The following is a 119857-nucleotide window of genomic DNA, read 5'->3' as shown; positions in this document are numbered from 1 at the left end:
GCGGCCAGGATTGATGGGTGTATAAAGACTTTTTTATGCGGTAATTGTCTGCGGATGAACCTTTTCCAACCGCTTTATTAGGCTCGGCGTCTTAGGGGTGCGGTTTTATGGTCTCAATTCGGAACGATATGTTCTATAAATCATGCAAGTCAAACAATGCGACCAATCTTCACTTCTCAGACATTACCCTTTCAATAAAAACAAGAAAACATGTTATTATTTAATGCGATTCCTTCATATATTGATTTATCATTTTCCGTAACGATCCTTTCTGGTTTTCTCATATATATATATATTATTAATGTAGTCAAACGTTAAGTAAATGTTATAAAATTGATTTTGTGTTGAGAATTGCAATAATTAGCTCTATAAATATGTTACTTACATAGTATATCGATTTATACTTATTGACCTTAGTGTATACACAATCAAAATATCCATATATCCATATATATATTGTATAATCCACAAAGTTTCAAAGTAGTAAGTACTCGCTAAATTAAAACTCGCATATACATATATGTATCTATGTCTATGTACAGATGTATGAATGAACTACATTAGAAGGTGGACTTTAGTAGGGGTAGTACATGGGTATCTGGTTTCTTTCTAAGTTGTTCGTTTAGATTATATTATCTTGTATAGTTCTATGTTGGATGCTTCACCGTCTTTTCCATTGATTGCATAGCTAAGTTTAGTTTGGTTTAGTAGTTTTCGTTCTGGAAATGGTAACTACTTAAAGATAAGATTCCCTCTCGGAGGCACACTTAAGTAAGAGTTAAAGTAATTTTTTTCATTAACAATAACAGGGTTTTGTTTCCGTTTCTTATGTGATCTTAAGAGCTTATTGGTATAGCTTTTGAATTGCTTTTGCTGCTGTTACTGCCATTGTTGTTGTTGTTCAGAGTGATGGTAGAATCCTTTTCGAGGCTCACAGACTGGTCGTCACTGTTGGGGTATTCCTCTGTGTCCCCTTCCGCCCCAATCAGACTGTTGGGGGTGTAGACGTGGTTCATGAAGGTCCGGATCTCCTCGAAGTACTCCTCGCGGTCTGCCATTCCTCCCGAGCTGGGCGAGTCGCGGAAGTTGTTGCCCTCTGCCTCGTGCTTCTTCACGTGTCGATCGAGATTCGTCTGCTGGCCGAAGGACCTGTCGCAGAGCTCACACCGGAAGGGGCGCTCCTTGTTGTGGATGTTCCGCACGTGGCGCTGCAAGTTCGAGGAGATGCTAAACGCCCGGTCGCAGTACTTGCACGGATAGGGCTGCTCCCCAGTGTGGGTCCTCAGGTGTCGTGTCAGATTGGCCGACCGAGGAAACACCTTACCGCAGAACTTGCACGTATACCGGTCCTTTGTCTTGAGTGCTTGGTTGCCCGGGGGGAATTTAACGGGCGGAAGCGGCCGCTTTGAAGCCGCGCTTTGCAGCAGCGCCTCAATGCCGGGCCGTCCGCCCGTTGGGCATAAAAAAGAATACGGGTTGCGGTAGATCTCCTCCAACATCAGGGGGTGTATCTGTGGAGCGGTGCTTCCCTGGTAACGGGCCACCAATGCGGCCTCTGCAGCTCCAGCGGCCGCTACTGCTGCAGCCGCCGCTGCTGCCGTTACTGCACCCTCAGACATGCTGCTGAGCTCGCCGCCGGCACTCGTGGGCGGCGAGGGTGAGGGCGTAAGCCCAGGCGAGGCGGTGGGCGTGGGGCTGCTACCCTTATAGGACTTCTGCGAAGTAGAGGATTCGCCCGAGCTGTGCGTCTTTCGCATCTTGAGCGGCGGCTCCTCCCCTTCGGTGTCGTCTTCCTCGTTCCTGGGCAGGAACCGCATCAGGTTGGAGGACAAGAGGCGGTTCTCGGGTTGCAGGATCTCCGGGTAGTACTCTGGGTAGGGTTTGCGACAGACAGAAAGGTCCAAAGGGGTATCCACGGAGGGCTTGTCTAGGTCTTCTCCGGAGGTGGGATCCGTAGGAGGCGGTGTGCTCACAATGTCGATGGATTTCTAAAGAAAATACACACAAAATTAGTCAAAAACCTCAAATAAATATTTAAAAATGTTTACTTACCCGGTCGTCCTCGACCTGCTGCTGATCCGGGCTGTCCGATCGCTCCGGTTCAGTTTTAACCTCTCGCTTCTTCTCGGTCTTTGGCTCGACCTTGCTCTGCCCCACTTCCCGCTTCAGCTCCAGGGATCTTTCTTCCTCCTCCTCGCCTTCGGATACGTGCAACAATGGCTCCTCCTTGAGCTTTCTCTCGGGCTTCAAGCCCATCGCTTCGTCCTTCAGTTTCAAATCTGCTTGGGGATCACCGCTTCCATGGTGCATTTCCATGCCGGGTATCCCGAAGGGCAGTTGTTGGCGGAACGCAGACCTCGGCGAAGTCATCGCCGGCATACCAATATCCAGGGGCGGCTTAGGAAAGAATAGCGGAAAGTTGGCCGCCCGCAGGGGACTTTGCGGGAAGATTCCGGATAAGCCGTATGCGGAAAAGCCAGGAAAGAAGGGAGCTCCGTTGCGGAACATGAGGAATGGATTCGGAGGCGTCGACATGGCGGCTACGGCGGCAGCTGCTGCTGATGATCCTTCCACTGAACCTGATCCCGGTCCTGAGGGTTCTCCCGCTGCGCCTGAGGATGTGGCGGTGGCTGCTAGTGGGTGGGTGTGCGGGTGCTGGTGATGCGGCAGTGGCTGCGGATGCGGGTGGTGGCGGTTCAGCGGCTGGCGGTAAGAACCGGTGGAGTCGCAGAACTTCTTGTGCTTCGTCAGGGACGTGAGGGTGCTGAAGCTCTGGCTGCACTTGTCGCACTTTATCTGCATACGGCAGGTGGCGTGCATCCGCTTGTGCCGGCACAGGTTCGAGAACTGGGTGTACGCCTTGGAGCAGACTTCGCAGGCAAAGGGCTTTACCGAGCTGTGGATGTGCTGGTGTTGCTTTAGGCCTGAGGAAGTGGCGAACGTTTTCCCGCACTCCGGACACGGGTGACAGCGAGCTCCGACGTGGTAGGCGCGAATATGCCGCTGTAAATTCGAGGGGTCACAAAATACCTGCACAACAGATCAAACAGGGCGGTGAGTCGCGATTGGTTTTTGAATAAGTGGTGTACACGCAAACAAAGTTTTAATGTTTGTGTGCGATATATATTTAATATAAAAAATTGTTATAAATAAAACAAGATAATAAAATAAGACGACTTGTTAGTTATGGCTATGAATATTAAAGTATTTCCGCCTTTAGAGTTTAGAGATTTTGGCTCAGTGTATCCAATATGGAACTGGTTGGGTGATCTGGTGCCAAATCGAAATGAAATGAAACTGAAATTAATCAATCATCTGGTGGTGTGGCTGCCGTGCTGCCTTGCCGCTTAAACGGATCTCCATTTTCTGGGCTAGACAATGAGCTGAAGCTCTCCGCTATTACGCAAAGGTAACCAGAGCACAAACAATGCCACGTCCACCCACCTCCGGCAGCGGCGGCCGAAACACCTTTGTCAATTATTACCATCGATTGCCGCAATTGTCATTGCTCGGCTCAAATCATCTACATACTCTCCTGAAAGTGAGTCAGGGCTGGACAACAAGTGGAGAGAATCGGGGCTCAAGAAAAAAGTTCTTGAGATGAAACATATTGGACCTCAACGGGTTTTAAAACATTAATTTTGAAAGATTAACGCTCAAGACTACTTCCTAACTTATTTAAAAGTAATAGCCCTGGTTTATTATGGTGAAAACTTATTTATTAATCAAAGAACAAGTGATCCCACTCACTTGCGACCAGCCCTAAACCCAAGACATTCCGAGTGGAGCTCGCACATTTTACATTTGGGAGTTGGCGAGGCAGGGGGCGAAGGCAATGACAGATTGAGCCTGGGAGGACGATGGCGGGGCCGTGGGGGAACGGCAATGGCATCCAGTTTTGTGTACCCACTTCAAACTGGATTTCGGTCAGCAGTCTTGACTCCCCCGTCGCTGGTTTTACGAAACTGTTATGCCTAATCATGCTGTCATAATGCGCTACGAATTCATATCAAACGATGATCATGGCAGCCTTTTTTGTCTATCTCTATGAGCCATACAAAAGCCAGAGGGGGAGGGCGGAGGGGAGAGATTCATAGACAGGGGCAGAGAGAGGCGACACACAAGAATAGCTCGTGCTATAACTACATCAAATGGATTAGATTCAACTACTCTCCAAAAAGAGGAAAAAACACAACGACCATCATGGTGTTATAGCCACGGCAACAGCAACCTCCGAAAGCAGGAGGAACTACAGCACTGAAAAAAAACTATCTCATTGTATAAATTGAAAGAGATCGAATAACATTATGGAACAAACACTACCTTTGACCTAATTTTGCGTAATTCTTGCAGATAATTCCACACTTTGTTCAAAACTGATTATTTGTTGCAGTGCATCTGGAAGATAAAAAGCAGTCGCGGCTTCGCAGAGTTCAGTGTAGGTGTTGTGGCATTCGGTTTGGTGGAGAAGTGGACCAGACTCTCAGTTACGATAAGGAATGTCGGAGGGGCCTGCACAAAGGATGAGGAAACGCCGGGGATGGACTGAGGTGAGGGGCTGAGGCAAGTAAGCGGAGCAGCACCACAGAGGCATACGTGGGGTCAGGCAAAAGGCCGGTGGGTTTTGGCCCGAAGATGAGATCAGTTTTGGTAGCCTAATGGAGTTGAGGCTCCTTGAAACGAGAGGCTATCGAAATAATGCCTAAGGACAAAGAATCCATTTAGTTTTAGAAAGCTCTACAAGATGAGGCCTAGCTTGAAAGTTCGTCATAGCAAACATTACGGGGCGGCAGTCCGACTGCCGATCACGGACCTGAAAGGGCTGAGCTAAGCCCCCGAACAAAGCCTTGTAGATCCGTGGCAAATCCCTTTGGTAACGCTTTAAGCCGGCTGCTTAAAAACAAACAAAGCTGACAGCTGAGGCCCGACTCTTTAGGGCCTGGAAAGAAACCTCGCTGGGATGGTAAAAAGCTCGGACCCCAGCGAAAGTCTCTAGCCAGAAGATCGATCATCATTTGTTTGGGCCGAGTGGCTCCCGTTTAGGGATGGGTTTCCCTCGGTCAGGAGCGGGGGAATCACAATGCGTGCTACTTACATGCCACCGAAACAATTACAGAGCGCTAAGTAAACTAACTGTAATGCTCGGGACAGACATTGAAATACCGTTCGATTTGGAAATGGAAATGGGAAAAGGGAAAAGACGTACTGGGCTGAAAGAAAAGGTATTGCTTCGACCACAAGATCGTTATCAGCATTCCATTAAAGCATCTTTGGAATATGTCGATGCCGCAGTCAAATCCCGGGCTCGATGACAATGACGCATGAAACGAATCGTTCGATTTCTACGCGATCAATGGATGTTTCTTTGCTCGGACGACTGGACGACTGGATGATTCGATGGAGAGATGGATAGATGGATGGTTGCATGGTTAGATGGATGGTCGCCTCTACTCCAAGCCCTTCGATTTCGCCTCGGGCTTTGGCATTCAAAGGCACCCCCCATCCATCCGAGATGAAGATGAACAATAAAAGCCCGGCACTGAAAATCGTCATTACGGGTCGCTTAAGTGTTTCGGTTTCGGATGAGTACACGCCCTGATTTCGAGCCATACAGCGCGTGCTGGAGTAAATTGTACTGCGCCGCTCTTAAGAGCCAAGTTAGCAGCCCGCGGCTATTGATCCGCTTGAAATCAAAAGTCTTTTCGAGTTGCCAAGCCTGGCTGATACAATAATTAATGACTGAGTAAGTTTTCTGGCCGTTCGGCCGAAGGTTGTCGGCAACAGAAGCTTTTGCGGGTGAGGTCCCTCCATAACTCAAAATCGGAATTTGTTAAAAAACATTCTTAAAAGTTACTTGTGCTTATAACTGAGTCTAGTTTTGCTTGTCTAATATTGTCTTTAGTCTTTAGTCTGTTAAATTTGAGCATAAACTCACCTTGGTGCAATTCTCGCAGGAATACTTCCGAATATTGTTGTGGGAGATGGCTTCGTGTTTGATCAACAGAGGACGATAGCAGAATCGCTGCGAACAGATCTTGCAGGGAAAGTCGTTCTGCTTGAAGTGATGCACGCCCACCAAATGATCGTCCAAGCTGGAAAGGAAAGAAATATCAAAAGTGAAAAAAATTTCGTGGCATTAGCTTCCTGGCTTCCATTCCTGTCCGACTTATCTGGCCGCCTGTCATCGCAAATGAAATTAGCATTGTGACATTTGGTGGCGGGCCGCCGAATCCCTCGCCCAAATCGCCGTGGCTCAATCAAAGTCATGTGCCACGGTTCACACGCCTTTGTGCTTGGCGTCCGCCGGGATTCGGCGACGTCCCACCCCGCTCCCGCCTCCTTGCTGGACGGGAGGCGTCAATTAGTCAAATGATGTTCAATATTTAATATGCACTGCCAGCTGATAGGCGATCTCCGAGGGAAAACGGCTGCAGCCAATGGGCCAGGCGTCCTTGATGGGGAAACGGCCAGAAAGGAAACAGTGGCCGAGAGCGGTGCGTGGTGGTGCGATGCCTATCTCGGTGTGGGCGGGTGGAGTGAGGCAAGAAAGGCAAAAAGCCACTCAAAATAAAGCAAAGCAAAACGATGTCGACAAGAGGCGGCAACGTTTTCATTTTCCTTTGTTTTGCTTTCGTTCTTTTTGTCATCGTCATGGAAGAGTTGATAGTTCCCCGATCTCCAGTCCCCTCCCGCACCTTTTGCCTCACGAGTGGGCGTTTGTTTGCCTTTCAGACCATGCATGTTCAACATCAGATAAATGGCAAAAAGTAAAATAGAGAGACAGCCTGGACACGCAGACATTGCTCACATAGCTTCCCTTCCATCCTCGGCTCCTCATGTAAAATTCAATAAATCACGAGTACTGATAAGTGCCCCCAGGGGGTGGCAGAAGCAGCGGCCCGGGGCGGCCCGGGGAGAGGTCCACCCACTCTTGTAACAGTAAACACACACTCTCGAAATCCGCTCCACATCTCCGGCGAACGGCCAACCATCAAATCAAAAAACTCGCTTTTAGCACTTCAACTTAAATATATGGGTATCTGTGATTATATCCTCGGCGCAGAAATGTCAATTGCGTGCTGCCTCAATTGTGACTCGTGTTGTTGGTGCTTCTGGGTCACTTACTTATTACAGCTAAGAACGTTTGTAAATATTGGACAAAACTTTTGCATTAACCACTTGTGTGGCAGGATGTTTAATGTCGGAAGAGATAGGGGCAAATTGGTGTAGAGATAGGAGTGAATAAAGTGTTCTGCTTAACAAGTCTATGAGAAAACAAACTAATCTGCATACCAATATCTATTTTCCAAAGTCTGCAAAAGTCCCCTTGAAGTAAATTCGTCACCTTAACTATTCGCTTTTCCATCTGATTTAACTCTTAAAGTTTAAGATCTGCTACTGAAACCCCTAACCGTAAACCGAAATAATTTACACAACCCCGAAATCGAAATGCCAGACCAATGCAGAAGCATTAAGTCTCAGTTAACACCTACAGATTGCACATTTAGGTCCATAAAAAACCAATCACGGAACGGACCAGGCCGAAGAAACCAAACCAAATCAAGACCAAAACCATTTCAATTCATTTCCAGAGCCCACTCTCACTTTCAGCCGAGTGCCGAAGACTCTTTAATGGCGCTTTTATTGGCCTCACTATTATCGCCATCAACTTTTAATTAAGATCTCCGCCGAAGCTCAGGCATACTAATATAAGTACACTGCGACACTTAGATCCTAAGCATTTGGCCACGTTTGCAGGCACTTTGTATCAGTGCTTATATTTCGGACGGATTTCTCTTTCAACTTCTATAACTTGCGAATAAATGCGCGGCACACCCATAATTCTTTCGGGTAAGTTGGGAGCTAATTGGGGGCTTGTTTTTGGCGGTTTTATATTCGGCAGCTGAGCAACAACACAGTTTGATTAAGATTACTGCCGATGCTGCTGCCTTTTAAATGCCAAAGCAATTTCGCCCGCAGACATTCTCCTACGCGAAAAGCAATTCTCCCAGGGGGTCTCTAGTTAGGCCAATTAATAGTGGCCCAGAGGCAGCACTCGTACTCACCGTTCTAAATCCGGATAGACTTTATCACAGACCTCGCAGCGTATGTCGAAACCGTTTTCGTCGTCTGTGAAGTCGATATCTCCCTGGCTGAGTAGCGAGGAGTTTTTCTTATCTTTGGAGAATTCGTCACCGCTATACAAAGAGCCTGAAACAAATAGAGATTTATAGATTTTTAATTAAACATAGAAACTATCAAATAAACTAACGATAGGTACAACATTTAAATAAGATATTTTTTGACTAGCTTCGGTTATCAAAACATTCGCACTCACAATCTCTGGGGGGATCTTCACTACTATCTAGTCTATATTTTTCACTGATCTATGGTATGTCTGACCGATCTTTAAGCTTCCACTTTTGAGTGAGCACTTCGTACACAACCGTTCGGGTCCGCGTTTGATGAACAAGTGTGTCGCCTGCAGAGCATAATGCCGACGAGCTAATGTTTTGTTTGCCCGCTAACAACCTGCGGCAGGTCCTTTTTTTGGCCAGGACGCACTGACATATGACCACACACACACACACACTCACCTACACACACAGAGGCAAACACGCAAACATTTAACAAAAATTGGTAGCAGAGACGAAATCGTGTGCATTCATATATGGCACTCGAATAGCTTGACGTTGAATAGATAATTGTCCTGAGCGCGAGCAAGGCAAAGGCAAGGGCAAGACACCCTTGACCACCCCACCCCTCCCTCAAAGTTGTGCCTCTGTTAACATGGCCAACTCCTGGCGGGTGCCAAGTGCAGGGGTGCACGGAGAAAAACCACGTAGTGGAAACATATTTATAGCATAGAGTGTCGTATACATAAATAGCTTGGAATATTTTTTTCTAAGTAAATATTTTAAATATTATTTTATATCCGATTTTCTTTCGGTTCACCTCCAAAAAGTTCGTAGGGGAAATGAGTGTTGAATGCTAGTTCAGAGGTTGAGGAGGTGCTCAAGGGGGTGGGGTAGGGTGCACGCTAGCAGGCGGGGTGGGCAACCACCAGGTGACACCAACACAAACAGAGTCTTGAGCACACACACCAACCGAGGAGGGAGCAGCGCTAAGGGATGTTGGCGATGACCAAGATTATGCGTGCAAGCACATCTGAGGGGTCAGCAGTCAGTCACTCACCCCCCAACCTCGGCCACCCTCAATCACTCTGCATATTCCGTATTTTCACGAGCGGTTCCGTTGGACGGATTTCGTTCGAAAAGTCATAGCACCTTACCGAGTTGGAAGTCCGGCTTCCAAACAGGTGTTGCCTCTCAAGGCAGCCCACCCCCTACGGCCGGGGGTGACTTGGCCTCGCAACCACCCCCTGGGCCGATCGCGAGGTACAGTGGTAATTGCTGTTTTGGGTCAAAAGTTAATTTTCAGCGTGTGCAGTATGGCCGCAGAGGGCAGCGAAGATTCCCACGTCTCGGACTTTTCCTTGTGGCCTCGAGTGGCACTTAGTCTTTGTTTTTGTTTTGGGGTGGGGAGGCGTGGGATAACAGGAGCAGAGGGAGGGAGTCACCCTTGGGGGGTGGGATAGGGAGTTGGAAGGACTAGATGACACCACATATGGTGTTCTGGGCGGTTGGGTGGGTAGGTTCCTCGAGCCTCCGTATGCCTGGGAAAATTTTAAGATATAGACACAATAGACTGTATTTCGCGGAAAAAATATGAAGTTATTTATTTCACAATACAATATATATATCCATAAGACAAAATATATCTAACAGGGAATTTATTAGTTGAATAAAGCCCAGTATTTTACGAAAACAATTCATCAAAATCTCTGGTTCAATTAAACACTCCCATCGCTGCCTTCGACTCTTTGAATCTGACCCTCCATTAGTCCTTCGATTCCTTATCGTTCGCCGATGGCCCTGCCCCCTGTCAGCTTCTCCCAAATCCTTTCAATCCTTTCACGCCTTTTACCGGCTGACGCCTGATTCCCTCATCAGTTCTCTCTATTCTCAGGCAGCTGAATCCGTCCTTCATCCGACAGATTGCTTCTACCCGACCAAAACAGACTGACAATTCAATAGATGCATTGTGAGAAGGCTTCTGCAGGATGTGGATCGAAAGGAGGCGGGCACAACTCTTTGACGTGCCAATTACATTCCCCGGAATCCGCCACTGGCTAGCAGCCAAAAGCCACTGTCTGACCCTGAGTCTGAGTCGGAATCGGAATTCGAATCGGAGGCTATATCAATCGCTAAACGGAAGCCGAATCTGTTGACAAATGATTGATTGAATTATTTACACCTTACAGTGTGCCGCCGCTGCTCCGCTGCAAAATCAAAGTTAGATCCGCCTGCTAATCGATTTGGCAGCAGTTTGTTATTAACAAGCTGGGTAAAAAACAGAATAAAGGGTTAGGTGGCACTCCTAATGATGCCCGAAACTGACACACGATGATCATTTAGTCGAAGACGCGACACGAGCTCTTTTCAGCTTAGTTCGCTTTTCGATTGTCAGCCTCCCTTCTCATTAATCATCCATCAGTCCCTCTCTGGCGACAAACTGTCAGGCTGTATCTGCGAGTTAGTTAAGATTTCGTTTATGGGCTTGGTCTTGGCGTGTGTTCTGCCAGTTGGCAGGCGCAGATACGAATGTATCTAAATGTGTTTTGTGTACGGCTTGTCCCATTGTTTGATTGGTCGATTGAAGAACGGCCGCTGCTTAAGCCGAAAGCCATCTTAAAAGTGTTTGTATTTGATTTGGAGAATGGTTTCTTGTTTTATTTTATTCCTTGGCCTCTGAAGCCCAGACCAGGTGAATGGAGTTCGATTTGGTTGACAACTTCTCGTAAGGTATTTTATGTGGATTATTAAACTTGATTAGAATAGTTAGTTTAAGCTTTATGATATAAGTGTTTTACATTTTCCCATTTAGACAGCACTTTTTCAGGACCTGCTGTTGTTTCGATACAACCCTGCATTTGCATTATCATAGTTGAAAATTCTCATGCTCAGGACTCATTAAATATTCCTTAAAAAAAGTAACGGTCAGAATTGCACTCCCTCTTTCAGGAATAAGCTGAACCTACCGATCCTAGCTTGCTACCGTTTCAACCACACTTCCAGCGCAGCTTGGCACCTTTTCTTTTCCGTGACTTTGATCGCGTTGCCACCCCCGTGCTGCACTAGTGGCCTACGTAGCCTTTGGCCGACGAGGACATCTGGTGCGCTCAAGGACCTCGTCTTCGCCCTGGGACCGGCGGAATGAGTTTCCCCGACCGGCCGACCGTAAACTACGAGAAAACTTGCCCGAAAATACGTTAAAAAGCCAGAGGGAACGGGAAGTGGAAAGGGTGGTGGTCCTTCACAGGTGCCATGTTTTAATGGGAAAGCGGGTTTAAAAACAAGCTTGACAGTTTGGATTGGATTGAAAAACTGAGAAGTATTAATGCAACACTGTTGTAAGGCAGCCATGATCCGTCAGATAAGCATATGGCTGCTGCCATTAACTTCATTATATATTCAAATTTTAAGCCGACTCGCTGGCGAAAACAATATTTGTGACGTCGCAGAGTAAGATTTAAACTCGTGATAATCAGAAACAGAAACAGAGAAAGAGTGTGAAACGCCCAATGAGCTATCCATAAATCCCACATGTTTATAATCAAACACGCCTCGGCTTCCCCGTCAGGGTCGCAGGATTAGGCTTAAATTGAGCGTGTGTCATTTTGACTGTCGGCAGCACACACATCCGAAGGATATTCGTTCTCTATCGGCGGCACAATCTCGGACCCTTTGTTTGCTGATGGATCGCTAATGAAATTATCAAACATTTTAATAACAAATGAAAACATGTGCGGTTGCCGGAATATTGCATGGGCGCTTGCGCACAAATTGATCGCATTTAGGGGTGGCTGAGCCGCCAGAAAAGGGTGCTCCCTGAGGGATGCTGAGCCCTCATGAGCCCTGAGCCGGCTGCCCGAGATCGTATCAGATTGCATCCGCTCGTGCCGGGAACGACGTCACGAGCATTTCTGCCACCGGATCTCGAATCTGGCGTTGACATGATATTCTGACCTGACCCACAGTGGTGGCGTTACGCGTTAATTGCCCGGCGCCACAGCTGCGTTTATTAGCCACACCAGCATACGACGCACGTATGTATTATTGTGGGCATTGTTTTCAGTGACAATCAAAGGCGAATTCAATTTTGGGTCAGTTTTCGGTGCGAGGACACCCTAGTTTTTTACACACATTTTTTATTTTGAGGAGAAGTACTCACCATTATCACGGTCACTGCGATCGTCGCCCGCCAGGGAGCTGCCCCCGCCCCCACAGTTCGCTCCCGAGGAGGAGGAGGCTGCCACTGCCGCTGCGGCTGCTGCCGCGGCCGCCGCCGCCAGGACTCCCCCTCCAGTCACGAAGCTCTTGTTGATCTGCACCGGACTGTGGGGCCTGCCGTCCACGACCATCTCGACACCAGCACTTACGTGGCAATTCGTCTCGTACCACAGCTACAAAAAAAGGGAAAACATAATTGTTAATAATGCTGACACGTGCGGGAGCGGAAAGGGGTACTCACACAGCCAGCACTGATGTAGCTCTGCAAATTGGCCTTTGAAATGCCCTCGTCCTGCACCACGCGGATCTTTTTCAGCCACGCAGAGACTTCGGATGTGGGCTCGAGCCAACCGTTATAGTGACCGGCCTGGGCCTGAAATAAAATAAAACAATGAGGGTTTCAATTCTTAACTTTTAATTATCAACTAATGAATGTATTTATTTGAGTACTTTTGTTTCATATCTATGACAAGACTGCTGGCGCCACCTAGCGCTGAAGGAAATGTCTTTGGAAAGCCAAGACACGAACCTCTTAGGTACACTACAATATGGTGTACCTGAAACAGCCAGGTTGGGTCCCATGCTATGGTTGAATGGGGTTTTTCTGATTATCACAGAATGTCTTTATAATTATTCACTAATTATTAAATTATTAGAAGAAAATGTGTAACGTGAGTCTCCGTCTAAAAATCCTTCGTTGGAAGGCACAAGGCCGCGGACTAGTCTGCCGACTCAGCAAGGTCACTGGCAAGGAACAGAAGAAATGTTTGAAAAACAATGACACAGGGGAGCGGACAAAAAACCGCCAACAGTTTTGTTTACAAAATAAAAGCGACGGCGCCAGCCTAAAACACGCATAATTTGCACAAATCGTTGGCGGCGGCTGCCGTCGGTTTTTTAATTTTTTTTTTTTTTTGTGGCTGCCACTGAGAAAACCACCGCCTTAGACGCTGTGACGCCAAAACTCGGAGGCAAATTAAAAAAAGAAAAAAATCAAACTCGACAAACAGAAAACCCACAAAAACCGAACTGAATGACTTTGCGTATGCGCAACGTTTAAGCCGCCGCCGCCGTCAGGCTCTTGTCTATGAAGTCGTTTGGAAAAACGGCATTTTACAGTTTTGATTAAGTGGTGTGTGTGTGTGTTCTGAGGGGGGTTGGACTGGAGAAGCCATGGGCAGGAAGAGAGAGCGGTGAGCCTGCGGCATATGTGTGCACGCTCCAAAAATTAAGTTAACAACGCCTCAAGAGGCCTCTTCTGCCCCGCGGAATATGCCGTGAAAAAATAAAATAAATAAATGAAATAAACTTAGCATTTCCAGGATGAGGGGATTGGATGGTGGGTGGGGTTCGTTGTCCTCAAGTGGTTGGCCAAACAAGTAGGTTGCAGTCTGTGTTGCGAACCGGGGGAAATTCGCACAAGTTATAGTTACAAAAATATAATTGGAAGGGCTACTAAAATCGTCACCTAGCAAGGGAAGCTTTTTATTAAAACTAAGAACTATAAATGGGAACTATAAGTATAACTTCGCCATACATAAGTACCTCAAGATATTCTACACTTTTCGTCCTGTTCAAGATTTTTAAATAACGGGAGATATTTCCTAGCGAATATTCTTTAATTTTCCCACATTCCACATATGGTAGTTCTCTGAAAACAATTCGAATCACACTATCTAGGCTATTTAAAACCTGAACGGAAATTGCAATCCGATGCAGCCACTAAAAAATGATAAGATCATCATAAGGCTAGGCACAGATCCATGACAAACGTTCCTCACCAATTGTCGAATTGTAGGAACTAGTGACAGTTTGGCAAACAGAGCCCGTTGCCGGTTTTGTCCGTCGATAATCCCCCGACGGCATCACACATGTCCTTGCCTATTCATAACTTTATTAAAAAGGAGCAGGAGCAGGAGCAAAACATGAAACAGTCAATGGGCAAGAAAAATATTTACGCGCCAGAGATAATCTCAAAGTGTTGGGTCGACGGAACTGGCTTCGAATTGCCAGATCAGAACCTCATCCTCCCGAAGGATCAGAGTGTGGAACGGTGGCTGATCGGTGGCAGAAAGATACCCGGCCAATGTATCTGTCAAAACGGAAATGTGAACTAGAAAAGTGCGCTTGATTTGAGGATCATCCAGGAATAAAAGGCAGGACCTAAACGCAGAAACGCAAAAAGGGATCTGCAGTTCTGTTATTTTTGCAATTTTCGCTCGAGTGGCAGAAACAATATTTTCTTTTTTTCGCAAGCGTAGGTAAACGAAGGGATCTGCCGGCTACAAATTGTCAACAGGACGAGGCGCGATAATTTGATTGGATTGTCTGCATCCTATAGTCTATAGTCTCCAGGAGGGAGGAAAGTGTCAGTTGACTGACTGACTGACAACCGATCAAGGGGTTTCGTCGTCGGTTCCTCGGGCGATCCTCCCTGCCATCCCTATCCCAATCCCTAATTGGAATCATCAGCCGGCCTCGACTTAAGCCTCATTTGGGGTGCACTTTGTGGATTTTCGTCCTGGTTTTCCACTCCGTCCATGCCAGCGAAGGTAAATTAGCTCTGGCTACGGATTAGGCACATTTGACTGACAATTGATACTCTACCCCCGGCCGCGGTAACGATCGCTCTAATCAAATCTCTTTCCAATCGTTTGGTTTTCTATGCGAAAACCCCCAAAAAAAATCGAAAAATACCCAGAAAGATTCATTTCGGTGGCAATTTTTGCGCAATTTTCGCACATAAAAAATGGTCTGGCTCTGATAGGATTAAGTTTCCCGATGGCCCGAGAAAAAAAGGAAATTCGAGATTGTCGAAATCCTAACACATGTGAATAAAAATGTCAGGAAAAGATTTCATACCTGGCCCTAACGAATTTTCGGTTAAAAACTAAAAATATAGTAAGAAATTTTTAGTACAGTTCTGGTATGTACTGTGATTTAAACCAGAAGGTCTGACTTTAAATAATCAGCCCTAATACCTAAGTGTCTTGATTTTTTAACGGAAATTTATTTGTGATACTTTTCAAAGTGGGAACTGCACTACTCGGAATCGAATCAATCCCCTCAAAAGCTATGGAACCCTTCTTTAAGGGGAATCATTGTTTAAATTAATAATTGAAGGCGATTCTCCTACACTCACCTTCCACGCCAGCTGCATATCGTTCGGCTGGTGGCAGAGGTTCATCGGAAAAGGTCCGTACCGGGTGCCCCTTGGTAGTGGGGTCTTTGCGTAGACGCCGCTCTCGCGGATGTCCAGATCACAGACGGGTTCGCGCCTCCGAGCCCACTCCTGTAGGAGCTGCTCCGCCTGGGCGGGGTCTTTGAAGAAGTTTTCCATGTGGGCGGCGGGTCCGACAGCGGCGGCCGATTCAGCCGGCAACGTGGGAGGCGGGGGCTGCAGCTGGAGATGATTGGAATGGTTTTGTAAAAGAGGATGGTCCTGGTTGTTTGGCGGAGATCCTTCTGCCTGCGGATGGCGACTGGCGAAGGGGTCCTCGATCTGATCCAGCGGGAATCCCTGACTCCTCCCACTGAGATCCAGGTGGGGGTGGTGGAGATGGTGGTGACGCACAACACTCGCACTTGGGTCGAAGTCGTCACTGCCGTTGGAGCCTGCTGTAGAAGAAAGACACCGATTAGATGTGACTTTTCCGACCGCTGTCGCCACTCGACAACCACTAATCCTAATCAGTTTCAGTTGTTCGCCTGTCAAGTGAGTCCCAAAAATAATAAACAGATAAAGGCAACATAGTCGTAGAGGTTTCATTTCAGGGAGTATCTCCGTGCGATTTTGCAATGCACTGACAGTTCCCGGGCCTCCTATCACTCACCCACTCTATACAATCGTATCGGAACAGCCGTATCTTCCCGCAAGACAGGTGTCTATGGTCTTTACCCTTCCCGCGAACGGGGAGTATCTGTTACTTCGCACCGTTTCCGATTTCCACCGAGCAGGCTGAGCAAATAGAGAACTGGATAAGTGTCCGGCTAGACAAATATTTAAACTATTTTGTTGACACAATAATACGAATTAACGATGAAATAGCTTTGATTTCGTTCGGTTCACTGCGAGTCGGCTGAAGCCAGGAGCACAAATAGATGGAGCCTGTCCTGCTGCTCGCCCCATATAGACAACTGAGTGACAAAAAAGTCAAGGATAGAGATGTCTGTTAAGGATGTCTGAGAAGTGCATCGCCAAGTTGCCAGACTTTTTACTAACAACCAATATAAAGATAATCGGGGGGCTCGAAACACGCACAAATTACCCGGCGATTATTGATATTGGTTTCGGGTTCGTGTTTGGTTTCTTGTCTTGTCCATCCGCCTTGTTCGAGCACTCGACACTAAATCGTAATTTGAGCTGTTAGACAAAATATGACAGCGTTCCGAGCAGATAAGGACAGGGCAGCAACACTACGGTAACGGTAATAGTAATGGTAACAGTTAGTGTTACTGCTACCCAAGAACCAGATAAGTATCGGCCATATAAATAAACCACAAAGCAGGCGCAAACAATGTGCCACAAAAACAAACACTTTCGGCTCTCAACCTGCCGCATTTCGCATGTCCAGCGACGGCACCCTTCATTTGTTTACCCAGCATCCTTCACGCTCGATTTCAACAACTATTCCAATTCCGGTTCTATTTCTATTTCGAGAACCTGCGGACCGACAGCATCCGCGGCTTCACACCATTCAGCGAAATATTTCTGAAGTAGGCCACTTCAAACGGAGCCCTTAGTTTCTTTATCCAACCGCACCCACTCAAGTGCACTCATCCCCGGGTTATCCTTGCGATTACTTGACAACCCAATTGTTATTCACTTTACTTTTTGTTTCTTACCCAACCACACACATGTGTTTTGGTTAGTTTCTTGCCTTGTTAATCGGAGGAACCTTCGACTAATTTGTTTTTTAGGTAATCACATTTGGCGCTGGCTGGCTGATAAAGTGGACCATAAATGGTTAATTGCCAGCGTGTGGGGGCAGGGTGATAAGTGGGGATCGATTTTAATTGGTTTACTTAGGGCTTACCAGTGTTTACTTGCCCACTTAAAAGTTGGGCGACAAATGAATTAACTTAGGGGAGGATTAAAAGATGTTTTAGGGCTGGCAAACTGACAGAGCGACTTCTTAAAATGTAACAAGAAAGAACATTTTGCTTTTGATTGCAACTACATGTTAGGTAACTAAAAACTGAATGGATTCGATTGAGCTATTTTAGTTGTTTTAATCAGAATAATAAAGGGATATGGCCTGAAATCTTAATCATACGATTGAATACAAATACTTCGTGACTAGTGTTCAATGTATTAATAGAGTTTTTCACAAATTTTCAAACGGATTTTTAGTTTGGTTCTCGCGAATTCCCAAATAGTATTAAACCATCAGTAAGCTCTTCAGAAGAAGAGCTATTTCGAGTCCATGCCAATCACTGTAAGTCACTTCGTAACCGACTGTCCAGTTCGCAGTTCTGCGGATTTGTTGAATATTGAGTCGCGGCACACCGAACTTGTTTACATTATCACGACTTGCAGAAACCAACCTGATATGACGTATCGATCGAAGAGCATGATGCTGTCGTTTTCAAACTTTACGTGTAACTATCACAATTAACAAATGCCACAAAATGCTTGTAAGTATTTTCATAACACGCGGCGCAACATCACTGCGTATACTTGATGTGTTGTGGATCCGATTTTCCGATTCTCCGAAGTGGGGAGTTTTCCGGATTGCGTCTACTTTTGGAGTGTCGTCTCTATCTGTCGGGTGTCTTCGCAAGACTGAGTGCCACCAGCGATATCGCAAAAAAACACAACAGAACGCAACGGAATTGTGTCTGTGAAGTAAACTGTGGCAGAGGCGTTGACTGAGACTGCGACTGCGGCTGCGACGACGGCAGCAACTGCGACAGCGACCACGACTGTGATTCCGATTTCGATTCCAATTCCGATTGCGATTGCCAGCGCGCTCGGCACGGCAACAAAGTGAAAACTGAACTATCTGGAGGATGCGATGCTACGCCGATGATGGGTTCTCCGCTTGCCAGTTGAATGGGGATTTTCGGGTGGGATTGGGAAATCGGAATCTCCGGCTGGTTGGCTGCCGCAAGCGAGTTCCGGGGGTGGGTCCCCTCCTGCCCCTTGCCACTCATCTGCCCCAGAGATCGGCCTGATGTCCTGTATGTCTTCCTAGGCCGAGGACCTAGGGGATGAAACTGCAGAGAGACCATGGCACAGTGCGAGAGAACAGCATCCTTCCAGCTTAGCCTCTCTTGCGGCGAATCTCTCTCCCTCCCACTGCCTGTCTCGCACGGTCTTTCTCTTTTCCGCCCCTTTGGAATCTGTGTCAGTTCCCAGTCATTATTATTATCTAAACTTGTGACTCTGACTCGAATCCTCAGAGCCAGCAGCCACAGAAAGGATAATCCACACGGAGGAGAGAGGGAGAGCGATATAGAGTGCCAGAGGGAGATGGGGCGTCCACGAGAGAGCATCGCCTTATTTACCCCTCGGTTTTCCCTATCAGAGTGTGGCTATGTATCTCTGAGATACACAGACAAGAGCAGCCTGCATTGAGGGAGGAGTCAGGATAATAGGGCGGTCACATCTTCGCATTCATTATGCACTCTGCTATATATAGACATCTATATGCTCTCCACTGCAGACACGCAGAAATGGTGGCGCAGATACAGATACATAGATACAGATACATAGATACGGATTCTGTTCTCTTTGGAATGCTGGTCGTGTGTCTGTCTCTGTTGCGCTCTAGTGTTTGATTGTTTGCGGTTGGTCCAGACACCACCCACCGCCCCTCCACCCACTCACCAGTCACCACACACCCCTCCCCAAAACCCCCGCTTCTGCCTCCCCTCCCATCTTAGTCAAACAAAGTGGAAAGTTGCCCGGGATTGTGGTTTCCATATCCTTAGCATCTATTTCGGTTTGTGGGGCGGTGGGAGCTTTGGGTTAGCTCGGCCTCAGCATGGATTCGCCTCGCCCCCTTGGCCACTCGCTGCGTCGCTTCTCCAAAGCGTGCGCAATAAGCACACATTAAGCTAATGGTCCTGTGTGGGTGCTGACTGCTACCTTCTGCTCTAGGTATACGTGTTTTCGTACCTTTTTGCCCCTCGACCTGTGTATATGAGTGTGTGGGTGAGTGTTTGCAGGACAGAGAGAACTCCCAGCCATAATTGAAAGCGACGACGACTTTTAGCCTGCGGCGGACTTTGGGGCAAAGTGTGCCGGGCTGATTTCCTGGCTTCTCCCCCACAGTTCTCCCTCTCGGTTTCTGCCTTGTGTTTGCTCTTTTTTTCAAGGAGGCCGGAGTGACAGGTACATGGGCTTTTTGCCTTTTGGCCGGCAACTTAATTTCGTATCTGTCGTTAAAGTTTTTGGGGCCTGCACTTTTTTGTGTTTCTGGGGTGGAATTAAATGTTGTTTGGTGTTTGGCCTAGTAATAGTGAGTGGGGGACTTCCTAAAATGGGGGATTCCCAAAAAACACCACACTTTTATACGCTTTTTAAGTAAAGGATTATGTAAGTATTTAAGGATATTTTTGTTATACTCTTCCTAGTGATAAAGACATGCCGTCATAGACATCGTTCCCATCGCCTTTTACCAACGAAGGTAAGCCAAGAATTAGAAGAGATCAGTTCAGCCCACTTTAGGCCCTATACATGTCATTTCATTGTGATTGGGTCATAAATTTTTTCACTTGTTATTTATTTGCATGAACACTTGAAGGCCATTAACTCCCGGGCCTTTCCCCTTTCCCAGCTGGAAGGGGCGCCCATAAAATACAAATTTCCTATAGAACGTGTCAGCCCGACGTATCAGTGTCTGGTTCTGTAACTCTGGTGCTTGTGTATCCGTATCTGTTTGCGTTTGTCAAACAGCACCACTCAATTAAGACCTCAGTGCATACGGGACAGAGAAATAGGCGGAGGGGTGCGGGTTAAATATATTGGTGGCGTGTCATCGCCAACAAAGGGGGCGCTAGGGGTTGAAATCCTGACTCTGCTGCTAATAGTGTTAAATTAAAACAACATAAGCGACAACGAGCCACCTCTTGTCGCATAACTCATCACACATGAAAACGCCAGAAAGATACAAGCGATGAGTATCTTTATTTGCATTTCGATCTGGTCTCGTTTGCTTTTCACTGGCCTTGTCACTGGCCCCTTTCGCGCAAGATAGGCCATAATTCATTAGCCGACAATTGGGGAGGGTCTAAGCAAATGCATAACCATGAATTATCAGATAGTCATTGTTGGCGAAAGGTAATAAAATTTAAATCAAACAAAGGATTTCAGTTCATTGTGGTAAAAAAGGAAAAAATAAATTTGCAGTATAATCGCAAGCTAAAAATTGAACCCTTTCTAATATTAATATGCACGAATATTTACTATAAAATATAAATAAGTAATCCTTCTATAATTATGTATAAGCTCCCTAGCAATGGCAGCTGAAATTTGAATTTTACCGCGCCAAAACAAGGAAACGAACATCGCTTAAAGATCAGCTGAATGTCCCGAGGCCAGACCTCTTCCTTTAAAAAGTATAAAAGTAGTATGAAGAAAAAACGGACTCCAAGTGAGTTCCATTCTGAGTCAGTGACTCCGGCTTGTCTCTGTGGAAGTCCTGTTGGCAGTAATTAACTCAGCAGGATGCTGATCTTTGACTCTAACTGTCTGCACCAGAACAAAGGATTTACCCTGCTTCTTGCTTTTTACAAGCTGGAGGAGTTGAGGAAAATAAAGTTCTTTTAAAAATCAAGTCTTCTCGGTCCCCATATTGCCATTGTTCGGTCGGAGTTTAAGTGGCGGGTTGAGTGTGATGGAATGCCCTTCTTCTGGCACAACAAAAACTAAGGTTCATGTGAGTAGTTTCAGCATGTGAATATGTCGTTTTTCGTATAATCGAGGTCATTAACATGAACCTTTCAGGAAGAAATGAAGTTTGTTCTTAAAGGCTCTCACTAAAAAAGAGGGTTCTATATTATTCATTCACTAAATGAAATATTTAAAATTGAAAAAATCCACAAAATGTGAAAGCTGAGAAAGCTAAGCCCCCAGAAAGTACGGCTACCGTTTCCTAGTTCTGTGTTCCCAATGGCTGAAAGCTCTCCATTACCTATTACTGTGGCCTCGGCTGTAGTCGATTGGGTATCAGGCTCCGTTGATCTTGTAAACCTAGAAACTCTAACTGTGTGCGTACTATTGACGGGCCAGAACTCGCTGTGAATGCTATATAGTGATTCCCAACCCACTGCCAATTCAGTCGCTTTTGATTCCTATTCCGACTGCTGTTCCATTGTTTTGCATTCGCGTCTCGAGGCGGAGCGGAAGTCGTCCTTCTCTCTCTTTGAACCTAAGCACGGACAAATAAGTGAAGCAGGGGAATACCTCTCCTGCGAGTTCTCAAGTCAAAATCAGTGAGACAGCCATCCGGGTCAGGACTACTATTACGGCAAGGTCAAACCGTCGAGGATAATTTTGCCTCTCTGCCGAGGGATGGAGATGGAGGAGGCGTGAACTAGAGATCGTAACTTAATACCAGCCAAAGCTGCAACTCCACTCCGCCCTGGGTTCAGATTGAACTCATCCTCGCAGCACGCGAGCGCAATTTGCAATGTGCAGCGGAAGTGGCGGAAGACTGTAGACAGGAGGAAGATACCAGAATGCAGAAGGCAGAATACGCCAGATACCCTCTGCTTCCTGTCCTGGCGCACGTTCCAAAATAGCATCTGCCGCGTCACGGTATAGGAAAGAGGGAAGGTTGCTTTCAGAGATCAGATCAAGGCGCTGACCTCAAACATGCACAATTAATTCGAAAATGTCACTCACATGTAACCCTTTTTACAGATCTTTCTCGGGTCTTTCCTCGGGAATTTCCAATTAAATTTTGCACCCAAAAACTGCACACCTTTTATTTTGATTAGCGTGAGAATTTTGCGGATTGGCACACATACACTCTATTTTTGTGGTGAATTATTTGTGCACTTGGATTTTACAATTGTTTCAATCGCTTCTGGCATTTTTTATTTGCCGGCGCAAATCTCGGGCACCGCGACCACAACACCAGCAACTAATTATCACAAACTTTGCCCGGAGCTGGCTGCTCGACAATTGATTGCCCCTTTCTGTCAGAAGCGGCTGGATCACCAACAAGAGTTTAGAGAGCTACGAGCGACGGAGAGGAGCGAGTAAACACACGATGACAAGCTTCTATTAAAAATAAAACATCGGCAAGCAATGAGTCTGAGCAGAGACCTCCAAAAAGCCTTCTGATAAATGTTCGTGTAGGAGGATCACTTCGATGGCGAAGCAACTCGACTTCGGCACTAGCTCGTTCCAAACTGACCGTCAAAGCCCAACGCCTAATAAGCACTACACAGTTGTAGACACACTCTTCCACTCCACTGGAGCCCCAGTTCTGGTGTACTCTGCACCTCGACCGACCGATATCTTGAGCGAATTTACTATCTATTCTATAGCATGGAACCATTTTTGGGACGGGAAAAGGCTGCAAACCGCTGCAAAGAACAATTTGGATGAAAAAAGATTAGTTCTACTGGTTACTCATTTTTAGACAGCTCGGATATGGGAATGAATGAAAGGAACTCGATTGGCATTATCTTTACAACTGTCTATCAAGACACAATAAAAATGTTATTAGTTAATAACAGTCTCATAAATATGATCTAATGTCTGTTTGGACTTTGAATGCTCAATTTTTTTTTTAATCTAGAAAAACTTTGAAAGTTATTTTGAGCTAAACCCAAAGAGACACTGTAGAATGATCAGGATTAGCATTCCCCCAATCAATTATCTTCACGCCCTACATGAGCATGCTCTTTGTTTTTGAGATCTCCCTGTTTATACAGCCATAATCAGTACCCATACGTATCAAAGATAAATATAATGACCACTGACACGTATTCAGTATCAAAACATAAACATTTTTGTTGGGGAAGTGCCACTGCCACGCTTATAAACAATAGGCTAGTGACAAGACACTGACGGTTACGCCGATAGTGGCAAGCCGCTCATATACCATATCCATACAAGTGTGGATCCAGTCCGATGAAGTACTCTCAGGCGCATAAACAGAAACCAATCGGTTTCCTTGCAAATTTCTATCTAAATAAACGATCTGCGATCCAGAGTCGTTGATCTGCAACAGAAGTGTTGACGTAATGCTGCAGCAAAAGACCAGCGCGACTGGGTCGTACAGATAAACTTCTAGCTTGGAAAAACTTACACTTGGAAGCGATAGCGGCGAACTAGGGGTGATTCTAGTCCGTAATTCTAGCAACAAAAGTACTCAAGTTAATGTTAACTCAAGTCAAGTACGTGTCTAGTTCATAGAACTGTATGAAACATTCTTAATTTAGATATAGACAGTAATATTATTAAAATAATTTGAATCATCCAACTATTCTCCGAAACAGAACCCCTCCCTGCCAGCAACTTCTTGTTTTCCTCATATAACGTATACGCATAGTGCGCCCGTGGCTATCATGGAACTCTTCCAAGCGACGAGTTTGCCAGGCCTGTTCCCCTCATGTGCAATCGTCGTAGCGACAAGAAAACACTTTTGCTTTCGGACAGTAAAACGTCGCAGGTGAGTCCGAGAAGTCGAATCGAATCAGATCGTATAGAATTGAAACGACCAAATAAATGTCAAAAGCTTGTGTATCTGGCAATAAATTTTCGAAATTGGAAGAATAATTCGGGTGCTGTAAATTCATAAAAATATCAGGTGCATGCGCCATCTACCCGTCCCCCTGTCCGCCTAGGCGATATTTTTTCATTTTTGATGAAGCAACGCAATTCAAAAGAGAGCAGAAAAGAACAACAACCCAAGAGTGCACCATAAAGCGAAGTTTAACGTGGGTTTTGATAGATGATATCATCAGGAAATACAGAGGTTCTCTCTTTTTACACTACCGATTCCTATGTGTATTTAACCCATTTAATGGTCCCCATTTATTGGGTTTTTCGTAATAGTAGGACGAAATCCATGTATGTTTTGGGAGTTTTCTGCTACTATTGTCACGTATCGCAGAATTTGATTGAACAAAAAAGAATAAGTTTAACGGATACTTCTTAAATTATAAAATTTAGTTTAAATCAAATATGGGTTAACCCCCCGTACACTCTCTCTACTTAGAAAAGATGGAAATAAAAGTCAAGTAGCGCCGGGGAACTTCATAAATTACTGCTTTATAGAGTATCCAATAAAGCGTTACCCCGATAACCCAGTACATCGCAAGGTGCCTCTAATCGTGATCCCAACGGGGCTACTTATCTGGCGTTTATCTCATGAGGTGCGTAAAGGTGGGTCCACTTTACGACTTTGTCTGCTCCACTACCGCAAATTCTATCTGACCCGCCGATCTGACCAAGTTTACAGCCAAAATTTAAGACGCCCAATTCATGTCTTCTTCCATTATCTGCACAAGAGCTATAAATTTCCAAAGTGCGACACTTTTATATTGATGAATTTATGGTGCTTAATGTGTTGAGAAATAAACCACAACAACAGCGGCAACAATTGAATGATTGGTGTTTGAGTCTTCTATTATCAGGCGACACCGAATGTTATGTTTTATGATCCTATATATAGCTTGTTTCTTGCCTAATTGAATGATATGATAGGAGGTTTTAGAAAATATTTTAATGGCTCTTAATACAATCGATTCACAGGCCATAAAGGCGCGATAAGGAGTTTTTACCATCGGCCAGAGTCGAGACCCGATCGTATGGGAAACGATGTGAAGATAGTGCGCAATGATGGTCCTGATAGCCAGAACTTTTGGCTATCGCCGTAAGATTAGCGATTTTTATTTGGACATTATTTTAAAATTCATTTTTGGGAAGCTCGTGTCAGATTGTAGACTTTGGAGGCCGGTAAGGGTTATTGAGTGTCTTTGGGTTATTCTTGGCTTTGTGAAAAAATGTATGCTACGAAGAAGTTATCCGAAGCTCAAGGAAAACTAAAAAGTCGGAAAAATGCGACTTATATATTAATCTCAAAACAGATCGTATGGAATCCCAACTACCATCTAATAGTTTGCGTCATCCTAATAAACTAATACGACTCCATAATAAGGATATCCGGCGTACTTTTGACGACAATTCAATATATAAAACATCATAAAGAAAAACCTTATCAAGGAATAACATGTTGCATTTTACAAAATAGGGAACAAACTAATAGGCTTTTCAAAGAATGTATGATAATTCTTGCGCAAGAGGTCCATTCTTGGCATGTGCTATACTCAATGCCAATTGATTGCGCAGACATAGCACGCGAAGGACTTATCAGTTGAAAAGACCCAGTTTCCAGACTGCCTTCTCAAACAAAAATAAAATCAAGAGTTTATCTGAAAAAAAAATTCTTTCCAAAAATTGTCGCGAAGCAAGCAACTAAAGCCCACACATGGTACCAAAGTTTTTCCATTTAAAACATGTGGTTTAAGGGCACGAGCTTCGGCACAAGTCTCCGAATATGAGTGACTGTGCCCCTCCAGGGATCATTCAATATCACAGTTCTCAGCACTCTTCTCTGGCGCAGAGATTATTTTTTCTTAGTGCTCCCCAGGGAAAAATAAGCTGATTCATGAGCAGTTTCAAAATATTTCTTAACTCTGTATAATTTTAAACATAATATCATATAATAGAAAATATTCCAAATAAGGGTGCTGCTTCCGGCAACATGGGGACATTCCTCTTGCAAATCATGAGTGAAAACCCAACAATAATCAACAGCAACTTTACTATATTCAGAACACCACATAATAGCTAATTCTAATTAAAAATAAACTTTTTTAACCCACTACAAATATACTGTATTAGCACCCAAAAAAATAAAAACATCTGAATACAGGGTATCATCCGATGGGATACTTAGGATTATAAATAAGAATACTTGGGAGATTTTTTATGGGTCTCCTTAGGGTTATTTTTACAGTTTTTTCGCCGATAATCGACAGAATTTTATTAATAAAACGCTTTTTGGTAGTCACACTCACCCAGATTGAATTTTCTTGCAATCGCTTTGGATCGCATGATAATCTCTAATAGAGACGTCATTAAACTAGTCTTGTTTTATATCCATGCCAAGAAACAAAAGGATTAAGGGGAATCCTTTTCAACAATTCAGCCGCATATGGGCCTTTGACATTGACTTCCACCGTTCCTTCTGTCACTTCCGCTCTCACTTTGCTTGCCGAAGTGTGTTTTTCCAGGCTAGGCCCAGAAGTCGAACAATTAGAAATCACTTTTGCAAATCAAGACCAAGAGTCCATTGCATGGGGTGGACAACGGACACAGTTTTATTTGCATAAAATCCTGAGAGAAGGGGTGAGCATTTTAAATTTGTGTTTTTTTTTCACAATAGAGGTTTGGAGAATGTTTGTTTTCTAGTTTTTACCGCACGCGGGGTGAGAAAAATGAACGAAACCCCAAACAAACCGTCGGCAAAAAGGTATAGTTTTTTAGTTTCTTATTTGGAAAAGTCAGCTTAAGGCACACACAGTCGAAATGCGAAAATGGAACTGTAGCTGGAACGAACATAGCCCCCCAACCCGAACAATACGATACAATACTATACGATACGAATCAAGTCCAAAATAAAAACCACCTGAACACACCTGCCCCACAAAACTCCTCAAAAGCGACTGACGACGAGACTCGGGACAGAAAACAGAGGCAGAAGCCGAGAAACAGAAAATGAACTACGGAGCAGCGCAGAGAACGCCGACTATTTCGTCTATGCGCGTATAGTTTCTTTTCATATTTTTCCCTCCAGGTTGCCACCTTTCCCCGTGTGATTTTCCATACCTCCGTACCGAAAACAGCGAAGGTAAGTTTGTTTGGCAGGAAAAGCGCGGAATGTAGACGGAGACTGACTACCTCGGTGGTAATTATGAGGGAGCGAGTGGAGCTCCCGAAACTCCGATCAGCCAACCACACCAGCACGTGCTGTGGTGCCCAGTTTGGTGGTGCCGGTGGTTTGAGTGGCGTTTTTTTGAAGCGTGTGAGTGGGCAGCGAAAGGACACTAACGACAGGGCTAAAAAACGCAACGTAATAAATGCAAATGAAGTCACGCAAGTTGGGCAGGAGACACGGGTTTCAGGGGTCCCCAAATCAGGCCTCGAGAACTGCCTGTCCAATGGGCTTTCACCTTTGGGTCCAAGTTGGAAATCACATACATTCAAATGTACATACGTAAAGATGATCTAAGAAATATTAGATCAGTTCATGACTTTTAGTTGAAGTCACCCATATTAAATTTTTTAAATTATTATTAAATTTTTTTTAAAGTAAATTACAGGAATTTGCAATTGTTATTCCTTGTTCTAATTAGTGATTAGATAAAGGACTTTTTAAAACAGCGCTTAGTTAGGTGTATTTCTAAACCCTCTCTTTCTGCCCAAAAGTCAGCAAAAAGTTGACTCTGCTTAACCTCTTTATCTAAGCCGTCTATCTATACACCCGTTATTAAAGCCCAGCAAGCTATGCACATGCCAAGTAATTTTGGGCCCAAGTCCTGCCTGGAAGTCCAACCCACTCCTTGAGTTCCATATTCTCCTGATCTGTTAAACCCCCCCTTAGACTACCTGCTGGGAAAATTTATGCAACACCCACTCTATTAGCCCCTGGAAGTCCACAGCCGGGGACCACCCCTGGCCAATGGGCAGGCAAAAGGCCTCTGCTCGCTCTGCTAGGGGAGGGATGACACGGGACTAGGGGCTGTGGCGGGCGAATGTGGATTTGGGGGAGCGTAGATTTGTCGCCTGCTCAGGCCGCGTGTCAACTGTTTGTCATTTAGGCCCGACAATGTCGGACGTCTGACGTCGACGTCTGGAGCTCTTTTCAAGTACATGCAATCAATATTTCGCTTGCATTAATTATTCATGCTAGAAAGGAGACAACCCCTGGCCTCCGCCCCCGCCTCCGCGTCCACCTCCGCATCAGTCACCACCTGCGCCTGTGGCCAGTCTGCTTAATATTTTTGCCTTTAGCTGCGTTCCAATTCCAGCGCATTGCTGGCATTTTTTCTTTATTACCATATTACGAGCGAGAGGCAAACAGACCAGGGAAAAGAGAGCGAGCTATTAAGCAGAAAGAGAAGGAGGGAGCAGCCGAAGGGAGAGGACCAATACAGATCGGGTGGATGGAAAAGCCCCAATAAAAGTAAGTCGGCCGAGTGAGAACATTTGTTTTTGTTCCATCTCGTAAACTATGTGCATATATGAATGCGGCTCTTTTATTATTGCTTTTGTAGTTTTAAATTTTTTGGTACTTTTGGGGTCAGCTTAATGGAACGTATAATTGGCCCGAACGGATCTTGGCAGCCAAACGCGCTACGCCTCAATAATAATTTCAGTTTTCATTACTGTTTATCTAAGTCTTTGGACGTCATTAGAGGCGCCACACACGAAGGCCAGAGATGTGGTGAGAATAACAAGCAAATCCTGAAACATTTGGCTATTTTTAGCCTGCACTTGATCTTGCCAAACAAAAATATAAGTTTCCATAGTACATGCACATTTGAGGGCAGAACTTTTGACCAATTATTTCAAGGTTACTGAGTTGTGTACTTGCTAGGGGGGAGCTGTGAATGCGCTAAAAATACAATATCATGGGATGGCTGGGGGTTGCGATGATTTTATAATTCTATAATAGGGCATGACGAAAGGAAATAAATCATGCACTGTCGGTTGGATAAGTCTATCAATGGGTTCGCGTTCCAAACGAAGAGGAAACCCCAGTGCGAGATAAATTCACGTTCCATTGGCGTGTAAGCGAAATTTCAATAATAGTCACAATGTGGGGAATATCTATTAAATTTATTATCTAAAATATTCACTGAAAGATAATTTGAAATTTATTCACTGGTTCTCAAAATTCGTTGCTGAAATGAAAAAGAAACTCCATATTTAAAGTAAATTTTATCGTTACTGAGCTATTTAAAAATAATATTTTGTTGAAATACCCATAAAAATATACATATTTTTAGTGTAAAAGTTTATTATTTTCTTAGAAATACTTTTAAGAGCGACGTGACTGTAAAGAAAGGAGAAAGCAAAATGAAATATTTTAGCGATCATTTTAAAAATTTAATTATCAGAAAGTCACAAACTCTTCAATGCGTGTCCTATGTATTTGGAGTACATACGTACGTATGTATGTATGTGTATACCAATATGTGTCCCAAGAGGAGCATTTATGTATTTTCAATAGAGATTGCAATTTTCAGTGTGAGGTAATCGTGTAGCAGACCTTCCAGCCACAACCCCCCCCCCAAATACATACAAACACACACTCACTCCGGCACACACAGCACATGCAACAGAGTTCTCCCACACACGCGCACAAACACACGCAAAACGAAAGCATCTGACTGGCGGGCATTCAATGGAGTGGTCGTTGTTGTTGTCGCCATCGCTGTCGTCTCCCTTATCTCCGCGACATTATCTCTCTCGCCAAGGTGGGGCAGAATAGCCAAACAAGGGGAGCGACCCTGTGGCTGGCCAGAGAGTGTCTGTCATTCGTTTGTCATCGCCCAACTGACTGAGCAACAACAAGCCATGGCGAAGCAGGCCCACCAGCAGGAGCAGGAACTACAACAGCAACACCTGCCCCCCAGTCCCCACTGCTCGCCCACTCTCTTTCCCTGGCGTCTGCGCCCTGGTTCGCTTGGGGTGGAGCTTTGTCCGGAGAGCGGCGAATTCCACTACGTCGCGGCGAATTGCTCTTTGCTCGTGCTCTGCCGATTTTTTGTAGCATTGCTGTTGGCAGTTGATTAATGAAGTGTGTTAAGAGGTTAGCAGCCAAGGACAAAGGACAAAAGGAGGTCCTTGACTGCCGGAGAAATTTGGAGCCAAGCAGCAACTTCGACTGAACATCAGTATCGACCTTAACTCGACCAAAGACAAGAAATAGGCGTGGTCTTGGTCCAAGTTGGTGTCTCTGCTGCTGCTGCTGCTGCTGTTATCATATCTCTCAGTCGCTGCTCATTTGGCGCTCTCTATCTCATAGTCTATGGCCATCCCGCTCGCTCATCTGTTGCTGCTGCCGGTCCCACTCAGTTGTTGCTTTTTCACTTCGAACAACGCTGCTCCAACCTGTCGCCACACTGTCGTTGGTCGTTGGTCCATTGATGTGCGCTGATAGCGACAGTAGGCAGAAGCAACAGTGGCAGAAGCAGCAGCAGCAGAAGTCGCAGCCGCAGAAGCAGCAACTACACTGCGCAAAATGGCGGCTGGTTGATCCAAACATACATACATATGTACATATGTACATATACATGCCATGAGCTGGCTGAGAATGGCTTAGGGGGGAGGTGGCCCCTACAAATAAACACCTTTTCCAGTACCTTTCCCATCCTAAACAAAACAAAAATGAAACCCCTCCTTATCATTCAATGGAGATATCTGCAACTTTTTGAAGGCTTTTTGGCGGGCTTAGCAACTTTCTTGGGCCTGTGGAAACAAACAAAAGGCAAACGCCAAAAAGAGCAAACACAACCATCGCCGCAAAATGAGGCAACTCCTTGTTTTTGCCAATGTTGTTGCTGCCACTGGCGATGTGTTTATTGCCCCAGCTGCCGTGGCAGCCACTGCACTGAGTTTTATGTCTTCATTAACTGAAAAAGTTATGAGCCATTGCCTCGACTCAGGGCTGGAGTCAAGGGGGAGAGAAAAGCCAGAGGAAGATGGGGTAGCAGGGGCATTGTTTACTCCACAGACCTGACCACAGCATCGAATTGTAAAACGCCGCAATTGGACCTTGCCCGGATGGTTAACAATTCTGCTTAACAGCAGCGTGAAGCTCTGCAAGGCTCCTTTCTGATCTTCGTCATGGTAATCAGTTGTAGTCATACTCCGACTTTGAGTCGCAGGCGACGCCAAATGGCCACTTCAGGTAGTGGTTGACAATAATTAAAGATTGTATAAAGTATTATTATTTTTTTTTTTTTTTTAATATTTGAAGGAAATGATTCAAAAATCTTCAAGAAGGGAGATTTCGACAATATGAAATTGAGGTAGAAATATAGCCAACTCGTTTCCACCTATTTGTCCCACAGTACCCGTTGACAACTTATTTCACGTGTCTAGATAGTATTACAGAGCTCTCGGCTCCATTTACTGCCGTGGACATCGCTGCTCGGGCGACGTTCTGAGACATTGGTTTATTTTTTTTATTGGTACTCGTAAAAGTCAGTCACAGTAGCTGTTCTTGTTGTTGTTATAATTTTTTTTGCTAACAGGGTGTTGGGTTGTTGCCTTTGGTGCTGGCCAAGTCATCAGAAAAGCGTTGTCGTTGCCGCTGTCCAATATGGTATGGTTGATTCCACACAGGTCTCCCCAGTTAACTTCGCTCCACTGATGCGCTTTTTTTCAATTTGTCACGTACGGTGAATTTTTTCGATTTTCATCTCATTACGCTTTTGGAGACAGAGACTGCGAAAATGATAGCTCATGTGGGAGCTGAGCCCATGCACCAGAGTGGGTGAACTGTATGGCGACCCATTTAAATAGAATTAATTTATGGGGAATTCATAAAAAAGTTAATTTGAGTCACCTTGCTGTTGACCCCTTAGACGAGGTTCAATTTACTTTCCCTTGCATGTGATTAGCCAATATAATTATGCATTAGATGGCCATAACTTGAGGCTTAAAACATTTTTTCTGCGCCAACTTTTTAGAATAAAAATGTGGGTAGGATTAGTATTATAACAGTGGCTTCAAATAGGTGGCATATATAATTCGGTTAGGTTTATTCTGGTCTTTGAAAAGAGGACCCTTATCGATTTTCTGTAGTTCAAAATTCAATAGAAATGAGATTTAGCCCCGAAAAATCCTCTTATGCTAAATTATGACGTTAGGTCCTGTACACAAGTCCCCAAAGCGGTTAGAGAAAAAACGTGCGCCTGGAACATTTATCATTACTTTTGCACCAGCTACCGTCCCTTCTCCGAAATAGTAAAAGCTATAATAACTTTATGTATTTGACCTAAGTTGGAACAACAACCATGGCTCCAACGTACAGTCGGCTTCTCGAGTGGCTTCTATGATAGAAAATTGTGTCACGACAGGAAGTAAGATAAGAGCGTAATTTTCTTTCAACGTGCACGGGGCACCGAAAGCTTTTCTTCGTATATTTTTTCGGTATATACGGCATACACCTTCCCTCTATAGATTTACAAAGGTACCCCAGAAAATATATGTATTCTGGCGTGTATTCAGGCCAGGACTTTTGGTCCGGATGTGGGCTATCGTGGTTACCGTTAGTCATTTTCAGTGATTGTTCAACGTCGGACGTTTCAACGTTGTCGTCGTTGTCGGTTGACTTTTAATGATTGTCACGCTCCCGCTCTCTAAGTAACCCCGCAATCCATCCCTTTTCACCCCTACTGGTGACTTTTAGTCGCCATCCATGCCTTCAGACAGGTGAGTGAGAGCCACCTTGGAAATTGGGTGGGGGCCCAGAAGGGGGTTGGGAATGGACTGGACTCGGCTCAGGACTAATTTGCATTTATATTCATAATCTTGGGCAGTGCGTCATGAAATATTGCATGTCCCGAACTTGTGACACTTTAATTGCCCATTTGGTGCTAAGCCTGCAGAGAAAGATTTGACTTTAGTTATAAAAACTATTGGCTATTATTCCAAGAAACTATCCTCAAATCTTCCTTGGCGAATAATAGGAGCTCAGTGTATATTGTTAGGAAGAAAATTGTAATGGGACAGAGCCAAGATACAAGTTGATTCGGCCCATACTTTTGGACAGTGTATTTAGGATGTCAACATTTTTTGCCGGGCTCCGCACCCACCTAATCACCCACAGCAACCACCGATTCATGGCACGACCGCCCCCAACCCCCTTTAGGATCCATTGGCCCTTGCCCCCTTTATCCTTGATATGCATATTCTCGTAAGTCGTTGTCTATATGGCTTGTCTCCGCTGACTACGTGACTTTTTTGCATTTTTGAGCTCTTAGCCCGCAACTTGCAGATCGATTTTCACCCGCAATCCGACTGATCCATGCGGGTGCATAAAAACAGATACAGACTCGTTGCGAAAGGAGGGATAGGAGTGATCTGGCAGACAAAACAAAGTTTGAGATGCTATGCTGTTTGTTTGTTGTTCGAACTTCGGCATCGTTCTTGTTTGGATTGCTGATAAATTTCTAAAAATACAGCAGCAAGCCGGAGCAACCGCAATGAGAAACTGAGCTACAATGTGTGAGGGTCGGAAGGGTTCCACTTAGTCTGTTTCTCGTCTTGTAGTTTATCTGGGTTGGACAATTTTATCAGCAGCATAAATAAGTTCAATTGCACATAAATCTGTGGCTTACCATGTGTTGCTCACTCTGTGATGATAGGCAAAGTAATAACTCAATTATGCCTCGGGCGGCCATTTTCCCCAGAGCTCCCCCTTTCCATTTATTTTTTTTTTTCTTTTTCCGTTCGGAAACCCCACTTTTCCCAGCCATATCCAAGCGTAAAGAGATGTAAAGACATTCTGAGTAAGCCACTCAATGTAGCAAGCCAGGGGGAAAATGGGGAAAGGGGCTTGAACAGGACAAAATGTGAACGGAGCGTAAACTGCCATTTTGCCATTTCAAGCATTAAGAATAAAAATGGCAAAGGTACGGTGTAAGGTATAAAAGTAAATAGGAAATTCAGGAAAGGTATGGGCAAAAATCACAATTTTATTGTACCCATTTTAATCGAGGGGTGGCATTACTGCCCCAAGTTGCCTTGTCCTCCAATCCTGCCCTTACTGATAGGCGGTAAGTTCTCCTTCTCTCCAGTCCACAGCCTGCAAATTGGCTTAATTAAATGTATTAGTTATGCTTGCGTTAGTTCTTAAAAACAAAAATTTTAAGTCTAAAGGGATTTGTGTAACATTGTCGCAAACTTAAAGAGCGGAATGTAGTATGTTTTGTTTTTCTGGGGAGTAATTAGTAAAAATTACGAGTGTCGAAATCGGAAACAAGCTTTTAAGTAAACAATTGTCAAAGAAATTCGGTGAGTTTGGCTACTGAGAATCCCTAATACATACATAAAATTACTGTTTGGCTCAAGACAAAACGCAAAATTGTTTCCCTTCGGGCTAAAAGTTATTAGGGCCGATTATAGAGAGCCCTAGCGCTAGCTGTTTCTCATACCTTCAAAACCCGTAGCGAATGATTGAAATGGTTTTGGAGGAGGAAAACCCAAAATAGGGCGGGATTACACCAATTACCACATGTCCGGGTTTGGCAGAGGCCAAGACACTTATCACAAAACCGGGAGAATTCATTTAAATACCGGAGAAGCCAACTTCCGGAGTGGCACAAAGGAAGAAAGTAAAGTCAGAAGTGCCGATACAAATTATAACTCAATTTATACGGTTGTTTGCCCAGCAGAAGCCAAGCTGAAGTCTGGCAGAAGTAACTCTGGCGATGAATGTGTCCTGCCATCCTACCAAATGTCCGACTGGCAGGATGTAAAGGAAACGAAAACTCATTTTTGTGCAGAGCTAGCAGTTCTCCACCCATTTGATTTCCCCCCATTCGAACGACTGACTCCCCACACATTAGAGCTTCCTTTCCTTCCGATTTCGTGTCCTGGCTGCGATTGTGCGCATTATACACAGTCTGCTTGTTATGGTTAGGTGGGCTGGTCTGAATTCGGTGCCCTGCAATGATGAAAAAATTTATGAGTTATGTTTCTTCCAAGTCAAGATACATTCGGGCAGCAATCACCCTGGATAGGTTGGATTTTCCATGGCAGTCAGAATAAATACTAACTTTAAAATGTAATTACACTTTAAATTTCCACTGATACCTACCAAATAAAGAAAGTAGGAACAATTTTTCAATCTACCCGCATTCCAACTTGAAGAATATATCTAAGGATCTATAAAAGAATAGAGTCGCTTGTCCTGCGGTTTGGGCATGTACATATGTGGTTTTTACATGGTGCGTGAGAGCGGGATCCGCCCACCACATTCAACAGCCCATAACGAGAATCCGAGTTTACCAGAAAAGAAAAGAACCATTTAATTTGGTTCAGAGGCAATATGGCATATGCCAGTGGTTCGTAGGAGTCGCCTCAGATTGAGTGCTAAACACGCCAAACACCACCCAACTTCTTAGCCACCCAGCCACACACTCAAGCCAAATGTACGCGCAAAATAAAAATCTGGGAATAAGTTTTTAAACTAAACTAGTAAATTTATTTCACGACAATCAATGTTCACTTTTTTTCTTTGTATACTTAATTTTTATTTGAATAAATTTTATTTTATTTCAATTTCAATCTTATAACTAACACAGATTCTAAGATATTTGAATTAATAACACATTTTTTCTCGGTGCAGCTGTTGAAGACCAAAAGCGTGAGCTCAAAATTGACCCGCAGCCGGTGGCCATGCATCAGGAATTTATTACGCCGAGGCATTTGCATATTATGAATAATGGAGGATAACCAGTGTGGCCTAGAGCATGTCCAGAAATTAAGCCTGAACCAGGGTGGAGAAGTCAGAAAAAGCCCAAAAGAGCCAAGAGAAACTGCCCACTTCTTTGCCCCTTTATAGACTTTTCCATTTCTATAACCTTTGCATGCCAACTGAGATTCAGAGAGTTTGCGAAACTGATACACCCCAAACCCACACACAGCACACACTCGGGGCCCTGAGCCCATACCCACACACATTTGGGTGTGTGCGTGTGCACACTCCAAGACATTGGTCACGAAAAGCGGAAATGCTGATAAGGAACTTCAATGTTTTTTTATTTCGTTGTCGTGTTTAATGTCTTTTTGTCGTGCTTAGTGTCTTTAGTGGGCTACACTATTAGGCACCCCTGTAGCTGTGTGTGTGCATGCCTAGTTCGCCATATAATCTATATAGTATAATACTTAGTAGCGATTTAGTTGTCCCCAACAGGCAGAGGTGGGGTGGCGTCATAAGTCAAGTGGTTGCCCTGGGAAAATAGGTATTTCATGGAAGTCATTTTTTTGGGACAAAGATGAAACGTCAACTTGAATACGACAAAGAGCGCGATGAAACTAAATGGAGAATGGCTTCTTTAATAAACAAACCCGAACAGAAATTTTTATTGTTTTTAAATTAAATTGATAGTTTTTAGGTGCCAATAAATTTATTATTATAACCAACTGATTTAAAATTTTAAGCCAAGTTCCAAAGAAAACTAATTTTAGTAGTCGTAAATTTCAGAAAAAATCCCTTATTCTAAAGATCACGACGGAGAACACGAAACTAATTTGAATCACTATCGTAAAAGTCACATAAAGTGGAGCGTAATTCATAATTCACCCGTAATAGCTCGTATTTGTCGCATTTGGGTTGTTCTGGTAAACAAATCTTGGGCCCAAGTGGCAATTGGTCTTAGTCTCGCACTCAGACAATTTCAGCCACTTATCGAATTTCACAGTCGATTTGCTCCATCCGATAGATGATTGCGTTCTTGAGGACTTGGGGCGCAGCTCTTTTGAAGACGAAGCCGAGAGAATCGATGAGCTCTTTGACAACCGCATAGTTGGACAGTATTATAATTTATGCGCACATAATAATTAAGAAGTCAAGTGGCGCAAAGAAGACTCTCATTTGTCTCTCTCGTCACGATATCTCTGAAATACTTTTTTTTTAACTTCCTGGGCGGGGCGAAATAGAATCTCCAGCACACACACCTGCATAGCCAACTCCTTCTGGATAACTGGGTAATTGGATTTAAAGCCTAGGCATGTTGCCAATGCCTTTTGTGTTTGTTTGAAGGGCGACCTGCAACGACATTTAACCCCGGGCATATTTAATTTAATTTCTACGTATTAACCCAAAACCAGCAAAACAAGTAGGCCTAATAGATGTGGTCGTCTTTATAAATACCCTAATAAAATGTGTTAGCTAATTAAGGGTCATTTTTGGTGAAAAAAATGTACGAAATAAATTAAAAACTTAAACCGTTCCCTAAACTGCTTAATACCAGAAACACTTCATAATTTAATTCTAACAATTATTAACTGATTTTTTTCACGTTTCCAGTATACTCAGTGAGAGGGTATATTTTACCAAACCAATTTAAACAGAATCTGGGAAAGTGATCAGGGATCAGGGGTCAAACAATGCGGTATTGCATGTTCACAGGCCTGAAACGCGGTTCGTTTTAAAAATTTATGCAATTATGAGCCGCAAATATTATTATGTAAACATACAAATACAAACGGGTGACCGGATGGTGGGCCAAGAAGTGAGCAATTGCCTCCCTTCACCCTCTGGCTACCCACAATTCATGTTGTGGCAACATATTGATAGACAATAATTTGTCTAAATGAAATTTTGCTTGTTATTTATGAGATGGGCGGAACGTGTAGGAAATCTTTCACATCCCGAGGCAACAGCGTTGCTAAGAAAACAGGATACAGGATGGAAACAGTCTGCTGCCGCTGCTCAGGGAACTTTTCAGGACCAACCTTCGGGCAATTAGCCAGGATGGGGGGTGACTGGCACTTTCCTGGGATTGTGTTATTGTTGCCGCTTTCAGGTTGCTGCTGTCTTTCATGACCTGTGCATAATTTATGGCTACTGCTGCCACTTGGCCTGTTTTCGATTCTGTCTGGGTTTCTCTTTTCTACAAAGGAAGTCCCGTGTTTCAATTATCAACGAAACTTTCCGGAATAGAACCGAAAACTGTTATGTAATTGCTTTTGGTTTCCCACCTTTTGTCCCCAAATGGCAGCCAACAAGTCAGGAGTCCGGAGACTTATTCAACGAAGAGAGCTCTGGGAAACCGAAAAACTCCTAATGGAGCTTCCCCGCTGCGTACGGATTGGGTTTCTGCAATGAAAATGGGAGACTTGAGAGTGTAAAAAGATTTTTCATTGACAATTGAAATTAAATTGAATTCTAAATTGGCCGCTGTAGCCAGAGGGCACGACCGGAGGTGTAAGGAGGGCGTACCTTGTTTTTTGGGCGGTGTGGCTAACCACTCTTGTTCGTGACAGTTCAGAAGAGTCATAAAAAGTAAATATGAGTATAATAAAAATGGATGTAATTGTGCAGTAGATTTGGTTCGATTGTTAACTTCTTCTAAAACTAAAAAAATTATTTACATTTTGGAAAATTTTTCTGTTTAAAATAAGTTTTACAGCTTCATCACATTGGCTTGGTCATACCTTTGATTTACCTATCGTGTTAAGATATTTCCCAATTTTTTAAAAAAGAATAAAGATCTTTGAAATATTTTGTAGATATTAAGCTTGTTTGTTCATCCTTAGACCGTCTAGGAGACTTCATACTCGTAGACTCTTCTGTTCAAGGCCTCCCGTTAGTTATAAACAGAACAATGTAAGTATGGGCATCACTTGGGGGTCTGTAATGCCCTGCTGCATCCCAGGCACATAATACACAGCGTATCCTATGTCGCATATCCTTATATCCCATATAACGAGAATTTCCTATCCCATTCCGTTGCCATCGCGGACTCGCCATTGTCGACATAAATGCACAATTTGCGCATGAAAAACGTGGTTTCATAATATAGAAAGTACTACACAAGAAAAAATTATTCCTGAAAGATTTCTTAATTGGCTGAATGGCTAAATTCAGAATATAACAGGCCAAACACAGGTTTAGGTTTTAGGAAAATGTTGAATTGGTGCCCTAAACGAAAGGCTTATGTTAAATTTATATTACGTTTCTTTCAGTGCAGCCTATAACGATACATAACAATCACACACACATCTCGTATACTCGCATATTCAATGTACTTCCGGTGGCGGAACAGAAGCGAATCCGACCCTGCGACTCGCTTTGGTTTTTGAAGTTGCTTTTAGGGCTCTTTGACAGACGCAGCGGAGGATAATACACACTTAATTGCTCAAAATGATGCGATTGTGGACGCTGCATATGCTACACACTCACAAATGCACACAAACACTCCTGCTCGCCCATCTGCACCACGCGATTGGCGAATAGGAAGCTTCATCGCAGCTTTTTGGCGCGCTGCTCGAAGAAACCTTGGAGGGTGTCAGGGGAAGTTACCCTGGTTATGTATTTAACCCACAACAAAAGACACTCGAGAGCATATCATTGGCGTTTTGTGACGAGCTTTCCTCTTAGGAGCTCACATGAACCAGAGGCTATAATTGCATTTAAAGGTTTTGCACTCTGCACTCTGAACCCTTCCCCTTCTGCCACGTTTCTTCCCCCATTCCCCCCAGGAAATGTCCTTGTTTTATTCCCACATGTGGTGGTGCGTCGGAAAACATGCAAAAAGTGGTATGAGAAGGATAAAAGTACTTGGAGGAGTTTGTGTAAATGAGGCCAGAGCAATTCGCTCCCAAACCCAAAAATATATGAAGCTATTATTAAATATTTAAATAACTGGTTAAATTTAGTGTGCAAACATCAGAATAATTTACAATTTTTTTTTAAGCGACGAAACTTATTTTTTAAAGATAATCTTTTTGCGGATAATTTGCCAACTTATTTATCCTTTACGTCCTATGTATTTCAGTAAATCTACCGAGTGTTCACCCCCCATTGTAATTTCATACTGGGATAGCCCACAAAAAAGCAATCGCATTTCAGCGTCTCACTCGATAACCACTTCACTCCATTCCACTTCTCAGTTCAGTTCATACACTCCAATCGGTGCTCCGTCGCCGAAATTCCTCCGACCTCGACGTCCTCCTGGGGATCAATTGCGACTCGGCTGGCCATTGTTTCAATTTTCATGTCGATTTGGTTGTTTTCGTTTTGATGACCTCGCCACAGCAGCCACCGACGTCCTATAAATACTGGCAATCATTACGAGGGTTTCATATTTTTATTGCATATTCTGTAGGAATCTCAGAGTTTGAGGCAGTCGCAGCACTGAAGTTTCTATGCCTGCAATCCGATTGTCATTCATGACAGCTGTCGATCAGAAATGGCGGCTGAAAAATATTCCCGCAACAATGGGAAACCACAAAAGGAGGGAGTGATGGCTGATGGTGGGGGAAAGGCTGCTTTTGATACACAATTTTAAATATTCGCTTCCACTGAACTTAAACCGACTTCATAAGTCCGTGTTTTCGTTTTGTATAATTGCCATCTTTTGTCTGGACAAATGTTTGGCATATTTGTTAAATTATACATGCTTTCCGATCTGATGTACATACATTCGAGGTGTGCTATTTGCATATATTATGATCGACTGTTTTACATGTGCGACGCTATCATTATGCGTGCATATGCTGGCATATGCAAATGGGAGAGATTTTAATTAGAATTTAATTAAGTGAAATCACAAATCCATAAAAATATATTAAAGATAAGTTCTTATCAATTCCCTGTCCTATTTAATATACATTATATATGCATTATTATAATAATTACAATTCTGCTAATTTAAACTTATAATATGTAAAAATCTAATATAAATTTTTGAGTGTTTCGAACGCGACGCGTTTTTGTTTAGTATAAAGTGATATACCTAAGGCTTATTATACACATAAAAATTAAAACACATACCTAATTATACACATAAAAACAAGAGAACACATAACCCGGTACTCATAACTTCACGTTACCTAACCTTTAAATTTGAAAGTTCAAAATTAAGGACTCTCAGCATAAATAAAAAAAACAAAAATTTTGTTGCATACTTTTGATTTTCGGAAACATTACCTGAAGAATTTCAGTAGGGAACATTATCAACTCAACATTCACACAAATACAATATAGCCTTGTACTCTACGAGTACCGGCTATAAAAATAAAAACTAAATACAACTTAATATCTTTAATAATTTGTTCCTTACCTCTAGTGACGCCCACATGTATTCAAGCTGAGCATGATTAAATATCGTGAAAAATCTCTCCCAATTGCGAGTTTGTATCTTTCCCCAGTTCAATCAAATTCAGATGTGTCACACCTTGCCGCCTGCCATGTGGCAATGACATTGTCATGTGCCAGAAAGCAGGAACACAAAACACCTTTTGCCAAAGTGTCAACGCCCGCCAGTATCTCACCATTCAGGCTTCACAGTACCAAACATTTAAACGTAATTTTCGCATATGATTCTCGACTTTGAATTTCTCGGCAGCAGCGGAGACATCCGCGACGTGAAATTGTCGACAATTGTTTTGCAAGCGGGCGCAACTCCTGTATGATGTACACTAAGTACCGAAAACTCTCACCCCTTCGACCTCCGGTTATCCTGCTGGCAGAAAAACATCTGTCGGATGTCATCGGAAGTTGTATCTGACGGCACGCCCCCCACAAAAACTGAGTTTGAGTTTCGAGCTCTGAGTTTTGGTTTGAAATTCGGAGGCGTTGGCTGAGATTGAAGTGTGGGCAAAGCCGCCTCGCTTATTCATTGCAAGCTGACTATTCCACGGATTGTAAAGATATTGAGAGTGTGTGCCTCGGCAGAAGTTACGGATATTATTCATAATTTCCAACGTTCCATTGTGACATATGTTATTCAGAAAAGAAGAAGGTGGGTGGGGCTTTATATAAAGGCTGTTACCTGGACTCAGTTTTCGGATTTTGATAGTATCAGCATTTTAATTTGCTATTATATACATAGAATCGATCATCGGAATTTAAAGCGCATTTCAAACTGAGAGACTAGTTCGCGTAGAAACAGACAGACAGACGGACAGACGGACATGCTCATATCAACTCAGGAGGTGATCCTGATCAAGAATATATATACTTTATAGGGTCGGAGATGTCTCCTTCACTGAGTTGCACACTTTTGACCAATATTATAATACCCTCTGCAATGGTATAAATATAATATTTTAAAATATTTTAGTGGCAGTATTATAATGTAGAACTAACATATGAAGCACTGATCCCCAAATCGTTTAAGGATCAGTTGAACACTAGCTAAGATATAGATATCCCTGTGGGCCGCCTAGGTCCTTCCCCTACATCCCCAACATTTCACTGAAGAGTCCCGAGAAAAATTGACAAAAAATTTTAAAATATTTTTGCTTCTGGGTTATGATGGCAAATCAATATAGAAATCGTTTAAGGTATGCCGCTTAAGAATCCGAAGAATTCCCCTCAAGGATCCGATGAAAATTGGCAAAGATATGGATATTGCAGTGGGCCTATAAGTACTCCCCATACATTCCTCAGAATTCTGGGTAGACCCCCCCAGAAAAATGGATGAAAAATCTAAAAATATTTTCGCTTCTGGGTTTTGATGCAGGATGATGGAGAATCGATCTACGAATCGTTTAAGGTATTCCCCTCAAGGATCCGATGAAAATTGGCAAAGATATGGATATTGCAGTGGGCCTATAAGTACTCCCCATACATTCCTCAAAATTCATGGTAGACCCCCAGCAAAATTGATGAAAAATCTAAAAATATTTTCGCTTCTGGGTTTTGATGCAGGATGATGGAGAATCGATCTACGAATCGTTTAAGGTATTCCCCTCAAGGATCCGATGAAAATTGGCAAAGATATGGATATTGCAGTGGGCCTACGGGTACTCCCCATACATTCCTCAAAATTCTGGGTAGACCCCCAGCAAAATTGATAAAAAATCTAAAAATATTTTCGCTTCTGGGTTTTGATGCAGGATGATGGAGAATCGATCTACGAATCGTTTAAGGTATAGCCCTCAAGGATCCGATGAAAATTGGCAAAGATATGGATATTGCAGTGGGCCTACGGGTACTCCCCATACATTCCTCAAAATTCAGGGTAGACCCCCAGCAAAATTGATAAAAAATCTAAAAATATTTTCGCTTCTGGGTTTTGATGCAGGATGATGGAGAATCGATCTACGAATCGTTTAAGGTATTCCCCTCAAGGATCCGATGAAAATTGGCAAAGATATGGATATCGCAGTGGGCCTATGAGTAGTCCCCATACATTCCTCAAAATTCAGGGTAGACCCCCAGAAAATTGGATGAAAAATCTAAAAATATTTGCTCTTCTGGGTTTTGATGCAGGTGGATGGAGAATCGATCTACGAATCGTTTAAGGTATTCCCCTCAAGGATCCGATGAAAATTGGCAAAGATATGGATATTGCAGTGGGCCTATAAGTACTCCCCATACATTCCTCAAAATTCATGGTAGACCCCCAGCAAAATTGATGAAAAATCTAAAAATATTTTCGCTTCTGGGTTTTGATGCAGGATGATGGAGAATCGATCTACGAATCGTTTAAGGTATTCCCCTCAAGGATCCGATGAAAATTGGCAAAGATATGGATATTGCAGTGGGCCTACGGGTACTCCCCATACATTCCTCAAAATTCTGGGTAGACCCCCAGCAAAATTGATAAAAAATCTAAAAATATTTTCGCTTCTGGGTTTTGATGCAGGATGATGGAGAATCGATCTACGAATCGTTTAAGGTATTCCCCTCAAGGATCCGATGAAAATTGGCAAAGATATGGATATCGCAGTGGGCCTATGAGTAGTCCCCATACATTCCTCAAAATTCAGGGTAGACCCCCAGAAAATTGGATGAAAAATCTAAAAATATTTGCTCTTCTGGGTTTTGATGCAGGATGATGGAGAATCGATCTACGAATCGTTTAAGGTATTCCCCTCAAGGATCCGATGAAAATTGGCAAAGATATGGATATCGCAGTGGGCCTATGAGTAGTCCCCATACATTCCTCAAAATTCAGGGTAGACCCCCAGAAAATTGGATGAAAAATCTAAAAATATTTGCTCTTCTGGGTTTTGATGCAGGTGGATGGAGAATCGATCTACGAATCGTTTAAGGTATTCCCCTCAAGGATCCGATAAAAATTGGCAAAGATATGGATATTGCAGTGGGCCTATAAGTACTCCCCATACATTCCTCAAAATTCAGGGTAGACCCCCAGAAAAATGGATGAAAAATCTAAAAATATTTTCGCTTCCGGGTTTTGATGCAGGATGATGGAGAATCGATCAACGAATCGTTTAAGGTATTCCCCTTAAGGATCCGATGAAAATTGGCAAAGATATGGATATTGCAGTGGGCCTATGAGTAGTCCCCATACATTCCTCAAAATTCATGGTAGACCCCCAGAAAATTGGATGAAAAATCTAAAAATATTTTCGTTTCTGGGTTTTGATGCAGGATGATGGAGCATCGATCTACGAATCGTTTAAGGTATTCCCCTCAAGCATCCGATGAAAATTGGCAAAGATATGGATATTGCAGTGGGCCTATAAGTACTCCCCATACATTCCTCAAAATTCATGGTAGACCCCCAGAAAATTGGATAAAAAATCTAAAAATATTTTCGTTTCTGGGTTTTGATGCAGATTGATGGAGAATCGATCAACGAATCGTTTAAGGTATTCCCCTCAAGGATCCGATGAAAATTGGCAAAGATATGGATATTGCAGTGGGCCTATAAGTACTCCCCATACATTCCTCAAAATTCAGGGTAGACCCCCAGAAAAATGGATGAAAAATCTAAAAATATTTGCTCTTCTGGGTTTTGATGCAGGATGATGGAAAATCGATCTACGAATCGTTTAAGGTATTCCCCTCAAGGATCCGATGAAAATTGGCAAAGATATGGATATTGCAGTGGGCCTATGAGTAGTCCCCATACATTCCTCAAAATTCAGGGTAGACCCCCAGAAAAATGGATGAAAAATCTAAAAATATTTGCTCTTCTGGGTTTTGATGCAGGATGATGGAATCGTTTAAGGTATTCCCCTCAAGGATCCGATGAAAATTGGCAAAGATATGGATATTGCAGTGGGCCTACGGGTACTCCCCATACATTCCTCAAAATTCTGGGTAGACCCCCAGAAAAATGGATGAAAAATCTAAAAATATTTTCGCTTCTGGGTTTTGATGCAGGATGATAGAGAATCGATCTACGAATTGTTTAAGGTATTCCCCTCAAGGATCCGATGAAAATTGGCAAAGAAATGGATATTTCAGTGGGCCTATGAGTAGTCCCCATACATTCCTCAAAATTCAGGGTAGACCCCCAGTAAAATGGATGAAAAATCTAAAAATATTTGCTCTTCTGGGTTTTGATGCAGGATGATGGAGAATCGATCTACGAATCGTTTAAGGTATTCCCCTCAAGGATCCGATGAAAATTGGCAAAGATATGGATATTGCAGTGGGCCTACGGGTACTCCCCATACATTCCTCAAAATTCTGGGTAGACCCCCAGAAAAATGGATGAAAAATCTAAAAATATTTTCGCTTCTGGGTTTTGATGTAGGATGATGGAGAATCGATCTACGAATCGTTTAAGGTATTCCCCTTGTGGATCGGATGAAAATTGGCAAAGATGTGGATATTGCAGTGGGCCTACGGGTACTCCCCATACATTCCTCAAAATTCTGGGCAGACCCCCAGAAAAATGGATGAAAAATCTAAAAATATTTTCGCTTCTGGGTTTTGATGCAGGATGATGGAGAATCGATCTACGAATCGTTTAAGGTATTCCCCTCAAGGATCCGATGAAAATTGGCAAAGATATGGATATTGCAGTGGGCCTATAAGTACTCCCCATACATTCCTCAAAATTCAGGGTAGACCCCCAGAAAAATGGATGAAAAATATAAAAATATTTTCGCTTCTGGGTTTTGATGCAGATTGATGGAGAATCGATCAACGAATCGTTTAAGGTATTCCCCTCAAGGATCCGATGAAAATTGGCAAAGATATGGATATTGCAGTGGGCCTATGAGTAGTCCCCATACATTCCTCAAAATTCTGGGTAGACCCCCAGAAAAATTGATGAAAAATCTAAAAATATTTTCGCTTCTGGGTTTTTATGCATGATGATGGAGAATCGATCTACGAATCGTTTAAGGTATTCCCCTCAAGGATCCGATAAAAATTGGCAAAGATATGGATATTGCAGTGGGCCTATGAGTAGTCCCCATACATTCCTCAAAATTCTGGGTAGACCCCTCCAGAAAAATGGATGAAAAATCTAAAAATATTTTTGCTATTGGCTTTTAATGCAGATTGAAGGAGAATCGATCAACAAATCGTTTAAGGTATTCCGCTTGAGAATCCGATGAAAACCACCTAAGATATAGATATCCCTGTGGGCCGTCTAGGTCCTTCCCATACATCTCGACATTTCACTGGAGAGTCCCTAGAAAATATGACAAAAGATTTAAAAATATTTTTGCTTCAGGGTTATGATGCAGATTGATGGGAAATCAATAAAGAAATCGTTTAAGGTATTCCGCTAAAGAATCGGATGAAAACTAGCAAGTATATAGACATGACTGTGAAAGCTTCTGATTGGATGTTGATTTTTTATTGGATGTTTCCAGAAAAATTGATGGAAAATTCAAATTATTATTGTCCGTTATTATAAAGAACTAGAACACCCCAATAGTCTGGAACCTTTTGAGGTTTTTCCATAAAAGAGACATGATAATTGATTCTACCCTGCATCAACAAAGTTAATACATAGATCAGAAGAGAGAACGTGGTGTCCCGTTTCGGAAGCCTTGCAACTGACACATTCCACACCAACAAGCAAATACTTAGACACTCAGTTTATTTTCGGGGCAAAGTTCAAAGGACACCTGCGGTGCGGTTTTAATTGCATCGCACGACACCAAAAGTGACAAGAAATCTGTTGGTTGCTTAGGACCGCCCGGCGCTAGGAAACAAAGTAATTACAAGGCTCAGGACAGACAGAAACAGAAGAGAACGTTGGAGGTGGGTAAGATCAAACCTTCAATTATGTGGAATACACTGACAGTTTTTAAAAATAACTCCATGACTGTAAGTACAGAAACGAGAACATAACTGGATGTGAACTTTAATGTTAATTAAGTCAACTATACGTTAAAAAAATATGAAATAAATATTTTTACCGTGTAGTGGGCAGCTGGCCCCGGAAAAGGAAAACCCAAAACGCCACAACATTTATTTTTTTAGGTGAGACGGGGGCGCTGGGATTTTATTCTATTAGCACCGTCAAGGAAATCGCATTTCCTAATAGCCGTGTGCCACGTGTCCCGGGAAGCTCAGACTCAGGGTCCTTGCCCAGTCGTGTGTCAGAACCGAAGGGCAACCGCAGCAGCATCCGTCCCAATCCCGTCGCCGGCTGTCCCGGCAAACAATACAATTGAAAAATTATAAAAATTTCGCACTTTCCAAAGTGTACGGCTAAGGCAATCCCGTATCGAAAAACGGACGTCGTCCTTTTGCGGCTGCTTTGGGAGATACACTTGTTTTCTAACGAAAAGGACACGCTTAAGGGAAAAGATGGGGCGATTGCTGAGTGAAGGGATGAAAAGGAGGAGTGGTGCTAGACGGCCAGACATCATCAATATTGCAGAAGTCGCTCGGCAGATTGAGGCTGTCAAATAAGCGTATCTAATGCGTATTAAGTGCTCTCCATCCGGACTCTGTTAGAGGGTTGTCCTAAGCAAGCTAATAGCCGCAATTCATGCAAATGTGGTAGAAAAATAAAATATGCAATGGGAATCGGAAAAGTCAAGTGGCAAGGTCAAATGACAGTGTTATTAGAGGGTGGGTAATAGGGATACTTATCTGATTATTTTTTCTTAACGTGAACTTACTAAAAATTTATATTTTTAAAATGATGGATTAATTCTTTACCCCATGGCCTTCACATGAATGTTAAAAATCTTCATATTAATTGCGCATCTTTTTCTTTTTTAATTTTCAACCAATGGACTATTTTAATTTTATCTGTATCACATTGCTAACCCTAAGTGCATAAAATAAACCTAAAGCGAAACACTAAATCCAGCTTGAAGTAACAAAAAATGCATCTCTGACACCAATTATGGATGAGATTGTGTTTAGGAGAAATGCATTCCGTTGAAATTATCGCGGTCGTTTTTCACCATAGAGTTGTACTTCCACTTCTCGGCACTTGAAGCTTGACGGCTCCAGTTGGATCCTGATACAGTTGCGGGTCCTGATCCAGTATTCTGCTTTGAGTGACTTTGGACTTTTGAGAAGTTATCCTTGCCGGTGCTGCTCATGCACTTGTCATTTCGTTCAGTATAGACCATTTTTTCAGTGGACTTCCTACGGGGATCTTTTTGATGAGAAATTTTTGCCGATTACACAAGCTGCGCTTCTAATGAATTTCTGTGAAAGTTCAAAGTTCACGGTACAGTTTGAAGGAGGGTGAGCACTTTGAGTTCCTTATTGTTGGCCGAGTTACCCGTACGCGATCCTTTTTTGGATGACAGACTTTTGCTCAATCTGGAAGTTATGTCATTTAAATTCCTTTACATTATTCATTGCTCCAATACATACCTTGATTGCTTCAACAACTTCTGTTTTGCATCGGTGTTGCTAATTTTTGGCATTGACACACAACTTTTGCTAATTGCTCATCGAATAAAAAGAAAGGTAATTTCACAGCTCGCACTACGGATAGCTCAGACCAGCACTTCTCCGCTCTGTACTTTCTACTGAGCCTGCACCGAATCCCACCTGGTTTAAATACGCCGCTTTAATCTGAGTGCACTGCCTGACAGAGACACTACTTACTGCGTCATAGTTCTTTGGAGTAAGTAACGTTAGAGTCTCGCAGCAACAACTGCAGATCGGGCTGCTGAACCCGCCTTGCAGTGCGTCTTCCACCCCCAGTACCACCCTCCAACCCCACTCTGGACCACCTTACCAACTCCTCAGGTGGCCTCAGACTATGTCGCCGCGTCTCTGTCTGAGACGAACCCGTTTAAGCGAACAGCAATGCAAATTAAAGCTGTAGAGCAACTGGTTTTTATCGAAACATTTGCAAACAAGTCAACAAGTTGAGAAAGTCGAATTTGGGAAACCCCTTTCAGAATTTCAAGCATTTTTTAATCCCCAAAAAACTGTTAGACGTTTTTATAAGGATCGTCGAGTCGAAAAAAACTACATACACTTCTGATAGATAGTGGTATAATTATATCGGAAAGGGTATATATTCTTCGTCTCATAGTATACCATAGTAATTAGTTTCTGTTGTTTTTCGGTCATCTTTCGACAAACATGATATTTCGAATTTCGAATCAATAAAATTTGGACCAGCCGGCCGGTGATTTGAATGACACGTCATCCCAAAATTTAAAACAACATGTGAGCTGTACATATTTATGTACGAACAGACTTTTCCCTGAAATACCTTGACTAAAACTAGGTATTTTCCTACGCTTATATGTATATATATTTTATATATTAATATATACATATATGAATATGCATGAATATGTGATCGGACGTTATCTGTATACAAATTTTATTATGCATAAGACGTCTGCTGATGAAAAATCTTAGTTGCATTGCATCAGCCAATTCGATCAAGAAAACAACTCTGTTGCCCGTAGCCGTATCATTTTAATCTTTTTTTTAATAAATATTCTCATTTTCCAGCATTTATGTTATATTTTCGAAAAGGGTAGGTTCAAAACCATATACATATATAAAAGTAATACATGAACATAGATTGAATAATTTAAACAACGAAATCAGCTTAAAAAAAACCAAGATAAAATTATGATTACTCCTTTTTTCAAATTGGGATATTTTTTCAAAAATTTTATTTTTTTTCGATGTCGTGTTTTAATGTCAAAACTTTGCACTCGCCTTACTTATCGTATAGCCAATTAATATGTCTGCGGAATGTTCGGTTGATTCTGCATTATGCAAATGCGCCAGACACATGGCTCTATAATTAATAAAATGGCCAGACACAAAAAAAAGAAAGTAAAAAATAATAACACTTTGAGAGACAGGTTTTACTGAATTTGTTTTTCAAAAATATCAACCACGTCCAATTTAAAGGGCAGGTGTATATCGAACAGACACTTGGATGATACTATAAGATCCTGAAGAGAAACTTGTTAAATGGATTGCCACCGACACTACCCCAGTTTGGGTGTTTGAATTTGTTTTCTCCTGACTTCGGAAATGTTTACCGTTTTGCACATCAATAGAGGACCGCGTGGCCAACTTAGTGTTACCATGATAGTCCCATTGACGCACCTAAAGAGGTAAACAAGAAATTTTGCTAATGTCTGGGCTGGTGATTTTTTATCACAATCGACGAAAAAACTAGTTTACGTCCAGCACGCTCTAGCCGCGTGATGAGGTCAGCAAGATGGGATCTAAGCCTTTCGATATAAAAGCGCCGCCCTCAGCTAAATGTCGAACAGACTAAATCGTGAAGACTTCGCAGTCGTTACCAACAACGGTTATTCCCAAAAGACTACAAATATTTTTCCCCTTTGTGTAGCAACAAATGTGTCAATGAAGACACCGGACACGAAGTCCAAGCTACTCAATAATTTAAGGTGAGGTGGAGAAAATTAAAATGAAGAGCTACGATCAAAAATAATATCGATTTGTTATGTTTCTTTAACATTTTCAGTCTTTCTAAGCACCTTTCCTCAAAAAAGGGCGGCTCACGCACCAGTAACTGCGGCAACTGTCTGGAATTCTCTGTGCTCACGCGGCTCTCCAGTGTGCCCTGAACCACTCCGATCCAAGCTTATTTTAGCTCCTGTTGAAACTTAAAAACATATTTGTTAAAAATGGTCCACCAAACTCGTACTCCCAACAAGGCCATTCCAGCCAAGCATCTGAGTCCAATGCGAGCTGTGGAGGGTCTGGGCGGAAAGTACGCCGTATCCAGTAGTCCGGCAGACAGCTTTTTACGGAATTCTAGGCTCACGGTTCAGAGCAGCTCCCACAAGCAATCGGCAGCCTTCAAATATAACCAAATGGTCACCAACAATCGGGATGAATTCAACGCCCTTCATTTCTGCTAGGAAGACAAAGCGGCTAGATTCCGAACACTGGAGAGGTTAGAAGGGATGACGGACAGCAGTATCAAATACCTATTACCTGTCAAAAAATAATGAAATAAATTAATTCACAAAAAATTTTCCAATAATTAATTGTCTCATAAATCCAAGCAGTCACGTGCTGCCCGGGCTCCAGGAAATTTATTTATTGCAGAATTTTTTATTTTGCCATATTGAATTACCCCAGCTAAGCCTACGAGCATTCGTTGGCCTCATTTTTCATTGTTTGCGGCTGTCTGCCTCACTTTGTCATATGCAAATAGCCGACACTGTGCGTGTATGTTTGCGATTTTTGCGCATTTCATATTCCGGTTATTTCCATTTTGGTGCCATATTTTCACATTAGCGCCAATCAAAAGCTTTAGCATTTAGCTTACCAGGATTTGTATAAATCTTCGTTGACTTTCTGAGATTTGTAAGTTCTGTAGTTTAGGAAAGTCGAAAAAGGGCAAGAAGGACAATGCAATGCAAGGATTCAATGAAAGATTAATATTGGGAAAATTTTTTTTGTATGTTTTATGGTTTTATGTAATAATGCGTAATATATAAGCCTATTTAAAACTTTGACCCTAGGTCACATAAGAAAGAATTGTTCCTTTGTTTTAAAGATAAGTTTAAAATTTTTTTTGTTTATGCTTACCACTCACCACCCTGTCGCACCAGAAAACCAGAAATCATTGGAAATGAGTTGGACAGGTATGCTTATGATAATTTTAAGAAAAAACGTGTTCAACATCAGATGTACTCATATAGAATCCGAACAGCTGAAAAGCCAGCAAACTAGTTATGCCAGTAGGCACTACTCTCAATAATCGGCAAATCAATGACTAAACTGTTGCCGGGCCGCAAAAATCATGCCGCCAGACACCAGGGTTCCCATTCGGCACCCTCGCAATCAAAGGTTTTCGCCACCGAAAATGAGTGGGCTACACAGTTGGCTGACTCGAAAAATTAAAAGACAATCTGTTACATCGAGAGTGCACAAATCATCGCCAGCCACAGATTTTTATGCCCCAAAAACATTTTTATTATTCCACTAAATTAAACGCTCAACGCGTTTGAAGTGAGGATTGAGTTATAGCATAATCGCCGGGTGTGTGCTCTTCTATCCTGGGTATGTCCTGTTGCCGAAATTTGGGAGAGTGATGCGGCGACGGTCATTAAATTATCACACATTTAGCTTCCAAAAACAATTCAAAAATACCGCTGAGAACAAAGGCAACCCTCGAACCCCATTGAAACTGCTTCTCACCCTCGTCCGCGAGGGAACTTCTTGGGAACTTGGCTTTCACCCCCACATAGTGTTTTTGTTGCCCTGCCGCATTACAAGCTGAAAACATGGTTATTACATCAGTAAGTGCCAGACCATGGAAGGGGCAGTCAAGGGGGGTTAACGGGGGTAGCCCTGTTCTGTGTGGGCGTTGCAAAAAGGGCGATGGATGGATGCTGTCTTGGGATGATTATGACAGCATGACGACTTATCTGAAACGACCCATTTGCCACCCCCTTTCTCAGCTCTATTATGTCTAATTTAGTTTTTGTTTCTGTTTTTGCAATATGTCGACCATTAGCGAGTGAAGGGATCGTCCATGACGATAAATCATAAACGAAACATCAATTCCAGCACTTGACCCTAAATGGACGTCACGTTGTGTCAGAATGGACAACGATATTGGCGGCTCTTTTACTAAATGTTGTTTTAAAAAAATAATTATTAAGCAGGCAAAATGCTTCCTTCGTCTTCCTTTTAAAAGCCACGAATTGCTCACGTGTCCCCAAATCCGTTGCAAATTAATTAAAAACCAAAAAGATATGGGGAGTGAGTAATTGATTAACAGACAGGATAACCCTTCAATGCTAGCTACCACATATGCTCCAAAGCGTCTTTCAACTTTATCTGTCACGCCAGCAGAAAGCTCCTACACTGAGAGATAATTCGAAATTAAAAACTTTGAAGCTTTCTTATAAACAGATTGATATTTTAATTTATCTATTTTTAACATTCAAAAATGCATAAACAAAACAAAAGGTTTTTAAGTTTTACCAAAAACTCCATTAATAATGTTAGTATTTCTTTCTCTTACCTTCCCCGACTATTTCGTTTTGATGATTTATCGACATTTGTGCGGAAATCGTTGTGCCAAAAGCTAAATCGAAATAAAACTTCTTTTCCAAAGCAGACAAGAGAGAGGGTTTTCTGGGGAGGGAGAAAACTGCAGGGGGATCTGACTTCAGGTATGTCCATGTTCTTCGGGCGGAAACGCACTGCCAAAAATAAATTGATTACTGTCACGGAAATAGCTACAGCACATATACCCGGAGCACTCAGCTCTGAACTTTGTTTGTTAATCGATTTATTCGAGAAAACACGAAGACGCGGGGTGAGTTACTCGAAAATGTCTTAGTCAAAAGCGTCAGTCTCTTAGACGGCTTAAAGCAGAGAAAGCCAGAGGGACTCAGGTCGAGGAAAATCAGTTGCTGTCTTTGTTTGGCGTCAAGTATATAGATCACGTGACTTGGTATTAAATAGTTTGGCCTGTCAATTAAATACACCTGTAAGTGATAGAAGCAAAATGTACTGAGGGCAGGCACGCAATGTTCACGCCTGGTTTGTGCGTGAAATGGTGAGACCCTTGATTTAGTTATGGCACCGCCATTACAAAATATGTTTAATTCGATTATCCAAATTCGACAATTAGATATTTAGAATGCTTTAGAATGCGACAATTAGAATGCTTTGACTTTAGTAATTTATCATACCTTAGTAAATATGGGAGTCCCTAGCTGGAAAACAATTCGATTTGTTCTATAGAGTTACTAACAAACCTGCATTTGCAATAAACTTAATTTCTTCGTTCTTCTTTTCAAAGCCCAATATTCCCTAGGAAAGGACCAAGCGATGGATGACACAACTGTATTATAAACTTTCTCTGTATAATTTCCGCATTTGTCGAAATTCACTCTAAGGAAGAAACGGACTCAGGGTTATGGATACTTCACTTCAAATTGCACTTCCGTGCGAAAAATTGGTTATCGAAAAGTTTCGTTGGGATTTTCAGACAGTCTTTCAACACCCTCCGACCATCCACAATTTTTTATTCAGTCTCAATTCAGTCTGAATGGAACGACGTTCCGCCCCACTTCTTTTTGGACGTGGCGTGTCGATAAAGTTTGCACCTATTGTCATTTTATTGATTTGTTATAAATTTCACACGTTTGCGAGCGCTCACCCTAAAGTCCACACATGTGTACACTGCCTTATCATTTCATGAACTTCTATTAAATGTAAATGGCTGGAAAATGGCGCAAGCCCCACCCACATTTTCAAACGGACACGCGCCGTCTTAGGACAACCCTTTTGCCCGCTTATCTGCGAATTTTCTATACGATTTCGTATCACTTTAAATTCCATTTTATTGCCATTGAAAAATAAATTACCTACAACAAAAGTGCGAAAAGTTATAAAGTCAGGGAGCTTGAATGTCCAAACGTTAAAATAAATTGATACCGGGAAATTCTTTCCCACCAACAATTTTACCAAGTGATTTTTCTCTTCTATACTTAGCCAGATGTTTATCGATATAAAACACCTTCAGGAAAATGTTTCCAAAGAAGGTCCTCGAAAAACAAAATGGTTTTAACGTTTAAAGCTTTTGGCTGCTCAAGCTGTTGATTTGATAATCTGGCGAAACTTTTCAGTTCTGAAAAGTATTCATAATTAAGTCAGAGTTTTAATGACGTGACACAAATATTAAAACTGAACACTTCCTGGTGAAACCTAACCCTCATCCTATTCATCCACCGCCTCCTCAGACTGTTGGCATCGTCCAGTTTGTTTTTGTTTCGGTTGCGACTGCTGCGCTAATTAGGCGAGACGTGGAAAATTTTGCTTATTATTTTCCCTAAATTTTAACGACCTGCGTTCAGAAGGATGCTAAACGTAGACCCCATTTGAAAGATATTTTATATGGTGCACCATTTTGAAATTAGTATCTCAAAAATTACGATTATTGTCAAACAGAAATTTAATTAGAAACGCCAAGAGCAACTGACGAAGTTGGGAGACGCTTTTGAAGAAGTGACTTTGACAACTGTTGCTAAACGTGTCCTACGAAGTCATTGAAAATTTTAATAAATACATTTAAACCTGTTTATGAAACATATTTTTTGTACCACTTTTAGTTTGGCATGATTTCTTGAGCAAAAAAGTATCATTATTTGAATGTTCCAAAAAGCATGTGACATATTTTCAAATTTAAATCATTGTGAAAAAGAAAACATCTAAAAGTATGCAAAGAAAATTGTCCTTTATAGTCAGTGTGGTCTTTTTTACAGATTTTTTCAGAAACATATATTTTTGAAATGTAAAAAAACAAATTGGAAATTCAAATTTAAAAGCCAGCGACATAAATAAACTTAGTAATATATTTATGGTATACGCATATTAACGGTTTATTGATTTAAACAATAACCATTCATTCATAGCACTATGGCTAGTGCCATCATTTATGTAACCTGCATATTCACCAAGCCCTTTTGGAGCCGACTTTTCTGAGACTTTCCCCTCCTCAAGAAACTTGATTTAGCAATCTAATGACCCACCGCAAATTGTTCATGACTTGCGGGGAGTATGTGTCGGCTTGTTTGGGTTCGGGCCTTATATATACATATTGTATATATATATATATCGGAAAACATTGTCTCGGCTAAAAGTAAGAAAATGCAAAACACCGTTGCAATTTGAACTGAGTAAACCGAGTCGCTGTAACAGCATTCAGTTGATCGTAGATCGTGGCTGTATGGAGTTGCATTCTACCTTCGAGAAGGCAGTCGTCAAGTGGTATTAGAATCCTATCAAATCTTTATAACATGATTTTGTTTTTAATTCGAAAAAGAGGACAGGTACAAGCTGAGTAAAATAAAATTCTATAATTGTACCAATTAAAAAAAATGTATATAAGGCCAATTATAATCCAATTAAAAATAGTTCGATATTGAAGTAAATAAAGAAAACTTGAATTAAATTGAAGTTGAGTGTGGATAACACTCGACGGATAACAAATAATACATGACAAAATCTAACCTTTAAAATAATTTGGCTTAATATCTTCTAATAGCTAGAGCTTTGAAAGAAACGGTCTTTCCTAAAGGTCTGCCTAATACAACCAAGGCAAAGTCACGATCTAAACATACTTAAGCAATAAAATCCAGTTCCTGGTGCAACCAAGCACCCTATCACATACAGTTGGATCTTACTCTTTTGTGTGGCTTCCACTTGGTTAATAATAATGCATCGGCTATGACTACTTTTTTAACTTAGTTCTTATATTATTTTTATGAAAAGGTTTCGGTGATGCAGCTGTTATGTATATCTCTAGTGCTATTCTGCGTCGGATGGGAGATCACAGGAGCGGCCCAAATTCTGGGATTGTTTTCCCATCCTGGCAAGAGTCACTTTAACTTCTTTCGTCCCATTTTTTTGGCCTTGGCCAAAAGGGGTCACAACATAAGCATGTATAGCTATTTCCCACTTGAGAAGCCAATAGACAACTATACGGACTACGTGTTCCATGGGATGCCGGTTCTTACTGATATGGTGGATTTAAAGGTGAGTGAACTATTTTCAATTACAAATTTTCACAACTGGCTCCAAAATTGTTGGCTAAACAATTCCATAAACCAGTTAACCATAACTATTTCATAAAAAAAATGCAATTTTTCAATTAAGCTCCAAAATATAAAGACAAAAGCCGTTACTCAAATCTTGTCATTAAAAAAGGCAACTGACAATTGCCCTCGGAAATGTAAAAAAGTTGTCTTGACTGCATAAAAATCTAGGCCTGTTGCAAAAATATTTAGGAAAATAATCGTAATAGTATTTATAATACTTTAACTCCCATCTCTCGACTTGAATACACCCTTCCTTTCTTTGCACGCAGTATATAAGTCGGAAGGGCCGCGATCAGAATTGGGGAAGATATAGCCTTCACTGTGGGCTTGAGAATTGGATGAGAATTGGGAAAGATATAGAAGTCATCGTGGACCCTATAGGGAAAAACCCTATTTTCAAGGGATCCTTCATTTCCAATCATCACGAAAAATGGAGAAAAAATCAAAAAAATATTTCGCCCAGGATTTTGATGCAGAATGGTGGTGAATCGATCTAGAAATCGTTTAATCCAGAAATCGTTTAAAACACTCCGCTTAAGAATCGGATGACAATTGGGGAAGATATAGCCATCGCAGTGGGCCCTATAGGGGAAAACCCCATTCCCAGGGATCCCATCAGGAAAAATGGACAAAAAATTGAAAAAATATTTTGTCTCAGGATTTTGATGCAGAATGGTGGAGAATCGATCCAGAAATCGTTTAAAACACTCCGCTTAAGAATCGGATGAGAATTGGGGAAGATATACCCATCGCAGTGGGCCCATATAGGGGAAAACCCCATTTGCAGGGGTCCCATCAGGAAAAATGGACAAAAAATTTAAAAAATATTTTGTCTCAGGATTTTGATGCAGAATGGTGGAGAATCGATCCAGAAATCGTTTAAAACACTCCGCTTAAGAATCGGATGGCAATTGGGGAAGATATAGCCATCGCAGTGGGCCCTATAGGGGAAAACCCCATTCCCAGGGATCCCATCAGGAAAAATGGACAAAAAATTGAAAAAATTCTTTGTCTCAGGATTTTGATACAGAATGGTGGAGAATCGATCCAGAAATCGTTTAAAACAATCCCCTTAAGAATCGGATGAGAATTGGGGAAGATATAGCCATCGCAGTGGGCCCTATAGGGGAAAACCCCATTTACAGGGATCCCATCAGGAAAAATGGACAAAAAATTCTTTGTCTCAGGATTTTGATACAGAATGGTGGAGAATCGATCCAGAAATCGTCTAAAACACTCCGCTTAAGAATCGGATGAGAATTGGGGAAGATATAGCCATCGCAGTGGGCCCTATAGGGGAAAACCCCATTTGCAGGGATCCCATCAGGAAAAATGGACAAAAAATTGAAAAAATATTTTGTCTCAGGATTTTGATGCAGAATGGTGGAGAATCGATCCAGAAATCGTCTAAAACACTCCGCTTGAGAATCGGATGAGAAGTGGGGAAGATATAGTCATCGCAGTGGGCCCTATAGGGGAAAACCCCATTTGCAGGGATCCCATCAGGAAAAATGGACAAAAAATTGAAAAAATTCTTTGTCTCAGGATTTTGATACAGAATGGTGGAGAATCGATCCAGAAATCGTCTAAAACACTCCGCTTAAGAATCGGATGAGAATTGGGGAAGATATAGCCATCGCAGTGGGCCCTATAGGGGAAAACCCCATTTGCAGGGATCCCATCAGGAAAAATGGACAAAAAATTGAAAAAATATTTTGTCTCAGGATTTTGATGCAGAATAGTGGAGAATCGATCCAGAAATCGTCTAAAACACTCCGCTTGAGAATCGGATGAGAAGTGGGGAAGATATAGTCATCGCAGTGGGCCCTATAGGGGAAAACCCCATTTGCAGGGATCCCATCAGGAAAAATGGACAAAAAATTGAAAAAATTCTTTGTCTCAGGATTTTGATGCAGAATGGTGGAGAATCGATCCAGAAATCGTTTAAAACAATCCCCTTAAGAATCGGATGAGAATTGGGGAAGATATAGCCATCGCAGTGGGCCCTATAGGGGAAAACCCCATTTGCAGGGATCCCATCAGGAAAAATGGACAAAAAATTGAAAAAATATTTTGTCTCAGGATTTTGATGCAGAATGGTGGAGAATCGATCCAGAAATCGTCTAAAACACTCCGCTTGAGAATCGGATGAGAAGTGGGGAAGATATAGTCATCGCAGTGGGCCCTATAGGGGAAAACCCCATTTGCAGGGATCCCATCAGGAAAAATGGACAAAAAATTGAAAAAATTCTTTGTCTCAGGATTTTGATGCAGAATGGTGGAGAATCGATCCAGAAATCGTTTAAAACACTCCGCTTAAGAATCGGATGACAATTGAGGAAGACATAGCCATCGCAGTGGGCCCTATAGGGGGAAACCTCATTTCCAGGGATCCCATCAGGAAAAATGGACAAAAAATTGAAAAAATATTTTGTCTCAGGATTTTGATGCAGAATGGTGGAGAATCGATCCAGAAATCGTTTAAAACACTCCGCTTAAGAATCGGATGACAATTGGGGAAGATATAGCCATCGCAGTGGGCCCTATAGGGGAAAACCCCATTTCCAGGGGTCCCATCAGGAAAAATGGACAAAAAATTTAAAAAATATTTTGTCTCAGGATTTTGATGCAGAATGGTGGAGAATCGATCCAGAAATTGTTTAAGGTACTCCGCTTAAGAATCGGATGGCAATTGGGGAAGATATAGCCATCGCAGTGGGCCCTATAGGGGAAAACCCCATTTCCAGGGGTCCCATCAGGAAAAATGGACAAAAAATTGAAAAAATATTTTGTCTCAGGATTTTGATGCAGAATGGTGGAGAATCGATCCAGAAATCGTTTAAAACAATCCCCGTAAGAATCGGATGAGAATTGGGGAAGATATAGCCATCGCAGTGGGCCCTATAGGGGAAAACCCCATTTGCAGGGATCCCATCAGGAAAAATGGACAAAAAATTGAAAAAATTCTTTGTCTCAGGATTTTGATGCAGAATGGTGGAGAATCGATCCAGAAATCGTTTAAAACAATCCCCTTACGAATCGGATGAGAATTGGGGAAGATATAGCCATCGCAGTGGGCCCTATAGGGGAAAACCCCATTTCCAGGGATCCCATCAGGAAAAATGGACAAAAAATTGAAAAAATTCTTTGTCTGAGGATTTTGATACAGAATGGTGGAGAATCGATCCAGAAATCGTTTAAGACACTCCGCTTAAGAATCGGATGAGAATTGGGAAAGATATAGCCATTGCAGTGGGCCCTATAGGGGAAAAACCCATTTCCAGGGATCCCATCAGGAAAAATGGACAAAAAATTGAAAAAATATTTTGTCTCAGGATTTTGATGCAGAATGGTGGAGAATCGATCCAGAAATCGTCTAAAACACTCCGCTTAAGAATCGGATGAGAATTGGGGAAGATATAGCCATTGCAGTTGGCCCTATAGGGGAAAACCCCATTTGCAGGGATCCCATCAGGAAAAATGGACAAAAAATTGAAAAAATTCTGTGTCTCAGGATTTTAATGCAGAATGGTGGAGAATCGATCCAGAAATCGTTTAAAACACTCCGCTTAAGAATCGGATGAGAATTGGGGAAGATATAGCCATCGCAGTTGGCCCTATAGGGGAAAACCCCATTTGCAGGAAAAATGGACAAAAAATTGAAAAAATATTTTGTCTCAGGATTTTGATGCAGAATGGTGGAGAATCGATCCAGAAATCGTTTAAAACACTCCGCTTAAGAATCGGTTTAGAATTGAGGAAGATATAGCCATCGCAGTGGGCCCTATAGGGGTAAACCCCATTCCCAGGGATCCCATCAGGAAAAATGGACAAAAAATTGAAAAAATTCTTTGTCTCAGGATTTTGATGCAGAATGGTGGTGAATCGATCCAGAAATCGTTTAAAACACTCCGCTTAAGAATCGGATGAGAATTGGGGAAGATATAGCCATTGCAGTGGGCCCTATAGGGGAAAACCCCATTCCCAGGGATCCCATCAGGAAAAATGGACAAAAAATTGAAAAAATTCTTTGTCTCAGGATTTTGATGCAGAATGGTGGAGAATCGATCCAGAAATCGTTTAAAACACTCCGCTTAAGAATCGGATGAGAATTGGGGAAGATATACCCTTCACTGTGGGCCTTATAGGGGAAAACCCCATTCAAGGGATCCCATCACGAAAAATGGAGAAAAAATCAAAGATATATTTCGTCTTAGGATTCTCATGCAGAATGGTGGGGAATCTATACAGAAATCGTTAAAGGCACTTCGATTAGAATCGGATGAGAATTGTGGAAGATATGGCCTTCACTGTGGGCCATATAACTGAACTGTGACCCTAACTATCGACTTGTAAATGACCCTACTTTGGTGTTTTCAAATTAAAAAGTTGGAAGTTAGTATAAATTTTATTTTGGTGAAAATAGCAACTTTAGTATGTTTGGAAAATGAATCTTGGGACTTTATTTTGAGTTTTTATTCTATTAAATAGGTTTTTTACTAAAATTCTAATAAGGATCGGCATACTATATGCGATATTTGCGATAAATATCCAATTTTAACCTCAAGGGTATATCAACTTCGGCTCCGCCCGAAGTTTACTTTCTTTTCTTGTTTTTTTAGAACTTTGAATCAGAATGGAAGCCTCTGGGGCTGCCCTTCAAGATACCTACATACTTCATGCTCCATGACTGGGGCCTTCGCTCCTGCAAAGTTGCCTTGAATTCACTTCTCATAGCGCAACTTCTGGAGTCTCCGACCCGATTTGATGTCGTGATCCTTGAGCACTTTTCAAACGACTGCATGGCAGCTGTGGCCCACCTTTTGGGGGCTCCTATGATTGCCCTGAGTAGCTGTGCAATAATGCCATGGCACTACAAACGCATCGGCAGTCCGTTCATAAACCCCATCATGCCCATGAATTTCCTGCACTACACCGATGACATGAGTCTGATCCATCGAATCAACAACTTCTTTCATTTCCACGCCGTCAATATTCTGTACAAGTGAGTATTTTATTGATTTACTGGAGGTTCAAATTCGACCTTTTTTTCTTAAAAAGTTGGATTACACAACCAGCCACGGACGAGCTGATAAAGCTTCGATTCGGTAATGGCCTGCCGCCTATTAATGAGATCGTTAAAAATACCAGTCTGATGTTGATAAATCAATATTACGCTCTAACGGGACCCCGTCCTTATGCACCAAATGTCGTCGAAGTGGGAGGATTGCAGGTTGGAGTCGAAATGCCACTGCCCCAGGTAAAGTAGGGTTGTATAAAAATATGTACTGATAATATATGTAATATATATATAATATGTTTTGATAATACGTCATCAAAAGCGGGAGACACCCTTATGTAAATACATATGTTTGATCATGTATGAAATTACTTAACTCATGAGTAAGAAAAATTGGTTTATTCCAGAGCTTTATGGATCTATTGGATATTTCTCGCGATGGAATCATTTACATAAGTTGGGGCTCTATGGTCAACCCCAACACGTTGCCCCCAGCAAAACGTAATGCGCTCTTTGAGAGCATTTCTCAGTTCAAACAGTACAATTTTGTGATGAGATGGAAAAGTGGCCTATCTCTATTGAAGGAAAAACCTATAAATCTCCATATTTATGATTGGTTACCCCAAAGAGATCTGCTGTGTCATCATCAAGTTAAGGGATTTATATCCCATGGTGGCCTTTTGGGAACCACGGAGGCAGTCTACTGTGGAGTACCGATGCTAGTTACTCCGTTTTACGGAGATCAATTTTTGAATGCTGGCGCTATTGAACAACGGAAGCTTGGAGTAATAGTGAACTTTGCAAATTTCGATAAAGACCATATAACCAGAGGCTTACAAAAAATACTTGATAAAGAGTAATGAAACATTCTTCTCAACTCTAAGCTTTATTTTCAACTAAAATAATTTTTTCTTAGATTCACAGAGAATGTAAAACGGACTACGAGGGCTTTTCGCTTGCGCCCTATCCCGCCCCTAGAATTAGCAGTTTGGTGGATTGAGTACGTAATAGAATCTGGAGGAGCCCCACTTATTCAAAACGAATCCAGGAATATGCATTGGATTGTCTATAATTCGATCGATGTCTACCTAATCTTTCTGGGTGTCCTCTGCCTAGTAAGCTTAGGACTATGGGTATTTGTGAAGTTACTCAGCAGAGCTCTATGTCGTTTTAAAATTGAAAAACCAACCAAATCAAAACAACAATAAATTTTAATCCTAAGTTAACAATATCATTTATAAAAAATGTTAATTGAAGAAAGGTATACTGGGAAGTTTTGATTATTACCAATATTAAAGCATTTCATTATCCATCAAAAGTTAATGAATTCTGTGAAACTCGGGTGTGTGAAACTTAAGTGACGTATGTATATTTTTATAATACATTTTTAAAAATGTTTTTAAAGCAACTTTTTTTAGACCTTTAGACTTATGGTACCAGGTACCACCTTACCATACATATGTACATATAGGGAACGGAATCTTCCACAACCAAAATGACTGTTCAAAAATAATTAAGCATACATATAAATCACATATGTATGTATGTATGTATGTACCTACTTTCATACATATGGATGGGTTCCGTATAAATTCCGTATGTGGCACCAAAAACGAACTCACATAATTCTCCCCAGAAACAGTATCAACAAACGTAAACACGACGCAGACATGTGAGACCCCAATCTTGTTGTTTTTGTTTTTGTGTGGGTCTCGTGCGCAATGTGCCCCACTCTCTCCCACTTTTACTCTCTTTCCAGAGAATCTATATGCTTCGAGCGAAGATCAGTGATGCCAAAAAATACATATGTATATACACACAAATTTATGTGTGTATTATTTTTCAGTTTGATTTGCAAAGCATATAAAACAGCTGAAGGCGGCTTCTCATTACATTCCCAATATTCCCAACATCAATAGTGTTTTGCTGAAAATAGTAATACTTTTTTAGACAATATTGTTCTCTTAATTAAATACAATCAAATAAAAATGTAACGTCGTACAGTAGCATTTATGTATATTTTTGAGACTATTTCGCCAGACCTGGTGAGGAATGATTATTTTTCGATCGCTGAGAGTGCGTTTTTGGCCCGTCTGGCCTTCAGTTGCCTCTCCTATATAAGCAATCATTGACTTTCTGCTTTCTCCGGACCTCAGTCGCTCGCCGACAATCGAACAAGTAAGTAAAAGTGAACAGCACAACAATCGACATTTAAATTGTTGCTTGTATAGGAACTGGATAGAGTTGCAAGTTCAATTTTGGGAAAAGCCTTTATTTCAGAAGACTTAAACTTAAGAAGAAAGTGAAGTGAAATGTGAGGCGATTTCTTTGTGTATATGGGAGAGTGTTTTTCTTCTGTGCTTACACATACATTTTTTACATAATTTTCCCTGCATGTCTCGCATTTGCGACATGCGCGTTTCATCCACCGTGCACCAACTCAAGGTCGGACGGAAATACGGCAATGCACAATGCACACGAATCCAACAAGTGTTTGTTCTTAATTTTCACCCACTAAGTTCAGGCGAAAAGTATTCTGCTTGTATCTTGGTTTTGGAGATAAGAGATTAAAAATATTTACAAATTTAAGTAACTGAAAAAACTGACTTTTTATTCGGATTATTAGATAATCCTTATTTTTGTTTTTTTTTTTCGAAGGTTTCTTTTTGTTTTTATTTTCAAATTATTCAACAATTTCTTCAAAGTTTTTAACTGCTTACATATATTATGTCACATTTCGAATAATTTAAATTTTTAATTGATAACGTTTTATTTTTTCATAGACTATTATGTGGTCGCAACTGGTCGCCTTAGTTTTGCTCACCCATAGCATCTCGCTTTGCGAGCTGGGAGTGAATGCCGGTGGCTCTCTGAAGGTTCTAGGCCTGTTTCCTCATCCGGGAGTTAGTCATTTCCACTTCTTTCATCCAATTATGGAGGGTCTAGCAGAGGCCGGGCATGAGGTGAGCGTGGTCTCACACTTTCCAAACAAAAATCCGGTCGCACGTTACAAGGATTTTACACTATCTGGAGTGGACAAACTTACGAACAGCGTGGATCTGAAGGTAAGCACACCTTGGAATCTCCAAAAACAAAATCGGACATTAAACAATAATTAGTTTGATAAAGCATTTAAATCCTTAAGTTGCGCAAGCCTGTATGTTTTTACAATTGGCAGGGTCCTCTAAACCAAACACAATTATATTTATTTTATTAATTTTAGCTTTCATTAATAAATAACTTTACCGTTCCCCATAGTTCTTTGAGAAACGACCATTTTACGGTCACTTCATCGAGTTCTTTTTACTACACGAATGGGGTAAACAGGCGTGCAACTCAACACTGCGTTCGGATGCACTGCAACAGGTTTTAAAGCGCCGTCCAGGATACTATGATGTTATCATTATAGAGCAGTTCAACACGGACTGCATGATGGGTGTGGCTCACCAGTTGCAGGCTCCAGTGATTGCCCTTAGTAGCTGTGTAATGATGCCATGGCATTTTGAAAGAATGGGCGCTCCTATGATTCCATCCCACGTGCCGGCTCTTTTTATGGCCCAATCACAAAACATGGACTTTGGAGGACGCCTGGCAAATTGGTTCAGCACTCACGCGTTGAATTGGATGTACAAGTGAGTGGCCATTTTTTCTACCAGCTGATTTTTTCTAATCCATTACTCGTTTTCATTGAATTATAGGTTACTATCTGTGCCCGCAGCGGATGCCCTGGTTCAATTTAAATTCGGACACGATGTCCCCTCAGTGGGTGAGCTTGCAAAAAATACCTCCGTGTTTTTTGTGAACCAACACTATTCGCTGAGTGGTCCAAAGCCGTTGCCTCCAAACGTGATTGAGTTGGGTGGTATTCACATACAGAAATCTAAACCTCTGCCGGCCGATTTGCAACGCATCTTAGATAGCGCAGAAGAGGGGGTCATCTTAATTAGCTGGGGCTCTATGATCCGCGCCAATTCCTTATCTGATGCCAAAAGAGATGGAATTGTTCGAGCAGTGGCGCGGTTGAAGCAGCAGGTGATCTGGAAGTGGGAAAACGAAACCCTGCCTAATAAGCCACAGAACATGCACATTATGAATTGGCTACCCCAGAGGGACATCCTTTGTCACCCCAACGTAAAGGTATTTATGACCCATGGTGGACTTATGGGCTCTTCCGAGGCCGCTTATTGCGGAGTTCCGGTGGTAGCTACGCCCATGTACGGAGATCAGTTTGTAAATACTGCTGCCATGGTGCAAAGGGGAATGGGAATTATACTACATTTCGAAGACATTGGCGAGAATACCGTGATGCGGGCCCTGAAAAGAGCATTGGAAAAGAAGTAAGTACCTAAATAAATTAATAATTATATATGTAATTACATAACTAACAACTCTGTAGGTACTATGAGGCCGCAAAGTCTGTTTCTCACGCCTACAACCACCGCCCACAGCAAGCTCTTCACACCGCCCTTTGGTGGGTTGAGCACGTAGCCCACACTAAAGGTGCTCCTCTCCTGAAATCCAGTGCCGTCGAGATGTCGCGATTCGTTTACTATTCCCTGGATGTTTATGCCTTTCTTTTAGTTGTCTTCGTCATCATCATTGCCAGTTGGGTATGGCTCATTCGACGCATCTGTGGGTCAAAAGCTGCCAAAAAGACAAAGCAAGATTAGCAACGTTGCGATTTGCTTATTTGTGGTGTATGTGATATTTTAAATGATTGTGTAAGAAACTCTTAAGTGTATAGACGCCAATCCTCTCATGCTTGCTGCATGCAATAGTCCTTAAATTGGATCTAAAAGTTATTGTTTCTTAGGATTTTGAAGTTACTTATTTTTGTCATCAGTTAGAACAAGTTAGTTTCTTTTAGTTTGTGCTACACTATCAATACTAGTGTAATTTTTATAATAAAACTCTGCTTCTACGGACTTGAATTTGCGATGAATTATGGCATTTCTACATTAGTTTTGGGAAGACATTACCATATGTACCTTTTTGCATGTAGCTCTGGAATCGATAAGATTTCTTGTGTCAAACTACCTTTTATGCTAAAAAATTAAAGCCCTATGAATTTGACTGTAGTACTTCTTTAGTGTTCAAGCAGCGAACCACTAATTCCATGTACAAAATTGCATATGCCGAATTTCCTTACGCCGATCCATCGCTCCCAAATTACGAATATTTTTTGACTTTGGCTTACTGCGGCTTTACTTGGCGGAAAGTCATAAAACTGCAAACACAAAAGGTTGTACCCACCCTCCAAAGGACTAAACAAAATAAGTTAAAAACAATTATGAAATATTGCACATTTTATAAAAATATTTACAAGAAATCTTTAATTTACAACTTGGCACGAGAAGAGCCAGGAAAACCTAAACGGTAAAGAGCAACCACCACGGCTCCACCCAAGCCCAGGTTGTGCTGCAAAGCCAACTTGGCGTTGGGGACCTGACGCTTTTCTGCCAGGCCGCGCACCTGCCAACAGAGCTCGGCACACTGAGCTAGACCAGTGGCTCCAAGGGGATGCCCCTTCGAAATAAGACCTCCACTGGGGTTGACCACAAACTTTCCACCGTAGGTATTGTCTCCTCGGTCGATAAAGGCTCCAGCCTCGCCCTCTCCACATAACCCAAGAGCCTCGTAAGTAACAAGCTCATTTGCAGAGAAGCAATCGTGCAGCTCCACTACCTGTACATCCTGAGGCTTATAGCCACTCTTCGCAAACAGTCTTTGGCTAGCCAGGCGGGTCATGTCGTAGCCTGCAATCTTCATAAGGCTCTTGTCGGCAAACGTTGATTCCGGGTCACTGGCCATCTCCATGCCCACGATCTCCACGGCTTGTTTCTCCAATCCGTGACGTCGGACGAACGCCTCGGATGCCAGTATGGCTGCTCCAGAACCATCGGAGGTGGGGCAACACTGAAGCTTGGTCAGAACGCCTTCCACCACTTGTGGCGACTTCATAATCTGCTCCAGGGTATACTCATCGCGGAATTGCGAGTATCTGAAACCAAGAAACGGAAATGTAACAACCACGCCTTTCGGAAGAGCTAAGTTTTCAACAACGATCGGATTGCGTGGTGGTATTTGCTTGATCTACTTATTCTCACGATGATAAGATAAGCCTGTGTGCGCGATGAACTTTCGACTGAACTTACGGATTATTGACGGAATGCTTGTGGTTCTTCCATGCAATTTTTCCGAAGTGCTCGGGTTTGGTTCCATATTTCTTCATGTGCTCCTTGCCAGCGTTGCCAAAGATTTGGGCAGCCATTGGTCCGGGTCCGATTTCGGTCAGTTCGCTCATCTCGGTGATGTGGCGCTCCATGGGATTAGCACGGTCGAAGTACTTTTGAATAAAAAAGCTCAAAGGTCAAACCATTTTAACAAGGGTTAATGAAACTCACCTTTGAAGAGAGGGATCCTCGTTCCATTTTTTCAAAACCTAATGCCAGCACGCAGTCCGTGTTTCCGCTCTCGATAATCTGCTTAGCCAGGTAAAGAGCACTCGATCCCGTGGAGCAGTTGTTATTTACATTGTAAACGGGGATACCTGTCATACCCACTTCGTAAATGGCGCGCTGACCGCAGGTGGAGTCTCCGTAGACATAGCCAGCCACCGCCTGCTGCACTTCCTCGAACTTGATCCCCGCATCATTTAAAGCCTTGGTAATAGCTTCTTTGGCGAAATCAGGGTAGCAAACGTCAGCTCTGCGGCCGGGCTTCTCAAACTACGATGAATTGTAGGGAAGTTAGTGATAGACAAGAAGCCGTGCAAAGGTCACTATCTAATAACGAACCTTGGTCATGCCCACACCGATAACGTAAACTCTGTTCTTTGCCATGTTTTGGCTGGTTCTTTAATACATCTGTGCCGGACTTCTCAAAACGACTGAAATCAATCCACCGGCTAAGAGTCTTTATACAATACGATATGATACCGACAGTGCTGAAAATTTGGCTATTTACAGGCAGCATTTTTTCATTTATACCAGTTGGCACTCATCGTCTTCATGCTAGAAAAAATCAAAGCTTGAAATTAAATTATTAATTAAAGGAGTAAATTATTATTCGGATTCGAATAATAATTTCAACTCCTCATTTCAACTGTCATAAAAATTTGGATTTGTTTTGTTTCTGGTTCTGTTAAAATGTTAAAGTGCTGTTAATGCACTCTGTTACTTTGGAGTCAGCTGGGTGAACTTGTTTATTGACTAGTTCTGGTATCGATAATATGTTCACATATAAATATACTAATATGTATACTTTCCCTGCTCTCAGTCAGGTGTCTATTTTTTTGTATGCATAGTGAATTGGTCTTTATCTGGTGTACCATATAAAAAATCTCCATATTCATTTTCTATAAATGAAGGTCTGATAAATGAAAGTGCTATAATCAAATTGTGAAATTCGAATTTGAGTTAGTATCCCGCCTTTAACACCGTCTGTTTAATTTTCCCAGCACTAGTTTTTCAACGACCGTGCAAATTTTCCAACACTAGTAGGGAAATTATTTTTAAACAGCAACAACTCTATTTCGCGTCTGTTTTAATTTTCTTGTTTGTCTAAGCACTAGGTGCAATTTAAAAGTGCTTGTTATACTAACTAAGTTGACCATTTAAGCAGCAAAATGACGAAAAACCGAGTTTACGTTGTCGGTGTGGGCATGACCAAGGTGTGTAATACAGTATAAAAAGGTGCTGGCCAATCAAACAAAGAAATAGGGTCCATGCCAAATCTGTTGTAAAAACAAGTTTTGCAAGCTGGAGACAATTAAACTTCAAGAAGTTGCGCATTAAAAGCCATTATCGCCTCGGACTTTGGCCTACGATGCACTTCGCCCCCTAATCCAATTTTCTTTGAGCAAGTGGCTCCACATCCATTAAACTCGGTCCGCTTATCAGCGGTGCTACCCGGCCCTTGAAGTGGTGCGATTATAATTTTATTTTTAATGCATACTTCTCTTTTCAAAGTTTGGGCTTTTAAAATATATATTTAATAATATATATATATATATACATATATTTATTTTATTATTAAAATTTACCTATTTAAATTGCGCCTTTAATTCAAGAGCGAACAGGTAGTATTATAATTATTTGTATAATTAAAATCTCGTATTTTTTTAGTTCGAGAAGCCCGGTCGCAGAGCGGAAGTTTGTTACCCAGATTTTGCAAAGGAAGCTATTACCAAGGCTTTAAATGATGCGGGGATCAAGTTCGAGGAAGTGCAGCAGGCGGTGGCTGGCTATGTCTACGGAGACTCCACCTGCGGTCAGCGCGCCATTTACGAAGTGGGTATGACAGGTATCCCCGTTTACAATGTAAATAACAACTGCTCCACGGGATCGAGTGCTCTTTACCTGGCTAAGCAGATTATCGAGAGCGGAAACACGGACTGCGTGCTGGCATTAGGTTTTGAAAAAATGGAACGAGGATCCCTCTCTTCAAAGGTGAGTTTCATTAACCCTTGTTAAAATGGTTTGACCTTTGAGCTTTTTTATTCAAAAGTATTTCGACCGTGCTAATCCCATGGAGCGCCACATCACCGAGATGAGCGAACTGACCGAAATCGGACCCGGACCAATGGCTGCCCAAATCTTTGGCAACGCTGGCAAGGAGCACATGAAGAAATACGGGACTAAACCCGAGCATTTCGGAAAAATTGCGTGGAAGAACCATAAGCACTCCGTTAATAATCCGTAAATACTTCGCACAAGTACTTTAAATCAAACCTTTATTTAATATTAGACTTCCCACCGTTAAGCTACTCGCAATTCCGCGATGAGTATACCCTGGAGCAGATTATGAAGTCGCCACAAGTGGTGGAAGGCGTTCTGACCAAGCTTCAGTGTTGCCCCACCTCCGATGGTTCTGGAGCAGCCATACTGGCATCCGAGGCGTTCGTCCGACGTCACGGATTGGAGAAACAAGCCGTGGAGATCGTGGGCATGGAGATGGCCAGTGACCCGGAATCAACGTTTGCCGACAAGAGCCTTATGAAGATTGCAGGCTACGACATGACCCGCCTGGCTAGCCAAAGACTGTTTGCGAAGAGTGGCTATAAGCCTCAGGATGTACAGGTAGTGGAGCTGCACGATTGTTTCTCTGCAAATGAGCTTGTTACTTACGAGGCTCTTGGGTTATGTGGAGAGGGCGAGGCTGGAGCCTTTATCGACCGAGGAGACAATACCTACGGTGGAAAGTTTGTGGTCAACCCCAGTGGAGGTCTTATTTCGAAGGGACATCCCCTTGGAGCCACTGGTCTAGCTCAGTGTGCCGAGCTCTGTTGGCAGCTACGGGGTTTAGCAGAGAAGCGTCAAGTGGCCAACGCCCAATTGGCTCTGCAACACAACCTTGGTCTTGGTGGAGCTGTCGTAGTAGCGTTATATAGGCTGGGCTTTCCCGCTGCCAACAGTGTGCTGCGTAATCTGACGGCTGCCACCAAGGCTGCCACTAGTGAAGAAGGTTTCAAGGTAGCACCACTTTTAAAGCTATTGGAGCAAGCGATGCAGGAGGACAAAGACAATCTTATTGAGAAGGTGCGTGCTATATACGGCTTTAAGGTGAACAACGGCCCCAACGGTCAGACAGGATTTTGGGTAATTGATGCAAAGCAAGGCAAGGGCAAGATCATCTTTAACGGAACTCGTAAGGTTATTTAAAAGAGTTATGTAATACTTTAAGTCTAATGAATGAATCTTTATTCAATTTTTAGAAAAATGCGATGTTACCTTTATAATTAGCGATGATGATGTCTTCGAACTGCTCACTGGCAAGCTCCCGCCGCAAAAAGCCTTTTTTCAGGGTAAGATCAAGATTCAAGGCAACATGGGTTTTGCTATGAAACTGATGGATCTCCAACGCTCAGCTCAGGGAAGAATTGAAGAGCTGAGGTCGAAGCTGTAGATCGTTATGGTCTTGTATATTTTTATGGCCCTGGACAGGTTAAATAACATTTTTATGCAGCATTCTTACTATATTTGTATTCATGACAGAAAGTGGAAAGATACGAATAAAGATACGTTTTTGGTTTTTTTATTATTCCTCAAATAAATTTTACCATGTTATGAATTAAAATGTAAAAGTACGAAGTATTGAATTATTTTCACTTATTTTTTCGGGCCTACATATTAAAAATGCTTGAAAATAGTAAGTAAATATACAAATTTATAAATTAAAAAAAACATATATAAACAGGATCGAATATAAATTGCAAACATCGGATACAGTTAGGCAATCTTCACAAAAAATCGTATACAACCAATGAAATTGTAATTTTTATTGATTGATTACCCTATTAAACTCTAAAGAGTTCTTCAGATTTTAAATGGAAATTTATGAAGTATCGATCTGAGTAAATTTACTTAGTGCGCTTAAACAGCGGATGAAAACTGGGAAAGATTTGGACATGTTCATTGAGATTCGCCAGAAAAATTTACTTCAAATCTACAAGTATTCTTTAAATAGTAAATATTAAATTAAGGATCAGATGAAAACTGGCAAAGGAGCCCAAATCACAAGTTGAGTCATCAAATTCGGAACTAGTCAGTCACCAAATAGATTGTTTAGCTGGTTCTAAACTACCAGACCGCCTTAGTCTCTGCTACCAAATGATTTATACCTCCTTTAAGCGATTGCACACTCAGCAATATATTAAACAAAAGATTTTTTTTGTACATATTTTTACGTAGAAGCCATTAACGCTAACTAGGCAAAGCTACTCTAGCGGAATTTAAATTTTGAATGGCTCCTATCGAGAATACGGTCTTTCTGACGATAACGATTTTTAACAAAAAAAAAATAAAACAATCGATAATTTTGTTAGAGGTGAAACTTTGCTCTTATGACATCTGGCAGCACCGTAAATATTATTTGCTAGAACAAAAAGCGCAAATTGCGAATTTTCGGTAGAGCTACAAAATAATTCAAGCAACCGCAAATGACTAGCAGCGTACTACGAACATTGTGAAGCCGATCAAATTGCTAGACGGAGCATTAGACAAACGGTGTGCAAAAAGTCACGTAGGCTGATCGATAATCAAGCAGACGCACCAACACCCACACACATACACATGGAAATCCAACGAGGAGAAAGAGAAAATAATGTAGAATTGGCTGCCGGCGGGGCGGATTTGGTCAAGGAGTCGCAGGAAAATTCGAGTAAAGAAGTAAGAGAAGTGGATGTAATGGCTAAGGAACTGAGCACGCACGATAAAAAATCAGAATTAAAGGGAAATGAAGCGTCGGTGGTGGGGGAAAACAACAACGCAGATGCCCGCGGAAATGCCACTGCAGCACTAGAAACAACAACTACAAGCACAGAGCCCCCCCAAGCCAACAACAGTTCGCACACACAAAAACAACAACTGCAGTCAAGCAATGGGAATGCACAGCAAACAACAACAATGGAAATCGGAGGGACTGCAATAGCAAAAAAAACAAAAGATGACATTGTAGAAGAGGAAAAAATAACAGCAGTAGCGGAATCAAAAACAAGCATGGGCGAAAAGACAGGTAAAGTAAATAGAATTTTGAAGAAAACAAACTCGATGCCAATAAATGTATTTTCCTTTTGGCCTCGTTCATTGTACATTCATAAAGAGGAACGCAACCATAAAAAGAAGAAAAAAGATAAGGAACGCGAGAGAGATGAAGATAAGAGCAGTCGTCACAGCGGCAACTTTGTCAGCGTTGGGAGCAGCAAGGATTGGGATCGGGATCGGGAAAGGGACAGAGAACGGGACAGAAACCGCGAAAATAGCTTCAATGCCACTAAGGAAGGCGACTATAAATCCAGTTCCTCCCGCAAAAAGGAGAAGTATCATCGCAGCGACAGGGATCGAGAAAGGGAGAAAGAGCGGCAGCGGGATCGACATAGAGAAAGGGTAAGATATCCAATGGAATTTCTGAGAAAATGTAGCTCAACAAATCCATTTATGCTTACCTTATAATTTCTATACATTAAAAACATACCCACGCTGGCGCAGTACATGCAAGATTTGCCTACCATTTAAAATAAACGTAGCTATTACGAACTTAGTGATAGTTATAGTTGTACTCTGTAACTTATTAGATTTACTTATTTCCGGGTACTAGACCTATGAATTTTGAAATATTTTATAACCAAACAATATAAGCCATCTAAAACTTAAAAAATGTTTTATAAAAAGTTACGAGAGAGGCTAACTTTTATTGAAGCACCCAACAAAGACTAATAAAAGAATCTTCAGTTTATATATATTATATTAAGCTATTAGTTAAGCCTGTACAAGAATACACAGTTCTATATCACGTATGCAATGATATTACTTATTTTCAGGTGCCCTCCTCATCTTTTAGTTCTTCGTCACACTCGCACCGCCGTCGAAGTTCTGACAGTAGCCGAAGCATTCAGAACAGCTGCTTAAAAACTAAAGAACTTAAGCTTGATCCGGATCTGTCACAAACCGTGAAAAAAGAACTGGAGCAGAGTTTCAAAGTTGAGGATGGAAACGGTCTCCAAACAAACCCAGGAGAACCAGAAGCAGGTCAAGCCCCATTACTTACCAATAACATAAAAACTGAAACTGAAGTCAAGAAGGAACCGGGCTTAGATCCACCAGCATCTATGGAAAATGGTGATGCTAAAGGAAAAACTCGTGAAGAGGTAACTAGGCAGCTAAACTTTGGTGACAAGAACTCAAGCTCGAAGCTGATGCCCTCGCCAGCACCGAAAACCTCTTCGGCATCCAATTCAACGGTGAACAATCATTCCTCAAGTAACCGCAAATCCTATACATCGTCATCCTTCACCAACCATCACAAAAGTTCCTCATCTTCTTCGTCATCCTCCTCATCGCGCCACTCGTCATCTTCATCTCGCGATTGTTCTAGATGCTACAAGCGATCGAAGATCCGACGTTCTTCTATAGGCGTGCAGTGCATACAGCCCGCACCCATCGCAGGACCCTGGCAAATGATTCAGAGCTTACCGCCGAAGCCTAACAGACCACCTCCGGCTGGCCTTGAGAACCTTAAGTATGGCAGCTACTTTCAGGTGGAGCAGTATCCAAATGGAGGAGCCTCTATTGTGCATATGTATCAGCACGAAATAGACGCCTTGGCGCCAAAAGAGATGGACGAACTGGTTGATGAGTTTTTTGAAGTTTGCTTTGCAGAAGATGAGCAGGGCTACGCCCATCACGTGATGGGTATCGTGCACGACGCCGCCCGATATCTGCCCGATCTTCTGGAGCATATGGCCGAAAATTACTCAACGTTGACCGTAAAGGCAGGAGTTCTGGGGCGCAACTCGGACATTGAGACATGCACAATGGCGCAGTATAATGAGCAAGTAAGTAAAATACTAGTTATGAAGCAAACATTATAATAATGATCCAATTTAATTTAAGGTTGTGCGGAATTATTGTCAAGGCACGTTTCGATATGGACCCTTGCATCAAATCAGTTTGGTAGGCAAAGTACACGAGGAAGTAGGCGGCTATTTTCCTGATCTTCTGGGACGAATCGAAATGAATCCATTTTTGCGAAAGGTATAATATATATTGCGCAATAAGATAAGCTTGAGGTAATGAATTTTATTCTTCAGACGATGCCTTGGGCTTGCAAGTCCATACTTCAAACAGATCCGCGGCAATCAAACGATGGACCCATTTTATGGATTCGTGCTGGCGAGCAGTTGGTGCCAACTGCAGAGCTGAATAGCAAAACACCGCTTAAGAGGCAAAGGTAAACGTTTCAACGTAAAAATGACTAACAAGAAAAATAAAATTTTTGTTTCTATTTAAATTAGAACCCGCATCAATGAGCTACGAAACCTCCAATACCTTCCCCGTTTATCAGAAGCACGAGAAACTATGATCGAAGATCGAACCAAGGCGCATGCTGATCACGTTGGCCATGGACACGAACGTATCACTACCGCTGCAGTTGGTGAGCTAACGGGGCTCCCACAATTTGTTACAAATTTCTAATCCTGCGTTATCTTCCAGGCATTCTTAAGGCTGTTCACTGCGGACAGACTTACACACAAAATCGCATCACAAAAGACGTGGTCGCATTTGCCGCTCAAGACTTCAATACAATGGTTGAAATGCTGCAGCTGGACCTGCACGAACCTCCAATCTCGCAGTGCGTTCAGTGGATTGAAGACGCCAAGCTCAACCAGCTGCGCCGTGAAGGTGTCCGCTACGCCCGCATTCAGCTATGCGATAATGATATTTACTTTCTTCCTCGAAACATTATCCACCAGTTCCGAACCGTGACGGCTGTGACAAGCATCGGTAAGTGATTTCGTTTAGCATTGTATGTTTCAAAAAGTTTGTATGTTCTTATTGCCTTGCAGCATGGCACCTGCGCCTTCGACAGTATTATCCCGACCAGGAGGTCATCAACGAAAAAAATAACCCAGTTCTGGCAGAGACACCACACTATAAAGAAAAGCAAACAATTCTTCCCAATCCAGTTGGACATGACGAATGTGGCAAAAAAACTCCATCAAAACGAGCTCACGATGGAAAGCTCAAAAAAGTTTTGATTGATCTCGACGGCAAAGAACGACGTTCTAGTGAAAGCAGTGTAGATGAGCAAACGTCTAGATGCAGTATCTCGCCGGGGCAGACTCAAAATCAGATTCAGGAGAGCAACAGTAATGAAAGTGGTGCTAGTATAACCAAAAAAAAGAACAGCAAGGATGATTCTAAAATAGATATGCGCAAAATGGTATTGGAACACAAATACAAGCTGACCAAAACGGCTGTGCAGGGAAATCATGAAAAAGATAAACCCAAAAAAAATAAGGAGAAATCAAGGGAAAAGGATAAAGAAAAAGAAAAGTCGAAGTCTAAAGATAAGGATAAGGAGAAGATTAAGGAACGAGAGCAATATAAGGAAAAGCAGACAGACAAAAAAAGCGATAACACACCTAAGAAGCATTTAACTTCAGCAAAGACCTGCTCTCTCAGTTCGCCTTCGCCTGCCAAAATCTGCCGGCTAACGAACGAAGTACCTGCTATTGCCTCAGCTGCAGCACCTGCTCCTCCAAATTCTATAAGTATTGCTGCACTACCTATTATGCCAGGATTGCCCCCGCCACTTGTGCCTCAGACCCCTTTTATCGACCGCCTGAACCAAAAACAACCCGAGATCAAGATCGAAGTGAAGATCGTATCAGATAGCAAAAGTGATAATAATACCTCCAGTCTAGCTTTAACAGAAGCATCTGTGCAGCCTTCAGTTTCCGTTGAAGACGTAGTTACCGAATTTTCTGAAGAGAGCACACCGCCCCCACAGTTGGTTGTGGATCACGAGGAGGAAGTAAGCGAGGTGTACGAGGAAGAGAATGAAGAAATAGGTATGGAACTTCCCAGCAAAACAAGTTCAAATACTATGGATCAAAAAAATCTGGCAATTTCTGCACCCATGCCTTTGCCCCAACAATCACCTCGGGAACCCGTAGCAGCTGCACAGCCTCTTTGGCCTACTGCTCAAGTTCTAAAGGTGGTTCTTCCCGCCTCTTTGAAACCAATGAGTAGATCGTCCATTGTGCCGCCTTTACCACCATTGCCGCCTTCACTAGACGTTGCACCGCCACCGCCACCCCCACCACTACCACCGTCAACCACCAAGGGCAGCAGCGTTACTGTCACATCTGTAGCCGCCACAGCAGTATCCCCACTAAAACCCACCTATAAAACCTTCAGTCTGCCATCTCATAAGATCATTATCGCAGGGACCACAGGAAGTCGAGTAACAGTTTCGAAAACTTCAAATAGTACTCCCGTAGATTTGCTAGGATCCATTATGGCCAGCATGGATAAACCCGCAGCCAGCAATTCCTAGTCTCCATTCTCATCCGCGCCCGTATCGTCGACGTCCTCGGCAACAACGCTCCTCTCCTACGTCAACTCTAACGACAGCTGCTAAAGGTTGCGACTACATAGGAGGGGAGCAGAAGTAGAGGCTCCAATTTGGACTATGTGTACTTTAAATTTAGAAACGCCCTTGACCCCGTTCAACGGACTTTAAAGGGCGGCAATCATTTTTTTTTATGCGCGTTAGGAGATTTCACTAATCAACTTGCTTTTTGTTAAAATTTGGTTAACAGCCATTAGTTATTTTCCTATTCTTTTAAATGTAGTCTTGACTAAGCGATGTTTCCTTTAGCAGTGCAAACATCTTACTTAATTGTATATAGCCCATATGCTTCTATATAGACACCTCGTACAGAAACACAACCTATATTTGATAACAGACGTAGATCTTTAAGCTTAAAATGAGAGAAACCTAAGTGAAGCATAGATTTTTTATTTATTCACATAAAAAAAACAAGAACACTATTTTAATCCTATAATGTATTTTTTAATTAAATGCACCCTTGTAATTATAAAGCTTGAATTGAAAATTTAAGTTACCGGTTTGGCGAAGGTCCCAGTTTAGTTTCTTTTTCAAGAACTTTTATTTAACTAAAAAAAAATATAAATTAAATATATATATATATATATATATTATAAACATCATATATAAACTGTATTTATTAAGCAGCTACTTGTTCAAGAAACAATAAAGATTCGTATCATACAACATCTTAGTAAAGTCCTGTTCTAATTGTACTATAAGGAAATGTTTACAAGTAAGTATTATTGCTGAATTTACTTATTCAGTTTAGGCAAATATTAATAAAATACATATAATATAAGTAAGTAGCTCTTCAGCTTTCGGAGCATATATGTATATTTCATATTGATTGCCAACACCAAATTTCACAATAGATGAAATCCAAGGCGGATTTCGTTGCATTAAATATACCATTATTGCGTTTATTAGCATTTTTATGCCCTTGCAGAAGGTATTCCAATTTTGGTCAAAAGTGTGCGACGCAGCGAAGAAGACCTCTCCGACCCTATAACGTATATATATTCTCGATCAGGATCAGTGCGCAATGCAGTGAGGGAGACCTTTCCGAGCCTATAACGTATATATATTATCAATCAGGATCACCTCCTGAGTTGATATAAGAGTGTCCGTCGGTCTGTCTCTCCCTACCCGTACTAGTCTCTCAGTTTAAAGCTATCGACTTGAAACTGCATACACCCTCCTTTCCTTTGCACGCAGTACATAAAACAAAATGGCCGGGATCGGCCGAATATATTCTATATCTGCCGTATAACTAATTGACCCGAAATGCCATAACTTTGACATTTTTACATTAAGGAGTTAGATATATTTTAATCCCCATTTTCAAGGGATCCCATAACGAAAAATGAACAAAAAATCTAATAAATAGTTTGTCTCAGGATTTGATGCAGAATAGTGAAGAACCAATCCAGACATCATTTAAGGTACTCCGCTTGAAAATCGGATGAGAATTAGGGAAGATTTAGCCTTCCCCCATTGCCCCCTATAGGGAAAACCCCATTTTCAAGGGATACCATCACGAAAAGTGAACAAATATTCCAAAAAATAATTGGTCTCAGGATTTTGATGCAGAATGGTGGAGAATTGATCCAGAAATCGTTTAAGGTACTACGCTTGAAACCCGGATGAGAATTGGGAAAGATATAGCCATCACTGTGGGCCATATGGGAGAAAACTCTATTTGCAAGGGATGTTATAACGAAAAATGGACAAAAAATTTTAAAAATATTTTGTCTCAGGATTTTGATGCAGAATGGTGGAGAATGGATCCAGAAATCGTTTAAGGTACTCCGTTTGAAAATCGGACGATAATTGGGGAAGATTTAGCCTTCCCAGTGACCCCTTTAGGGAAAACCCCATTTTCAAGGGATACCATCACGAAAAATGAACAAATAATCCAAAAAATATTATGTAACAGGATTTTAATGCAAAATGGTGGAAAATTGATCTAAAAATCGTTCAAGATACTCCGCTTGAGAATCGGATAAGAATTGGGAAAAATATAGCAATCACTGTCGGCCATATGGGAGAAACCCCCATTTCCAAGGAATACCATCACAAAAAATGGACAAAAAATCTAAAAAATATTTTGTCTCAAGATTGTGATGCAGAATGGTGGAAAATCGATCCAGAAATCGTTTAAGGTACTCCGCTCGAGAATCGGATAAGAATTGGGAAGATAAAGTCATCACTGGGGGCCATATAAGGAAAACCCCTCTTTCCCATCGCGAAAAATGGACAAGAAATCTAAAAAAAATATTTTGTCTCAGGATTTTGATGCAGAATGGTGGAGAATTGAATCGGATGAGAATTGGGAAAGAAATAGGCATCACTGTAGGCCATATATGGGAAAACCCCAAGGGATTCAAGGGATACCATTACGAAAAATGAACAAAAAATCTAAAAAATATTTGACGCTATATTACACACTATATCATTTAGCTGCCATAAAACTGAAAACATTTTTTGGTTATTGGTAAAATGGCAACTTTAGTATTTTTGAAGATTGAATGTTGGAACTTTTTTTTTAAGTTTTGTATTCTAATAAATAGTTTTATAATAAAATTCGAATAAGGATCGGCTTATTATATGCGACAATTGCGATAAATATCCAATCTTAACGGCAAGGCTGTATCACTTCGACTCCGCCTGAAGTTAGCTTTTCCTTCTTGTCAATCTTTCCATCACTTCGGCTGCTATATATGGCTGCTAAAGGATATAATCTGGTGATCCCCATGCCGAAGACGATCCGCATATTCTAACTTAAAATACAGCCAAATTGTGGAACTTCTAGTTTATAAGATTTATATTGCATCTATAGGATACAATATCCAATGTAAATATATTGCTTAAAAACAGATGGTCAAAATTTCTTATTTTGACTAAGATCAGCAGCAGGTTAGCCGAAAGTTGTGACCTTCAAACTGCACGATAATAATGAAAAAATAAAATAGAAAAATTAATATGGGAAAAATTTGTTTGTTAGGAATCAAGTAATAATCGGCAAAGATCTGTAAAACCGTTTAGGGCCACACATGTACTTCTTTCAACTTCCAGAAAGTCCATCGAAAAAACTACAAAAAAAAAGTTATTAAACATTTTCATACCAGTTTCAATATATTTTCAATTAGAATTTACATTAGGACGGCCCCTCATTTTCAACAGACAGCACCCAAACATTTGTGCAAGGAGCAAGATCGCAAAAAACCGATTGGTGTGATATCTATACAGACATTGGTGCTTATGATGCAAGATCTCTATATCGAATAGAAAGGTAAGAAATTGCCTATGCTTAGTAAAGGTGAAAGCAGTGCTATTGCAAATGTTTACGGTTTTTCTGAATAATTTATTTGGTTTTGGAAAAGATTAAATCATATGTGCTTAGCCTAAGATTATGTGATTATTCATATAGATACTTATGAGTAAAGATGTCATACCAGCTGGAATTATAAGAATATAATGTAAATAAGCTTTTATTTTAATCTTTAGAAAAAAGCATTAAAACTAATATTACAATTTAGTTTTCGAGCATGCTTCTCCTAAGCGCCTGCTCTAGATCCGCGTCAAAACACTCTGGCTTGGAATAGTCAGCTGCAAATTTCTCCTTAGCTGAGCCCTTAGAATTGGTTTCCTTTCTTTTATTTTGATTTTCGTTTACACTGCTCCCTAAAGACGTGTTGGCGAAATCACTCGAGAAATTATGCTCTTCAAATTCTTCAAATTTGGCGAAATTCTGGTTGCCTAACTGAATAGAGTTGCTTGTCTGCAACTTATCTTTAAACCAGTTCTCATTGCAGTCATTGTAGTCCATGGCTTTGGGGTCCTCGAGCTTTTTCTCCGACGCATTCGTTACCCTGGTGGAGCTCAAACTATGGCCAAAATTTTCATTAAATGCGTCAAAGAATGAATCGTTGAGTCCCATGTTTTTATCAGTCGTGGTCGTTTTAGTGCTTGCTCCATTTTTTGTACATGCCAAAGCTTCAAAGTCATCAAAATCGGCAAACTCGTCCACCGCTGATTGTGCAGTCTTGCGGATTGGATTAAACTCAGAGTTAGAGGAAATAGTGTTTTGCAGAGGCAAAGCACCTAGGTCCAAATTGAAAGAGCCAGTTTGCTTATTCTGATCATTGTTGGGTGGTGTGGCCACCTGAAGGTTAGTTGGGTTGTTGTTGTTTAGGTTAGTGTCATAGCTCTTAGACACGCCACCAAGGTCATCTGCAATAAACGGAATCGGTAAGTAAATACAAATTTTAAATGAATACCAGTCTTTTATCACCATCTGAACTAAAATCTTCGCCAAAGTTATTCTTCTGTCCCAATCCGATATCTTTTTGCAAAACTCCTTGTTCATCATCTTCGGCAAAGGGATCCTTAATGCTAAAAGGGTCCTCGTAGCGATAGTCCTTAAAGGGATCGTCTTTAAAGTCGGTGGGTCCATTAATATGACTTAGTGGTGATTTTTTCTGCGTTTCAAACGCCCCAAAGGATTCCGAAAAATCCACATTCATAAAATTACCCTTCTGAATCGGTGTAACCCTTGCATCCGCTGCCAAAGTTAAAGATGTTTCAAATACCGATGTTGGCGCTGCTGATATGACTGAAGATAAGGATGCTTCCGGAGGCTGAGATTTTCCTGTCGATTTTTCTCGCTTTGGACTGGATGCGCCATTCGCCTGTGCCTGGCCGGAATCTTCAAGCAGCGCAAAGTTGTCGAGGAGCGGTGCCGGTTGTTGATGGGTCGTAGCAGCTTTGTGAAGCTGTGTGGGGCGCCATGCAGTAGGAGAGTTAAATTAAAATAAAACGCAATCAAATTAAAAGAAAATATACTCGAAATAAGTAAATAATAATATAAGCAAATAAGGGACCAACTAAATACGAAAAATATTTAACAAAATTCTTCAAATGTGTATAATATAGATATTTAATAAAATTGATTATGTGTATCCCAGGATTCACCAAAACCAAGGCCTCGTCATTGTTGGTGTACGTGAAGTGTATGATATATGTTATCATTTTTTTATTTGTGTTGAAAAAAACGATGTGGTTATTTAATCTTTCTCTTTTGATTATGCAGAGGCTGAACTTTTATGAAGGTTATTTCCGTAACTTACGCGTAGCGTCCCTAATCTTAATTTTAATAGTATCGCATTGAAATTCTTGTGTTGAATTTATTTATTTATTGCACATATATGTGTACTAAATTTAAAACACGAAATGTAATTTAATTAGTCATTAATGTTTTGATAAAATTATCTAATGAATATAGCTTGTATGGGTTTCAACGATTATAGTGCATCCTGTATACGTTCTTTTGTGTGATTAGACTGAGCATTTATGGTAAGTCTGATATTTTGCTCCATATAGTTGGTTTATCCAAGTTTATTTTATTTTCTTTCAATTTAAATGCTCGTTGACGAGGTCGTTTATTTATTATGTTAATAAGTACGAGTTATATCATATATATATGAAAATGGATATTTTAAGACGTTTACTGGAAATAGATTAAAATCCAGAGTTGAAAAAACAAGATGGTTAGTTTGAGTTCCAAATGTGGAAAAATCAACAATTATATAAAATGGGGTAATACCAGATGTACTTCCCACAACTAGAAAGCAAAGCAAAAAAGAAGTGTATAAAAACTCTCATATACAAGTGATCTAGTAATTAGGTGCGTCTATTTATTTTTAGAAAAACTTTTAAAATCTTAGTGAAAAGAAGTAAAAATTGAACAAAATATAATTGATACCATATTAGTCAACTATACAAAAATAGAAAAAATAAGCGTGGTGCATGCATTACCATCGATGGGTACCAACCTTATTGTCAAACTCTTCAAAATCGGCAAATCCTCCGCTGCTTCCAAAACCGGTGGCAGGCTGTTAAATGGTGAATAAATTATTAATGTTTTGAGTCTTTTAAATTGAAATTAAATACCTGTGTTGCTCTTGGTGGGGCTGGCCTTGGGGGAGGCAGCTTCGACTTCTTCGGCGGCAGTGCTGGACTAGGGGACTCTGGCCGGGGCGGCGGGCCAGACTTTCCAGAGTTGGGGCTAAGAACCTGACCCTGGCCTGTGGGTGCATGTAGAGCGGCAAACGGATCGCTGCCAAAATCGTCTTTTCCCGCCTAAGAAAAGAAAATGGTTTATATGAAATTAAAAATAATGCTTTAACACGATAAAAAAAAAATTATCAGACCTCTGGTGTTATAGCGTTTTTAGTGGAAAATGCGTCCGAACCAAAAGGATCTCGCTGCTGTGGTTGAACCAATCCAGTTCCGGATGCCCTCTGACCAAAGGCATCGAATCCACTGTCAAAGCCTGAGTTCGCGCTAAAGCTGTCATCAAAGCCAGTTGAAATAGCTGGTTTGTTAGTGGTTTGGCTAGAGAAGGGATCGCTAAAAAATCCGTTGTTTTCCTGCTTGGCCGTCATACGATTGTTTTCATCAAAAGGGTCATCTTTTGGCATTTCAATTTCTTTTGCCATTAGAAGGCGAGCCTCTTCAAAATCTGGTTCGATTTTGAGTTGGTATTCGGAAACAAGTTCAGCGTTTTGGTTGTCCATAGCGGCTCGGCATATAAGCAATGCATCAGTCATCTGGCGCTGAGTCTCCATCAGCAAAGTGACCATTGAACGGACCTGAAAATGTCGAAGAATAGTATTCAAACTATCGTATCTGAGTTTTCAAGTATACCGAGCTAATTTGCAATTGGGTACTTTGCAGGTGTTTTGTCAACTTTGACAGCTCGCGGTTGTTTAAGTCGTACTCCTTTTGCAGAGATGTTTCTTCATCCTTTAACTTTTGGAGCTCAGATCGTTTAGTGTTAAGTTCGCCTTCCTGTTCTGTGATGGTCTCTTCTTGCTTCTGGCATTGTTCACGAATTTTAGTCACCTAAAATTATTTTAGAGGTAAAAATTGTTGTAATTTGTTGGTTGTTTTTAAGTATTCAGACAAAAAACAAGTATGTTTTAGACTAGTCAACAAAGGCCACAGAAACGGAAAAATTGGTAAACTGAAACAAACCTGCTTATTAATGCCCGATATCTCAAGACATACGCTGGCCAGCACGGCCGTATTTCGTGTAACCTTAAGTGTTTGTATCGTTATTGTAAGTGTTCACCAATTATGTACATTTTAAGCCAATTGTTATCACAAGTTTGTAGAACATATGTTAAAAGAAAAAGGAAACCAAATTCAAATTTCAAAATTAAAATTAAGCAGATATCCCAGGGTAGCAAAAAAAAAAGGACCGAAAGCACCCAAAGGATTTTTATGCAACAGGTAACTACTTGAGCTTGTAGGTCGTCCAACCGCTTCTGAGCCTCGCCGCGCTGATTCTCCAGCTGCTTTAGGGTGGCCGCCAAGGTGTCCAATTCGCTCTGTCACATAAAATTGGATTAAATGGCTGAACAAAATTTTTTTTAAAAGAGATATACCTGCAGACTTCGTACTTCTCCGTTTTTAACACGCACATCTGCTTCCTTTTGGGCAATTTCTGTCTCAAGGACGCGCCGTTCGCGGGCTAGCTCTTCAATTTCATTGGATATCATCTCTAGCTCTGGATTGGTGTAAGTCGGCTTCACCTCCTGAGGTTGCAAATCCACTCCAGACACAATCGATCGCATCGATGGCGGCACCATATTGGCAGTGAGAACATGGGGCGGATCCACGCCGCGCTGCTTCCGTTCAACAAACCACATTGCCAGAGCAAACTGTTCTACAGTCAGCTTTCCAGACTGATTGGTATCGCAAAGGGCCCTAAATTAAAAAAAAAAAACAAACAGTTTTAATTACAAAAGAGCGTTTCTAAATTTCATTTTTTATCTTACCAGATATCAGCCAGGCTGCGTTGAGGAATACCAGACTTAATAAATATATCCTTAACTTCCAAACCTGATACTAAACCATCCTTGTCAAGGTCCGATTGTTGAAATATTTCTTCGAACTTTTTGAGCTCTGCGGGAGTTACCACCCAGTCAGCGTTGGCCGTTACAGAGGGTGGAGCCCCAATGGGCACCAGTGGATCCGTCTGGATAAGGGGCATAGAGCTAACGGCACCCACTGGAGGAATTCGTGTCATAGGTGGAATAGCCACTGGTACAGGCGGAATCGCCGCTGGGGGTGCAATGTCTTTAGGAAAATTGGCAACAAAGCCGTCGTCCCCAAATCCATCACCACTGACAGCACGCGGAATGATAGCAGCGGAATGGAGAGGCTTAGCCGGTTGACTCCCAACAGCACCGGGCTTTTGAAGTTCTGGCGGCAGAACACTGGGAACAGTACGCTTTTGCAGTGTTTGGTAGACAAGATGCATGGCCACAATAAATTCATGTTTGTCTAGGTTACCGTCTTTGTCCTGATCGGCTAAGTCCCAGATGGTACCAAGAATATTCATCGGCAATTTTGAGTCCATTAAAACACCCTTAACTTTATTTCCGGGCAGCATGCCATTGTTTGGACTGAGGGACTCAAATAGCTGTTCGTATTTTAAACGATCGATAACCCCAATTGACCAGTCTCTGTCCGTTATGCCTCCGCTAGGTACAGGAACCGTTTGAATGCGCGACGGCATTGTTTTTGGAATTTCACCCTAAACGAGAGAACTAAGTTTAATTTAATTATGGTAAATAAAATCCTGATAAACTTACAACTTTTGGTGGGTTAGCTGTATCTACATAGATGTTGTTCATGTTGGCCACTTGACCCGCCTGCGAAAGCGACACTAACTTAAGAGCCACAAAAAATCCTGGCTTATCCAGAAAACCCTTGCCGTTTGGGTCGGAAAGATCCCATATACGGCTTAGTACCACATCGCTGAGACCAGATTTTTTTAAAAACTTGGCAGCCGTCATAGCTTCAATAGCCCCTGTTGCTTTTGGGTCAATCTGAAAAAAATAAAAATTAATAATTGGACCGACTCTTTGCTGGTTAAATTTTTTATGACAATCTTAAATATAATACCTGTTTGTAGTAGGCCTCATATACAGAGATGTGCTTGCTGCACACTTTTCCAAAGTCCAAATTCATTTTTGCGCTTTTTTACTAGGCACCACTAAGTTTTAATTTGCAAATTAACAGCTAGGGATAGCAAGCTATTTTATAACAATCGATTTTTCCTTAGATGCGGGAGGTTTCCTCAGCCCTGGAACATTTTCCTATGTCGGCAAAAAAAATAATAATTAAAAGAAATGAATCGGCACAGAATATATTGACATACTCAAATACATTGGCACTAGTAAAACAACTCAAAAAAGTATGAAGCTAGAGATATGTAGCTTGTCGTAATGTTTGTGTTTGTTTTGACTTAAAATTCTGTGTTGCTAATTTTTTCGATGTGTTATCAATAAAACAAATGTGACCAGAAATGATTGGAAAAAAAATGCTGTTAGTATTTCTTATGCACAAAAATACTATCCTTTCTTATTTCAGCTTGGCAAATCTCTGGTAACATTAACATAAAAAGTACTAAAAAAAAACGTGACATCGATAACTTAATACTAACTCAGTGCTGGCACCGATAGTCCGATGATGCGATATCATCAAAGCCAATGTGACCAGAAATATTTTAAAAAAAAATACCTGATTATTTTTTTTATGCACAAAAACACTATCTTATACATTTTAGTGTATCGGTTCTCTGGCAACACTGAATTAAAAAAGTACTAGAAGACATGACATCGATATCATAATACTAAATACTAGCTGCCATCGATAGTTCTTATAAGGCGCTGATATACCATCACTCTTTACTACTACCATCTCTACACAAATACGGATTTTTAAGCGACGGCGGAAAAAACGCAACTGGTGCGTGCAAATTTAAAGATTATTTAAATAACAATAAATAAATATATCTATGCAGGAAAATGTACAGTGACATAAAGGCATGATTAAAGAAGGTCGTCTAAGAGGAATTGTGTCGATATTTGAGGTGGCAGTGTCGGGCGTTACAGTGCCGGCGCCGCAGTTACTTGTTGCCGGCTATAGTGAAAAAAAAGGACGCTGTTCCAATCAGATCCCAACTGGTTATTGCAGTTTAAGAAACACTAGAAATCAACAGGTGAGTTTTAAAATAAAGGTGGCTGCTTTCCTCATACTATTTAAATAAAAGAGTCACTATTTGCATTGTTACTAAATCAATTTTGCATTTTATTTCTTTCAGACGGCATCATGTAAGGAGAAGCTAACGCCGCAGTTTCATGGCAGCGCCGTCATTGTGGCGTCGCTATAGCAGCGCGAGGCAGTACCAGCAAATAAGCCGCAAGAAACGGATGGATGGCGCCGGCATGGTAGCGACGCCGACGACGCTGCGCATTTGTGCCTAAGAGAACGGCGCCGGCATATGACCATCTGGTTGCCAAATTGAAAGGCAAAGAAGGCGCCAGAGGGATTTGCGCCGATTTTCTATGAACTCGGCATACAAATGCCGGTGATTGGACGCAACAAATGGTAAGTTTTCTGACGAAATTTTAGCTTCGTTTTCTAATTTGTTTTTGTTTTCATTTTAGATGCTGATGGTTGCTGGCTCTGGTTTTGGGCCGCCACATAGCCGCAGCCACTGGACCAACATGGAAGGATGCCCACCCAGGGCAGAGACCCCAGACACAGATGGAGGACCCTGGGTGCTGGCCAACGTGGGATCATCGGTGGATCTACGAGGGACATCGTCGGTGGGCGGCTGCAGGCGCTGGTGCAGGGCCGCCACTAGCCACAGCCGCCGAACCCCGACCATCGTGGGACCGTCGAGGGACAGCCGGCGCCATCGCTGCCAACCCAGGCATGGCGTCGGTTGCCGCAGCAGCGCAGCTATGTCGGCAAAGCAGCGCTGCCACACACCGGCAAAGCAGCGCTGCTACACCGGCACAGCAGCGCAGCGCGACGCGATGCCAGCCAATAGGCAGGCGCAAAAGAAGAATGGACAACGCAGGCATGGTAGCGACGCCGACGACGCTGCCCATTTGTGCCTGAGGGAACGGCGCCGGCATATGATTGGACGCAACAAATGGTAAGTTTTCTGACGAAATTTTAGCTTCGTTTTCTAATTTGTTTTTGTTTTCATTTTAGATGCTGATGGTTGCTGGCTCTGGTTTTGGGCCGCCACATAGCCGCAGCCACTGGACCAACATGGAAGGATGCCCACCCAGGGCAGAGACCCCAGACACAGATGGAGGACCCTGGGTGCTGGCCAACGTGGGATCATCGGTGGATCTACGAGGGACATCGTCGGTGGGCGGCTGCAGGCGCTGGTGCAGGGCCGCCACTAGCCACAGCCGCCGAACCCCGACCATCGTGGGACCGTCGAGGGACAGCCGGCGCCATCGCTGCCAACCCAGGCATGGCGTCGGTTGCCGCAGCAGCGCAGCTATGTCGGCAAAGCAGCGCTGCCACACACCGGCAAAGCAGCGCTGCTACACCGGCACAGCAGCGCAGCGCGACGCGATGCCAGCCAATAGGCAGGCGCAAAAGAAGAATGGACAACGCAGGCATGGTAGCGACGCCGACGACGCTGCCCATTTGTGCCTGAGGGAACGGCGCCGGCATATGATTGGACGCAACAAATGGTAAGTTTTCTGACGAAATTTTAGCTTCGTTTTCTAATTTGTTTTTGTTTTCATTTTAGATGCTGATGGTTGCTGGCTCTGGTTTTGGGCCGCCACATAGCCGCAGCCACTGGACCAACATGGAAGGATGCCCACCCAGGGCAGAGACCCCAGACACAGATGGAGGACCCTGGGTGCTGGCCAACGTGGGATCATCGGTGGATCTACGAGGGACATCGTCGGTGGGCGGCTGCAGGCGCTGGTGCAGGGCCGCCACTAGCCACAGCCGCCGAACCCCGACCATCGTGGGACCGTCGAGGGACAGCCGGCGCCATCGCTGCCAACCCAGGCATGGCGTCGGTTGCCGCAGCAGCGCAGCTATGTCGGCAAAGCAGCGCTGCCACACACCGGCAAAGCAGCGCTGCTACACCGGCACAGCAGCGCAGCGCGACGCGATGCCAGCCAATAGGCAGGCGCAAAAGAAGAATGGACAACGCAGGCATGGTAGCGACGCCGACGACGCTGCCCATTTGTGCCTGAGGGAACGGCGCCGGCATATGATTGGACGCAACAAATGGTAAGTTTTCTGACGAAATTTTAGCTTCGTTTTCTAATTTGTTTTTGTTTTCATTTTAGATGCTGATGGTTGCTGGCTCTGGTTTTGGGCCGCCACATAGCCGCAGCCACTGGACCAACATGGAAGGATGCCCACCCAGGGCAGAGACCCCAGACACAGATGGAGGACCCTGGGTGCTGGCCAACGTGGGATCATCGGTGGATCTACGAGGGACATCGTCGGTGGGCGGCTGCAGGCGCTGGTGCAGGGCCGCCACTAGCCACAGCCGCCGAACCCCGACCATCGTGGGACCGTCGAGGGACAGCCGGCGCCATCGCTGCCAACCCAGGCATGGCGTCGGTTGCCGCAGCAGCGCAGCTATGTCGGCAAAGCAGCGCTGCCACACACCGGCAAAGCAGCGCTGCTACACCGGCACAGCAGCGCAGCGCGACGCGATGCCAGCCAATAGGCAGGCGCAAAAGAAGAATGGACAACGCAGGCATGGTAGCGACGCCGACGACGCTGCCCATTTGTGCCTGAGGGAACGGCGCCGGCATATGATTGGACGCAACAAATGGTAAGTTTTCTGACGAAATTTTAGCTTCGTTTTCTAATTTGTTTTTGTTTTCATTTTAGATGCTGATGGTTGCTGGCTCTGGTTTTGGGCCGCCACATAGCCGCAGCCACTGGACCAACATGGAAGGATGCCCACCCAGGGCAGAGACCCCAGACACAGATGGAGGACCCTGGGTGCTGGCCAACGTGGGATCATCGGTGGATCTACGAGGGACATCGTCGGTGGGCGGCTGCAGGCGCTGGTGCAGGGCCGCCACTAGCCACAGCCGCCGAACCCCGACCATCGTGGGACCGTCGAGGGACAGCCGGCGCCATCGCTGCCAACCCAGGCATGGCGTCGGTTGCCGCAGCAGCGCAGCTATGTCGGCAAAGCAGCGCTGCCACACACCGGCAAAGCAGCGCTGCTACACCGGCACAGCAGCGCAGCGCGACGCGATGCCAGCCAATAGGCAGGCGCAAAAGAAGAATGGACAACGCAGGCATGGTAGCGACGCCGACGACGCTGCCCATTTGTGCCTGAGGGAACGGCGCCGGCATATGATTGGACGCAACAAATGGTAAGTTTTCTGACGAAATTTTAGCTTCGTTTTCTAATTTGTTTTTGTTTTCATTTTAGATGCTGATGGTTGCTGGCTCTGGTTTTGGGCCGCCACATAGCCGCAGCCACTGGACCAACATGGAAGGATGCCCACCCAGGGCAGAGACCCCAGACACAGATGGAGGACCCTGGGTGCTGGCCAACGTGGGATCATCGGTGGATCTACGAGGGACATCGTCGGTGGGCGGCTGCAGGCGCTGGTGCAGGGCCGCCACTAGCCACAGCCGCCGAACCCCGACCATCGTGGGACCGTCGAGGGACAGCCGGCGCCATCGCTGCCAACCCAGGCATGGCGTCGGTTGCCGCAGCAGCGCAGCTATGTCGGCAAAGCAGCGCTGCCACACACCGGCAAAGCAGCGCTGCTACACCGGCACAGCAGCGCAGCGCGACGCGATGCCAGCCAATAGGCAGGCGCAAAAGAAGAATGGACAACGCAGGCATGGTAGCGACGCCGACGACGCTGCCCATTTGTGCCTGAGGGAACGGCGCCGGCATATGATTGGACGCAACAAATGGTAAGTTTTCTGACGAAATTTTAGCTTCGTTTTCTAATTTGTTTTTGTTTTCATTTTAGATGCTGATGGTTGCTGGCTCTGGTTTTGGGCCGCCACATAGCCGCAGCCACTGGACCAACATGGAAGGATGCCCACCCAGGGCAGAGACCCCAGACACAGATGGAGGACCCTGGGTGCTGGCCAACGTGGGATCATCGGTGGATCTACGAGGGACATCGTCGGTGGGCGGCTGCAGGCGCTGGTGCAGGGCCGCCACTAGCCACAGCCGCCGAACCCCGACCATCGTGGGACCGTCGAGGGACAGCCGGCGCCATCGCTGCCAACCCAGGCATGGCGTCGGTTGCCGCAGCAGCGCAGCTATGTCGGCAAAGCAGCGCTGCCACACACCGGCAAAGCAGCGCTGCTACACCGGCACAGCAGCGCAGCGCGACGCGATGCCAGCCAATAGGCAGGCGCAAAAGAAGAATGGACAACGCAGGCATGGTAGCGACGCCGACGACGCTGCCCATTTGTGCCTGAGGGAACGGCGCCGGCATATGATTGGACGCAACAAATGGTAAGTTTTCTGACGAAATTTTAGCTTCGTTTTCTAATTTGTTTTTGTTTTCATTTTAGATGCTGATGGTTGCTGGCTCTGGTTTTGGGCCGCCACATAGCCGCAGCCACTGGACCAACATGGAAGGATGCCCACCCAGGGCAGAGACCCCAGACACAGATGGAGGACCCTGGGTGCTGGCCAACGTGGGATCATCGGTGGATCTACGAGGGACATCGTCGGTGGGCGGCTGCAGGCGCTGGTGCAGGGCCGCCACTAGCCACAGCCGCCGAACCCCGACCATCGTGGGACCGTCGAGGGACAGCCGGCGCCATCGCTGCCAACCCAGGCATGGCGTCGGTTGCCGCAGCAGCGCAGCTATGTCGGCAAAGCAGCGCTGCCACACACCGGCAAAGCAGCGCTGCTACACCGGCACAGCAGCGCAGCGCGACGCGATGCCAGCCAATAGGCAGGCGCAAAAGAAGAATGGACAACGCAGGCATGGTAGCGACGCCGACGACGCTGCCCATTTGTGCCTGAGGGAACGGCGCCGGCATATGATTGGACGCAACAAATGGTAAGTTTTCTGACGAAATTTTAGCTTCGTTTTCTAATTTGTTTTTGTTTTCATTTTAGATGCTGATGGTTGCTGGCTCTGGTTTTGGGCCGCCACATAGCCGCAGCCACTGGACCAACATGGAAGGATGCCCACCCAGGGCAGAGACCCCAGACACAGATGGAGGACCCTGGGTGCTGGCCAACGTGGGATCATCGGTGGATCTACGAGGGACATCGTCGGTGGGCGGCTGCAGGCGCTGGTGCAGGGCCGCCACTAGCCACAGCCGCCGAACCCCGACCATCGTGGGACCGTCGAGGGACAGCCGGCGCCATCGCTGCCAACCCAGGCATGGCGTCGGTTGCCGCAGCAGCGCAGCTATGTCGGCAAAGCAGCGCTGCCACACACCGGCAAAGCAGCGCTGCTACACCGGCACAGCAGCGCAGCGCGACGCGATGCCAGCCAATAGGCAGGCGCAAAAGAAGAATGGACAACGCAGGCATGGTAGCGACGCCGACGACGCTGCCCATTTGTGCCTGAGGGAACGGCGCCGGCATATGATTGGACGCAACAAATGGTAAGTTTTCTGACGAAATTTTAGCTTCGTTTTCTAATTTGTTTTTGTTTTCATTTTAGATGCTGATGGTTGCTGGCTCTGGTTTTGGGCCGCCACATAGCCGCAGCCACTGGACCAACATGGAAGGATGCCCACCCAGGGCAGAGACCCCAGACACAGATGGAGGACCCTGGGTGCTGGCCAACGTGGGATCATCGGTGGATCTACGAGGGACATCGTCGGTGGGCGGCTGCAGGCGCTGGTGCAGGGCCGCCACTAGCCACAGCCGCCGAACCCCGACCATCGTGGGACCGTCGAGGGACAGCCGGCGCCATCGCTGCCAACCCAGGCATGGCGTCGGTTGCCGCAGCAGCGCAGCTATGTCGGCAAAGCAGCGCTGCCACACACCGGCAAAGCAGCGCTGCTACACCGGCACAGCAGCGCAGCGCGACGCGATGCCAGCCAATAGGCAGGCGCAAAAGAAGAATGGACAACGCAGGCATGGTAGCGACGCCGACGACGCTGCCCATTTGTGCCTGAGGGAACGGCGCCGGCATATGATTGGACGCAACAAATGGTAAGTTTTCTGACGAAATTTTAGCTTCGTTTTCTAATTTGTTTTTGTTTTCATTTTAGATGCTGATGGTTGCTGGCTCTGGTTTTGGGCCGCCACATAGCCGCAGCCACTGGACCAACATGGAAGGATGCCCACCCAGGGCAGAGACCCCAGACACAGATGGAGGACCCTGGGTGCTGGCCAACGTGGGATCATCGGTGGATCTACGAGGGACATCGTCGGTGGGCGGCTGCAGGCGCTGGTGCAGGGCCGCCACTAGCCACAGCCGCCGAACCCCGACCATCGTGGGACCGTCGAGGGACAGCCGGCGCCATCGCTGCCAACCCAGGCATGGCGTCGGTTGCCGCAGCAGCGCAGCTATGTCGGCAAAGCAGCGCTGCCACACACCGGCAAAGCAGCGCTGCTACACCGGCACAGCAGCGCAGCGCGACGCGATGCCAGCCAATAGGCAGGCGCAAAAGAAGAATGGACAACGCAGGCATGGTAGCGACGCCGACGACGCTGCCCATTTGTGCCTGAGGGAACGGCGCCGGCATATGATTGGACGCAACAAATGGTAAGTTTTCTGACGAAATTTTAGCTTCGTTTTCTAATTTGTTTTTGTTTTCATTTTAGATGCTGATGGTTGCTGGCTCTGGTTTTGGGCCGCCACATAGCCGCAGCCACTGGACCAACATGGAAGGATGCCCACCCAGGGCAGAGACCCCAGACACAGATGGAGGACCCTGGGTGCTGGCCAACGTGGGATCATCGGTGGATCTACGAGGGACATCGTCGGTGGGCGGCTGCAGGCGCTGGTGCAGGGCCGCCACTAGCCACAGCCGCCGAACCCCGACCATCGTGGGACCGTCGAGGGACAGCCGGCGCCATCGCTGCCAACCCAGGCATGGCGTCGGTTGCCGCAGCAGCGCAGCTATGTCGGCAAAGCAGCGCTGCCACACACCGGCAAAGCAGCGCTGCTACACCGGCACAGCAGCGCAGCGCGACGCGATGCCAGCCAATAGGCAGGCGCAAAAGAAGAATGGACAACGCAGGCATGGTAGCGACGCCGACGACGCTGCCCATTTGTGCCTGAGGGAACGGCGCCGGCATATGATTGGACGCAACAAATGGTAAGTTTTCTGACGAAATTTTAGCTTCGTTTTCTAATTTGTTTTTGTTTTCATTTTAGATGCTGATGGTTGCTGGCTCTGGTTTTGGGCCGCCACATAGCCGCAGCCACTGGACCAACATGGAAGGATGCCCACCCAGGGCAGAGACCCCAGACACAGATGGAGGACCCTGGGTGCTGGCCAACGTGGGATCATCGGTGGATCTACGAGGGACATCGTCGGTGGGCGGCTGCAGGCGCTGGTGCAGGGCCGCCACTAGCCACAGCCGCCGAACCCCGACCATCGTGGGACCGTCGAGGGACAGCCGGCGCCATCGCTGCCAACCCAGGCATGGCGTCGGTTGCCGCAGCAGCGCAGCTATGTCGGCAAAGCAGCGCTGCCACACACCGGCAAAGCAGCGCTGCTACACCGGCACAGCAGCGCAGCGCGACGCGATGCCAGCCAATAGGCAGGCGCAAAAGAAGAATGGACAACGCAGGCATGGTAGCGACGCCGACGACGCTGCCCATTTGTGCCTGAGGGAACGGCGCCGGCATATGATTGGACGCAACAAATGGTAAGTTTTCTGACGAAATTTTAGCTTCGTTTTCTAATTTGTTTTTGTTTTCATTTTAGATGCTGATGGTTGCTGGCTCTGGTTTTGGGCCGCCACATAGCCGCAGCCACTGGACCAACATGGAAGGATGCCCACCCAGGGCAGAGACCCCAGACACAGATGGAGGACCCTGGGTGCTGGCCAACGTGGGATCATCGGTGGATCTACGAGGGACATCGTCGGTGGGCGGCTGCAGGCGCTGGTGCAGGGCCGCCACTAGCCACAGCCGCCGAACCCCGACCATCGTGGGACCGTCGAGGGACAGCCGGCGCCATCGCTGCCAACCCAGGCATGGCGTCGGTTGCCGCAGCAGCGCAGCTATGTCGGCAAAGCAGCGCTGCCACACACCGGCAAAGCAGCGCTGCTACACCGGCACAGCAGCGCAGCGCGACGCGATGCCAGCCAATAGGCAGGCGCAAAAGAAGAATGGACAACGCAGGCATGGTAGCGACGCCGACGACGCTGCCCATTTGTGCCTGAGGGAACGGCGCCGGCATATGATTGGACGCAACAAATGGTAAGTTTTCTGACGAAATTTTAGCTTCGTTTTCTAATTTGTTTTTGTTTTCATTTTAGATGCTGATGGTTGCTGGCTCTGGTTTTGGGCCGCCACATAGCCGCAGCCACTGGACCAACATGGAAGGATGCCCACCCAGGGCAGAGACCCCAGACACAGATGGAGGACCCTGGGTGCTGGCCAACGTGGGATCATCGGTGGATCTACGAGGGACATCGTCGGTGGGCGGCTGCAGGCGCTGGTGCAGGGCCGCCACTAGCCACAGCCGCCGAACCCCGACCATCGTGGGACCGTCGAGGGACAGCCGGCGCCATCGCTGCCAACCCAGGCATGGCGTCGGTTGCCGCAGCAGCGCAGCTATGTCGGCAAAGCAGCGCTGCCACACACCGGCAAAGCAGCGCTGCTACACCGGCACAGCAGCGCAGCGCGACGCGATGCCAGCCAATAGGCAGGCGCAAAAGAAGAATGGACAACGCAGGCATGGTAGCGACGCCGACGACGCTGCCCATTTGTGCCTGAGGGAACGGCGCCGGCATATGATTGGACGCAACAAATGGTAAGTTTTCTGACGAAATTTTAGCTTCGTTTTCTAATTTGTTTTTGTTTTCATTTTAGATGCTGATGGTTGCTGGCTCTGGTTTTGGGCCGCCACATAGCCGCAGCCACTGGACCAACATGGAAGGATGCCCACCCAGGGCAGAGACCCCAGACACAGATGGAGGACCCTGGGTGCTGGCCAACGTGGGATCATCGGTGGATCTACGAGGGACATCGTCGGTGGGCGGCTGCAGGCGCTGGTGCAGGGCCGCCACTAGCCACAGCCGCCGAACCCCGACCATCGTGGGACCGTCGAGGGACAGCCGGCGCCATCGCTGCCAACCCAGGCATGGCGTCGGTTGCCGCAGCAGCGCAGCTATGTCGGCAAAGCAGCGCTGCCACACACCGGCAAAGCAGCGCTGCTACACCGGCACAGCAGCGCAGCGCGACGCGATGCCAGCCAATAGGCAGGCGCAAAAGAAGAATGGACAACGCAGGCATGGTAGCGACGCCGACGACGCTGCCCATTTGTGCCTGAGGGAACGGCGCCGGCATATGATTGGACGCAACAAATGGTAAGTTTTCTGACGAAATTTTAGCTTCGTTTTCTAATTTGTTTTTGTTTTCATTTTAGATGCTGATGGTTGCTGGCTCTGGTTTTGGGCCGCCACATAGCCGCAGCCACTGGACCAACATGGAAGGATGCCCACCCAGGGCAGAGACCCCAGACACAGATGGAGGACCCTGGGTGCTGGCCAACGTGGGATCATCGGTGGATCTACGAGGGACATCGTCGGTGGGCGGCTGCAGGCGCTGGTGCAGGGCCGCCACTAGCCACAGCCGCCGAACCCCGACCATCGTGGGACCGTCGAGGGACAGCCGGCGCCATCGCTGCCAACCCAGGCATGGCGTCGGTTGCCGCAGCAGCGCAGCTATGTCGGCAAAGCAGCGCTGCCACACACCGGCAAAGCAGCGCTGCTACACCGGCACAGCAGCGCAGCGCGACGCGATGCCAGCCAATAGGCAGGCGCAAAAGAAGAATGGACAACGCAGGCATGGTAGCGACGCCGACGACGCTGCCCATTTGTGCCTGAGGGAACGGCGCCGGCATATGATTGGACGCAACAAATGGTAAGTTTTCTGACGAAATTTTAGCTTCGTTTTCTAATTTGTTTTTGTTTTCATTTTAGATGCTGATGGTTGCTGGCTCTGGTTTTGGGCCGCCACATAGCCGCAGCCACTGGACCAACATGGAAGGATGCCCACCCAGGGCAGAGACCCCAGACACAGATGGAGGACCCTGGGTGCTGGCCAACGTGGGATCATCGGTGGATCTACGAGGGACATCGTCGGTGGGCGGCTGCAGGCGCTGGTGCAGGGCCGCCACTAGCCACAGCCGCCGAACCCCGACCATCGTGGGACCGTCGAGGGACAGCCGGCGCCATCGCTGCCAACCCAGGCATGGCGTCGGTTGCCGCAGCAGCGCAGCTATGTCGGCAAAGCAGCGCTGCCACACACCGGCAAAGCAGCGCTGCTACACCGGCACAGCAGCGCAGCGCGACGCGATGCCAGCCAATAGGCAGGCGCAAAAGAAGAATGGACAACGCAGGCATGGTAGCGACGCCGACGACGCTGCCCATTTGTGCCTGAGGGAACGGCGCCGGCATATGATTGGACGCAACAAATGGTAAGTTTTCTGACGAAATTTTAGCTTCGTTTTCTAATTTGTTTTTGTTTTCATTTTAGATGCTGATGGTTGCTGGCTCTGGTTTTGGGCCGCCACATAGCCGCAGCCACTGGACCAACATGGAAGGATGCCCACCCAGGGCAGAGACCCCAGACACAGATGGAGGACCCTGGGTGCTGGCCAACGTGGGATCATCGGTGGATCTACGAGGGACATCGTCGGTGGGCGGCTGCAGGCGCTGGTGCAGGGCCGCCACTAGCCACAGCCGCCGAACCCCGACCATCGTGGGACCGTCGAGGGACAGCCGGCGCCATCGCTGCCAACCCAGGCATGGCGTCGGTTGCCGCAGCAGCGCAGCTATGTCGGCAAAGCAGCGCTGCCACACACCGGCAAAGCAGCGCTGCTACACCGGCACAGCAGCGCAGCGCGACGCGATGCCAGCCAATAGGCAGGCGCAAAAGAAGAATGGACAACGCAGGCATGGTAGCGACGCCGACGACGCTGCCCATTTGTGCCTGAGGGAACGGCGCCGGCATATGATTGGACGCAACAAATGGTAAGTTTTCTGACGAAATTTTAGCTTCGTTTTCTAATTTGTTTTTGTTTTCATTTTAGATGCTGATGGTTGCTGGCTCTGGTTTTGGGCCGCCACATAGCCGCAGCCACTGGACCAACATGGAAGGATGCCCACCCAGGGCAGAGACCCCAGACACAGATGGAGGACCCTGGGTGCTGGCCAACGTGGGATCATCGGTGGATCTACGAGGGACATCGTCGGTGGGCGGCTGCAGGCGCTGGTGCAGGGCCGCCACTAGCCACAGCCGCCGAACCCCGACCATCGTGGGACCGTCGAGGGACAGCCGGCGCCATCGCTGCCAACCCAGGCATGGCGTCGGTTGCCGCAGCAGCGCAGCTATGTCGGCAAAGCAGCGCTGCCACACACCGGCAAAGCAGCGCTGCTACACCGGCACAGCAGCGCAGCGCGACGCGATGCCAGCCAATAGGCAGGCGCAAAAGAAGAATGGACAACGCAGGCATGGTAGCGACGCCGACGACGCTGCCCATTTGTGCCTGAGGGAACGGCGCCGGCATATGATTGGACGCAACAAATGGTAAGTTTTCTGACGAAATTTTAGCTTCGTTTTCTAATTTGTTTTGTTTTCATTTTAGATGCTGATGGTTGCTGGCTCTGGTTTTGGGCCGCCACATAGCCGCAGCCACTGGACCAACATGGAAGGATGCCCACCCAGGGCAGAGACCCCAGACACAGATGGAGGACCCTGGGTGCTGGCCAACGTGGGATCATCGGTGGATCTACGAGGGACATCGTCGGTGGGCGGCTGCAGGCGCTGGTGCAGGGCCGCCACTAGCCACAGCCGCCGAACCCCGACCATCGTGGGACCGTCGAGGGACAGCCGGCGCCATCGCTGCCAACCCAGGCATGGCGTCGGTTGCCGCAGCAGCGCAGCTATGTCGGCAAAGCAGCGCTGCCACACACCGGCAAAGCAGCGCTGCTACACCGGCACAGCAGCGCAGCGCGACGCGATGCCAGCCAATAGGCAGGCGCAAAAGAAGAATGGACAACGCAGGCATGGTAGCGACGCCGACGACGCTGCCCATTTGTGCCTGAGGGAACGGCGCCGGCATATGATTGGACGCAACAAATGGTAAGTTTTCTGACGAAATTTTAGCTTCGTTTTCTAATTTGTTTTTGTTTTCATTTTAGATGCTGATGGTTGCTGGCTCTGGTTTTGGGCCGCCACATAGCCGCAGCCACTGGACCAACATGGAAGGATGCCCACCCAGGGCAGAGACCCCAGACACAGATGGAGGACCCTGGGTGCTGGCCAACGTGGGATCATCGGTGGATCTACGAGGGACATCGTCGGTGGGCGGCTGCAGGCGCTGGTGCAGGGCCGCCACTAGCCACAGCCGCCGAACCCCGACCATCGTGGGACCGTCGAGGGACAGCCGGCGCCATCGCTGCCAACCCAGGCATGGCGTCGGTTGCCGCAGCAGCGCAGCTATGTCGGCAAAGCAGCGCTGCCACACACCGGCAAAGCAGCGCTGCTACACCGGCACAGCAGCGCAGCGCGACGCGATGCCAGCCAATAGGCAGGCGCAAAAGAAGAATGGACAACGCAGGCATGGTAGCGACGCCGACGACGCTGCCCATTTGTGCCTGAGGGAACGGCGCCGGCATATGATTGGACGCAACAAATGGTAAGTTTTCTGACGAAATTTAGCTTCGTTTTCTAATTTGTTTTTGTTTTCATTTTAGATGCTGATGGTTGCTGGCTCTGGTTTTGGGCCGCCACATAGCCGCAGCCACTGGACCAACATGGAAGGATGCCCACCCAGGGCAGAGACCCCAGACACAGATGGAGGACCCTGGGTGCTGGCCAACGTGGGATCATCGGTGGATCTACGAGGGACATCGTCGGTGGGCGGCTGCAGGCGCTGGTGCAGGGCCGCCACTAGCCACAGCCGCCGAACCCCGACCATCGTGGGACCGTCGAGGGACAGCCGGCGCCATCGCTGCCAACCCAGGCATGGCGTCGGTTGCCGCAGCAGCGCAGCTATGTCGGCAAAGCAGCGCTGCCACACACCGGCAAAGCAGCGCTGCTACACCGGCACAGCAGCGCAGCGCGACGCGATGCCAGCCAATAGGCAGGCGCAAAAGAAGAATGGACAACGCAGGCATGGTAGCGACGCCGACGACGCTGCCCATTTGTGCCTGAGGGAACGGCGCCGGCATATGATTGGACGCAACAAATGGTAAGTTTTCTGACGAAATTTTAGCTTCGTTTTCTAATTTGTTTTTGTTTTCATTTTAGATGCTGATGGTTGCTGGCTCTGGTTTTGGGCCGCCACATAGCCGCAGCCACTGGACCAACATGGAAGGATGCCCACCCAGGGCAGAGACCCCAGACACAGATGGAGGACCCTGGGTGCTGGCCAACGTGGGATCATCGGTGGATCTACGAGGGACATCGTCGGTGGGCGGCTGCAGGCGCTGGTGCAGGGCCGCCACTAGCCACAGCCGCCGAACCCCGACCATCGTGGGACCGTCGAGGGACAGCCGGCGCCATCGCTGCCAACCCAGGCATGGCGTCGGTTGCCGCAGCAGCGCAGCTATGTCGGCAAAGCAGCGCTGCCACACACCGGCAAAGCAGCGCTGCTACACCGGCACAGCAGCGCAGCGCGACGCGATGCCAGCCAATAGGCAGGCGCAAAAGAAGAATGGACAACGCAGGCATGGTAGCGACGCCGACGACGCTGCCCATTTGTGCCTGAGGGAACGGCGCCGGCATATGATTGGACGCAACAAATGGTAAGTTTTCTGACGAAATTTTAGCTTCGTTTTCTAATTTGTTTTTGTTTTCATTTTAGATGCTGATGGTTGCTGGCTCTGGTTTTGGGCCGCCACATAGCCGCAGCCACTGGACCAACATGGAAGGATGCCCACCCAGGGCAGAGACCCCAGACACAGATGGAGGACCCTGGGTGCTGGCCAACGTGGGATCATCGGTGGATCTACGAGGGACATCGTCGGTGGGCGGCTGCAGGCGCTGGTGCAGGGCCGCCACTAGCCACAGCCGCCGAACCCCGACCATCGTGGGACCGTCGAGGGACAGCCGGCGCCATCGCTGCCAACCCAGGCATGGCGTCGGTTGCCGCAGCAGCGCAGCTATGTCGGCAAAGCAGCGCTGCCACACACCGGCAAAGCAGCGCTGCTACACCGGCACAGCAGCGCAGCGCGACGCGATGCCAGCCAATAGGCAGGCGCAAAAGAAGAATGGACAACGCAGGCATGGTAGCGACGCCGACGACGCTGCCCATTTGTGCCTGAGGGAACGGCGCCGGCATATGATTGGACGCAACAAATGGTAAGTTTTCTGACGAAATTTTAGCTTCGTTTTCTAATTTGTTTTTGTTTTCATTTTAGATGCTGATGGTTGCTGGCTCTGGTTTTGGGCCGCCACATAGCCGCAGCCACTGGACCAACATGGAAGGATGCCCACCCAGGGCAGAGACCCCAGACACAGATGGAGGACCCTGGGTGCTGGCCAACGTGGGATCATCGGTGGATCTACGAGGGACATCGTCGGTGGGCGGCTGCAGGCGCTGGTGCAGGGCCGCCACTAGCCACAGCCGCCGAACCCCGACCATCGTGGGACCGTCGAGGGACAGCCGGCGCCATCGCTGCCAACCCAGGCATGGCGTCGGTTGCCGCAGCAGCGCAGCTATGTCGGCAAAGCAGCGCTGCCACACACCGGCAAAGCAGCGCTGCTACACCGGCACAGCAGCGCAGCGCGACGCGATGCCAGCCAATAGGCAGGCGCAAAAGAAGAATGGACAACGCAGGCATGGTAGCGACGCCGACGACGCTGCCCATTTGTGCCTGAGGGAACGGCGCCGGCATATGATTGGACGCAACAAATGGTAAGTTTTCTGACGAAATTTTAGCTTCGTTTTCTAATTTGTTTTTGTTTTCATTTTAGATGCTGATGGTTGCTGGCTCTGGTTTTGGGCCGCCACATAGCCGCAGCCACTGGACCAACATGGAAGGATGCCCACCCAGGGCAGAGACCCCAGACACAGATGGAGGACCCTGGGTGCTGGCCAACGTGGGATCATCGGTGGATCTACGAGGGACATCGTCGGTGGGCGGCTGCAGGCGCTGGTGCAGGGCCGCCACTAGCCACAGCCGCCGAACCCCGACCATCGTGGGACCGTCGAGGGACAGCCGGCGCCATCGCTGCCAACCCAGGCATGGCGTCGGTTGCCGCAGCAGCGCAGCTATGTCGGCAAAGCAGCGCTGCCACACACCGGCAAAGCAGCGCTGCTACACCGGCACAGCAGCGCAGCGCGACGCGATGCCAGCCAATAGGCAGGCGCAAAAGAAGAATGGACAACGCAGGCATGGTAGCGACGCCGACGACGCTGCCCATTTGTGCCTGAGGGAACGGCGCCGGCATATGATTGGACGCAACAAATGGTAAGTTTTCTGACGAAATTTTAGCTTCGTTTTCTAATTTGTTTTTGTTTTCATTTTAGATGCTGATGGTTGCTGGCTCTGGTTTTGGGCCGCCACATAGCCGCAGCCACTGGACCAACATGGAAGGATGCCCACCCAGGGCAGAGACCCCAGACACAGATGGAGGACCCTGGGTGCTGGCCAACGTGGGATCATCGGTGGATCTACGAGGGACATCGTCGGTGGGCGGCTGCAGGCGCTGGTGCAGGGCCGCCACTAGCCACAGCCGCCGAACCCCGACCATCGTGGGACCGTCGAGGGACAGCCGGCGCCATCGCTGCCAACCCAGGCATGGCGTCGGTTGCCGCAGCAGCGCAGCTATGTCGGCAAAGCAGCGCTGCCACACACCGGCAAAGCAGCGCTGCTACACCGGCACAGCAGCGCAGCGCGACGCGATGCCAGCCAATAGGCAGGCGCAAAAGAAGAATGGACAACGCAGGCATGGTAGCGACGCCGACGACGCTGCCCATTTGTGCCTGAGGGAACGGCGCCGGCATATGATTGGACGCAACAAATGGTAAGTTTTCTGACGAAATTTTAGCTTCGTTTTCTAATTTGTTTTTGTTTTCATTTTAGATGCTGATGGTTGCTGGCTCTGGTTTTGGGCCGCCACATAGCCGCAGCCACTGGACCAACATGGAAGGATGCCCACCCAGGGCAGAGACCCCAGACACAGATGGAGGACCCTGGGTGCTGGCCAACGTGGGATCATCGGTGGATCTACGAGGGACATCGTCGGTGGGCGGCTGCAGGCGCTGGTGCAGGGCCGCCACTAGCCACAGCCGCCGAACCCCGACCATCGTGGGACCGTCGAGGGACAGCCGGCGCCATCGCTGCCAACCCAGGCATGGCGTCGGTTGCCGCAGCAGCGCAGCTATGTCGGCAAAGCAGCGCTGCCACACACCGGCAAAGCAGCGCTGCTACACCGGCACAGCAGCGCAGCGCGACGCGATGCCAGCCAATAGGCAGGCGCAAAAGAAGAATGGACAACGCAGGCATGGTAGCGACGCCGACGACGCTGCCCATTTGTGCCTGAGGGAACGGCGCCGGCATATGATTGGACGCAACAAATGGTAAGTTTTCTGACGAAATTTTAGCTTCGTTTTCTAATTTGTTTTTGTTTTCATTTTAGATGCTGATGGTTGCTGGCTCTGGTTTCGGGCCGCCACCTAGCCGGCGAAACTGCCCAACCATGGACGGATGACCCCGCAGGGCAGCGCCCCACGACCCAGATGGAGGACCCTGGGTGCTGGCCAACGTGGGATCATCGGTGGATCTACGAGGGACATCGTCGGTGGGCGGCTGCAGGCGCTGGTGCAGGGCCGCCACTAGCCACAGCCGCCGAACCCCGACCATCGTGGGACCGTCGAGGGACAGCCGGCGCCATCGCTGCCAACCCAGGCATGGCGTCGGTTGCCGCAGCAGCGCAGCTATGTCGGCAAAGCAGCGCTGCCACACACCGGCAAAGCAGCGCTGCTACACCGGCACAGCAGCGCAGCGCGACGCGATGCCAGCCAATAGGCAGGCGCAAAAGAAGAATGGACAACGCAGGCATGGTAGCGACGCCGACGACGCTGCCCATTTGTGCCTGAGGGAACGGCGCCGGCATATGATTGGACGCAACAAATGGTAAGTTTTCTGACGAAATTTTAGCTTCGTTTTCTAATTTGTTTTTGTTTTCATTTTAGATGCTGATGGTTGCTGGCTCTGGTTTTGGGCCGCCACATAGCCGCAGCCACTGGACCAACATGGAAGGATGCCCACCCAGGGCAGAGACCCCAGACACAGATGGAGGACCCTGGGTGCTGGCCAACGTGGGATCATCGGTGGATCTACGAGGGACATCGTCGGTGGGCGGCTGCAGGCGCTGGTGCAGGGCCGCCACTAGCCACAGCCGCCGAACCCCGACCATCGTGGGACCGTCGAGGGACAGCCGGCGCCATCGCTGCCAACCCAGGCATGGCGTCGGTTGCCGCAGCAGCGCAGCTATGTCGGCAAAGCAGCGCTGCCACACACCGGCAAAGCAGCGCTGCTACACCGGCACAGCAGCGCAGCGCGACGCGATGCCAGCCAATAGGCAGGCGCAAAAGAAGAATGGACAACGCAGGCATGGTAGCGACGCCGACGACGCTGCCCATTTGTGCCTGAGGGAACGGCGCCGGCATATGATTGGACGCAACAAATGGTAAGTTTTCTGACGAAATTTTAGCTTCGTTTTCTAATTTGTTTTTGTTTTCATTTTAGATGCTGATGGTTGCTGGCTCTGGTTTTGGGCCGCCACATAGCCGCAGCCACTGGACCAACATGGAAGGATGCCCACCCAGGGCAGAGACCCCAGACACAGATGGAGGACCCTGGGTGCTGGCCAACGTGGGATCATCGGTGGATCTACGAGGGACATCGTCGGTGGGCGGCTGCAGGCGCTGGTGCAGGGCCGCCACTAGCCACAGCCGCCGAACCCCGACCATCGTGGGACCGTCGAGGGACAGCCGGCGCCATCGCTGCCAACCCAGGCATGGCGTCGGTTGCCGCAGCAGCGCAGCTATGTCGGCAAAGCAGCGCTGCCACACACCGGCAAAGCAGCGCTGCTACACCGGCACAGCAGCGCAGCGCGACGCGATGCCAGCCAATAGGCAGGCGCAAAAGAAGAATGGACAACGCAGGCATGGTAGCGACGCCGACGACGCTGCCCATTTGTGCCTGAGGGAACGGCGCCGGCATATGATTGGACGCAACAAATGGTAAGTTTTCTGACGAAATTTTAGCTTCGTTTTCTAATTTGTTTTTGTTTTCATTTTAGATGCTGATGGTTGCTGGCTCTGGTTTTGGGCCGCCACATAGCCGCAGCCACTGGACCAACATGGAAGGATGCCCACCCAGGGCAGAGACCCCAGACACAGATGGAGGACCCTGGGTGCTGGCCAACGTGGGATCATCGGTGGATCTACGAGGGACATCGTCGGTGGGCGGCTGCAGGCGCTGGTGCAGGGCCGCCACTAGCCACAGCCGCCGAACCCCGACCATCGTGGGACCGTCGAGGGACAGCCGGCGCCATCGCTGCCAACCCAGGCATGGCGTCGGTTGCCGCAGCAGCGCAGCTATGTCGGCAAAGCAGCGCTGCCACACACCGGCAAAGCAGCGCTGCTACACCGGCACAGCAGCGCAGCGCGACGCGATGCCAGCCAATAGGCAGGCGCAAAAGAAGAATGGACAACGCAGGCATGGTAGCGACGCCGACGACGCTGCCCATTTGTGCCTGAGGGAACGGCGCCGGCATATGATTGGACGCAACAAATGGTAAGTTTTCTGACGAAATTTTAGCTTCGTTTTCTAATTTGTTTTTGTTTTCATTTTAGATGCTGATGGTTGCTGGCTCTGGTTTTGGGCCGCCACATAGCCGCAGCCACTGGACCAACATGGAAGGATGCCCACCCAGGGCAGAGACCCCAGACACAGATGGAGGACCCTGGGTGCTGGCCAACGTGGGATCATCGGTGGATCTACGAGGGACATCGTCGGTGGGCGGCTGCAGGCGCTGGTGCAGGGCCGCCACTAGCCACAGCCGCCGAACCCCGACCATCGTGGGACCGTCGAGGGACAGCCGGCGCCATCGCTGCCAACCCAGGCATGGCGTCGGTTGCCGCAGCAGCGCAGCTATGTCGGCAAAGCAGCGCTGCCACACACCGGCAAAGCAGCGCTGCTACACCGGCACAGCAGCGCAGCGCGACGCGATGCCAGCCAATAGGCAGGCGCAAAAGAAGAATGGACAAGGCAGGCCTGTTAGCGACGCCGGCGACGCTGCGCATTTGTGCCTGAGGGAAACGGCGCCGGCATATGATTGGACGCAACAAATGGTAAGTTTTCTGACGAAATTTTAGCTTCGTTTTCTAATTTGTTTTTGTTTTCATTTTAGATGCTGATGGTTGCTGGCTCTGGTTTTGGGCCGCCACATAGCCGCAGCCACTGGACCAACATGGAAGGATGCCCACCCAGGGCAGAGACCCCAGACACAGATGGAGGACCCTGGGTGCTGGCCAACGTGGGATCATCGGTGGATCTACGAGGGACATCGTCGGTGGGCGGCTGCAGGCGCTGGTGCAGGGCCGCCACTAGCCACAGCCGCCGAACCCCGACCATCGTGGGACCGTCGAGGGACAGCCGGCGCCATCGCTGCCAACCCAGGCATGGCGTCGGTTGCCGCAGCAGCGCAGCTATGTCGGCAAAGCAGCGCTGCCACACACCGGCAAAGCAGCGCTGCTACACCGGCACAGCAGCGCAGCGCGACGCGATGCCAGCCAATAGGCAGGCGCAAAAGAAGAATGGACAACGCAGGCATGGTAGCGACGCCGACGACGCTGCCCATTTGTGCCTGAGGGAACGGCGCCGGCATATGATTGGACGCAACAAATGGTAAGTTTTCTGACGAAATTTTAGCTTCGTTTTCTAATTTGTTTTTGTTTTCATTTTAGATGCTGATGGTTGCTGGCTCTGGTTTTGGGCCGCCACATAGCCGCAGCCACTGGACCAACATGGAAGGATGCCCACCCAGGGCAGAGACCCCAGACACAGATGGAGGACCCTGGGTGCTGGCCAACGTGGGATCATCGGTGGATCTACGAGGGACATCGTCGGTGGGCGGCTGCAGGCGCTGGTGCAGGGCCGCCACTAGCCACAGCCGCCGAACCCCGACCATCGTGGGACCGTCGAGGGACAGCCGGCGCCATCGCTGCCAACCCAGGCATGGCGTCGGTTGCCGCAGCAGCGCAGCTATGTCGGCAAAGCAGCGCTGCCACACACCGGCAAAGCAGCGCTGCTACACCGGCACAGCAGCGCAGCGCGACGCGATGCCAGCCAATAGGCAGGCGCAAAAGAAGAATGGACAACGCAGGCATGGTAGCGACGCCGACGACGCTGCCCATTTGTGCCTGAGGGAACGGCGCCGGCATATGATTGGACGCAACAAATGGTAAGTTTTCTGACGAAATTTTAGCTTCGTTTTCTAATTTGTTTTTGTTTTCATTTTAGATGCTGATGGTTGCTGGCTCTGGTTTTGGGCCGCCACATAGCCGCAGCCACTGGACCAACATGGAAGGATGCCCACCCAGGGCAGAGACCCCAGACACAGATGGAGGACCCTGGGTGCTGGCCAACGTGGGATCATCGGTGGATCTACGAGGGACATCGTCGGTGGGCGGCTGCAGGCGCTGGTGCAGGGCCGCCACTAGCCACAGCCGCCGAACCCCGACCATCGTGGGACCGTCGAGGGACAGCCGGCGCCATCGCTGCCAACCCAGGCATGGCGTCGGTTGCCGCAGCAGCGCAGCTATGTCGGCAAAGCAGCGCTGCCACACACCGGCAAAGCAGCGCTGCTACACCGGCACAGCAGCGCAGCGCGACGCGATGCCAGCCAATAGGCAGGCGCAAAAGAAGAATGGACAACGCAGGCATGGTAGCGACGCCGACGACGCTGCCCATTTGTGCCTGAGGGAACGGCGCCGGCATATGATTGGACGCAACAAATGGTAAGTTTTCTGACGAAATTTTAGCTTCGTTTTCTAATTTGTTTTTGTTTTCATTTTAGATGCTGATGGTTGCTGGCTCTGGTTTTGGGCCGCCACATAGCCGCAGCCACTGGACCAACATGGAAGGATGCCCACCCAGGGCAGAGACCCCAGACACAGATGGAGGACCCTGGGTGCTGGCCAACGTGGGATCATCGGTGGATCTACGAGGGACATCGTCGGTGGGCGGCTGCAGGCGCTGGTGCAGGGCCGCCACTAGCCACAGCCGCCGAACCCCGACCATCGTGGGACCGTCGAGGGACAGCCGGCGCCATCGCTGCCAACCCAGGCATGGCGTCGGTTGCCGCAGCAGCGCAGCTATGTCGGCAAAGCAGCGCTGCCACACACCGGCAAAGCAGCGCTGCTACACCGGCACAGCAGCGCAGCGCGACGCGATGCCAGCCAATAGGCAGGCGCAAAAGAAGAATGGACAACGCAGGCATGGTAGCGACGCCGACGACGCTGCCCATTTGTGCCTGAGGGAACGGCGCCGGCATATGATTGGACGCAACAAATGGTAAGTTTTCTGACGAAATTTTAGCTTCGTTTTCTAATTTGTTTTTGTTTTCATTTTAGATGCTGATGGTTGCTGGCTCTGGTTTTGGGCCGCCACATAGCCGCAGCCACTGGACCAACATGGAAGGATGCCCACCCAGGGCAGAGACCCCAGACACAGATGGAGGACCCTGGGTGCTGGCCAACGTGGGATCATCGGTGGATCTACGAGGGACATCGTCGGTGGGCGGCTGCAGGCGCTGGTGCAGGGCCGCCACTAGCCACAGCCGCCGAACCCCGACCATCGTGGGACCGTCGAGGGACAGCCGGCGCCATCGCTGCCAACCCAGGCATGGCGTCGGTTGCCGCAGCAGCGCAGCTATGTCGGCAAAGCAGCGCTGCCACACACCGGCAAAGCAGCGCTGCTACACCGGCACAGCAGCGCAGCGCGACGCGATGCCAGCCAATAGGCAGGCGCAAAAGAAGAATGGACAACGCAGGCATGGTAGCGACGCCGACGACGCTGCCCATTTGTGCCTGAGGGAACGGCGCCGGCATATGATTGGACGCAACAAATGGTAAGTTTTCTGACGAAATTTTAGCTTCGTTTTCTAATTTGTTTTTGTTTTCATTTTAGATGCTGATGGTTGCTGGCTCTGGTTTTGGGCCGCCACATAGCCGCAGCCACTGGACCAACATGGAAGGATGCCCACCCAGGGCAGAGACCCCAGACACAGATGGAGGACCCTGGGTGCTGGCCAACGTGGGATCATCGGTGGATCTACGAGGGACATCGTCGGTGGGCGGCTGCAGGCGCTGGTGCAGGGCCGCCACTAGCCACAGCCGCCGAACCCCGACCATCGTGGGACCGTCGAGGGACAGCCGGCGCCATCGCTGCCAACCCAGGCATGGCGTCGGTTGCCGCAGCAGCGCAGCTATGTCGGCAAAGCAGCGCTGCCACACACCGGCAAAGCAGCGCTGCTACACCGGCACAGCAGCGCAGCGCGACGCGATGCCAGCCAATAGGCAGGCGCAAAAGAAGAATGGACAACGCAGGCATGGTAGCGACGCCGACGACGCTGCCCATTTGTGCCTGAGGGAACGGCGCCGGCATATGATTGGACGCAACAAATGGTAAGTTTTCTGACGAAATTTTAGCTTCGTTTTCTAATTTGTTTTTGTTTTCATTTTAGATGCTGATGGTTGCTGGCTCTGGTTTTGGGCCGCCACATAGCCGCAGCCACTGGACCAACATGGAAGGATGCCCACCCAGGGCAGAGACCCCAGACACAGATGGAGGACCCTGGGTGCTGGCCAACGTGGGATCATCGGTGGATCTACGAGGGACATCGTCGGTGGGCGGCTGCAGGCGCTGGTGCAGGGCCGCCACTAGCCACAGCCGCCGAACCCCGACCATCGTGGGACCGTCGAGGGACAGCCGGCGCCATCGCTGCCAACCCAGGCATGGCGTCGGTTGCCGCAGCAGCGCAGCTATGTCGGCAAAGCAGCGCTGCCACACACCGGCAAAGCAGCGCTGCTACACCGGCACAGCAGCGCAGCGCGACGCGATGCCAGCCAATAGGCAGGCGCAAAAGAAGAATGGACAACGCAGGCATGGTAGCGACGCCGACGACGCTGCCCATTTGTGCCTGAGGGAACGGCGCCGGCATATGATTGGACGCAACAAATGGTAAGTTTTCTGACGAAATTTTAGCTTCGTTTTCTAATTTGTTTTTGTTTTCATTTTAGATGCTGATGGTTGCTGGCTCTGGTTTTGGGCCGCCACATAGCCGCAGCCACTGGACCAACATGGAAGGATGCCCACCCAGGGCAGAGACCCCAGACACAGATGGAGGACCCTGGGTGCTGGCCAACGTGGGATCATCGGTGGATCTACGAGGGACATCGTCGGTGGGCGGCTGCAGGCGCTGGTGCAGGGCCGCCACTAGCCACAGCCGCCGAACCCCGACCATCGTGGGACCGTCGAGGGACAGCCGGCGCCATCGCTGCCAACCCAGGCATGGCGTCGGTTGCCGCAGCAGCGCAGCTATGTCGGCAAAGCAGCGCTGCCACACACCGGCAAAGCAGCGCTGCTACACCGGCACAGCAGCGCAGCGCGACGCGATGCCAGCCAATAGGCAGGCGCAAAAGAAGAATGGACAACGCAGGCATGGTAGCGACGCCGACGACGCTGCCCATTTGTGCCTGAGGGAACGGCGCCGGCATATGATTGGACGCAACAAATGGTAAGTTTTCTGACGAAATTTTAGCTTCGTTTTCTAATTTGTTTTTGTTTTCATTTTAGATGCTGATGGTTGCTGGCTCTGGTTTTGGGCCGCCACATAGCCGCAGCCACTGGACCAACATGGAAGGATGCCCACCCAGGGCAGAGACCCCAGACACAGATGGAGGACCCTGGGTGCTGGCCAACGTGGGATCATCGGTGGATCTACGAGGGACATCGTCGGTGGGCGGCTGCAGGCGCTGGTGCAGGGCCGCCACTAGCCACAGCCGCCGAACCCCGACCATCGTGGGACCGTCGAGGGACAGCCGGCGCCATCGCTGCCAACCCAGGCATGGCGTCGGTTGCCGCAGCAGCGCAGCTATGTCGGCAAAGCAGCGCTGCCACACACCGGCAAAGCAGCGCTGCTACACCGGCACAGCAGCGCAGCGCGACGCGATGCCAGCCAATAGGCAGGCGCAAAAGAAGAATGGACAACGCAGGCATGGTAGCGACGCCGACGACGCTGCCCATTTGTGCCTGAGGGAACGGCGCCGGCATATGATTGGACGCAACAAATGGTAAGTTTTCTGACGAAATTTTAGCTTCGTTTTCTAATTTGTTTTTGTTTTCATTTTAGATGCTGATGGTTGCTGGCTCTGGTTTTGGGCCGCCACATAGCCGCAGCCACTGGACCAACATGGAAGGATGCCCACCCAGGGCAGAGACCCCAGACACAGATGGAGGACCCTGGGTGCTGGCCAACGTGGGATCATCGGTGGATCTACGAGGGACATCGTCGGTGGGCGGCTGCAGGCGCTGGTGCAGGGCCGCCACTAGCCACAGCCGCCGAACCCCGACCATCGTGGGACCGTCGAGGGACAGCCGGCGCCATCGCTGCCAACCCAGGCATGGCGTCGGTTGCCGCAGCAGCGCAGCTATGTCGGCAAAGCAGCGCTGCCACACACCGGCAAAGCAGCGCTGCTACACCGGCACAGCAGCGCAGCGCGACGCGATGCCAGCCAATAGGCAGGCGCAAAAGAAGAATGGACAACGCAGGCATGGTAGCGACGCCGACGACGCTGCCCATTTGTGCCTGAGGGAACGGCGCCGGCATATGATTGGACGCAACAAATGGTAAGTTTTCTGACGAAATTTTAGCTTCGTTTTCTAATTTGTTTTTGTTTTCATTTTAGATGCTGATGGTTGCTGGCTCTGGTTTTGGGCCGCCACATAGCCGCAGCCACTGGACCAACATGGAAGGATGCCCACCCAGGGCAGAGACCCCAGACACAGATGGAGGACCCTGGGTGCTGGCCAACGTGGGATCATCGGTGGATCTACGAGGGACATCGTCGGTGGGCGGCTGCAGGCGCTGGTGCAGGGCCGCCACTAGCCACAGCCGCCGAACCCCGACCATCGTGGGACCGTCGAGGGACAGCCGGCGCCATCGCTGCCAACCCAGGCATGGCGTCGGTTGCCGCAGCAGCGCAGCTATGTCGGCAAAGCAGCGCTGCCACACACCGGCAAAGCAGCGCTGCTACACCGGCACAGCAGCGCAGCGCGACGCGATGCCAGCCAATAGGCAGGCGCAAAAGAAGAATGGACAACGCAGGCATGGTAGCGACGCCGACGACGCTGCCCATTTGTGCCTGAGGGAACGGCGCCGGCATATGATTGGACGCAACAAATGGTAAGTTTTCTGACGAAATTTTAGCTTCGTTTTCTAATTTGTTTTTGTTTTCATTTTAGATGCTGATGGTTGCTGGCTCTGGTTTTGGGCCGCCACATAGCCGCAGCCACTGGACCAACATGGAAGGATGCCCACCCAGGGCAGAGACCCCAGACACAGATGGAGGACCCTGGGTGCTGGCCAACGTGGGATCATCGGTGGATCTACGAGGGACATCGTCGGTGGGCGGCTGCAGGCGCTGGTGCAGGGCCGCCACTAGCCACAGCCGCCGAACCCCGACCATCGTGGGACCGTCGAGGGACAGCCGGCGCCATCGCTGCCAACCCAGGCATGGCGTCGGTTGCCGCAGCAGCGCAGCTATGTCGGCAAAGCAGCGCTGCCACACACCGGCAAAGCAGCGCTGCTACACCGGCACAGCAGCGCAGCGCGACGCGATGCCAGCCAATAGGCAGGCGCAAAAGAAGAATGGACAACGCAGGCATGGTAGCGACGCCGACGACGCTGCCCATTTGTGCCTGAGGGAACGGCGCCGGCATATGATTGGACGCAACAAATGGTAAGTTTTCTGACGAAATTTTAGCTTCGTTTTCTAATTTGTTTTTGTTTTCATTTTAGATGCTGATGGTTGCTGGCTCTGGTTTTGGGCCGCCACATAGCCGCAGCCACTGGACCAACATGGAAGGATGCCCACCCAGGGCAGAGACCCCAGACACAGATGGAGGACCCTGGGTGCTGGCCAACGTGGGATCATCGGTGGATCTACGAGGGACATCGTCGGTGGGCGGCTGCAGGCGCTGGTGCAGGGCCGCCACTAGCCACAGCCGCCGAACCCCGACCATCGTGGGACCGTCGAGGGACAGCCGGCGCCATCGCTGCCAACCCAGGCATGGCGTCGGTTGCCGCAGCAGCGCAGCTATGTCGGCAAAGCAGCGCTGCCACACACCGGCAAAGCAGCGCTGCTACACCGGCACAGCAGCGCAGCGCGACGCGATGCCAGCCAATAGGCAGGCGCAAAAGAAGAATGGACAACGCAGGCATGGTAGCGACGCCGACGACGCTGCCCATTTGTGCCTGAGGGAACGGCGCCGGCATATGATTGGACGCAACAAATGGTAAGTTTTCTGACGAAATTTTAGCTTCGTTTTCTAATTTGTTTTTGTTTTCATTTTAGATGCTGATGGTTGCTGGCTCTGGTTTTGGGCCGCCACATAGCCGCAGCCACTGGACCAACATGGAAGGATGCCCACCCAGGGCAGAGACCCCAGACACAGATGGAGGACCCTGGGTGCTGGCCAACGTGGGATCATCGGTGGATCTACGAGGGACATCGTCGGTGGGCGGCTGCAGGCGCTGGTGCAGGGCCGCCACTAGCCACAGCCGCCGAACCCCGACCATCGTGGGACCGTCGAGGGACAGCCGGCGCCATCGCTGCCAACCCAGGCATGGCGTCGGTTGCCGCAGCAGCGCAGCTATGTCGGCAAAGCAGCGCTGCCACACACCGGCAAAGCAGCGCTGCTACACCGGCACAGCAGCGCAGCGCGACGCGATGCCAGCCAATAGGCAGGCGCAAAAGAAGAATGGACAACGCAGGCATGGTAGCGACGCCGACGACGCTGCCCATTTGTGCCTGAGGGAACGGCGCCGGCATATGATTGGACGCAACAAATGGTAAGTTTTCTGACGAAATTTTAGCTTCGTTTTCTAATTTGTTTTTGTTTTCATTTTAGATGCTGATGGTTGCTGGCTCTGGTTTTGGGCCGCCACATAGCCGCAGCCACTGGACCAACATGGAAGGATGCCCACCCAGGGCAGAGACCCCAGACACAGATGGAGGACCCTGGGTGCTGGCCAACGTGGGATCATCGGTGGATCTACGAGGGACATCGTCGGTGGGCGGCTGCAGGCGCTGGTGCAGGGCCGCCACTAGCCACAGCCGCCGAACCCCGACCATCGTGGGACCGTCGAGGGACAGCCGGCGCCATCGCTGCCAACCCAGGCATGGCGTCGGTTGCCGCAGCAGCGCAGCTATGTCGGCAAAGCAGCGCTGCCACACACCGGCAAAGCAGCGCTGCTACACCGGCACAGCAGCGCAGCGCGACGCGATGCCAGCCAATAGGCAGGCGCAAAAGAAGAATGGACAACGCAGGCATGGTAGCGACGCCGACGACGCTGCCCATTTGTGCCTGAGGGAACGGCGCCGGCATATGATTGGACGCAACAAATGGTAAGTTTTCTGACGAAATTTTAGCTTCGTTTTCTAATTTGTTTTTGTTTTCATTTTAGATGCTGATGGTTGCTGGCTCTGGTTTTGGGCCGCCACATAGCCGCAGCCACTGGACCAACATGGAAGGATGCCCACCCAGGGCAGAGACCCCAGACACAGATGGAGGACCCTGGGTGCTGGCCAACGTGGGATCATCGGTGGATCTACGAGGGACATCGTCGGTGGGCGGCTGCAGGCGCTGGTGCAGGGCCGCCACTAGCCACAGCCGCCGAACCCCGACCATCGTGGGACCGTCGAGGGACAGCCGGCGCCATCGCTGCCAACCCAGGCATGGCGTCGGTTGCCGCAGCAGCGCAGCTATGTCGGCAAAGCAGCGCTGCCACACACCGGCAAAGCAGCGCTGCTACACCGGCACAGCAGCGCAGCGCGACGCGATGCCAGCCAATAGGCAGGCGCAAAAGAAGAATGGACAACGCAGGCATGGTAGCGACGCCGACGACGCTGCCCATTTGTGCCTGAGGGAACGGCGCCGGCATATGATTGGACGCAACAAATGGTAAGTTTTCTGACGAAATTTTAGCTTCGTTTTCTAATTTGTTTTTGTTTTCATTTTAGATGCTGATGGTTGCTGGCTCTGGTTTTGGGCCGCCACATAGCCGCAGCCACTGGACCAACATGGAAGGATGCCCACCCAGGGCAGAGACCCCAGACACAGATGGAGGACCCTGGGTGCTGGCCAACGTGGGATCATCGGTGGATCTACGAGGGACATCGTCGGTGGGCGGCTGCAGGCGCTGGTGCAGGGCCGCCACTAGCCACAGCCGCCGAACCCCGACCATCGTGGGACCGTCGAGGGACAGCCGGCGCCATCGCTGCCAACCCAGGCATGGCGTCGGTTGCCGCAGCAGCGCAGCTATGTCGGCAAAGCAGCGCTGCCACACACCGGCAAAGCAGCGCTGCTACACCGGCACAGCAGCGCAGCGCGACGCGATGCCAGCCAATAGGCAGGCGCAAAAGAAGAATGGACAACGCAGGCATGGTAGCGACGCCGACGACGCTGCCCATTTGTGCCTGAGGGAACGGCGCCGGCATATGATTGGACGCAACAAATGGTAAGTTTTCTGACGAAATTTTAGCTTCGTTTTCTAATTTGTTTTTGTTTTCATTTTAGATGCTGATGGTTGCTGGCTCTGGTTTTGGGCCGCCACATAGCCGCAGCCACTGGACCAACATGGAAGGATGCCCACCCAGGGCAGAGACCCCAGACACAGATGGAGGACCCTGGGTGCTGGCCAACGTGGGATCATCGGTGGATCTACGAGGGACATCGTCGGTGGGCGGCTGCAGGCGCTGGTGCAGGGCCGCCACTAGCCACAGCCGCCGAACCCCGACCATCGTGGGACCGTCGAGGGACAGCCGGCGCCATCGCTGCCAACCCAGGCATGGCGTCGGTTGCCGCAGCAGCGCAGCTATGTCGGCAAAGCAGCGCTGCCACACACCGGCAAAGCAGCGCTGCTACACCGGCACAGCAGCGCAGCGCGACGCGATGCCAGCCAATAGGCAGGCGCAAAAGAAGAATGGACAACGCAGGCATGGTAGCGACGCCGACGACGCTGCCCATTTGTGCCTGAGGGAACGGCGCCGGCATATGATTGGACGCAACAAATGGTAAGTTTTCTGACGAAATTTTAGCTTCGTTTTCTAATTTGTTTTTGTTTTCATTTTAGATGCTGATGGTTGCTGGCTCTGGTTTTGGGCCGCCACATAGCCGCAGCCACTGGACCAACATGGAAGGATGCCCACCCAGGGCAGAGACCCCAGACACAGATGGAGGACCCTGGGTGCTGGCCAACGTGGGATCATCGGTGGATCTACGAGGGACATCGTCGGTGGGCGGCTGCAGGCGCTGGTGCAGGGCCGCCACTAGCCACAGCCGCCGAACCCCGACCATCGTGGGACCGGCAAGGGACAGGGAGCGCCATCGCTGCCGACCCAACGATGGCGTCGGTTGCCGCAGCGGCGCAGCTATGTCGGCAAAGCAGCGCTGCCACACACCGGCAAAGCAGCGCTGCTACACCGGCACAGCAGCGCAGCGCGACGCGATGCCAGCCAATAGGCAGGCGCAAAAGAAGAATGGACAACGCAGGCATGGTAGCGACGCCGACGACGCTGCCCATTTGTGCCTGAGGGAACGGCGCCGGCATATGATTGGACGCAACAAATGGTAAGTTTTCTGACGAAATTTTAGCTTCGTTTTCTAATTTGTTTTTGTTTTCATTTTAGATGCTGATGGTTGCTGGCTCTGGTTTTGGGCCGCCACATAGCCGCAGCCACTGGACCAACATGGAAGGATGCCCACCCAGGGCAGAGACCCCAGACACAGATGGAGGACCCTGGGTGCTGGCCAACGTGGGATCATCGGTGGATCTACGAGGGACATCGTCGGTGGGCGGCTGCAGGCGCTGGTGCAGGGCCGCCACTAGCCACAGCCGCCGAACCCCGACCATCGTGGGACCGTCGAGGGACAGCCGGCGCCATCGCTGCCAACCCAGGCATGGCGTCGGTTGCCGCAGCAGCGCAGCTATGTCGGCAAAGCAGCGCTGCCACACACCGGCAAAGCAGCGCTGCTACACCGGCACAGCAGCGCAGCGCGACGCGATGCCAGCCAATAGGCAGGCGCAAAAGAAGAATGGACAACGCAGGCATGGTAGCGACGCCGACGACGCTGCCCATTTGTGCCTGAGGGAACGGCGCCGGCATATGATTGGACGCAACAAATGGTAAGTTTTCTGACGAAATTTTAGCTTCGTTTTCTAATTTGTTTTTGTTTTCATTTTAGATGCTGATGGTTGCTGGCTCTGGTTTTGGGCCGCCACATAGCCGCAGCCACTGGACCAACATGGAAGGATGCCCACCCAGGGCAGAGACCCCAGACACAGATGGAGGACCCTGGGTGCTGGCCAACGTGGGATCATCGGTGGATCTACGAGGGACATCGTCGGTGGGCGGCTGCAGGCGCTGGTGCAGGGCCGCCACTAGCCACAGCCGCCGAACCCCGACCATCGTGGGACCGTCGAGGGACAGCCGGCGCCATCGCTGCCAACCCAGGCATGGCGTCGGTTGCCGCAGCAGCGCAGCTATGTCGGCAAAGCAGCGCTGCCACACACCGGCAAAGCAGCGCTGCTACACCGGCACAGCAGCGCAGCGCGACGCGATGCCAGCCAATAGGCAGGCGCAAAAGAAGAATGGACAACGCAGGCATGGTAGCGACGCCGACGACGCTGCCCATTTGTGCCTGAGGGAACGGCGCCGGCATATGATTGGACGCAACAAATGGTAAGTTTTCTGACGAAATTTTAGCTTCGTTTTCTAATTTGTTTTTGTTTTCATTTTAGTGCTGATGGTTGCTGGCTCTGGTTTTGGGCCGCCACATAGCCGCAGCCACTGGACCAACATGGAAGGATGCCCACCCAGGGCAGAGACCCCAGACACAGATGGAGGACCCTGGGTGCTGGCCAACGTGGGATCATCGGTGGATCTACGAGGGACATCGTCGGTGGGCGGCTGCAGGCGCTGGTGCAGGGCCGCCACTAGCCACAGCCGCAGAACCCCGACCATCGTGGGACAGTCGAGGGACAGCCGGCGCCATCGCTGCCAAACCAGGCATGGCGTCGGTTGCCGCAGCAGCGCAGCTATGTCGGCAAAGCAGCGCTGCCACACACCGGCAAGCAGCGCTGCTACACCGGCACAGCAGCGCAGCGCGACGCGATGCCAGCCAATAGGCAGGCAGCAAAAGAAGAATGGACAACGCAGGCATGGTAGCGACGCCGACGACGCTGCCCATTTGTGCCTGAGGGAACGGCGCCGGCATATGATTGGACGCAACAAATGGTAAGTTTTCTGACGAAATTTTAGCTTCGTTTTCTCAGTTGTTTTTGTTTTCATTTTAGATGCTGATGGTTGCTGGCTCTGGTGCCGGGCCGCCACATAGCCGCAGCCACTGGACCAACATGGAAGGATGCCACCCAGGGCAGAGACCCCAGACACAGATGGAGGACCCTGGGTGCTGGCCAACGTGGGATCACGGGATCTACGAGGGACATCGTCGGTGGGCGGCTGCAGGCGCTGGTGCAGGGCCGCCACTAGCCACAGCCGCCGAACCCCGACCATCGTGGGACCTCGAGGGACAGCCGGCGCCATCGCTGCCAACCCAGGCATGGCGTCGGTTGCCGCAGCAGCGCAGCTATGTCGGCAAAGCAGCGCTGGCCACACACCGGCAAAGCAGCGCTGCTACACCGGCACAGCAGCGCAGCGCGACGCGATGCCAGCCAATAGGCAGGCGCAAAAGAAGAATGGACAACGCAGGCATGGTAGCGACGCCGACGACGC

General features: G+C 46.8%; 11 protein-coding genes across 18 annotated transcripts; 6 read left to right on the top strand and 5 right to left on the bottom strand.

Moving 5' to 3' along the window:
- Positions 1-232: 232 nt before the first annotated feature.
- ham (hamlet) lies at positions 233-26994 on the bottom strand. Of its 4 annotated transcripts, none has more exons than XM_017250205.3 (8): positions 26400-26994; positions 15496-15971; positions 12595-12726; positions 12295-12526; positions 8067-8211; positions 5936-6092; positions 2053-3030; positions 233-1988 (listed from the first exon to the last, which is right to left on the bottom strand). In XM_017250205.3, exons 1-8 carry the CDS (start codon positions 26458-26460, stop codon positions 837-839), a joined length of 3333 nt encoding a protein of 1110 aa, XP_017105694.2. In that variant the 5' UTR covers positions 26461-26994; the 3' UTR covers positions 233-836. The 4 variants fall into 4 exon arrangements, with proteins under 4 accessions (XP_017105694.2, XP_017105695.2, XP_043068703.1 ...); XM_017250206.3 differs by having other exon boundaries at positions 15496-15968; XM_043212768.2 differs by lacking the exon at positions 26400-26994 and adding an exon at positions 17901-18172 and having other exon boundaries at positions 15496-15968.
- A 7292-nt stretch (positions 26995-34286) lies between these two features.
- Positions 34287-63145, top strand: Ugt36F1 (UDP-glycosyltransferase family 36 member F1). 2 transcript variants are annotated; one of them, XM_070277794.1, is made up of 6 exons: positions 34287-34413; positions 56519-56782; positions 61467-61849; positions 61906-62104; positions 62272-62720; positions 62781-63144. In XM_070277794.1, the coding sequence occupies exons 2-6, from the start codon at positions 56528-56530 to the stop codon at positions 63070-63072; spliced, it is 1578 nt and encodes a 525-aa protein (XP_070133895.1). In that variant the 5' UTR covers positions 34287-34413; positions 56519-56527; the 3' UTR covers positions 63073-63144. The 2 variants fall into 2 exon arrangements, with proteins under 2 accessions (XP_070133895.1, XP_070133894.1); XM_070277793.1 differs by lacking the exon at positions 34287-34413 and adding an exon at positions 53779-53798 and having other exon boundaries at positions 62781-63145.
- On the bottom strand, positions 48002-48387 carry LOC108131137 (uncharacterized). Its single transcript, XM_017249866.3, has one exon. It carries the CDS (start codon positions 48385-48387, stop codon positions 48172-48174), a length of 216 nt encoding a protein of 71 aa, XP_017105355.3. The 3' UTR covers positions 48002-48171.
- On the bottom strand, positions 48429-48690 carry LOC108131138 (uncharacterized). Its single transcript, XM_017249867.3, has 2 exons — positions 48638-48690; positions 48429-48583 (listed from the first exon to the last, which is right to left on the bottom strand). The coding sequence occupies exons 1-2, from the start codon at positions 48688-48690 to the stop codon at positions 48484-48486; spliced, it is 153 nt and encodes a 50-aa protein (XP_017105356.1). The 3' UTR covers positions 48429-48483.
- On the top strand, positions 50513-50875 carry LOC108131148 (uncharacterized). Its single transcript, XM_017249882.3, has 2 exons — positions 50513-50661; positions 50739-50875. Exons 1-2 carry the CDS (start codon positions 50513-50515, stop codon positions 50839-50841), a joined length of 252 nt encoding a protein of 83 aa, XP_017105371.2. The 3' UTR covers positions 50842-50875.
- On the top strand, positions 50902-51263 carry LOC108131147 (uncharacterized). Its single transcript, XM_017249881.3, has one exon. It carries the CDS (start codon positions 50902-50904, stop codon positions 51136-51138), a length of 237 nt encoding a protein of 78 aa, XP_017105370.1. The 3' UTR covers positions 51139-51263.
- A 757-nt stretch (positions 63146-63902) lies between the features above and the next one.
- Positions 63903-66799, top strand: LOC108131359 (UDP-glycosyltransferase family 36 member D1). Its single transcript, XM_017250214.3, has 5 exons — positions 63903-64042; positions 64648-64929; positions 65123-65496; positions 65563-66201; positions 66261-66799. Exons 2-5 carry the CDS (start codon positions 64654-64656, stop codon positions 66532-66534), a joined length of 1563 nt encoding a protein of 520 aa, XP_017105703.1. The 5' UTR covers positions 63903-64042; positions 64648-64653; the 3' UTR covers positions 66535-66799.
- Positions 66800-67138: 339 nt separating this feature from the next.
- Positions 67139-68838, bottom strand: LOC108131360 (sterol carrier protein 2). Its single transcript, XM_017250217.3, has 4 exons — positions 68662-68838; positions 68269-68592; positions 68020-68210; positions 67139-67865 (listed from the first exon to the last, which is right to left on the bottom strand). Exons 1-4 carry the CDS (start codon positions 68704-68706, stop codon positions 67202-67204), a joined length of 1224 nt encoding a protein of 407 aa, XP_017105706.1. The 5' UTR covers positions 68707-68838; the 3' UTR covers positions 67139-67201.
- Positions 68839-69367: 529 nt separating this feature from the next.
- Positions 69368-71958, top strand: ScpX (Sterol carrier protein X-related thiolase). The gene is made up of 5 exons (XM_017249819.3): positions 69368-69536; positions 69991-70314; positions 70373-70563; positions 70629-71512; positions 71580-71958. Exons 1-5 carry the CDS (start codon positions 69492-69494, stop codon positions 71768-71770), a joined length of 1635 nt encoding a protein of 544 aa, XP_017105308.2. The 5' UTR covers positions 69368-69491; the 3' UTR covers positions 71771-71958.
- A 730-nt stretch (positions 71959-72688) lies between these two features.
- LOC108131377 (uncharacterized) lies at positions 72689-78406 on the top strand. The gene is made up of 8 exons (XM_017250241.3): positions 72689-73378; positions 73466-73749; positions 74184-75197; positions 75256-75396; positions 75453-75592; positions 75657-75796; positions 75856-76146; positions 76209-78406. The coding sequence occupies exons 1-8, from the start codon at positions 72937-72939 to the stop codon at positions 77702-77704; spliced, it is 3948 nt and encodes a 1315-aa protein (XP_017105730.3). The 5' UTR covers positions 72689-72936; the 3' UTR covers positions 77705-78406.
- Positions 78407-81104: 2698 nt separating this feature from the next.
- On the bottom strand, positions 81105-87132 carry LOC108131380 (epidermal growth factor receptor substrate 15-like 1). 4 transcript variants are annotated; one of them, XM_017250246.2, is made up of 13 exons: positions 86994-87132; positions 86738-86931; positions 86425-86661; positions 85606-86366; positions 85213-85534; positions 85066-85155; positions 84800-84862; positions 84470-84667; positions 83974-84414; positions 83714-83902; positions 83596-83655; positions 82056-82536; positions 81105-81994 (listed from the first exon to the last, which is right to left on the bottom strand). In XM_017250246.2, the coding sequence occupies exons 2-13, from the start codon at positions 86801-86803 to the stop codon at positions 81297-81299; spliced, it is 3606 nt and encodes a 1201-aa protein (XP_017105735.2). In that variant the 5' UTR covers positions 86804-86931; positions 86994-87132; the 3' UTR covers positions 81105-81296. The 4 variants fall into 4 exon arrangements, with proteins under 4 accessions (XP_017105735.2, XP_017105736.2, XP_070133253.1 ...); XM_017250247.2 differs by lacking the exon at positions 84800-84862; XM_017250248.3 differs by lacking the exons at positions 81105-81994; positions 82056-82536 and adding an exon at positions 82586-83270.
- Between the last annotated feature and the right edge of the window lie 32725 nt (positions 87133-119857).

Source organism: Drosophila bipectinata, chromosome 2L (assembly GCF_030179905.1).
Source record: "Drosophila bipectinata strain 14024-0381.07 chromosome 2L, DbipHiC1v2, whole genome shotgun sequence".
NCBI classification, from domain to species: Eukaryota; Metazoa; Arthropoda; class Insecta; order Diptera; family Drosophilidae; genus Drosophila; species Drosophila bipectinata.
This window is presented reverse-complemented; position numbering and strand designations above follow the sequence as displayed.

Bases quoted from the DNA above. Each gene is read 5' to 3' on its own strand.
- Ugt36F1 (XM_070277793.1), top strand. The intron at 56,783-61,466 runs GTGAGTGAACTA...TTGTTTTTTTAG, and splicing joins CTGATATGGTGGATTTAAAG to AACTTTGAATCAGAATGGAA. The intron at 61,850-61,905 runs GTGAGTATTTTA...TTTCTTAAAAAG, and splicing joins GCCGTCAATATTCTGTACAA to TTGGATTACACAACCAGCCA.
- ScpX (XM_017249819.3), top strand. From the start codon at position 69,492: ATGACGAAAAACCGAGTTTACGTTGTCGGTGTGGGCATGACCAAG. The intron at 70,315-70,372 runs GTGAGTTTCATT...TTTATTCAAAAG, and splicing joins GAGGATCCCTCTCTTCAAAG to TATTTCGACCGTGCTAATCC. The intron at 70,564-70,628 runs GTAAATACTTCG...CCCACCGTTAAG, and splicing joins AAGCACTCCGTTAATAATCC to CTACTCGCAATTCCGCGATG.
- ham (XM_017250205.3), bottom strand. From the start codon at position 26,460: ATGACGTCTCTATTAGAGATTATCATGCGATCCAAAGCGATTGCAAGA. The intron at 8,212-12,294 runs GTGAGTACTTCT...TATTTGTTTCAG, and splicing joins TCGCAGTGACCGTGATAATG to GCTCTTTGTATAGCGGTGAC. The intron at 1,989-2,052 runs GTAAGTAAACAT...TATTTTCTTTAG, and splicing joins AGCAGGTCGAGGACGACCGG to AAATCCATCGACATTGTGAG.
- LOC108131377 (XM_017250241.3), top strand. From the start codon at position 72,937: ATGGAAATCCAACGAGGAGAAAGAGAAAATAATGTAGAATTGGCTGCC. The intron at 73,750-74,183 runs GTAAGATATCCA...ACTTATTTTCAG, and splicing joins GGGATCGACATAGAGAAAGG to GTGCCCTCCTCATCTTTTAG. The intron at 75,797-75,855 runs GTGAGCTAACGG...GTTATCTTCCAG, and splicing joins TATCACTACCGCTGCAGTTG to GCATTCTTAAGGCTGTTCAC.
- LOC108131148 (XM_017249882.3), top strand. From the start codon at position 50,513: ATGTCGAACAGACTAAATCGTGAAGACTTCGCAGTCGTTACCAACAAC. The intron at 50,662-50,738 runs GTGAGGTGGAGA...TAACATTTTCAG, and splicing joins AAGCTACTCAATAATTTAAG to TCTTTCTAAGCACCTTTCCT.
- LOC108131138 (XM_017249867.3), bottom strand. From the start codon at position 48,690: ATGCCAAAAATTAGCAACACCGATGCAAAACAGAAGTTGTTGAAGCAA. The intron at 48,584-48,637 runs GTATGTATTGGA...CATAACTTCCAG, and splicing joins AAGTTGTTGAAGCAATCAAG to ATTGAGCAAAAGTCTGTCAT.
- LOC108131359 (XM_017250214.3), top strand. From the start codon at position 64,654: ATGTGGTCGCAACTGGTCGCCTTAGTTTTGCTCACCCATAGCATCTCG. The intron at 64,930-65,122 runs GTAAGCACACCT...CGTTCCCCATAG, and splicing joins CGAACAGCGTGGATCTGAAG to TTCTTTGAGAAACGACCATT. The intron at 66,202-66,260 runs GTAAGTACCTAA...ACAACTCTGTAG, and splicing joins AAAAGAGCATTGGAAAAGAA to GTACTATGAGGCCGCAAAGT.
- LOC108131137 (XM_017249866.3), bottom strand. From the start codon at position 48,387: ATGGTCTATACTGAACGAAATGACAAGTGCATGAGCAGCACCGGCAAG.
- LOC108131147 (XM_017249881.3), top strand. From the start codon at position 50,902: ATGGTCCACCAAACTCGTACTCCCAACAAGGCCATTCCAGCCAAGCAT.
- LOC108131360 (XM_017250217.3), bottom strand. From the start codon at position 68,706: ATGGCAAAGAACAGAGTTTACGTTATCGGTGTGGGCATGACCAAG. The intron at 68,593-68,661 runs GTTCGTTATTAG...AATTCATCGTAG, and splicing joins TCGGTGTGGGCATGACCAAG to TTTGAGAAGCCCGGCCGCAG. The intron at 67,866-68,019 runs GTAAGTTCAGTC...TCTTGGTTTCAG, and splicing joins AAGCATTCCGTCAATAATCC to ATACTCGCAATTCCGCGATG.
- LOC108131380 (XM_017250246.2), bottom strand. From the start codon at position 86,803: ATGAATTTGGACTTTGGAAAAGTGTGCAGCAAGCACATCTCTGTATAT. The intron at 84,668-84,799 runs GTTTGTTTCAGT...AAATAATTTTAG, and splicing joins TATCGGGCATTAATAAGCAG to GTGACTAAAATTCGTGAACA. The intron at 82,537-83,595 runs GTTGGTACCCAT...CGCCCCACACAG, and splicing joins TTGAAGAGTTTGACAATAAG to CTTCACAAAGCTGCTACGAC.